The sequence below is a fragment of the Orbicella franksi genome, chromosome 5 (assembly GCF_964199315.1).
Source record: "Orbicella franksi chromosome 5, jaOrbFran1.1, whole genome shotgun sequence".
NCBI lineage: Eukaryota > Metazoa > Cnidaria > Anthozoa > Scleractinia > Merulinidae > Orbicella > Orbicella franksi.
Window position 1 is genome coordinate 24,449,645 of NC_138149.1, and position 140,256 is coordinate 24,589,900.

General features: G+C 41.1%; 13 protein-coding genes, 1 long non-coding RNA gene and 3 pseudogenes across 17 annotated transcripts in view; 6 read left to right on the forward strand and 11 right to left on the reverse strand.

The window, feature by feature from the left end:
- Positions 1 to 3,672, reverse strand: part of LOC145487887 (uncharacterized) — a 5,140-nt gene extending 1,468 nt beyond the window's left edge. The window contains exons 1-2 of the mRNA XM_081466665.1: positions 1,831 to 3,672; positions 372 to 1,744 (exon numbers count right to left, since the gene is read on the reverse strand). Coding sequence (XP_081322791.1) covers positions 372 to 1,744; positions 1,831 to 3,400 — 2,943 coding nt within the window. The 5' untranslated portion in view covers positions 3,401 to 3,672. The remainder of the gene's footprint in view (positions 1 to 371; positions 1,745 to 1,830) is intronic.
- A 4,106-nt stretch (positions 3,673 to 7,778) lies between these two features.
- On the forward strand, positions 7,779 to 9,106 carry LOC145488396 (QRFP-like peptide receptor). The gene has a single exon (XM_081467248.1). It carries the CDS (start codon positions 7,782 to 7,784, stop codon positions 8,889 to 8,891), a length of 1,110 nt encoding a protein of 369 aa, XP_081323374.1. The 5' UTR covers positions 7,779 to 7,781; the 3' UTR covers positions 8,892 to 9,106.
- A 5,176-nt stretch (positions 9,107 to 14,282) lies between these two features.
- Positions 14,283 to 15,455, forward strand: LOC145488692 (QRFP-like peptide receptor; annotated as a pseudogene).
- A 5,022-nt stretch (positions 15,456 to 20,477) lies between these two features.
- Positions 20,478 to 22,102, forward strand: LOC145487143 (QRFP-like peptide receptor). Its single transcript, XM_081465866.1, has one exon. It carries the CDS (start codon positions 20,993 to 20,995, stop codon positions 22,100 to 22,102), a length of 1,110 nt encoding a protein of 369 aa, XP_081321992.1. The 5' UTR covers positions 20,478 to 20,992.
- A 5,969-nt stretch (positions 22,103 to 28,071) lies between these two features.
- LOC145488547 (QRFP-like peptide receptor) lies at positions 28,072 to 29,252 on the forward strand (annotated as a pseudogene).
- A 2,426-nt stretch (positions 29,253 to 31,678) lies between these two features.
- On the reverse strand, positions 31,679 to 36,416 carry LOC145487888 (uncharacterized). Its single transcript, XM_081466666.1, has 3 exons — positions 36,311 to 36,416; positions 35,220 to 35,363; positions 31,679 to 34,911 (listed from the first exon to the last, which is right to left on the reverse strand). Exons 1-3 carry the CDS (start codon positions 36,414 to 36,416, stop codon positions 31,679 to 31,681), a joined length of 3,483 nt encoding a protein of 1,160 aa, XP_081322792.1.
- A 2,184-nt stretch (positions 36,417 to 38,600) lies between these two features.
- LOC145487418 (uncharacterized) lies at positions 38,601 to 41,137 on the reverse strand. The gene is made up of 2 exons (XM_081466193.1): positions 40,472 to 41,137; positions 38,601 to 39,403 (listed from the first exon to the last, which is right to left on the reverse strand). Exons 1-2 carry the CDS (start codon positions 40,986 to 40,988, stop codon positions 38,940 to 38,942), a joined length of 981 nt encoding a protein of 326 aa, XP_081322319.1. The 5' UTR covers positions 40,989 to 41,137; the 3' UTR covers positions 38,601 to 38,939.
- A 1,750-nt stretch (positions 41,138 to 42,887) lies between these two features.
- LOC145487403 (uncharacterized) lies at positions 42,888 to 45,652 on the reverse strand. The gene has a single exon (XM_081466170.1). The coding sequence runs from the start codon at positions 45,647 to 45,649 to the stop codon at positions 42,938 to 42,940; it is 2,712 nt and encodes a 903-aa protein (XP_081322296.1). The 5' UTR covers positions 45,650 to 45,652; the 3' UTR covers positions 42,888 to 42,937.
- Positions 45,653 to 49,203: 3,551 nt separating this feature from the next.
- LOC145487168 (uncharacterized) lies at positions 49,204 to 56,026 on the reverse strand. 2 transcript variants are annotated; one of them, XM_081465893.1, is made up of 3 exons: positions 55,635 to 56,026; positions 53,407 to 53,639; positions 49,204 to 52,779 (listed from the first exon to the last, which is right to left on the reverse strand). In XM_081465893.1, the coding sequence occupies exons 2-3, from the start codon at positions 53,516 to 53,518 to the stop codon at positions 50,057 to 50,059; spliced, it is 2,835 nt and encodes a 944-aa protein (XP_081322019.1). In that variant the 5' UTR covers positions 53,519 to 53,639; positions 55,635 to 56,026; the 3' UTR covers positions 49,204 to 50,056. The 2 variants fall into 2 exon arrangements, with proteins under 2 accessions (XP_081322019.1, XP_081322020.1); XM_081465894.1 differs by lacking the exon at positions 55,635 to 56,026 and having other exon boundaries at positions 53,407 to 54,037.
- Positions 56,027 to 57,928: 1,902 nt separating this feature from the next.
- LOC145487167 (receptor-type tyrosine-protein phosphatase S-like) lies at positions 57,929 to 110,718 on the forward strand. 2 transcript variants are annotated; one of them, XM_081465890.1, is made up of 39 exons: positions 57,929 to 58,339; positions 61,240 to 61,767; positions 62,678 to 62,857; positions 63,611 to 63,922; positions 64,491 to 65,000; positions 65,857 to 65,963; positions 68,189 to 68,366; positions 68,872 to 69,162; positions 70,173 to 70,466; positions 71,037 to 71,327; positions 86,152 to 86,445; positions 87,124 to 87,414; positions 87,976 to 88,269; positions 88,922 to 89,110; positions 89,661 to 89,753; positions 89,968 to 90,074; positions 91,294 to 91,471; positions 92,128 to 92,427; positions 93,294 to 93,584; positions 94,579 to 94,684; positions 95,535 to 95,874; positions 96,232 to 96,274; positions 96,909 to 97,026; positions 98,010 to 98,182; positions 100,289 to 100,377; positions 100,869 to 100,956; positions 101,074 to 101,150; positions 101,389 to 101,425; positions 101,683 to 101,780; positions 103,813 to 103,938; positions 104,577 to 104,728; positions 105,324 to 105,459; positions 105,951 to 106,194; positions 106,767 to 106,843; positions 106,971 to 107,105; positions 107,817 to 107,942; positions 108,318 to 108,469; positions 108,583 to 108,718; positions 109,464 to 110,718. In XM_081465890.1, the coding sequence occupies exons 1-39, from the start codon at positions 58,288 to 58,290 to the stop codon at positions 109,536 to 109,538; spliced, it is 7,308 nt and encodes a 2,435-aa protein (XP_081322016.1). In that variant the 5' UTR covers positions 57,929 to 58,287; the 3' UTR covers positions 109,539 to 110,718. The 2 variants fall into 2 exon arrangements, with proteins under 2 accessions (XP_081322016.1, XP_081322017.1); XM_081465891.1 differs by lacking the exons at positions 71,037 to 71,327; positions 86,152 to 86,445 and having other exon boundaries at positions 57,930 to 58,339.
- A 100-nt stretch (positions 110,719 to 110,818) lies between these two features.
- LOC145487169 (melanopsin-B-like) lies at positions 110,819 to 115,204 on the forward strand. Its single transcript, XM_081465895.1, has 2 exons — positions 110,819 to 112,794; positions 114,153 to 115,204. Exons 1-2 carry the CDS (start codon positions 112,087 to 112,089, stop codon positions 114,417 to 114,419), a joined length of 975 nt encoding a protein of 324 aa, XP_081322021.1. The 5' UTR covers positions 110,819 to 112,086; the 3' UTR covers positions 114,420 to 115,204.
- Positions 114,307 to 119,632, reverse strand: LOC145487171 (uncharacterized). 2 transcript variants are annotated; one of them, XR_014049368.1, is made up of 5 exons: positions 119,308 to 119,632; positions 117,162 to 117,299; positions 116,409 to 116,471; positions 115,201 to 115,268; positions 114,307 to 114,395 (listed from the first exon to the last, which is right to left on the reverse strand). It is a non-coding gene; the product is annotated as an uncharacterized LOC145487171 (long non-coding RNA). The 2 variants fall into 2 exon arrangements; XR_014049367.1 differs by lacking the exon at positions 119,308 to 119,632 and having other exon boundaries at positions 117,162 to 118,466.
- Positions 119,633 to 119,820: 188 nt separating this feature from the next.
- Positions 119,821 to 120,774, reverse strand: LOC145487889 (tachykinin-like peptides receptor 86C). Its single transcript, XM_081466667.1, has 2 exons — positions 120,212 to 120,774; positions 119,821 to 119,890 (listed from the first exon to the last, which is right to left on the reverse strand). The coding sequence occupies exons 1-2, from the start codon at positions 120,772 to 120,774 to the stop codon at positions 119,821 to 119,823; spliced, it is 633 nt and encodes a 210-aa protein (XP_081322793.1).
- Positions 120,775 to 124,503: 3,729 nt separating this feature from the next.
- On the reverse strand, positions 124,504 to 131,502 carry LOC145487140 (methyltransferase-like protein 27). The gene is made up of 4 exons (XM_081465863.1): positions 131,244 to 131,502; positions 126,938 to 127,067; positions 125,767 to 126,142; positions 124,504 to 125,441 (listed from the first exon to the last, which is right to left on the reverse strand). The coding sequence occupies exons 2-4, from the start codon at positions 127,064 to 127,066 to the stop codon at positions 125,263 to 125,265; spliced, it is 684 nt and encodes a 227-aa protein (XP_081321989.1). The 5' UTR covers position 127,067; positions 131,244 to 131,502; the 3' UTR covers positions 124,504 to 125,262.
- Positions 131,503 to 132,840: 1,338 nt separating this feature from the next.
- Positions 132,841 to 134,747, reverse strand: LOC145486715 (methyltransferase-like protein 27; annotated as a pseudogene).
- Positions 134,748 to 135,389: 642 nt separating this feature from the next.
- LOC145486714 (octopamine receptor beta-2R-like) lies at positions 135,390 to 136,630 on the reverse strand. The gene has a single exon (XM_081465421.1). The coding sequence runs from the start codon at positions 136,264 to 136,266 to the stop codon at positions 135,391 to 135,393; it is 876 nt and encodes a 291-aa protein (XP_081321547.1). The 5' UTR covers positions 136,267 to 136,630; the 3' UTR covers position 135,390.
- Positions 136,631 to 137,768: 1,138 nt separating this feature from the next.
- On the reverse strand, positions 137,769 to 138,967 carry LOC145486716 (methyltransferase-like protein 27). Its single transcript, XM_081465423.1, has 2 exons — positions 138,483 to 138,967; positions 137,769 to 137,982 (listed from the first exon to the last, which is right to left on the reverse strand). Exons 1-2 carry the CDS (start codon positions 138,724 to 138,726, stop codon positions 137,804 to 137,806), a joined length of 423 nt encoding a protein of 140 aa, XP_081321549.1. The 5' UTR covers positions 138,727 to 138,967; the 3' UTR covers positions 137,769 to 137,803.
- Positions 138,968 to 140,256: the final 1,289 nt, after the last annotated feature.

Sequence of the window (140,256 nt, forward strand, 5' to 3'; positions counted from 1 at the left end):
ACATATCAAAAACTGCTTGTCTCATCCCGGGCCAGAATAGTACTTCTCGTGCCATGCGTACATTTGACTCAGGACCAAAGTGGTTTGCATGGATTTTCAGCAGCATTTCAGCTTGCATGGACTGCGGTATCATAACTTGTGCGCCTTTGTAGATGAGGCCATTGTCAGTGGTTAGCTCGTCTCTGTAGGTCCAGTATGCTCGTAGTGGTTGTGGTAGCTGCTTTCTGTCATCTGGCCAGCCTTGGGCGATTGTGGCCAATAACTTGGAGAGGTGTTCATCCTTTTTGGTCTCGTCGCGTAGGCGAGATTCGGTGGTTTCTGTGAGGCGAGGGTTGCGGGTATCGGATTCCTCTGTGAGCGGTCCTGAATACTTCAAAGTCTGTGACCCTGGCATGTACTGGGGTAGGCAGTGCTGCTCTTGAAAGAGTGTCTGCCAGGTAGAGCGAGGTTCCTTTCTTGTATTTGATGGTGAAGCGGTATCTCTGCAGTCTCATTAGCATTTTCTGTAGCCGTGCTGGGGTTTTATGGAGAGACTTTTTGCAGATGGTCTCAAGTGGCTGGTGGTCGGTGTGAACTTCTATGTCAGATTTGCCATAGAGCCAGTGGTCGAATTTTCCAAATGCGTTACAAATGGCCAGGCACTCTTTTTCGATTTGGGAGTATCGTTGCTCTGTTGCGTTGAGGCTGTTTGATGTGTATGCTACAGGTTGGAGGCGTCCTTCACTATTGGGCTGAAGAAGAGCACCGCCCAGGCCTTCTTCACTTGCATCGACTTGAAGTGTGACCGGTTTACTGAGGTCATAGTATTGGAGCACTGGTGCAGTGGAAATGAGGTGTTTGGCTTTGCTAAATGCGTCATCTTGTGCTTGTGCCCACATAAAGGGGGTATCTGACTTGGTGAGTTGGGTGAGTGGTCGGATAATGGTGCTGAGGTTCGGACAATAGGGTGAGAGATAGTTGGCCATTCCTACGAATCGCTGAACACCTGCTTTGTTTCGGGGTGGGGCCATTGCTGAGATTGCTGCTATCTTGTCTGGGTCTGCTTGCATTCCTCGATCAGTTATGACATTGCCCATGAATTTGACTTGTTTTAGTTTGAACTGCAGTTTGCTCTGGTTTAGTTTTATGTTCTTTTTTGAGCAGCGCTCCACAAGCGCGACAAGACGGCGGTCATGATCTTTCCCAGCTTCTTGGTAGGTTGTTCCGTCTCCAAAGACAAGTATATCGTCTGCGATGCATAATACTCCATCAAGGCCCTCTAGAGCTGACATGAGGCGCTTTTGGAATTCCTCGGGGGCGCTTGATATGCCAAATGGGAGGCGGAGCCATCGGTATCTCCCATAGGACGTGTGCATTGTCGTCATCAGTGACGATTCTTCATCAAGGGGTACGTGTAGAAAACCTTCTCTGACATCAACTAGTGAGAAACATTTGGCATGGCAGAGTTTATGGAGTTGTTCGGACAGTGTTGGCATTTGATACACTGGTCTGAGAATACCTTTATTGACTGTTTGACTGGGGTCAATGCAGATTCTTGTCTTCTTTGGTGTCTCTTTAATGACTTCATTGGAGCACCACGAGGTGGGTTCCTCTACTTTCTTTATGATACCAGCTGCAGCGTATCTGTCAAGGGCTTCCTTTTCTTTGATGCGTTTCGCCACAGGGATTCGATGTATTGGCATTTGTACTGGTGACACGTCAGCTTTTATTTCGAAATGAACTGGGGGTCCCAGGCAGCCAAGGCCTTCGAAGTTTTCAGGATACTGTTTGAGTATGTCTTCCTTTGTGAGTTTCCCGGGTGGGGCCAGGCGTCTTTTGGAAGGGATCATTATAGGTTTAGAAGGTGAGGGCGTTGCTGGGTCACCGTATGGGCTGGCAGGCCTTTTACTCCATTGAGTGTACTGTTGGTTTGGGCTGTTGGGATGCCTGGGTCTGGATTGGTTTGTGATGAGCTGGCTGGGTAGGCAGGGGCTCTCTTGCCTGACGAGTCTTTTACTGCTGATGTGAGTGAAAATATTTCGTGCGCCCTGATGGTGATGAGCCCCAGTGCCTCGCAGTCGGAGCCAGAGAGAAGGGCTGGTTTGTTCATCATGACATCTCGAGGAAGTATCTGGAATGTAAGCGATTCGTATCTTTTGTTTCTTTCGCACAGAAGGTCAATCTGCCCAAGTGGTTTCAGCGGCTGGGAGTCGCCATAGGGGTGTAGTAGGTAGGGTGACTTTCTAAGCTTCATGTTTGGCGTGAGCCTGAGAAGAATATCTTCAGACAAGGTATTGCAGGTGGCGGCGGTGTCTATCTGGAATGTCACCGGGGTGAATTTGTTCCCAGTTGCAGACATGGGCAGTGTAACAAAGTACTTTTTCTTTGCGTGGTTTGTGTGGATGCTGTGTATTTGCCGTGTTTCCAGAGAGTAGCACTGTTCTTCGTAGTCATCAGTGTAGTATTCCACAGGGTGGTGATCATTTGCCGTCTGCAGCAGATGTAGGTTTTGTTCACGAGGGGGTTTTGGTTGGGACCGGCCGCGAGGTGCTCTGTGGCCTCGACCCCTGCCCTGAGCTTGCCATTGGGTAGTTCTCCGTGGTTGTTCTTGTTGAGGGGGACCTGTCTCGAGACAGACTCTGGAGAAGTGGTCGTTAATTCCACACTTAGTGCAGGTTTTACCATTTGCAGGGCATGTTTTCCAAGGGTGGGGTCCACGTCGGTCTCCGCACCAAAAGCAGGTTCCAGGCTCCCGCTTTAGTTTCATTTGTTTGTGGCTTATCCAATTTACTTGTTCCTCAATTCCTTTTGTGGCGTCTGTAATGAGTTTGTTGGCTTTTTGGGCTGACTCGAGGGCCTTGGCTTCGGCGACGACGTCTTGCATGTTCTTAGGCATTCCATCCGACTTTAAGTGCGTTTTTAGTAGCTCAGCTCTCATTGTGCCATCGTGCAAGCCAAAAACGAATTTGTCGCGGCACATTTCGTCTGTCAGTGTATTGTACGAGCACAGGCTGCCCGCCTGTCTGACCTTAACTTCCCATTCTTGAACAGATTCGTGTGGGCTTTGTTGAGTGTTCCAGAATTTAAATCTGTCTGCCAGTAGGGAGCTTCCGATAGATCCAGTGTAATGAAGTCGTAATTTGTCCATCCAGATCCATGGTTTTTTCTGATCATCAGCTGTTATCTGGGGTTCGATTGTGTAACGGATCACCTGCAAAGCTTCGTCCGGCATTGACGATCGTAGCGCTGATATTTCCAGTAACGGTTTCTTGTAGTAATCTGCTCTCTCTGTCTCGGGATTTTTCGCCAAGTTTCTGTAGTCGGCTTGGATACAGTAGTCGTGGAATCTGAGTTCGAAGTTCTTGAAATTTTCTGACATATTCCCCCCGAGTTTCAATTCGGGTCGCTTGAGGTTCGCCATCGCTGTTTGGCGAGTCGGCTGTGGTCGTTAAATTCGCTAAATGTACGTTTACTCTCCGTGAATGCTTCTCTTGTCGGTTTATCGGATCGATCCCACTTCTGACACCATGTCGGGCGGTACAGACGACTCAAACAATATCGAGAGCTCAATGAACACAGTCTTTATTCCTGAGCTTGATCACGAGGACTTCGTGTTACAACAACAACATGATCTGGGGAACCCGGATGTAGTTTCCCTCAGGGAGGGCCTAGGTACAAGTGACAGGCCAACACTTTCTTTAATCAACTTGGAATAACAATTTCGATTTTGTTGATCGAATTATAAAAACTCCTTGTCCTATTTTCATTTTCGCAGTGCAAAATTTCACTATGCTTATGTTGAAGAAACACACATGATGTTAGTAGCCTTTTTTGCATTCGTGAAATTTGTTGCAGCATCTCAGCACAAAAGATAACGAAAGAAATCTTTGTCAAGATTTGTTGACAATTGAAAACACCGACTCGGACTTGAAAGTGCACGAGCTGCACTATGCAAATGAGCGAATTGTACGCGTCAGACTTTCCTTTCCAAAACCTTTGCAAACTCACCAAACAAGCAGAGACAATAAGAAACCATCAAAACAGGTTTTGGTTATGATTAAACATTGTCTGAGAAACTCACAAATTAACTCGATACCAGAGTAGAGAGCTTTCGTGCTATATTCTTAAGCACACGCGTGAGCTTACAACTAGCGTGAGCAGATCTTATTATTCATTTCCAGCGCGAGATTGAAGTCTTGTTTTCGACCCTGAAAAACCCACCTTTTCCGTTAGTTCAGAGCATTAAACTACATATAAGCGCCCTGGCTCGTATTCCCTGCCTTATTCACTGCCATCACTGTGAAAAATACGCAAGAGAATCTCTAACTCTCACTATTTGATCACGCAACGTGACAACATCCACGCGAGAGCCCCTGACATGTCCGTAAATACAAGCGGATATATGACGTCAGGATGGCGCAATTTGTTCTAAAAATAGAAAATTTGTCCCATATCATAGCTGCGCGCGAATCCCGAGACTTCCAGTCTCCGTCCCCCATTATGGCTCCTGATAAAACACTATAGTGTCTGAGAATTGCTTATTTCGAAATATTATTTCTCCGAGAGCGATTTTTGTACGATCACTTCACATTTTTTTTAATCCTATTTCGAAAATGCTCTGTAACTTTTTACAGCAATTGAATATGGCAAATCGCAGACAAGGCTTTTTAGCGCTTTTGGTCCTGAAACCGACAAAACAAACAAATTGGCGAAAAGCAAAATTCCCTTTGACTTGTAGCTTTCAAAAGGTGATTAGGACGCTCGCATTTAGCGGTCGTGAAAAATTCGGCAATTTATTTTATTTCAAAATTCTTGGTATAGTTTGATAGCCAGCTCTATAAGCTTTAGTTTGATAAAGGAGTTTAAGGATTGACAGTTTAAACCGGACGCGCTACATCGCTTGGATGCGAGACATCCCTGAAGATATACGGTAACCTTATGTTTGTTTTTCTCATACGAGGTTATATTTTCCTAAGTTGATGGGACTAGCTAGGACCTGGTGCCACCCAATAATTCTGTCACGTTTCCAGGTCAAATTATAACCTGCGATCATACCCTCTCTCCCTTTCCAAAAAAAAAAAAAAAAACGCCTGATCGCAGGTTAGTCAGTTGAAGACATGATTGGCGGATCAGGCTAATTAATCCCGCTTTCATCTCAATGTAAATAAAACAGTATCAGTATCAACGGATAACAAACAGATAAAAAGTGCCATGCAGACCTATAATTTAGTAAGAAAGTGAAGTATAGAATGTCAGCAAACTCGATCACAACGATGAATGGAACATAGTCACCAAGCTACTTCAGTGATCCTGCAGCAGAAAAAAATTCCATGTCTTCTTTTCCGATGTCTCCACGACTGTGTCTGTTCAGAGCCTGGTATTGATAGGATCGATGGATCGATTTGGAGCTGTGGTATTTACCCTTCGTTCTCCGATCATCAGTCCTAAACTGTGCCCCTTCTCCATCCTTACCCAAGCGATTTTTCCCCTCTTTCTTTACAAATAAACAATCATTGTGTGAGGGAGTGCTTTATATGAACACTGCTTCTTTAGCAGCCGTGTTATACCAACATTTTCTTTCAAATTGACGGGCAAAGAAAAGGTGAACCACTGATGAATCTTCCATTAAATATGTCAGTACTGGGGCTTACAGGACAGGCTATATAACAAACGTTAGAAATTTTACTTGGTACCAAAGTCGCCCTTTTCACAAACACCTTTCTTCTCACTCGTAGGTAAACAGGAAGAATTGCGAGCAATAGCTCAACTCGCCCACAAACTATTTATACGAACAATACTCTGTACGTTGTCCCTAACAAAAGGAAACTTGAGGCAAAACTTGCAATCATCTTTGCAAGACCATAAATTCTGATTGGTTGTCAGTTAAGGCCCAAACTGAGCAACCGAATGCAACAGCTAAGGCGGCATTCCTACCGTGATCATAAGCCGTTTTACCGCATTGCAATTGCAATAGAAATAAAAATAAAAATGTTTTATTTTTTGTCAATGGCCCCCTATCTCGTGAAAAGCAGTCGGTAGGTCGGTTAGAAATATATAAGAAAAGACAACAGAAACATTTTCAAGTTGTGAAATAAATCATTCAAAGCGAGGCCTAATAACTTGATCTTCCCCGTGGCTGCCATTTTCCATCGGAGCTACTGTCACTCCACAGGGTGTTCAAAGAGGCGTCGTTATGGAGGGTCTGGAAGAGTACAGTGTATTTTCGGGACCCGGGATTTGACCAAAATATGGTGCGGGAATCAGGAAAACGATAAATATCTTGACGGGACCAGGGATTTGACCGCTCCCCAGGAAGCGGGACTCACCAAAATTTGGCCACGGGATGCGGGATTTTTTCGCTTGTCTGTCGGGAATTCGGGAAATTTGTCACGACTCAAAGAAACGTTCTAGAGGCCAAAGCAAATCAACCAGGCGAGCGCTAAGTGGTGTCTTCTTTCAAACCTAACTATTGAGTGTACCTGGTTAATAGTTGTCTAATTGAAACTGTTAGAGAGTATTTTGTGTCAACCAGATGCCAGCAAAGTCCACGTGGTATAATAGCATATCAGTTATTTACTCGATGCTCAATTGACTCAGTTGCTCAAGCTCTTTAATCTCTTTACAGGTTCACATTTATTGTAATCTTGAGGGTATTTTTTCAACAGCTTTACCACTAGATGGCCCTAGATGTGGCAAATAGTGATGCCAGCTCTGCTACAGTAAGAGTTGTGGTCTCGTTTTATCTTGCTGCCAATGGCGATACTTAATTCTGGTTCTAGCGCCAGAACCTTCAATGTTGCGACGAACACAAAGACCTCTTAAATTTCGTGAGGCACTTAAAAACCTTCACTGCCGAGTTAGCAGAAATCGCTAAGAGTAAATGCCTCGGAGTAAACCCCGAGGTCACGATTGCCATAAGGTACAAAGAGCTATTTAAAAACACGCGTAAATTCAAAATATCAATCGACAGGGCCAATCTACATCTTTCATTTATTAGCTTTTGCAGAAATTAGACTTTTTAATGTATTTTTCTGGAAAAGAGAAACGGGATTCGGGATAGGGATGAAAAAAGTGCGGGATCCGGGATTCTCGTGAAAAAGGAGCGGAAATGCGGGGTCAGGACCCCTTCCACAATCTCGTTATGGAGGCTCATTTAGATGTCAGAGTCACCTGAAGATGTCTATGTAATGTGTTAAGCTAGAAAACAAGGAAATGGGTACAAGCAATGAGTTAAAACCACTTTTCTTTACACTTTAAAACTTGAACTGGGCCTCGGTCGGGTGAAAGGGGATTAAAACATCATATGGGCATGGCCGGTGACATTTATATTTCAATGGACTCCATTTCTCATCTTAAAAGCAACTCAACTGTTTTTATCTGAAACGACTTTGAACAGTACTTTGAACTCTGGCACAGTACAGATAAATTGCTAACATGAGTTGCTGTCTCTCAGTTCTGTCTGTAATCGTACTCGCAGTTGACAGATCATTCTGTCGGTCCGGTTTGTAATGTTAATAACCTTGACTAACCTAAAGCTGAAACCAGGATTTTCCGCCAAAACAATCACCATAAAAATCAAAAACGGTTACTATTTAAAATTTAAGGTAACAACCTATAGCCAGTCGGAGAGCTTTCCCAGGTAATTAAGATTTTTATTACCTAAAACCTGGTCAAACGTCATGCTAAAATGTCATATCTCTAAGCCACAGATGACACTTGACATATTGAATAAAGAATTATGAAATAAATTTCTCGTTTTTTTTTTTTTTTTTTTTCTGACACAGAGATGAGTTAATTAATGTATGTTAGACGTATCAGTAACACCTGTCTTCATCACAATACAAACAGAGCAGTGTTTTACAACCAACAAACTAGTGAACTTTACGATGCCGGAAGAATCGAACTCAGCAATGAACGGGACTCACCCAACGAGCTGCTTCAGTAATCCTGCAGCAGTGAAAATTGGAAGAACCTTCGCTTACTGTATGATCTTCATTGTTTCTTTGGCTGGGAATACTTTAATCGGAATAATCGTCTACAAGACAAAAGCAATGAGAACAAGCACCAACTTTCTGTTAGTAAACATGGCCATGTCCGATCTGCTGTTACCGATTTTCTTGTTCCCGCCAATTATCACTGGGTTGCATGTCGACTCCTGGCTGGTAGGCGGTCCTCTTGGCCAGGCCCTGTGTAAACTGCATGTGTTCTTTTCCAATGTTTCCACAAATGTATCTATTCAGAGCCTGGTACTCATAACATTAGATCGATTTGGAGCTGTGGTATTTCCCCTCCGTTCTCCGCTCATCAGTCCTAAACTTTGCCTCTTCTTCATTGCCGCCACTTGGATCATCGCGATGGCTATCCAGTCCCCATATCTCTTCGCCGTCAGACTGATTGAATATTCTGGAACGTTGATCTGCGCGCGGAGGTGGAATGAAGCCTTCGGAGATTCCTCATCCTTTGTAAATTACGGTTCAGCAATGTTTGTTATATTCTTTTGTATGCCTTTGGTTTTAATGGCTGTACTTTACTTTATCATCGTTTTAAAGGTTAAGTCGCAGACGCCCCCAGTCGAGCAGTCGGTCAGCGCTGCGCAGCAACGCCGAGAGAAAAGAGAACGAAATGTGTTAAAACTGGCGATCGCTATTGTCCTAAGTTTTACAGTATGTTGGATGCCGTTCACTATTCTTACCTTGCTAGGGAAAGTGCCTTGTGGCACCATACATTATTTTGTTATTGCTCGGATCCTAGCTAGTGCAAATTGTGCCATTAACCCTTGCATTTATTTAATTCTTAGTGGAAGTTACCGCCGGGGTCTTAAGAGCCTCCTAAACTGTTGCGTTTCACTGCAAGCAAGCAACCAAGTAGCACCGATTGGTTCGCAAAGCCATCCATCAATATATAGTGAATGATGAATTCTTAGAAATTGTTTCAAGGGGGCGTGTGGCCATGGTCCACACACTATTTGGGAACTATAAACACATAACCTAAGTATCCACGCAGTTAGCTTAAGGTGATTAATTATGTAAAGACTTTCTGAAAGCCTGCAGATCATATGTATCTATTTGTCTCCGATTCTTTTGCATGTTATGGTGCTATATTGTTTTATCTACCAGATGGTAATAAAGAAAACGATGCTATGTTCTTTTACATAATTTGACAACGAAAAAAAAGGTTTAGATTTGTCATTTTATACAGACTTTCACTCACAGTTGAATGATTATTAATTCAAATTCGCTCTCCCTTATGTGTGCGAACCACCTGAAGTTGGGTATACATAGAAAAAAAGAAATACATATATCACCAAAAAAAAAAAATAGTAAGCTACCAGTACTTGAACGAACAAAAAACAAACAAAAACAAAAAGAAAACAAAACAAAAACAAAAAAGAAAAAAAAATGATTAAAAAGAAAAAAAAATGTGGCGATTATAGTCAAAAACAAATTTACATTAAAAGCAGGTGGGAGAGATAAGTAAAAGTTAAATCGATTAGATAAAAGAAAATCGGTAAAAGAAAATCGGGTAAAATTAGGTAAAAGAAAATCGGTTAGATATATATATATATATATCATAATTGTACCAGTATTGCCATTATCTTTCGATTCTGCAGCCATTCCTTAACGTTGCCCATTTTAGTGTCACTTTTACACATGTAAAAGGCTTTGAAGAAGCAGAACCGAAAACAACTTAAATCAAATAAACATGGTTTTTGAAGCCTATGCGACTCTTATCTTTTCCCCAATTTTGGTACAGCTCTTACTAATCTCTATAATGTGGTGCGGGTAACCCGGTGATGGACTAGTTTCCCACACAGGGGGAGTAGAAAATCGATCGAGGCCAGTGTTTTGGAGGTCAAAGCTCTAAGCAGTAAGTTTACAGTTGTCGAACATGCTCGATCGAAGTTTATTTCGGATTCTTCCGAATCGAACCTTAACTCTGGCTCCAGTGACGAAAAAGAAATGATTCTGAAACAAAACTTGGCCGTTTTAGTCCCAAAATATACTGGAACGATTAGTTTTGTTTTCCATTTTCTGGAGCAAATACAGACAGCTGATCATGACTCAGGCGCCACTGTGTTTGGTTCCTGGGTAGACGTCATCAGCAACCACCGCCCCAGACTCCCTAAAACGCGGTCGTGCAACACTTCAAGCGCGACTTTGAAAGGGCATAAACAATCGAGGATTCAACCAAATTCAAAATTTTTTTCTCTCAAATGCTTCGAATAACAAGTGGATTCGCTTTAGCGAAAAATTTTTTTTTAGGGTTAGGTGCATTTTAACGCCAGTCGTGTTTTACCAATCAATCCCGCCTTCATCACGAACATAGTTTTTAGAGGGAAATGGTTATGAAGCCCGGCAAACATCAAAGGAGCAAATAAACAAGCTAAGATTGATTGAAGGCGTTTGTGGTCGGAGTTTGTTTGCGAAGCAAGAGATTTTTCTAAGGGCTGTTTTCTCGACTTAATTTTTCGCGTGAAGCAGACACTTTAAAGAGTTACAACTCAAAGGGAATTTCTTGGATTGCCCTCAAATTCGAACAGCAGCTAGATTAACATATAAAACATAATAGTGTCTGGGAATTGCTTATTTCGAAATATTATTTCTCCTAGAGCGATTTTTGTACGATCACTTCACATTTTTTTAATCCTATTTCGAAAATGCTCTGTAACTTTTTACTGCAATTGAATATGGCAAATCGCAGACAAAGCCTTTTAGCGCTTTTGGTCCTGAAACCGACAAATCAAATAAATTGGCGAAAAGCAAAATTTCCTTTGACTTGTAGCTTTCAAAAGGTGATTAGGACGCTCGCATTTAGCGGTCGTGAAAAATTCGGCAATTTATTTTATTTCAAAATTCTTGGTATAGTTTGATAGCCAGCTCTATAAGCTTTAGTTTGATAAAGGAGTTTAAGGATCGACAGTTTAAACCGGACGCGCTACATCGCTTGGATGCGAGACATCCCTGAAGGTATACGGTAACTTTATGGTTTTTTTTCTCATACGAGGTTATATTTTCCTAAGTTGATGGGACTAGCTAGGACCTGGTGCCACCCAATAATTCTGTCACGTTTTCAGGTCAAATTATAACCTACGATCATAGCCTCCCTCCCTTTCCAAAAACAAAAAAAAAAAAAAAGCCTGATCGCAGGTTAGTCAGTTTAATACATGATTGGCGGATCAGGCTAATTAATCCCGCCTTCATGCATCTCAATGTAAATAAAACAGTATCAGTATCAACGGATAACAAAACAGATAAAAAGTGCCATGCAGACCTATAATTTAGTAAGAAAATGAACTATAGGATGTCAGCAAACTCGATCACGACGATGAATGGAACATAGTCACCAAGCTGCTTCAGTAATCCTACAGCAGAAAAAAACTTGCATGTCTTGTTTTCCGATGTCTCCACGATTGTGTCCACTCAGAGCCTGGTACTGATAGGATCGATGGATCGATTTGGAGCTGTGGTATTTCCCCTCCGTTCTCCGATCATCAGCCCTAAACTTTGCCTCTTCTCCATCCTCACCCGAGCGATTTTTCCCCTCTTCACAAATGAACACTCACTGTGTGAGATAGTGCTTTATATGAACACTGCCTCTTCAGCAGCCGTGTTATACCAACATTTTTTTTCAAATTTACGGGCAAAGAAAAGGTGAACCACTGATGAATCTTCCATTAAATATGTCAGTACTGGGGCTTACATGACAGGCTATATAACAAACGTTAGAAATTTTACCTTTCTTCTCACTCGTAGGTAAACAGGAAGAATTGCGAGCAATAGCTCAACTCGCCCACAAACTATTTATACGAACAATACTCTGTACGTTGTCCCTAACAAAAGGAAACTTGCGGCAGAAGTTGCAATCATCTTTGCAAGACCATAAGTTCTGATTGGATGTCAGTTAAGGCCCAAACGGAGCAACCGAATGCAAAAGCTAAGGCGGCATTCCTACCGTGATCATAAGCCGTTTTACCGCGCTGCAATTGCAATAGAAATAAAAATAAAAATGTTTTATTTTTTGTCAATCACCCCCTATCTCGTGAAAAGGAGTCGGTTGGTCGGTTAGAAATATATAAGAGAAGACAACAGAAACATTTTCAAGTTGTGAAATAAATAATTCAAAGCGAGGCCTAATATCTTGATCTTCCCCGTGGCTGCCATTTTCCATCGGAGCTACTGTCACTCCACAGGGTGTTCAAAGACGTCGTTATGGAGGGTCTGGAAGAGTACAGTGTATTTTCGGAACCCGGGATTTTGACCAAAATACGGTGCAGCAATCGGGAAAACGCTAAATATCTTGACGGGACCAGGGATTTGACCGCTTCCCGGGAAGCGGGACTCGCCAAAATTTGGCCACGGGATGCGGGATTTTTTCGCTTGTCTGTCGGGAATTCGGGAAATCGTCACGACAGAGGCCAAAGCAAATCAACCAGGCGAGCGTTAAGTGGTGTCTTCTTTCAAACCTAACTATTGAGTGTGCCTGGTTAACAGTTGTCTAATTGAAACTGTCAGAGAGTATTTTGTGTCAACCAGATGCCAGCAAAGTCCACGTGGCGTAATAGCATATCAGTTATTTACTCGATGCTCAATTGACTCAGTTGCTCAAGCTCTTTAATCTCTTTACAGGTTCACATTTATTGTAATCTTGAGGGTATTTTTTCAACAGCTTTACCACTAGATGGCCCTAGATGTGGCAAAAAGTGATGCCAGCTCTGCTACAGTAAGAGCTTTGGTCTCGTTTTATCTTGCTGCCAATGGCGATACTTAATTCTGGTTCTAGCGCCAGAACCTCAGCGATTCACAAAGAGAAATTCAATGTTCCGCTAAGCGGCGACGAACACAAAGATCTCTTAAATTTCGTGAGGCACTTAAAAATCTTCACTGCCGCGTTAGCAGAAATCGCTAAGAGTAAATGCCTCGGAGTAAACCCCGAGGTCACGATTGCCATGAGGTACAAAAAGCTATTTAAAGACACGCGTAAATTAAAAATATCACTCGAAAGGGCCAATCTACATCTTTCATTTATTAGCTTTTGTAGAAATTAGACTTTTTAATGTATTTTTCTGGGAAAGAGAAACGGGATTCGAGATAGGGATGAAAAAAGTGCGGGATGCGGAATTCTCGTGAAAAAGGAGCGGAAATGCGGGGTCAGGACCCCTTCCACAATCTCGTTATGGAGGCTCATTTAGATATCAGAGTCACCTGAAGATGTCTATGTAATGTGTTAAGCTAGAAAACAAGAAAATGGGTACAAGCAATGAGTTAAAAGCACTTTTCTTTACACTTTAAAACTTGAACTGGGCCTCGGTCGGGTGGAAGGGGATTAAAACATCATATGGGCATGGCCGGTGACATTTGTATTTCAATGGACTCCATTTCTCATCTTAAAAACAACTCAACTGTTTTATTTATCTGAAACGACTTTGAACAGTACTTTGAACACAGTACAGATAAAATGCTAACATGAGTTGCTGTCTCTTAGTTCTGTCTGTAATCGTACTCGCAATTGACAGATCATTCTGTCGGTCCGGTTTGTAATGTTAATAAGCTTGACTAACCTAAAGCTGACACCAGGATTTTCCGCCAAAACAATCACCAACAGAAGTACTAAATATGAAAAGCAAAAGAGGTTACTATTTAAAATTAAGGTAACATGGGGTTCAACCTATCGCCAGACGAAGAGGATTCCCAGATACTTAAGATTTTTAATTACTTAAAACCTGCTCAAACGTCATGCTAAAATGTCAGATCTCTAAGCCAGATCTCTAAGCCATATGGGCACGGTCGGTGAATTTGCATTTCAATGGGCTCCATTTCTCATAATGCATCTTAAAAGCAACTCAACTCTTCTTTTATCTAAAACGACTTTGAACAGTACTTTGAACTCTGAAACAGTACAGATAAATTGCCAACATGAGTTGCTGTCTCTCAGTTCTGTCTGTAATCGTACTCGCAATTGACAGATCATTCTGTCAGTCCGGTTTGTAATGTTAATTAGCTTGACTAGCCTAAAGCTGAAACCAGGATTTTCCGCCAAAACAATCACCAACAGAAGTACTAAATATAAAAGGCAAAAAAAGGTTACTATTTAAAATTTAAGGTAACAGCCTATAGCCAGACGAAGAGCTTTCCCAGATAATTAAGATTTTTATTACCTAAAACCTGGTCAAACGTCATGCTAAAATGTCATATCTCTAAGCCACAGATGACACTTGACATATTGAATAAAGAATTATGTAATAAATTTCTCGTTTTTGTTTTGTTTTGTTTTTTTTACTGACACAGAGATGAGTTAATTAATGTATGTTAGACGTATCAGTAACACCTGTCTTCATCACGATACAAACAGAGCAGTGTTTTACAACCAACAAACTAGTGAACTTTACGATGCCGGAAGACTCAAACTCAGCAATGAACGGGACTCACCCAACGAGCTGCTTCAGTAATCCTGCAGCAGTGAAAATTGGAAGAACCTTCACTTACTATCTGATCTTCATTGTTTCTTTGGCTGGGAATACTTTAATCGGAATAATCGTCTACAAGACAAAAGCAATGAGAACAAGCACCAACTTTCTGTTAGTAAACATGGCCATGTCCGATCTACTGTTACCGATTTTCTTGTTCCCGCCAATTATCACTGGGTTGCATGTCGACTCCTGGCTGGTAGGCGGTCCTCTTGGCCAGGCCCTGTGTAAACTGCATGTGTTCTTTTCCAATGTTTCCACAAATGTATCTATTCAGAGCCTGGTACTCATAACATTAGATCGATTTGGAGCTGTGGTATTTCCCCTCCGTTCTCCGCTCATCCAGTCCTAAACTTTGCCTCTTCTTCATTGCCGCCACTTGGATCATCGCGGTGGCTATCCAGTCCCCATATCTCTTCGCCGTCAGACTAGTTGAAGATTCTGGAACGTTGATCTGCGCGCGGAGGTGGAATGAAGCCTTCGGAGATTCCTCATCCTTTGTAAATTACGGTTCAGCAATGTTTGTTATATTCTTTTGTATGCCTTTGGTTTTAATGGCTGTACTTTATTTTATCATCGTTTTAAAGGTTAAGTCGCAGACGCCCCCAGGCGAGCAGTCGGTCAGCGCTGCGCAGCAACGCCGAGAGAAAAGAGAACGAAATGTGTTAAAACTGACGATCGCTATTGTCCTAAGTTTTACAGTATGTTGGATGCCGTTCACTATTCTTACCTTGCTAGGGAAAGTGCCTTGTGGCACCATACATTATTTTGTTATTGCTCGGATCCTAGCTAGTGCAAATTGTGCCATTAACCCTTGCATTTATTTAATTCTTTATAGAAATTACCGCCGGGGTCTTAAGAGCCTCCTGAACTGTTGCGTTTCACTGCAAGCAAGCAACCAAGTAGCACCGATTGGTTCGCAAAGCCATCCATCAATATATAGTGAATGATGAATTCTTAGAAATTGTTTCAAGGGGGCGTGTGGCCATGGTCCACACACTATTTGGGAACTATAAACACATAACCTAAGTATCCACGCAGTTAGCTTAAGGTGATTAATTGTCTAAAGACTTTCTAAAAGCCTGCAGATCATATGTATCTATTTGTCTCCGATTCTTTTGCATGTTATGGTGCTATATTGTTTTATCTACCACATGGTAAAAAAGAAAACGTTGCCATGTTCTTTTATATAATTTGACAACGAAAAAAAAAGGTTTAGATTTGTCATTTTATACAGACTTTCACTCACAGTTGAATGATTATTAATTCAAATTCGCTCTCCCTTATGTGTGCGAACCACCTGAAGTTGGGTATACATAGAAAAAAAGAAATACATGTATCACCAAAAAAAAAAAAAGTAAAATACTAGTACTTGAGACAAAAAAAACAAACAAAAACAAAAACAAAGAAAAAGAGAAAAAATGATTAAAAAGAAAAAAATGTGGCGATTATAGTCAAAAACAAATTTACATTAAAAGCAGGTGGGAGAGATAAGTAAAAGTTATATATATATATATAATTTATGAAAACCGTGTTAAAGCCTTTTAGATTTTAGTTTCTAGGTTATATTTTATGGCAGGTCCACACCAGCCCTCTGGGTTGCCAGACTCAGACCTGCCTCATCAAAAATATATGTATGTATGTATGTATGTATGTAAAGACTTTGGACCAAAATAGATAGATAGATAGATAGATAGATAGATAGATAGATAGATAGATAGCTAGCTAGATAGCTAGCTAGCTAGCTAGATAGATAGATAGATAGATAGATAGATAGATAGATAGATAGATATCATAATTGTACTAGTATTGCCATTATCTTTCGATTCTGCAGCCATTCCTTTACGTTGCCCATTTTAGTGTCACTTTTACACATGTAAAAGGCTTTGAAGAAGCAGAACCGAAAACAACTTAAATCAAATAAACATGGTTTTTGAAGCCTATGCGACTCTTATCTTTTCCCCAATTTTGGTACTGCTCTTACTAATCTCTATAATGTGCTGCGGGTAACCCACTGATGGACTAGTTTCCCACACAGGGGGAGTAGAAAATCGATCGAAGCCAGTGTTCTGGAGTTCAAAGCTTTAAGCAGTAAGTTCACAGTTGTCGAACATGCTCGATCGAAGTTTACTTCGGATTCTTCCGAATCGAAACTTAACTCTGGCTCCAGTGACGAAAAAGAAATGATTCTGAAACAAAACTTGGCCGTTTTAGTCCCAAAATATACTGGAACGATTAGTTTTGTTTTCCATTTTCTGGAGCAAATACAGACAGCTGATTATGACTGAGGCGCCACTGTGTTTGGTTCCTGGGTAGACGTCATCAGCAACCGCCGCCCCAGACTCCCTAAAACGCGGTCGTGCAACACTTCAAGCGCGACTTTGAAAGGGCATAGAAAATCGAGGATTCAACCAAATTCAAATTTTTTTCCTCCCAAATGCTTCGAATAACAAGTGGATTCGCTTTAGCGAAAAAAATTTTTTAGGGTTAGGTGCACTTTAACGCCAGTCGTGTTTTACCAATCAATCCCGCCTTCATCGCGAACATAGTTTTTAGAGGGAAATGGTTATGAAGCCCGGCAAACATCAAAGGAGCAAATAAACAAGCTAAGATTGATTGAAGGCGTTTGTGCTCGGAGTTTGTTTGCGAAGCAAGAGATTTTTCTAAGGGCTGTGTTCTCGAGGAAATTTTTTCGCGTGAAGCAGACACTTTAAAGAGTTACAACTCAAAGGGAATTTCTTGGATTGCCCTCAAATTCGAACAGCAGCTAGATTAACATATAAAACACAATAGTGTCTGGGAATTGCTTATTTCGAAATACTATTTCTCCGAGAGCGATTTTTGTACGATCACTTCACATTTTTTTAATCCTATTTCGAAAATGCTCTGTAACTTTTTACTGCAATTGAATATGGCAAATCGCAGACAAGGCTTTTTAGCGCTTTTGGTCCTGAAACCGACAAATCAAATAAATTGGCGAAAAGCAAAATTCCCTTTGACTTGTAGCTTTCAAAAGGTGATTAGGACGCTCGCATTTAGCGGTCGTGAAAAATTCGGCAATTTATTTTATTTCAAAATTCTTGGTATAGTTTGATAGCCAGCTCTATAAGCTTTAGTTTGATAAAGGAGTTTAAGGATCGACAGTTTAAACCGGACGCGCTACATCGCTTGGATGCGAGACATCCCTGAAGGTATACGGTAACTTTATGGTTTTTTTTCTCATACGAGGTTATATTTTCCTAAGTTGATGGGACTAGCTAGGACCTGGTGCCACCCAATAATTCTGTCACGTTTTCAGGTCAAATTATAACCTACGATCATAGCCTCCCTCCCTTTCCAAAAACAAAAACAAAAAAAAAGCCTGATCGCAGGTTAGTCAGTTTAATACATGATTGGCGGATCAGGCTAATTAATCCCGCCTTCATGCATCTCAATGTAAATAAAACAGTATCAGTATCAACGGATAACAAAACAGATAAAAAGTGCCATGCAGACCTATAATTTAGTAAGAAAGTGAACTATAGGATGTCAGCAAACTCGATCACAACGATGAATGGAACATAGTCACAAAGCTACTTCAGTAATCCTGCAGCAGAAAAAAACTTGCATGTCTTGTTTTCCGATGTCTCCACGACTGTGTCCGTTCAGAGCCTGGTACCGATAGGATCGATGGATCGATTTGGAGCTGTGGTATTTACCCTTCGTTTTCCGATCATCAGCCCTAAACTGTGCCCCTTCTCCATCCTCACCCGAGCGATTTTTCCCCTCTTTCTTTACAAATGAACAATCATTGTGTGAGGGAGTGCTTTATATAAACACTGCCTCTTCAGCAGCCGTGTTATACCAACATTTTTTTTCAAATTGACGGGCAAAGAAAAGGTGAACCACTGATGAATCTTCCATTAAATATGTCAGTACTGGGGTTTACAGGACAGGCTATATAACAAACGTTAGAAATTTTACCTTTCTTCTCACTCGTAGGTAAACAGGAAGAATTGCGAGCAATAGCTCAACTCGCCCACAAACTATTTATACGAACAATACTCTGTACGTAGTCCCTAACAAAAGGAAACTTGCGGCAGAAGTTGCAATCATCTTTGCAAGACCATAAATTCTGATTGGATGTCAGTTAAGGCCCAAACTGAGCAACCGAATGCAACAGCTAAGGCGGCATTCCTACTGTGATCATAAGCCGTTTTACCGCGTTGCAATTGCAATAGAAATAAAAATTAAAATGTTTTATTTTTTGTCAATCGCCCCCTATCTCGTGAAAAGCAGTCGGTAGGTCGGTTAGAAATATATAAGAGAAGACAACAGAAACATTTTCAAGTTGTGAAATAAATAATTCAAAGCGAGGCCTAATAACTTGATCTTCCCCGTGGCTGCCATTTTCCATCGGAGCTACTGTCACTCCACAGGGTGTTCAAAGACGTCGTTATGGAGGGTCTGGAAGAGTACAGTGTATTTTCGGGACCCGGGATTTGACCAAAATACGGTGCGGGAATCGGGAAAACGATAAATATCTTGACGGGACCAGGGATTTGACCGCTCCCCGGGAAGCGGGACTCACCAAAATTTGGCCACGGGATGCGGGATTTTTTCGCTTGTCTGTCGGGAATTCGGGAAATCGTCACGACTCAAACAAACGTTCTAGAGGCCAAAGCAAATCAACCAGGCGAGCGCTAAATGGTGTCTTCTTTCAAACCTAACTATTGAGTGTGCCTGGTTAATAATTGTCTAATTGAAACTGTCAGAGAGTATTTTGTGTCAACCAGATGCCAGCAAAGTCCACGTGGTGTAATAGCATATCAGTTATTTACTCGATGCTCAATTGACTCAGTTGCTCAAGCTCTTTAATCTCTGCGCAGGTTCACATTTATTGTAATGTTGAGGGTATTTTTTCAACAGCTTTACCACTAGATGGCCCTAGATCTGGCAAATAGTGATGCCAGCTCTGCTACAGTAAGAGTTTTGGTCTCGTTTTATCTTGCTGCCAATGGCGATACTTAATTCTGGTTCTAGCGCCAGAACCTCAGCGATTCACAAAGAGAAATTCAATGTTCCGCTAAGCGGCGACGAACACAAAGATCTCTTAAATTTCGTGAGGCACTTAAAAACCTTCACTGCCGGGTTAGCAGAAATCGCTAAGAGTAAATGCCTCGGAGTAAAGCCCGAGGTCACGATTGCCATAAGGTACAAAAAGCTATTTAAAAACACGCGTAAATTCAAAATATCAATCGACAGGGCCAATCTACATCTTTCATTTGTTAGCTTTTGTAGAAATTAGACTTTTTAATGTATTTTTCTGGGAAAGAGAAACGGGATTCGGGATAGGGATGAAAAAAGCGCGGGATGCGGGATTCTCGTGAAAAAGGAGCGGAAATGCGGGGTCAGGACCCCTTCCACAATCTCGTTATGGAGGCTCATTTAGATGTCAGAGTCACCTGAAGATGTCTATGTAATGTGTTAAGCTAGAAAACAAGAAAATGGGTACAAGCAATGAGTTAAAAGCACTTTTCTTTACACTTTAAAACTTGAACTAGGCCTCGGTCGGGTGGAAGGGGATTAAAACATCATATGGGCATGGCCGGTGACATTTGTATTTCAATGGACTCCATTTCTCATCTTAAAAGCAACTCAACTGTTTTTATCTGAAACGACTTTGAACAGTACCCTGAACTCTGGCACAGTACAGACAAAATGCTAACATGAGTTGCTGTCTCTTAGTTCTGTCTGTAATCGTACTCGCAATTGACAGATCATTCTGTCGGTCCGGTTTGTAATGTTAATAAGCTTGACTAGCCTAAAGCTGAAACCAGGATTTTCCGCCAAAACAATCACCAACAGAAGTACTAAATTTAAAAAGCAAAAGTAGTCACTATTTAAAATTTAAGGTAACATGGGGTCCAACCTATCGCCAGACGAAGAGGATTCCCAGATAATTAAGATTTTTATTGCCTAAAACCTGATCAAACGTCATACTAAAATGTCAGATCTCTAAGCCAGATCTCTAAGCCATATGGGCACGGCCGGTGACAATTGCACTTCAATGGGCTCCATTTCTCATAATGCATCTTAAAAACCACTCAACTGTTTTTATCTAAAACGACTTTGAACAGTACTTTGAACTCTGGCACAGTACAGATAAATTGCTAACATGAGTTGCTGTCTCTCAGTTCTGTTTGTAATCGTACTCGCAATTGACAGATCATTCTGTCGTTCCGGTTTGTAATGTTAATTAGCTTGACTAGCCTAAAGCTGAAACCAGGATTTTCCGCCAAAACAATCACCAACAGAAGTACTAAATATAAAAAGCAAAAAAAGGTTACTATTTAAAATTTAAGGTAACAACCTATAGCCAGACAAAGAGCTGTCCCAGATAATTAAGATTTTTATTACCTAAAACCTGGTCAAACGTCATGCTAAAATGTCAGATCTCTAAGCCACAGATGACAGTTGACATATTGAATAAAGAATTATGAAATAAATTTCTCGGTTTTTTTTTTTTTTTTTTTTTTTTTACTGACACAGAGATGAGTTAATTAATGTATGTTGGACGTATTAGTAACACCTGTCTTCATCACGATACAAACAGAGCAGTGTTTTACAACCAACAAACTAGTGAACTTTACGATGCCGGAAGAATCGAACTCAGCAATGAACGGGACTCACCCAACGAGCTGCTTCAGTAATCCTGCAGCAGTGAAAATTGGAAGAACCTTCGCTTACTGTCTGATCTTCATTGTTTCTTTGGCTGGGAATACTTTAATCGGAATAATCGTCTACAAGACAAAAGCAATGAGAACAAGCACCAACTTTCTGTTAGTAAACATGGCCATGTCCGATCTGCTGTTACCGATTTTCTTGTTCCCGCCAATTATCACTGGGTTGCATGTCGACTCCTGGCTGGTAGGCGGTCCTCTTGGCCAGGCCCTGTGTAAACTGCATGTGTTCTTTTCCAATGTTTCCACAAATGTATCTATTCAGAGCCTGGTACTCATAACATTAGATCGATTTGGAGCTGTGGTATTTCCCCTCCGTTTTCCGCTCATCAGTCCTAAACTTTGCCTCTTCTTCATTGCCGCCACTTGGATCATCGCGATGGCTATCCAGTCCCCATATCTCTTCGCCGTCAGACTAGTTGAAGATTCTGGAACGTTGATCTGCGCGCGGAGGTGGAATGAAGCCTTCGGAGATTCCTCATCCTTTGTAAATTACGGTTCAGCAATGTTTGTTATATTCTTTTGTATGCCTTTGGTTTTAATGGCTGTACTTTATTTTATCATCGTTTTAAAGGTTAAGTCGCAGACGCCCCCAGGCGAGCAGTCGGTCAGCGCTGCGCAGCAACGCCGAGAGAAAAGAGAACGAAATGTGTTAAAACTGGCGATCGCTATTGTCCTAAGTTTTACAGTATGTTGGATGCCGTTCACTATTCTTACCTTGCTAGGGAAAGTGCCTTGTGGCATCATACATTATTTTGTTATTGCTCGGATCCTAGCTAGTGCAAATTGTGCCATTAACCCGTGCATTTGTTTAATTCTTAGTAGAAATTACCGCCGGGGTCTTAAGAGCCCCCTAAAGTGTTGCGTTTCACTGCAAGCAAGCAACCAAGTAGCACCGATTGGTTCGCAAAGCCATCCATCAATATATAGTGAATGATGAATTCTTAGAAATTGTTTCAAGGGGGCGTGTGGCCATGGTCCACACAGTATTTGGGAACTATAAAAACATAACCTAAGTATCCACGCAGTTAGCTTAAGGTGATTAATTATGTAAAGACTTTCTAAAAGCCTACAGATCATATGTATCTATTTGTCTCCGATTCTTTTGCATGTTATGGTGCTATATTGTTTTATCTACCAGATTGTAAAAAGGAAAACGATGCTATGTTCTTTTACATAATTTGACAGCGAAAAAGGTTTAGATTTTTGAGGCTTTCACTCACAATTGAATGATTATTAATTCAAATTCGCTCTCCCTTATGTCTGCGAACCACCACAAGTTGGGTATACATAGAAAAAAAGAAATATATATATCACCAAAAAAAAAAAAAAATAGTAAAATACTAGTACTTGAAACAAAAAGAAAACAAAAACAAGAAACAAAAACAAAAGCAAAACAAAACAAAAAAAGTGATTAAAAAAAATGTGGCGATTATAGTCAAAAACAAATTTACATTAAAAACAGGTGGGAGAGATACTTATAATTATCTCTCGCCAAACCAACGGATAACCATATTTACTTGCTACGGAATAGCGTACACCCTGCCCATGTTACCAGAGCCATTCCCTATGGACTAGCTACCAGGATCCAAAGTAATTGTTCTACTGATGAGGCATTTAGTAAACGCTCTTCTGAGTATAAGGGTTATCTATATAACCGGGGTTATAACCCGAATTTGGTTTCACAACAGTTTGAGAAAGCCCAGTCTATTCCTAGACAAACATTGCTTCAACCCCAGCCTAAGGAGTCCAAACAAATTTTTCCACTTGTGCTTGATTTCAACTCTCGCTTACCCAGCATTGGTAAAATTATTAGGAAATACAAGCACCTTATTTATGATTGACCATCTCTTGGAAAAATTTTTCCGCTAGGGTCCATCATTCCTGCTTTTCGTAGAACTAAAAACATCAAAGAAATCTTGAGCAGTAAGCCTCGTGAGCAACTTCGCACGCCCGATAATCAGCGGGGTTGCTTTAAATGCACAGCCAAATGTGATCTATGTCGCAATTATTTAAAGGAATCTAATTGCTTTACTAGCACTAGTACTAGCAGGACGTATCCTATAACGCAGATTCTAAATTGTAAATCTAGAAATGTCATCTACTTGGTTACGTGCAAGAAATGCAATGTGCAATATGTTGGTTCCACAAGTAACGAATTTAAAATTCGTTTCCGCAACCACAAGTCTTCTATGATAACCAAAAAACGCACTTGTGAAGTTGCTATTCATTTTAACAAAGAGCCTCATGCTCTGGCAGATTTTGAATTTTGAATTATTGAACAGTTGTGTAATCTTAATGTCAATAATAATAGTCTTGATGACCGTTTGCTCACTAAGAGGCCTTTTGGTGTGCTCAATTATGCACCCTCACACCTCATGGGCTCAACAAAAGGTGAGAGTTTAATTCCAGGAATAGGATTCGTTACAATTAACACCATCTTGTTGATGTATTTTATTTGATTTTATTTGCTTTTTAGCGAGCGTTTTGCTATTTTTATTATTACGTAATTCTTATGTAATCTTATGTGAAAATTTTTTATTTCTTTGTATTGATATTCTTAGTGTTGAAGAAGCCCGAATGGGCGAAACGTCCACTTGAATTAAAGACCTCCTACGAGAAAAGTTCGCACCTTCTTCTGTTTATTCAACCTATATATATCATAACTGTACTAGTATTGCCATTATCTTTCGATTCTGCAGCCATTCCTTTACGTTGCCCATTTTAGTGTCACTTTTACACATGTAAAAGGCTTCGAAGAAGCAGAACCGAAAACAATTTAAATCAAATAAACATGCTTTTTGAACCTTATGCGACTCTTATCTTTCCCCCAATTTTGGTACTGCTCTTACTAATCTCTATAATGTGCTGGGGGTAACCCGGTGATGGACTAGTTTCCCACACAGGGGGAGTATAAATGCTCCTAGTCGTTTCATGCTACAGAAACCAGCACAAGCTCCTGCCCGATGGGCCATTTGGCACGATGCAGTCTTGACCGTTTTTTCCCTTACCTTCTTACTAATCGCTAGCAGGACTGTTCTCTCCTTAACCGGATCGATTGACCCAATTTGCCTCAGCTGCGTCCGTAGATTTTATACAGTAATATACATATATTTTATAGATTTTTTTTAGGTTTAGATAAGCATGATTATAACATGGGCTAAAATTTTCTACCCCAAGATAACCAAAAGAAGTACTAAATAGTAAAAAAAAAACCATCTATACATCACTAATTGCATCAATATCATTTTGGCACAATGCAAATTAGGCAGTTTGTTATAAAAAACGACTTCCCGTAAAGTTTTTAAGCTTACTAAAGTGCACCTAGCCCCCATTTTTTTTTTTTTCGCTAAAACGAATTTACTTGCTATTTGAAATACTTCTGCGAAAAAATTTTTGGATTCGGTTAAATCCTCGATTTTCTGTGCCCCGACGAAATCACGAAAATAGCTCTAAAACACCGCCATTTTGTTTCGCGACAGTGACGTCTACCCAGGAAGGTTGAATATCTCGCGTCCTCTCATTTCCTTCAGGATGGTGCAGTACACATTCGAAAAGTGCTCAGAAACGCCTTCCAGAAGTCCTATCGGCTGTTGCAGCAATATCTCAGATATAAAGAAAGATATACTGTACAATTTACTGGCGATGATCGGTCAATGCTACTATAAAGACGTAAACGGTGGTTGATTTTGTCGAACCGAAACAAGCGAACTGAGTCCGTGAGAACAATTGAAGAACTCTCACTGGAATTTTTTCCGCAGACTTTCAAGCGCAATTTTCAAAATTGTCTGCTAAAAGCCAACCAGCAATTTGTAGAGGTACTACCAACAACCTATATCTTCCAGTCCCGCAGTATTTATAACATAGCCGGCAAAGTTGTGTGATCAATCAAGAAGCGTTACGACCGATGTACTGATATGTAAGTGTAGGTCGCAACTGTACGCCGCCAACTAACACTTATTTCTCTTTCGATTTAGATAAAAGTCGAAGATTAAATCCTTAAGAATTACATGATAACAAAACTGTTAGACGCAGAGTGTTTCGAAGGTTTGGAAATCAGCAGTGCGACAAACATTCTGTGCAATAATTCGTATTCGTATTCTGTGCAATAGTGTCGAAAATATGACCGCGTAACATTATCTGCGGACCGCTCAGGGAACACATCCTTTTCGCTTATCCGACGAATTTCACTGCAAAATTTGAGAAAAATTTACATTGCTTATTTAGAGTTACGACTAAAAACGTGTGACAATGTGTAATTGTATGAAATGTTTCCTTCCGCCTTTGCTTCCCGCAGCCTCAAAAATACAGGCCCAAACAATTCTACCATTTTCAATCGAACGAAGCCAGTGTTCGAGTCTCGAAAAATGCAACGCTTACGTCGCTCTTATAAACATGAAGCATTCCAGAAAGTAAAACACAAACTTGATTTAATAGAACAACCATACCTTGACAAAATACATTCTCGCTAAGGACAAATGTAAACGGGCTATAAACAAGCGTGGGAATCTTGTGTTTAGGTGACGAAATATTACCATCCAAAGCAGTCCTTGAGTTTTCTTTACTGCTTTTCGTTTGCCTGTTCTTCCACTTCGTATCTAGCTTTCCATTTCTAATATACAAGCAGCTCGTCCGCAAAGAAGTCTTCCCCGTCGTCGCTTGAAATATTGCAAATTGCTCTCAAAGCTCTAAGCAGTAAGTTCACAGTTGTCGAACGTGCTCGATCGAAGTTTATTTCGGATTCTTCCGAATCGAAACTTAACTCTGGCTCCAGTGACGAAAAAGAAATGATTCTGAAACAAAACTTGACTTTCTCGAGCAAATACTGACAGCTGACTGAGGCGCCATTGTGTTTGGTTCCTGGGTAGACGTCATCAACAACCACCACCCAAGACTCCCTAAAACGCGGTCGTGCAACACTTCAAGCGCGACTTTCAAAGGGCATAGAAAATCGAGGATTCAACCAAATTCAATTTTTTTTTCTCCCAAATGCTTCGAATAACAAGTGGATTCGTTTTAGCGAAAAAAAATTTTAGGGTTAGGAGCACTTTAACGCCAGTCGTGTTTTACCAATCAATCCCGCCTTCATCACGAACATAGTTTTTAGAGGGAAATGTTTATGAAGCCCTGCAAACATCAAAGGAGCAAATAAACAAGCTAAGATTCATGTTGGAAGGTCCACGACCGTGCACGTACAATCTTCTGTATGGCGCTCATACATTATGCATGATTACGTAACCAAAACGTGTATGTTGGTTAGTTCCTCAGTGCGGAGTACACAGCTATTGTGTTTTGTGCACGGTCAAGGCCAAAAATACTCCTAGCCACTTTATGCTACAGAAACCGGGATAAGCTCCGGCTGATGAGCCACTTGGGTTTCCTCTCGACATGGCAACACTACACAAGAACTAGAGAACTCAGAACACAAGCGAGACCATGATATTTAACAGTTTATTGTATAAACACCATTGAAATACCAGGATTTTTCCTTTTACTAAAAAATCATATCTTTTTCGCGCGCAGTGAAGATACTATTTTTATCTTTCACACCGTGAAGATATCATTCCTTTTTGATAACATTTTTCTTGTCCCTTTGACTACACTTAAATTTGTTGAGGTATGATCGAAACAACTTCGGATCTTCTTCGGTCGTCTTCGGCAACCTTAGGCAATCTTCGGTAAACTTCGAAAATGTTCGGAAAATGTTCGGAAGCGTTCGTCTGGCCTTCAGAACAATTTGGACAATCTTCGGAAATCTTCGGAAAATGGTCGGAAATCTTCGGAACATCGTCAAAAACGTCGTCATTAGTATGTTAACATAATAAACAGAATATTACATGCCCGCTTGTGGATACGAATTTTATCTTCTGGAGTTCAACTCGATATCTCACTCGTTCGCAACGCTCACTCGTGAAATATCGAGTTAAACACTCGAAGATAAAAGTCGTATCCACCCGCGGGCTTGTAATATCCTCTATTTACACTTCCATTGGCTGACATAGTTTCAATAACACGAAAGTCTTTTACATTCAACATTTTACATGGAATTTGCAAGGAAAAACAGGACCAGAAAGTGATCTTTTTTTCCGTGCCAAAAAATTTTATGCAGATTTTATTCAAATACCCTATAACTTAGAAGGAAATTAAATTTCAGGCGCTTTCAATGCTTGCCATTGTCTGTAGAGGACTCAGCGAATGTTCTGACTACAACTGGGCTAACGATCAACTTTGTACTTAAAAAAAAATTCAGTAAAAAGATTTCTGTAGAGCTAAAATTAAGCTTATAAGTTTTAAGTTTAATCAAATACGGCATAAAACGATACAAATGAATCTGGTTTTCATCAGCTTTCAGTCAATAGTTTTCAATTGACAAAATAGAGAGAAAGGCGGACTTCATAACCTTCAACAATAAGTAAATTCAGAGTAAATTTTAGAAGCAAAGTTTCTGAAAATAACCTTTATTCTCAATTACGCAAAACTCTTCGTTTAAGTTATCATTAAATCATTTTGCCCAAACTTTCCGTTCAGTGATGAGTGATTTTGTGACGAATTCCGGCACTTCCCCGTCAAAGCGTTTTTCAATTATTAAATGCACTTTCTGCCTTTAACCAATGACCTTTTCCTCCTTTTCTTAAAACTCTTTTAGAGCTAATAAAATTTCGTTCGCAGATGCAGATTTTGTGTGCGGCACTGAGCTTGTGCTTTCCTTCTTTTAGCCTCTGTGATTGGTTTGTCGCGTCATCTCATTAATTTGTTGAGAATATGCAACTTCATCAGGAAAGTACAATAAATGTTCCTTTCCTTAACAAACGTTTACCACAGTTCTTTCGTAAAAGCAGTAAACCGCTCATTCTATGGATTTAAAGGGGTAATAGCCCACGCGGGATGTTGGGGGAACACGAGAAAAGCTCGTAAATCACTGGCGCCTAACGGCTCATGATTTACAAATTTTTCGAGTGTTCTCCCAACATCCCGCGCAGGTTTATTACGTCGGTAAACCCATAGAAAGAGCGGTCCATTTGTCAACTAAATAGAGTAGTGCGCGCATGTCTCACTCTGTTAACAAACCAGCTGGAAAATTGTATCTGAGACTCAGAAAGCGAATTTTGAAGATGTCCGCGAGCTCTAACACAACGATGAATGAAACACAGCGAACAAGCAGCTTCGATAATCCTGCAGCAGAGAAAATTGGAAAAACCTTTGCTTACTGCCTGATCTTCATTGTTTCGTTGACTGGGAATACGCTAATTGGAATTATCGTCTACAAGACAAAATCCATCAGGAAAACTACCGACTTTTTGATAGTAAACATAGCCATGTCCGATCTCCTGCTACCGATTTTCTTGTTCCCGCAGGTTGTAAGAGAGTTGTATGTCGACTCCTGGCTGGTAGGCGGTCCTCTTGGTTAGGCCTTGCGTAAGCTGCATATCTTCCTTTCTGATGTCTCCACAATGGTTTCTACACGAGCCTAATGCTGATAGCAGTGGATCGATTTGGAGCTGTGTTATTTCAGCACCGTTCTCCACTCATGAGCCCTAAACTGTGCCTCTTCTTCATTCCCGCCACTTGGATCATCGCGATGGCTGTTCAGTCCCCACATCTCTTCGTCTTGAGACTCGTTGAACATTCAGGGAAGTTGGTTTGCACTCGGGAATGGAAGGAAGTCTTTGGAGAGTTCTCGTTCTATGCAAATTACGTTTTAGTAATATTTATAATTTTCCTTTTACACTCCTTCGTTTTTCATGAGTGTCCTTTACTCTATCATTATTTTAAAGCTCAAGTCACAACCGGTGCCAGGCGAGAATTCGGTCAAGGCCGCACAACAGGGCGTGAAGAGGGAACGAAATGGGTTGAAGATGGCCATTGCTATTGTGCTGGGCTTTGCAGTATGCTGGGTGCCATACAGTCTTGCTGCTCGGGGGAACCTCAAGGATAAACATTATTACTCAGTTTATAGCTCGCGCAAATTGTGCTATCAATCCTTGCATTTGTTTTAATTTTAGTCGAAATTATCGGGAAAGTCTTAAGAAAGTCCTTCACTTTTGAGAAGAAAGTACTGACATGGTCACGTCGCATCGATTGGTTTGTAAAGCAATGTACTAAAAGAGGTTGTAAAACCTAGTCTATGATCAAGTAACATAATAAAGCTGGTAGGTCAACGAGAATTATAAGAGTTCGCCACAAGAAGCTTTTGATCCATGCATTTTTAAAGCAATAGCAACGGTTAATATAGTTACCCATTTCACGCAGAATGAAGAATGATGGCGGCATCTTAGATAAAAGGGCGGCGACGACAACTTTTTCTCACTATAATTCTCAAATTTCTCGCATGCTCATTGGCTAATTTTACGGTCAATAAAAATACAGATACATGAGACGCCATCACGCTTGGTCCTTGAAAAGTTTGCCAAATTTCTTACAGCTTGTTAAGTGCTACTAGACCTTTTTTAAGGTTTCTGACGCCATCTTCCATGGGGGGCAAACACACGACAAAAATAACACTAAATGTATGGCAAAGGAGGCAAATCTAATATCTAACAACTCAAGTTAAATTTGAACTCTGAAATATTTATGACTTAAAAACGAAAGATAACAGGCAAAATAATTTGCTGATCAGATACGAGTTTTTGTTGCAAAAATTATATTTACTGATGCAACTTTATTCTATAGCTGTTGTTAACCGTCTTTAGAACTCTCGATTTGCAATCATAATCTATTTTGCCGTTTTCTGTTGTAATTTGGTAGCAATAAAATTCACCCAAAAAAGTCAGTCTATTCATAGCCTTTCTTTTTAGCTTCCGCGTTTTAACTTTATACACCATCCATGTCACGGATGAACAACGCTTGATGATGAAGTACAAAGCTTGACAGGAAGTTTCTGTCAATCACAAAGTAATGCACGATTTAATCACGTGCAGTTTCCAGATGTTCTGCACGCATGCGCGCAGACACGGTGTACTTTCCGTTCAACTAACGATTCATCTCCGGAAATTTCCAGTGGCGAATGCAACATCATTACTCCCATAAATTAATGAAAAGAGGACAACCTCGCGAGCTCTGGTCCATTTGATTCTCCCCCCGGAATTTCCGGAATTTGCGCCGAAGGTTCAGAAGAAGTGTGCTTTGCTGAAGACTATTTTGACTATTTTAAATGCCAGAAAGCAACGGCAGCTGATGCAGAAGGCTATGAATTCAATTCAGCACAGCAAGAGCACGCCGTTTGAAACCAAGTTGCGCTACTGCCGTGCGGTACGGCAAAGTTTGCCGTGCTAAATAGTCGTGCCAAACTTAATTCAGCTGTCGAGCTGAATGGTTTCAAACGTCGTGCTACTACCGCGCTTAAGTCGAATTCAATTCTTGCATCTTGCTAGGCACGGCAGTGGCACGACGTCTGGTATAGGCCTTAGTCGTGTTTTAATAAGAAGTTATTATCTATATAGTTAGGGGCACCATGTTGCTCTGCATTTTAAATATTCCCTTCACAACCCCATACTACACTTTTCCATCTCGTTATTATCCCCACTGGAACCTTATTTTTCATGGGGTTAGTTGCATTGGGAAACAAGCCGCCTTGTTTAAAATTGATGTTGAAACTTTATCAAGCTTCCACCTACCTAGCTTTAAACGCTAATACTTTCTTTTTCGAGCACATTGAACGAATCGTGGTGGAAAAATTGTCACGCCGTGTAAAGCACTGCACGAACTTTCGTAAAAATTATTCTGACATTGCTATCATGAATACAGGCAAGCTAACCGTGTGAGAAGCAAATACATATACGAAAGACCCAACCAGGAGTCCATAGGCTATGGTCACCGGCTGAGTGCCAGAGCACGGTGCTCAGAATTCCGCCGAGCACAGTATCAGTGCCCGCAGGTCCTGACGTTGTACTCGAGCACTAAATGGTACTTGGATACTTGGGGTCCCCAGTGTCTGAACGCAACACTGTTTTGTGTCGGTGCCTAGGCAACAGTGTCCAAACACCAAGTGGGAACACAGCCATAGATCAGTGTGCTGATAAAGAAAACGGGTCCAAGCTTCTGCATGTAGCTCACCAGTGAGAAACATGGACATTACAAAATACTGAATCTTGAGAGGGTCTAAGAAAAGAAGTCATACAGACTTTACTTGCTTAATTCAACTTTTTATTACAATAAGACGTAGAAATCGCGTCAGTTCGTTCTGATCTGAACAGAATAAAGTTCTTAAAGGAAGCACCAAAGTAAATAAGGGCATATAGGTACACAAAAAAATAACTGAGTAATCTTGTGAATGTAAAATGGAGTGTTTCTCAATTGAGTGTTGAAAGGACACAGATAATCCAGTGAACAAATAGAGACGAAGCAAACATGATTAATTAAGTCACCGACAAGAAGGGCAAGAAAATGTGTGCAAACTAGTGAAGATTGGTTTTACTTGGTCTTACCTCTGATTGGATGATAAACTGTCGCGCGCGTTTTTCTAAGCCAATCGCTTGGCATACTTATGCGAACGCTTTCACCACTCAATACCAAATTATTGATTCAAATATTTCACCAAATGTTTGACTTTCAGTCTTAATTTATGGCTAAATTTTTCAAAGCGTTTGATTACTAAAAGGAAATGGATCGTTCTTTGTGGCACATTAATTGAAAAGGGAATTTTACGCGAGACAAAATACTTTTTCGCGTTGAAGTTCGGGACCAAAATGGTAACGCTATACGTTCTGTCGTCGCAAGTATTGGAAATTTCAAAACTAGTACTTCTTCTGCCGTGGTTCCTGTACATTAAAATTAAGCAGCCACTGTGGATGTCTTTTACCCTAGTTGGTGATCCAAAGCTGTTAGATCGAGATATAATTTCAAGAATATCCTCCCTGCTTTTTATTTTGATCCACTTGCGCTGTTTTCGCTTCGTAAGTTGCTTTTGAAGTTTCTTGTGGTCGCAAACACACAACCCCAAACTTACCGTATCGTCAGCACATTTTCTAAAATGTCTATAGATTGTTATACGCTCGTGTACGGTTAATTTAAGGAAATAATTTTGTTTCTTAAGACTCTGTGGGTATTTGATTTGAACCTCAAAAATCTCGTTTCCAGGTGACACCGCGATATCCATGGTTGTGATAAAATTCCCTCCTTCAGAGCGGCGTCGAATCTTTGTAAAGCTGCTCCCAACAAGGCGCTGGCAATTCCCATAGCCTTTAACTTGCTTTGTATTTCCTAAAAATTGGAGTTGAATTTTGTTGTTTATATTTCCAAGAGCAAACTCCGCAAGCCATGTAAATCGCTTGTCGTTGTCCGGAAATATCGCTTCCCATTTCTCGCACTTGCACACTGCCAGTGGTTTCATGGATATGTCCGCGCATGTCCGATTAGCGGAAATCAGTCCAAAGATACCGCTATCTCCTGCAGTAGTGTGAGTCAGTCCTGTTGCCCCTAACGACATGAAGCCATTGTGAAGGTCCAACGTGCTTATAAGACGATTTTGATTCTGAACCAAAGCTCGATATTTTCCAAACCCTAATACGTGTGCAACTTTTTCCGGAACAATAATAAAAAGAAATGGGTCGTATTTTTCAGCTCTTCCCTCCATGGTGTTAAATGAGTATTTCGTTGTCTTAGGACCATGGTCTGAAAGGACGACAGTCAATGTATCTTCGATTCTAGCCATGTTTTCAACGTATTCCGAAAGCCGTTCATCGATTTGTCTTATACGAGTTCCGGTCACTTCATGTCCTGTGTTCAAATGGGTGTATGTCAGTAATCTTGTTTTCTTTCCCACCGTCTTGCGATTGTTGTAAATGTTTTGAACATAATCGAGGAAATATTCCGCGAAGGGCTTTCCCTCGAAGCACACTTTCCTCGGGTGGTTGAATTGATTTGTCATTTTATAGCGTTTGAAAATTTCGCAAGAAGCATGCGATAAACCGAAATCGTCAATGTGATAATTTTTTACTTTATCTTGAAACTTCTTCCAACGATTGGCGAACTCGTATTTGTCTCGCGGAATATTGCCTTGGTACGCATTGTCTGTAAATATCGATCCCCACGAATCATACCAGCAGCTGTCTTCTTGCAACAACGTATAATAACCAAGCTGCTTAAATTTACCAAAAAGTACATCAATACCATAAGTCTCATTTTCATGTCCCCCAGAATAACGAAAGTCCATTTTACCAGACATCAAGGCCCGTATGTTGTGGAACGTATACGCTGCAGAGCTTTGCAACAGCTCAAAATCAAGAACAGTAGCGTTGTACGACGAAAATTCCACGATGTCCCGCAAGCTTTTTACTGTTTCAGGAAGCGAGCGATAGAAGTGTGGACGGGAAATAGAATCAAGAACTAAAATGTTCAAGTTGATGGAGTTGATCTCCTCATTTAACGACTCATCGAACGATTTGTGTACAAAAGGAAACGTCATTAACTGCTCAATGAAGCTCGTTCTTTCTTTTCTGACGCAAAGAAGAAGGCAAAAATTGAAACCAGGAGATGAAGTCTCGTTTGTGTATCTTTTGAGGTAGTTTTCAAGTCCACGGGACGTAAAGAACCGTTTCCAGAGTGGACCCTCCTCGAGAATCCCGAAAATAGGACTGAACTCGAGAACGTATACGGGATTTGTCCCGCAAGGTGATGAATTGCACGTAACAGCTTGTTTACCTTGGTTTGCTGACAGACTATTTGCTCTAAATGAACACAGTTGTTCCCCAAATTCCCCATCTGTACACCTTAAAGGTTTGGTGTCTAGTTCGTACTCCTTAGAAGCTCTAATACAACTATTTAGAGAAAGTTCGCGATTGCGTAGAATGCAGCTAACATTTGCAGATGGTTTTCTTGATTGCCGTATTCTCAAGACGGGACACACTGATGCATCACTGAAGTGTTTCAATGAATCCAATGTGTCGTTAAATACTCCAGAAAGCAACCTCGTTTTGGAAACGAGGGGTCTGGATGAGATTCTCACTGGGGGCGGAATTGGTTTCACATGAGGAAACCGTGACCGTGTTAGACTTCCATGTTTCTTCAATGCTTGATGTACGGACTTACCAACTCGAGACCATGTGATAGTATTCGAGTCAGTGAGATTCAATATTCTTTCTGAGCTTTGGAAAGATCTGTTTCCTTGATTTTGTTGTGTGTTTACTTTTTCTACCATTAAATTCGGTGGATTTTCTTCTAATCTGATTTCAGACTCTGTTTTTGATAAGTTACTAAGAAGAGCTACGGGCAATTTTACTTCTTTTCTCTTCGTTTGGAGTGGTTTAAGCCTCTTTTGCATGATTGGCGCGGTTTGGGTAAGGTTGTTTCCGTCAGTTGTTTCTTTTTGTAATAATGGGAACGACCGTGTTCGGTGGTCTGCGATAGTCGATTGACCTTCATCGTCTCTTTCCTTGTCCTTGTCATTTTCCTCATCGCCATCATCATCATGGCGATGGTTAGGATCTATGATTCTAAATTTATTCTTTTCTAAGTCATCATCATCATCATCATCGTCGAAGTCGTCGTCTTCGTCCTTCTCATCTTCATCATCATCGTCATCATCACCACTTTCATCGTCGTCATCACTAATTGACGGCTGTATAATCCTGTTTGAACTCTTGTGAAACCTAAGACGCTCGGCTGCGTTCTGCAGTAGTTCCTCAGTAGTATCGTTACCTGGTACATCAAATAACTCAGCTACTGAAGTGTCTCTGGTTGCAAAATCTCCAAAGTAAGGTGCGTCTTCTTTTTTATGTTTTATCTTGGGACTCAGTAAGTCATTCTCTGCTTAAAACAAAAACATATTTAAAAAATAAAGCAACTGAGATAGGCAAATCAAGGTAAGGACAAAAAGCTTTCACCGAGCTTTTTTTTTTTTTTTTTTTAGCTACGGTTGCACTGATGATATTTCCCGCTGCCGTAATTTCCCGTTGGATTGAGGCATTGTGAAATTAAGTCAAAATTCCTTGCCTAGAACTTAAGACTTGTGATTCCATCTGGGGCTCTGAGACAATCTGTAGCGTGCATACCTCTCAGATAATTTACTCAGGTAACAATTCTTTGCCTTTCCCACCTTCTAAATTATTCCAACCTACCTTGCACCGAAATGTCTCCTTTTGGAGTTAATGTGGCATATTGCGATAAGCTGAAGAAATCTCTTGCAGTTCCAAGGTAGATCACAGTTGCAACAGCGATCACAATCAAGACAAATATCTGCAACAACAACGTTAACAAAAATACTGTTATACCGCGACCAACTTAAGGGAGCTGTGTTACAGTAATTTGAGTTATTTTGGCCTCGTGCGAAATTACCTTAAATTTGAAGGAAACCTGAAAATAGTAGTTTACTAAGATAGAAAATCACCCAAGAGATAACAATGACCCATAAAGGAACAAGGATGGAGTCGATTAACACGGTTTACAAACGCTGACAAACTTGAAAAATCTAAGCTTTACTTTTAGAGATACACAAACCGTGACGTATCTCCTTTGTCTGCATACGAGCCGAGTGGCTCATGAGGCCGGAGCTTATCCCGGTTTCAGTAGCATGAAGCGACTAGGAGTATTTCTACTCCTCCCTGGATGAGATGCTAGTCCATCGCAGGGTTACCCCCAGCATTAAATTCGCCGATACTCATTTGTACACCTGGCGGGAGAGAAGTACTGTGAGAGTTAAGTGTCTTGCCTAAGAACACAACACAATATCCCCGGCCAGGATACGAACTCGGAACGCTCAATCCGAAGTCGAGCGCACTGACCATGAGGCCACCGCGCCTCCCACAAGCACGTTCAAAATAACTTTAAGCACTTTCAAAATTAAAACAGCCTGACGCTAAGGAAGAAGATTTTCTCCTGACTCAGTAACATTTTTAAAGGAGTAAATGTCTCACAGGCTGAGTTTTCATGCGTCCCAATGGCTGAACCGGCGTGTAGACGTCGACTATTGTTTCCTCTCTTTTCTCCTTGAACCCTGAGGAAACAGCAGACGACTGGAATCAAGCTATTCCGTTTCCCACGCTAGAATCTTTCAACTCACAATACGTCACAGAGTTTCGCCACGGAGAACAGACTGATCTCGTAGTAAGATCAGCGAAGTGTCTCTTATTGGTTGATTCTCAGTTTTTGAATCCTTGCAAGTACACAGCTAATCAGAAGCACTAGCTGCAGAACAGAACCAAGTCATTACCATGCATCAATTTTTCGGGTGGAACCTCAGCCGGCGTCCTTGAGCAGGTAAAGACCCGGAGTGCGCCAGGCGGATACTTTTGTAATGAGTTAATACGCTTTGCCATAGATAGAAAAATATTCCATTAGGTATGATGGAATGTCGTGACTTGGTCTCAGGAAGGTTCGTAAACGTGTGAGAATTAGGTTTGCATTTTTTTTTCATCACAAAACGAAGTTTAATGCTTTTAGGTTAGATCAAAAAGAAAAGTAAAGAGTCAAACTAAAAAGAAACGAAGAAGGAGGAAAGAGAAAATATATAAGTTCGGAGAACGTCAATATGGACAAAAGGGCAAAATGAATGCGTAGTATATGAGAAATCTCTCGAATCTAAAAACAATGACCGTGACATGGTTCCTTAAAGCAACGACCGTGAAATATTTGTATCACCTAGTAATATATAAAAGTTAAAAACCGAAGCTAAGAAAAATTAACCCCAGCTAAAACACTGAATTACAATGTGTATACATGTTCGTCAATGCAATACACCCTTTTAATCTACTGTTGTTGATGAATAAGGGCCTGTTATCACCCCTGGGGTGCGTAAACACTCTTTAACGTCAGAAATTAACATATTTACTCTCTTCGGGGTATTCCTCCTCAAAGGGCGTGAAATTGTTCATTTATTAACTTGTTTGTTCAGTCAGGGAATCCTTTGTTCTCTATCTAACCCGAACGTATCATTTCAGACAATGTCAGTGCATCCCCATTTCTTGATTCCCTAATGTTAATTCTTATAATTTTTATAATGATGGTTCGTTTTTACTTGCTGTGAAATGAATGTTTTCCTTTCCGTTTCAAAGATAAACACAACAGAATAATTGTTGGAGCGTTTTAAAAATTCATCGCAGCAAGCTCTAGCGAACCGCTTTGTGATATAATTAACATCAAACACTTTTGTTTGATCGAATGTTAGTCAGCTAGGCACCGTTGTTAGCGATGAAGGCGACTTTGTAAAATTCTTTTCCAAGCCGTGATCGTCATAAACGGAATCGAAATCAGATGCAAATCCGTATGACATTTTTAAACCTATATATTGAAAACAATAACATGTTCTGACAACCGGAAAAACGACTTGATTCATTTCTGAAGTTGTTGGCAAGGTATTTTGCTTGATTTCTTGATATTTAACTCCTCCTACAGGTTTTACCGGAGTTTAAGTCATAAGACAACAGCGAGCGATACATACCTTTCGGCTGCGTAAAACAAACAAGCCTGAAACTGTGGAAATCCTCATTTATGGATCCGTTCATTCACTGAAGTTCTCCTGCATACGACAAGCCAAAGAGACGCCGTTTACATTTCAACCCATGTCAATTAGGTCTTCAGTTGCGATGATCATTTCATTTCGCGAAAACACCGCGCTTCTAGCTAACCCAAATTCGCGACTCCAGGTCAACGCTAATGATTCCAAAACGCCAGTTAGATCTGATCGCTAATTTGATCAGGAACTATAGATGTGGGGGTGATTGGTAACAAGAGCAGGTAGTACCTGCAGGGTCACGTGTCAGTATTGTCTTTTGTGCAAACTCGTGGAGATGGAAAACAAAACCAGGCAAGAAACCTGTTATTTAGGAAGAACAGCTTATTGTATGAAAGATGATAACACTCATTTGTTCAATGACGCAGCCTCGTAAAATAACAGGGAACTACTGAAGTATTCCTTCATAACGGTTGCTTCTGATCGAGACCATCCATTACCACTTTCGCTTTGCTTTCGCTTTGGAAATCAGTCAACGTCGCGAAACCATTCTTCCTAATATACTTCGTTCTCTACTCAGGGTTTGGACTGAGAGCTCGAGCGACCCGGGTTAATCAATCGAACCAAACCGAACGAAAAAATCAATCGAAATCAATCAGACCAATCTTTCGATTATTTTGCAATTGGTTCGGCAATCGAGCACAATCGCACTCGAAGCTTACGGCGAGTTCCGTTACCGAAAGCAATTGAAATAATCGTACTCAGTCGCTTTGATCCTCTTACGAAAAGGGATTACAAAAATTGATAGGTTCTGTGGCAGTTTCAATATATCACGTAGATGTTGGAAAGAAAAACTTAAGCTAACGTTGATGAGATGTAGAAGATAATACGAACTTTTTTGGGTGTGAGTAAAACGTGGACTCGAGGTCGGGACTGGGGTCTCTTCTTTTTCTCTCTCTCTCTCTCTCTCTCTCTCTCTCTCTCTCTCTCTCTCTCTCTCTCTCTCTCTCTCTCTCTCTCTTTCCTTTTCCTTTTCCTTTTTTTTTTTTGTTTTCTTTTATTTTAAACCAAACGCTGATTTCTCGCGATTTGTATTAGCAGTGCATCATTAATTTCTCTTCTCATATGATGGAAATGAAATGCAGTGGAGCTCATTTGCCAGGTACAAAACCGCAAACAATCCGCGACCCATCTTAACATATGATAGCCATGAAAACAAGGAAAACAAGATCCTTGCCCAAAGATGTGTCATACCAAATTGTCTCCAGATAAATTTAGGAATGATTTTCCAAACTTTGGTGTTCATTGTTATAACGCCTTTAAGGGGTCCAAGACTTGAAAGTTGGCGAGGGCCTCTTACCTCCTCCCCCCAATCTCACTCTGAATAGGGTTAAGACGTTGTTGATATGAAAGTATTCTTAAGCGCTCTTCTCAAGGTAGCGTTTCTTTCAATTTGAATAACAGGAATGATGGAAGAAACGAGCATCGTGGACGTAGCTGCCCAAGGATACAGTAGACTGCCAGTAACGACATTATTTTTAAAATTCAGAAGTACCACAAGAGGAACCATTGAGAGTAGCGTGACTACGGTGTAGAAAGCCATGTCTCTCGCAGCCTTCTTCTCTCTTTTGAAGAGGGTCACATGTTGCAGATTGTGAGTGACGCACGAGATCTTTCTGCCATTGGTGCGAATTGCAAAGAAGGTCAGAACGTGGCCTCCAACTGGGATGACAATCAGCGAGGATATAGTAACATTTTCCATTGGTTCATAAATCGTCTTTGGGACCACAGTCTCCAGAAGGCAAATGTAGATGAACCAGAGGACCCAAGCACTAACCGCTATCTTCACCATACCTAATGACACAGAATCAATACGGCACTTACTTAGTCAATAAAAGGTAGGCAAACGTTAAGTCTGCACATGAGCCAAGTAGTCCACGGTTTCTGCAGCATGAAGCGACTAGGAGTATTTCTACTCCTCCCTGGATGGAATACTAGTCCATCGCAGGGTTACCCCCAGCATTAAGTTCGCCCATACTCATTTCTACACCCAGGTAGAGAGAAGGATTATGAGGGTAAAGTGTCTTGCCTAAGAACACAACACAATGCCCCCGGCCAGGGCTCGACCCGGACCGCTTGATCCGGAGTCGAGCCTCCCTAAGTCAATAACCAAGGTTACACTAAAGTAGTAGGAGACCATGATCTTGATTAAGGGTAATCGGTTATTATTCGTAGCTCATTATATTCATGCCTTTGTTGACGGGCTACAGAAGTATTGCAGTTCTCCGATTATGATAGTTCATAAGGCAGGTTACCTATATCGTGACTCCGTCTCAGAATTTCTTTTTACAGGCCATTATGCTCGAATTAAGTCCCAAAGTTTTCTCTTTTTTCCCGCTAAACAGGCGAAAAACGAGAAATGAGAGATCACTTGGGGAAGACAGGTACTGTGAGGGTAAACCAAAAACACAGCACATTCGCACTGGTAAAGCTGAAAGCGAGATGGAAGTCGGGGGGTCCGCTGGGTACGGGGGTTATATAGAGGGATAGGTGGCTAGGTTTCACTAACAACGCAACCCCACAACCAAAAGAAACAGGAGTCTGGGGCCAAAAAGGCTCAATCAACACTACGACGTTACGTCATAATCTGCTGGTGAAACTAGGGTCAAGGCACCACGATATTACTGACCTTAAAATAGCCCAGTTTCCTGCCTTGTAACTTTGCCGTTTCTGGCCCGGGGTATACGTAAATGCTAGATTGTACTTGTATTTGGTTGCTAGCACGATTATCGTATATAAATACCAGTAAGCCACTATTTGCCCAGCGAAGAAGTTGCACTTCAAACCCAGCATCGATCCGGAATTCAACTAGCTAACTATTAATGATACAAACCACTTTGAAACGATGTAATGCGTACGTACCTTGAAATGTGACCGTTGTTCTGTACACGAGGGGTTTAGAAACGGCGTAAAATCTATCAACGCTTGTTAATGCCAAGTTCAAGAACGTACAACCGACAAGCAAAAACGGAAGTGACTTGCTGGCCCGATACAGATGAACCAAGCTGCAGAGGTCTTCCAGGTGATGCAGTAAAAAGCGCCAGGACACGTACAAAGGCTGCACAACCAGGCCTGTTAGACAGTTAGTGGTGGCCAGGCCACACAGCAACACGTTGACCGGGACATGAAGTGAGGGAGTGCGGATGATGGTTACCATGATAGCCAGGTTAGACAGGAATGCAAAAATGGCGAACGGAATATGGACAACCATTAGGGCAATGTCACTAACGTACACTGACTTGACGCCGGTGGCATCGAGAATCCATGAAGGTAGGCAGTCTGAAGACTGTTCGCAGTTAAAAGTTGTGCCGTTTGTTAACGAGCTGTTTAAACCTTCAGTGGTCGTAATAGGAAATGTTTCATTGATAAGCCCGTTCATGTCCAGGTAGCTAGTTCCTGGAAATAAAAACAAAGCGTAATTACTAAGAAATTCCACCGAATGAAAGGGTCTGTATTTCCGTATGACTGAAATTCATTCAAGTTTTGTATCGCACCAATTATCATATATATTTGTTACATACATTTGGGTACGGTGTTCTTTCCTCGCGGTCACAGCGATGAGCGGCTGTCCATTACATGTATCGTGAATCACTGCATAGACTTCTTAAAACTGACGTGTTTTTTTTTTTTTTGTCTTAACACTGTGCGTTTGTTTTTAAACGATAGAACAGTTTAATTCGCGAAGGACACTTTTCTGAAAGATTGATTAATAAAATTGTGAGATATTGGTTTCTGAGGTACAGTGAGTTTCTGAATTACGTATTTGGTTTCAATTGCAGACTTTGTCGGACTCTTGCCTAAACACCAATAACAACAAAAAGAACAGCAACTAATGAAATACATCTTACTACCATTACGTCGCACGCAAGTTAAATGTTGCCGCTTATTACTGATAGAACAAGCTTCACCAAACTCCTACGGTCTTCTTCGATGTTAAAAAAAAAAATAATAAAAAAAATAAAAACTTCATAAGTTAACTTATTTGAGTTCCCGAACTGGACCAATCTAGTGACTTAATTATCAGAAGCAATTTTCTCGTCGATGAGAACATATATATATATGAACATTAGTAAATTTTGTTATATAAGCCCGAGCTTCCTCTATATGCCAAACGTTCATTAGTTCAACGGGCAAAGCTGTCGGGCACAATCCAATTTTTGTCAGAACTAATTATTGGAATAATTTGCACAAACATTAGTTTTGTTAAGGAAAACTTACCCTGAGTTTCAGCTTATATAAAAAACCACAAGTTCGTTCACCGAGATCAACGGTTGGTGATTGAGAATGGCAACCTTAAATTTAATTCTGAGTGCTTGTCGACGACACCGTCTAATCTTTCCTTGATATATTTTTGCTAGGTATTTGCATGACAGAGTTAAAATCTTCAGCGTCAGTATATAAAAAATGAAATACTAATGATTCATCAAAAGGCATTTATTTAGTGGGATCGCGGTTTTCCTTTAGCTCTTAATGGACTTAGAGTTATTACAGGTCAATTTAAAACAGGTATTATCTACCTTTAAAATGCAGTAAACGAGTGAAAAGAAAAAAAGGAAAATCACTTACCTTGGAAATATCCCTTTGAACTCTCGAGGAAAGTTAAAAAACAAGCTAGCATGATCTAAAAGAACAGTTAGCCGGAGTTAATGTAGTCCAAGACTTGATGAAAAACGGCAGATGTTTTTGTGAACTGGTAAAAACTGATCGACGGAGGAAACTGGGAGCATCCATGATAATATATATGAAGATTAGTTTTTATAAACTCCTTGTAGAGCGCTTTCTGGACTGTAAGCCGGCTTTTGCGGTAAAATCGTGCTTTATCGCTCCATGCAATCTTAATGTCTTTCTACTCTTAAACATAGTCAGTCGGCTTGTTTTAGCTTTTGGCCGACCAATTACAATCGGATTACTTTTAATTTACCTTTCCAATATCTTTCCGAGATGAACTAAATGCTAACTGTTCATCTCTACCGCTTATGCGCGCTGATTATTTTAGACTTTCATGACATGACTTGACATTTACACTTACGCTCTTTACACTTACATGTCTGTCATGGGAGTAAAAATAAATATAAATATTTCCTTCAGTGGCTAATTCGTGAAAGACGTTTCGAAAGTCCACTGAAAGATACTGGCGTAAAGTCTATATCAAATTGAAGAACACTTCGCACTTTTTGTTATGAAAACATGGTTTACTAGCCAGTTTACTTAAAGCCACACTTGTCATGGCAAAAGAGAGAATGAAAGAAAGAAACAACAAATAAGTTCTGTATTTTTTTTCGTTTTATTAAGTCAAAAGTATGCAGATCTTTGCTAGATAAGCTACTATTATACATTGTAACCCACAAACGAAGTCTTTAAGTAGAAACCAAAGGGTTTTTGTACGTAATGAACGCTCATCACAAAATGAACGGTCTTCGGTTCTAAAATCATGGAAAGAGGAAGTTTTCTTGTAACGATGGCTGTTCCTTTACCCTTTCCTGTAATTCTCACTTTGTATTTTCGCTTGGCGCAGGCGTTGGCTATTTCAAACGTGACGCCTAGATTTTCGCGCTTTCTCGTGACTAACAACAAACACGATTCGTTCAAGTCTTTAACTTCGGAATTTGTACCAAAACTGTTGGCTCTAAACACGGTTTCTAACACGTCTGACCCGGTTTGTATCTCAAACCATCTCCAAGAATTTGTGTTGCTAATATTTGTCCCATGATTCTTTGAGTCACAAACGCACGATTCTACTTTGACACGTTTGTCTACGCATTTCTCGTACCTGCGATAAATACTAACCCTTCGGATACCCGTTATCCTTGGGAAGTTATTCCGCCCGTTAGCTGAAGTTCCCACCGGGTAACTCACTTGAACTTCAAATATCTCTTTTCCTGGTTCAACGACTAAGTCCATCGTTAGCAAATAGTTTTCTCCAACTTCCCTCCTGCGAATTTTTTCAAAACTGTGTCCAACTAACCTTTGGCACTTTCCAAACCCGCCTGTTATATTAGGAGTTGTAACGAAATTCATTTGAATATTGTTATTAAGATTCCCTAAAGCAAATTCAGCAAGAAAAATGAACTGTGGGTCATTATCCTTAAACATTTGTTCCCAGCCCTCGCACTTGCAAACGGCCGCAGCTTTGATTGATAAATCTGCGCATGTCCGATTAGGAGGTATCTCTGAGAATATTCCGTCGTCGAGATATGAGCCAGAAGCGGATCTTTCTGAATCTCCAATTGACATTATTGCATTATGAAGATCTAAAGTAGTTAGAAGGCGTCTTTGGTTTGTTACCATGGCGCCCATGCGTCTCACTCCAAGAATATTAGCGACTTTCTCTGGAACGATGGCAAAGAGAAGCGAATCATAAACTTCCCCTCGCCCTTCCATAGTCTTGAAAGAGTATGACGTCGTCTTGGGGCCGTGATCGGAAAATAAAATAGTTAACGTGTCTTCTTCGTGGGCAATGGAGTATAAGTACCCCGAGAGGGCGGCGTCAATTTGTTGTATTCGTGTGCCTGTCACCTCGTGTCCAGGGCTGAGATGAGTATAAGCGAAAACTGGCTGTCTTCGCCCAGAATCAATATAGCCTTGAAAAATACTCAACGAGTAGTCTAAGAAATGCTCGGAATAAACTTTCCCTCCATAGCAAATTCTCCGCGGTCGATTAAACTGATTGGTGACGTTGTACTGTTTGAATACCTCGCATGAGGAATGCGACAAGCCGAAGTCGTCGACGTTATAGTCATTGATAGTGTCCTGAAATCGTCCCCATCGCAATTCAAATTCCTCAAAGCTACGCGGCGTTTTATTTTGGAACACGTTGTTCGTGAATAAGGAACCCCATTCATCAAACCAACAACTGTCCTCTTGTAGGAGGGTGTAGTAACCTTGATTTTTCAACTTTTTGTACAAAACTTCTATCTCGTAAGTTCCATTTGAATGCTCGACATAATTAAAATCGCTTTTGCCAGACATAAATGCTCGGATATTGTGGAACGTGAACGGCGCTGAACTTTGCAATAACTCAAAGTCTAATGCAGTCGCTTTGATAGATTCGTTGTAAACTATGTTTCTAAGAGTGCTGACCGTTTTAGGGAGCGAGCGATAAAAATGCGCGCGCGAAACGGAATCCAAAACCACAATGTTAAGATTAATAAGAATCTCCTCTTTCTTGTTTGGTAGAAACTCTGAGTTTTCTATCTCTAGCAACGGAGGGAAAGTCAGAATCTGTGAAACGTACTTTTTACGCCCAGTTTTGCAGTTAAGAAAGCAAAAGCTGAACCTTCGTAGCGTGTTGACGATTATAAAGTGAGCGAGGAACCTTTCAAGCGCTTTGGAGTTGTTGAAGTTATATTCCTCTTTAGCTTTGTCCACTATGCCCTCCATTGGGTGAATTCCCGTAACGCTTACGGGATGTCCCTTGCAGGGTGATAAATCACAGTGAATCGTCAGTTCACTCTCGGGACTCGTCCTCCACGTTTCTTCTATGGTGCAAATTTCTCGGTTTTGTCCTTGGACACACTCTATAGTTTTCTTGTGAATTTCGTATTCCTTTGCAGCCTGTTTACAATCTTTTTCCGTTGGTTTGTGCAAAATGCAGGATACTCTCTTCTCCTCTTTCTGCTCTGCGCTCTGTGTAGAGTTCTTAAGTTTCCTTAGGCCCATATAAGGACAATCGGATCCTGTAGGGAACTCTCCTAAGCCATCCTGGTCTTCTTCGAACAACAATTTAAACACACTACGCTGATTCTTGAGGCTTTTACTCTCCATTAACTGAGGATAGTTCGAATCATGATAGAGATCGCTGTTATTCCCTAGGTTAGAAAGTGGAGTGATTTCGTCGTTGAAGATTTTAATCGAAGGGCTTAAAATCTCTTTGACACCTGTTTCACTATAATCTTCTTTCGTTGAGGGATCACTCAGACCCTCATTAGTTCTTGTTTCATTCTCTGTCTTACGTGAAGTATTGCCAAATGTTGCATGCGCAAAGTCTCCACGTTTCTTTTTACTTGTTGTTTCTTCACCCTTTCCCCGATGATTTGACATGCTTACAATTAAGTTTTCAACATTGTCATCGTCAACAGGGCCAAGTTCCTCTTCAGAAGGAAATACAATCTCTTCCGCGGGGTCTAATTCTATTGAAGAAACAAAAATTAAGAAGCGTTGGTTTTCTATTTATCATGGTTTCGTGAAAGAGCTTTCGTTCTTTATTTTTCATCTTTTGACGGTAGGCGTCAGTGTTAATTAAAGTAATTCTTACAAACTGCACCTGTAAATTTATCAGTAATCTCTTCTTTACCTGCAGTTTGTTGTGTTGTGAAGACGTTTCTGTGAGTTTTCACTTCCTAGACTACAGTATAAAGCTAACTGCAAAATTGCGACCCGTTGAAGCTATGAATAAAGAAACAATTGTGCTCCTCAAAGTCGTGCAGTCTTTTCTGGTGTTAGCTGACCTGGCCATTGTCCTTGTCCACTAACCTTGCAAATGATGCCTTGAGCGATTTCGCGGGACAATTTTTGTAAAGTTGCCAGAAAACAAATTTCGAACACTCGAGAGATATATAAAAACGAAAAGGTGCAGTTTTTTCTGTGCTAAATAAAACGTTGAGCCAGCAAACAACAACTTTTCGTTATTTAGTCGCGACGAACGTTACACAGAGTAGTAAAGTCAATTACTAAGCTTTTTGGTGCACACTGATTGGTGAACTAAATTGGCGTAACCCGCGCCGGATGTGAATGCTGTAACAAGGAGTGCACATCAGCGATTTAAATCCATCACTAGCACCAATTGCAAGAAAGGATATCTTAGTGATACATTCCAGCCAACTAATTTCCCATGTTCTTTGTATAAAAGCAGAGAAAAAAGTCCTTGGAAATGAAAAACTCTCATTGCTGGTAACAAAACCACTCAAACAATTTTGCGAGAAAATCGTTCTGTCAACAATGCACCATTTCATGAAATATATGGTGCCGTGACTGATGCTTTGCATATCATCAGCTTGACTTCACTGATAATTTAAGAATAATAATATCTTATAACAATAGTCGTTTTTTTAATTACCTGTCATTGTGGCTCGCTCTAAGTCTGCTGCGAGCAAAGTGAAATCTTTCACGTGAATTCTCGTAGTCCAAACATAAATTCCAACTGCCGCGAGACTTACAAGGAGAATGAAAACCTGCCAGAAGATAAAGACAATATCATTAAGAGAAAAAAAAAAAACTAATGATTATCAAAAGGTGAACGCGAAAAAGACCGTCTACTCAGCTAACTTACTTTTGAGACAGTCAAGGTGGGTTGGTCTTTTGCATGGTCTGTCTGTCTGTCTGTCTGTCTGTCTGTCGTCCGTCTATCTGTCAGTTAGTCAGTCAGTCAGGCAATAAACCAATCAGTCAGCCTCGGCAGTCATTCTGTCTCAGTACGTAAGTCATTCGAGCAGTCAGGAAGCCAAGAAAGGTTGCAGGCAATTAAAATAATTTTCGGTTTCCAAAACAACAAAATTTTGAAATAGATCTCAATAACCAGATGTTTGAAACCGGTTTCCATATACTCGGCATTAGTTTCTCGATTTTCATTTATATATTTTATGTACCGAACTTTCGCAGCAACAAAAAACAAGGCAATGTTAAAAAAACAACACCGCACCGCAAAACATATTTCGGATGTGTCTCTATCCACCGTGGGTTGCTTTGTATAAGTTAACTTTGAATATGGTACTTATGAGCTAACAAAGTGCGATGGAAAGAAGCAGCAATTAATGTGGTAGCTAAACAGTACATAAAGAGTAAAGGAATGCAAATATAAATGGAAATAAATATTCCCGTGGATATGCGCACGCTATTATGGTAGGGATAAATTAAGATGTTTTTGTTATATATTTAAGGAAGGCTGTTCCCAAAGGATGCCGCATGGCTCCCTTGCTATTGATCTTTAACTAGAAGTGTGTGGAGGCCGAGTCAATGATCTTAAAACACTCATCCGAGGAAAGAATATTACAGTTTTCGGAAGGCGGCCAAAGGTATATATAAATATGTGATATTTTGTCCTGGGAAAGAAATTCTCTAAGCCGTGTCTCAAGTGTCTGTTGGTCTCAATAACAAAGCAAGCACGGGAAAATGTGTTAACTACACATGGACGGAGTCCTCTAGGGATGGTATCGTTGACTCAAAAAAAAACAAAAAAACAAACGTCCTATTTATAGGTGGGGTAAAAACTAGCTTAATTTCTTAGTCGATACAAATTCTTTGGTTTAGCCGGATTCAACTTGTTTTGAGCCGTGGTAGAGGAAGTACCAACACACGATATTTGAAAATATGGACGATAATCATCAGTACGATTTGAGAGAAAGTAGCAGTTGATTGTTAAGATGTCTTTCTTAACATCATTTTCTACCACGACATATTCCTACCCAGTGTGATGGTGAGTATGCTAATGGCCTTGTGAAATCTCGCCCAAATTGTCGAGAACTTTGTGATTTTAAGCTTCAAGACCGTACTTGGCTGTTGATCCATAAAGTCGCTGTGTTTCTTATGGACCAAGATTAACAGACAGACGGGCGGCTTCTGTAGCGGCAGGCAAACTTACAAAATACTAACTTTTCAATTATATCATGTTACTTTGGATTAATTGCACTTATTTTAAACTCGTGAATTCATTGACCGACGCACAGTGAAATTATATTCTCATTATAATCATTGCAGTGATTTACCCGCGCATTCTCAGCTCCGGCATTCACCCGCTTGTTCGCTGTGCGTTCAATTATTGGGCTTAATTCCAACAGATGTTAACGTCATTTCAGTTTTGTATGTCACAAGGCTCTGAAATGGGGCAACAAACACGCCAAGCCAAACAGATTCATTGCCCAAAACTAATTACAAATTGAAAACATCTCACAAAGACGCACCTACCTTTTTGCTCCGTAAAATAAGTACAGACATCTCGAGCGTAAGTTGGACCCACCGACAATACGTTCTTCTCTCCGAATTAAATTGCTAACTACATTTTGCCTTCGTTATTTTGACACAGTCTACAGAACTTCAGGAGAAAGTTTGAACCAAACAAACAAGGCTTTGCCAGGATCTTTTCAAAACTCTGAAATGGATGTTGTTATGATTTGATTAATTTTACACCTGTAACACCCGACTGTAGGATTCGCTAGTTTCTCATTGTAAAAGACGGGTTTGTAGCGGGTACCATCAGGAGAGTCAGTTCTTGCCCCATCAGTTAAATGGAACTGTTGATCATTCCTCGTAATTAATAATTTATAAATGCACGTGGTTTGCTTTATGTGAATTGGCCATTTCCGAATTCGCCTTTAGCCTCTGTCTCAAAGCGAGTCTTGGTGCCCATCTTTCCATATGAGATTTAATTCACATGCAAATTAAACTCATTTTCATTTGAATGGTTGTGCACCAGACTTCGCTTTGATAGAGATGCTTAGGGCAACTCGGAAATGGACTATTCATTGTGGCCGTGAGTCGACCATCACGTTCGTTATGTTTTCGGTGACATTTAGTAGGATCTCTGCCTTCTTCATGTTACTCAACGTCAAGATTCCTTAAGATCAAGACGAGCCAAGAGAGATTGAGGGGCCACAGGGAGCGGATGAGTCTTACGTGATTATATAACCAGCTAAATTTACTGTTTAATAAGCTAAATTTTCCGTGTACAGTGCAAAATCGTTCTTGTTGATGCAAATCATTGTACGTGACAAACACCTTGTTTCGTTACGAAACTGTTGAAATTTATCCACAGAACCAACCGAATGAAAGTCATCGCCTTTCGGACCAGGGAAGTGAAGCAAATTGAACGAAGCACCGATTGCCGAGGGTGCTGTTTTTAAGTTACCAATAGTTGTACTAGTGAAATTATATCGTTTTCGGCGATGATATCTCTTAGCTCGCCCTAACTCTTGTCTATTTTAAGATGCCATTTCTATAATTGACCGTCGTAAAACCAAAACCAAAGTTATCACTCTGACCGAAAAAAAAAAAAAAGAAAAAAGAAAGAAAAAAGGACATACAATAAAAAAAAAGGACATACAATACATCTAACTGGCCCAAAGCGCGGGAAAACGTGTGCAAACGAGTCACTATTGGTTTTGGTTTTACTTCTGATTGGATGAGATAGTGGTGCCCGCGAGTTTTGTAAGGAAATCCGGTCAAGCTTAGCAGTGTGAAACCTAGCTAAGCTAATACGGATTACCTTCAACATTCAAGTGAAGACCGCTCAGTATATTGTTAAGGCTACTTTGTTTAATTTGTTAAAAATTGAGAACAACTTATCATTAAGTGAGAGAGCGAGCCAAACAGAATTATCGATCGTTCCAATCGCGAACGTCGTTAGGAAAATGCCCTGTTGGAATGCAAATCAACCCAATCCGATTGGGATTCAAATGACGTGGGAACTTCCACTGAAACCTGACCACCAACAAAATTGTCAAAGAGTTAACTTGATCAAGTCTTGACCATTTTGAACGCTATTTTTGGTTTCCAGTTTATAACACCGCGTGGCTGATACGCGCTTAGTAAGAACCGGTACGTTCCTGGTGCAAGATGAACAATCATGGGAAGGCGTACTGTTATGAAAGCGAGTTCCTCGCCGCGTTTGATCATGTCCACTTTCATTACGAAGGTCTTGTCTATACAAATGTTTGAAGCTTCAAAGGCTAAGGTTTGATTGGAATGCATCCTTGTTATTAGCAGTAGGCATTTGTCACGCCTGTCAAGAACTTGAATTATTGGTCGAGAACCAAACTGCTTGGAGTGGTGTGCCATTTTTAAAATGTTTTCGTTGTATTTCCCATCTGCAGCTAGAAAATCCCTTGTCTTTCGTGTATTATTCTGTAATTCGTGAACGTCGCTCAAGCATTCAAAAAGGACACTGCTCTCTGTAAGGGTAATAAAGCCTTGAGAGTGGTCGGCTCTTCGAAAGCGAATTGTCTTTATCGAATCCTCCTTGGCTTGAGACGTAGAAAGTGTTTCACGAGCCTCTGACAGAAAATGCTTGGGAAGTTGAACGTGAGTTTCAAACACTTGTCTTCCCGGATGCACAATTAAGTCCAGGGAAAGAACAAATGGAGCAGATTTCTTGCTGTGATAAATCTTTTCAAAAGCGTAGCCTACGAGCCTTTGGCATCTATCATTTCTTTTATTCGATGATCTCAACGTTTTCGTAGAATCTTGAAGTTTGTTGTTAAGTTCCCCCAATGCAAACTCAGCGACCCAATCGAATCTTGGGTCATTATCGGGAAACCATGTTTCCCATCCGCGGCACTTACAAAGGGCACCAACGTCGACACCAATGTCTGTGCATGTTCGATTTTCAGGTATTTCTGCTAACAAACCTCGATCGGCTTGGCTCGCCAAATGCCTTTGCTCCAGATTTGCCATCGAAACAAGAGTATTGTGAAGATCATTTGGAGATATAAGTCGATGCTGGTTTTTCACCAAAGCTTCCATCTGAAGTTTTCCCAATTTTAGGGCTACGCCTTTAGGAATAATCATAAAGAGAACTGGGTCGTAAATTTCGTATCTTCCTTCAACAGAATCCAGAGAAAACTTTGTTGTGGTTGGACCATGGTCTGACGTTACAATAGTCACTGAGTTTTCTTCGTGTGCCATGTTGATTAAAAATGTCGATAGCTGTTTGTCGATCTGTTTAATTCCAGCTCCTAACTTGTCTCTGGACAATGTAAGATAAGTGTAGAAGAAATACGGTGTCTTAGCCTTGGAAAATCGTTTGGCTTGCCGAGTTTTTTCAAGCTGATCGAATATAAAATTGAAAAAATAACGGCCATTGAAACAAGAAGCTTTCGAACGATTGCCATCCAGTTGGTTAGGAACACTGTACTTTGTTTTCGCTTCGCAGGCCAAGTATGTCATGCCAGTGTCACCAATATGTTTCATTGTCATATTTTGAACATACTTCCATTGTTTTCTAAATTTTTCTCTCGCTCCTTCTGTTTTCATCTTTGATTGGAGTTCAGTAGTAATTGCGTCCTTATCGTACCAGCATTGATCCGTTTGAAGAATATTATGGTATCCCAGCTTTTTTAATTCGGCAAACAAAGTTGAAATCCCTGAATTTTGGATTCGTAGATCTAGCGCCATCGCCGGCCCGAAACTCTGGAGAAATTCAAAATCTAAGGCAGATGCCTTAATTGAATTGTCGTAAACAACGTTTCGAATGGTGGCAACAGTCTCAGGCAGTGAACGATAAAAATGAGCACGAGAAACGGAGTTCAGAACCACAACATTTATGTCTACGTTTACTGGCTTTGGACCATGAGAATTGGTAACTCCAAGAACTGGGGGGAAACTTAACACAGTTCTGATAAGCTGAGAGGTATTATTCCGGACACACTGGACAAGACAGAAATTGAACCCGTTTTGAGAATTCCGAATGATTACTGAAGGAAGTTTGCCTTCGATTTCTGTTTTGGAAGTAAATTTTTGCCACTCCCCTTGCTCTTCAAGTTGTCCAGTTTCGGGGTCTAAATTTACCACATAAACGGGATTTCCACATCTACCAATGTCACAGCGAACCTTTACTTGGGCATTTATATTTGAGCGGTATTTGTCAGTTATTGTACACAGATCTTTTTCCGTTGGCTCCTCACATCTCAAAGCTGGACTTTCCACCTCATAATCTCTCGTCGCTTTTTGACATTCTTCCACAGAGGGCTGGCGACGATCGCAGTATTTGTTTTTTGGAAGGCTGTTTTTAAGTCTAATGTAAGGCGCTTTTCTTAATCCTGAATAAGGACAAATTCTATCTACTGGAAAATACTCATCGTTGCTTGTATTGTCAACCAATTTTTCTACTTCTTTCAAGTTGTACCGTATAATACGTGCTGGTTTGATGGCCTCTAAAATCGTTTTGGTGCCCAGCTCAGTGCTAACATCGCTCGCCCCTGATTTTCTCACTACGGCTTCGAGCATACTTTTCTTGTTATGAACTTGTTGAGGTGGAACACCTCCGTCGAGCATACCACGATGACGTGATATCATTTTAGCGACTGTATCGTGGTCTTTTTCTTTTGCAATCAGTCCTCTTACGCCTTCCATATCTGCAGCAAATGCGATACCAGCCCTCTTGTGCTGGCCATCTTCCAATGTTGACGCTTGTACAGAAGTAAGAAAAATCTGTTTCACTCTGCCTTCGTACCGTGCCATCTCTGAAAATAAACGAGAACATTGCTGTGCTTCAGAAATATACAAAATAAATCATGCAATGCAATTCATTTTACATGAGCACGCAACTTTATATAAAATTAATCTTTTTTTATTCAACATGATAGTCGTATCTCCAGTCTTCGATCAACATTCAACAGTGCTAATTTGATAATTTTACACACAGGTATTGTTATTGTTAAGATGATTGATATCAAGTGTTTTCTTTAGGATTTCCTATAAACTTAGTACAATAGCAGGACGCTTACTTCTTTTATTGGTCATAAATTTGAATGACATTCCAATGTGATACACTATAGGGGTTCTTATATAGGCATACCTTGAGCTACTCTCTTGTAAGCTCCAAGTCAACGCCGACACGAACGCCTGTCTTATCAGTCTTGTCTATACCATCAGTCAATGTTTTGTTGGAATCATTGTATGTCCTCGCAATGGTTTAAGAGGGGGGTCTTTTTGGAACGCTCTTTAAAGAGACCATATGTACCCAATGGGGAGCTCTTATTGAAAGGAGGTGGCTTAATCGAATCATTAAGGCAAATGTTTTCTTCAGCTCTCACACCCGAGCGGAAAGCAAGACAGATAGAAAGAAAAAAATAGGAAATAAAGAATACCTTCGGAGTCCTCGATGAGACTGAGGTAGAAGAATGTTCCCACGTAAACGCACGAGCCAAAGAGAGTCAGCATTACAAAGACCATTCCCCTCTTCATTTTGAAAAGCCCCATTCCTCTTGTTGTTTTGAGTTGTGAGAGTTGATATTGCCAGCAACGGTATCTTCAAGCCAACTACAATCATATCACCTACTCTCACGGTTTGAAAACTGCATACTGCCTAACGTGAAAAGATCTGTGAAAAAAATAATAACAAATAAGATAGTAATAACAACAATAATAAAGTTGGTCATGTGCGCATGTAATCATCTGGGTGAGGGTGCGATAAGTTCTGAAAAGGATTTCATTTCTTATTTAGAAGAGAAGCATACTGGCTTAACTTGTGAGACTGTTCACTGAAGTTCACGATGAAGAGTTTTTCAAATAACTTGTTTAACTCTTTCCCTAGACGTACATGTAGTTCTAGGGGGTAAGCCTCGCCGTAAGTCTAGTAATATTGTAATTGCTGTCCAGCTTAATAATCCATTTCAGTTAGGTTGCTGCGGAAAGCGCTCGGATGATGAACCATTGACTTTACTCAGACGTTTTCCGTCTATATTGCTTGTCATCTCTAAGTTTTGATTGTGACTCAACAACACTTTGATTGAACGTTTCGTTCTGGAATTGCCTTGATCTATCGGCTTCGGCGAGTGTTGCACCTCTAAAAGCTAACTTAGAAATTCGGCATCAAACCGACACAAATATATGATTTTTTTAGCGCTTGGAAACTTTGTATTACCCATCGTCACTAATTAGGTATATTTTAATTTGCAGCTTTCTATGTGTGCTGTTGTTCAGGTAACAAGACAAACTGACCAAAATCTAAAAAACGGAAGAATATAGAAAAAAAACAAACAAATAGTTTGAGGCTATGTGAACTTCAAAGCATCGAAAAGCAATTGAGCTCAGTAGATCCATCTCCGACGTCACAGACGTCGTAAGACAGACAAACTAGTGACCATTAGTAACAATCTGAGTGACACCGGGTTCGAAAATGTTTACATTTTACTTTGAAAACGTCAAGTTCAAACTTCAGTACATACAGAACTGAAAGTCTTTTAAGGGTCATCAAAATGTAAATCAAAGCGAACAAAAAGCTAAATGATATTTGCATTTAAAGAATTTTAATTCAAGATATTTAAATGTCATGAAGTTATAGACATCCCTTTTAATCAACAGGAGCATAGTCTAATAGTTAAAAAAAGACCTTGCAATCATTGAAAAGTGCTCTGATCAACTTTCAATACGCTGTACAGCTCTTAGAATGACGTGGACTGGAAGCAATTAAAATCGGTTCATATACGAAAAGCGTTGTCCAATAAAACTTAGTTTCATTAACGATGTAGTTTCGAGTTATGATAAAAGTTCTGAGGCAGGAAATTCAATACGATCTTCTTGTTCAAGTTCTGAATAATGCTTCGACGTTTGATTTAATTTTCCTGTTCAACGACTTTTTCACGCAATACATTCGGAACACAAATTGATACATGTTTTTTTAATATTTGTTTTTTGCCACTTGCTTCATCACGAATCTCGAGTGGTTATTTATCGATGGGCTAAATTGAAAATAAAAAATTAAAAAAAAAAAAAAAGGAAAACGCAAGTATCTTCAAATAAAGGATTTGGAGGAGCTTTCGTTGCTTGCCAAATTTATCAAGATAGTCAAATTGAAGGAGCTTGAAGGGTGATCGTAAAACAGGGTTCTATTGAAGCTACCAATAATCTTATAACTGTAATTTCGTCAATCAGAGGGAGGTTCGAAGTCCATTCTTCGATTATGCAATGATTCAGGCTAATGTTTGACATATTTTGTTTCCATGTTCCATATTAATTTTCTCAGTAGCATTATGTAATGCCGAGACGGTAGTGGGGTGCCGGAACTATTCCAAGGCAGAATCTAGAGAACGTTTTAGAGATTAATGATGAGCTACAGTTAGCGACTAATCCTGGGAAGACATTCGCGACTCCCTTTACCAGAGCTGACTTTCCACGGTCTACAGCAAAATCGAGTCACTATCCTTTGCATAGTCGGTCGGACAATAAGCTCAGTGTATAGGCTATGGAAAATCGGTAAAAAAGACTAAACATTTGTTTGGTACTATACCAGTCGACAATTGAATGTTTAAAACCAACTAACTTTCAAGGCTATCACTCTTATTTAATGAATGGACATCGAGCAGAACTCACTTACCTTTCAATTCAATTCAAACAACTTGTTGCTGTCACTTGTTTTTTAAACTGACTCAGTGTTCCGTTGTTGCGCCCGAACTATTTTGTGGCCTTGAAGAAGCTAAGCTTTAATAGACGAAGAATGCAGTCAAAAACCTCGGTGTCACTATTGACTGGTTATTCAGATTTGTTGTTACAATATGCTAGTAGCAACGTAGGCTCGAATCAATTATCAGTAAGTCCCTGATTTCAAAAATAAATACTCTATTGATCAAATAGTGTGCTTTGATGCCCGAACTGCTGATTTGCATATTGTAATGAAACAGGCGCGCATAATAAAAGTCCCATGTCTAAACAAACATAAACCGTGGCTGCCACGGAAAATAGCGCTGGAATTTAAGTTTAATAAATAGAAAGTAGGGTGCCTGAGTGTTTGTGTGATTAAGCGATCTTGAGTTATTTTAAAGTGGGTAGCATGATCGAGAGCCTTTTAAAATTTTTTTCAGGTTCTCTTTTGTGTTTGTCTGAGATGTCACTGAACATCAGACATTTGGCACTGAGAGTTGTTTGCTCATGCCTAACAGTGAAACCGCGTCATAACCTTTTTGTGACGCTTTTTGTCAGGCCATATTTACCTGCACTTGCGAAATATGCGCCTTGTCAGTACTCGCGTACGATCGCATTTTGCGCGCATTTTAAGAATACCACTAGGTTGCTTAGCAGTTCTTAAACAAAATGTAATAAATGTTGACATCAGGCAAGACTGCGCGGCTTCACATTATTGACGGGGTGTATGAAGTACCGACAAAAGCCGATCAAAGGATCATGAAATGATGATCAACATGCCGGATCTTCGTGCTGTTCACGTGTCTGGCTGGTCTTGAACCCATGACTCTGCAGTTCGCCATTAAAAAAAAAAGAAAAGAAAAAAAAAAAAAAAAAAAAAAAAAGCACCAGAGCACGCACACGCGACTGCTTATGACCTCTACAGGAATTGAATGAAAATACGGAGTGTGAAGAGAAAAAGTAGCTAAAAGTCGTCCTCCAATTTGTAATTGCAAATTAATTACATACTTATGTTTATCAAAGAGAACAGCGTTGATTTAGGGAATGTCTGATGACTATCTCGGCCACTGGTCCACTGGTTGACGAACTAGCAAACAACATCCAGGCAAAATTAAACAACCAGGCCGATCTTTTCCAACGCCACCGCCTTGGTCCTAAACTAGTAACCTGGTCGTTTCTGATTGTCAGGTTGCTCTTAAAAGTGGGTTTATATGACGCCGTTTTTCTCTAGAGCCCAGATGTTCACGATTCCTAGGGGAGGGGGTACTTTGCACAGTTCTATGCGGGAAGCCTCCTCCCTCCTCCGAGGTCCAACCCCTTACCCTTTTGTATACCATTTTGACAGAAAAGGTATCTCTTTCGTATACCTTTAATTGAAAAGAAAAGGCATCCCTTTCGCATACTTTCACAACTGGCCCATATGATGGAAAATCGCCGAAAAAGGATGTCTTCTTGTCATTTTCATGTAGTGCCTAGTTAATGAAATGATACAGCCCTTTAAAGTAACTGAATGGCAGATTTCCCTACCCTTTCACATACCTCAACGTACAAAATCCCCACTCTTTTAAATACATGTACCTTAACCTGAAAAAGGTACTCATTTCGACTGCAGCCTCCCCATATAGGCTATTATATGGAGTACCCCCACCCCCCCGGGCTCTGGCCACTCTGAGGCTTGCTCATCAAATGCCCTAGCTCCTACTTATTACCAAAGATATTTTGCTGGAGGCAGCCGGCTCACATATGTGGTTGAAATGTGAATAGCAGCAATCTTTACAGATCATTTACATTAAACGATAATCGACCATGTTTCATTTTCTTTACAAAAGGAATCCAACAAAAATATATAATACCTCATAATTAGCCTCCCTGATTTATAAAAACGACTACAGAACCACTCAGTTGCACAATCATGGAAACTCCGGGTAAAACTGTAACAGATTAAGCTCTAAAGCTGCGCCCGGTATTAAAATTACAGGAACGACAAATGGAGCAGTGATACTTCCCTTGTCACTGAATGATAATGAAAACGTGCCTTTTTTTTTTTTTTTTTTAAGAAATCCGTTTCTTTCTTTCTTGGAAAGACGCTTATTGGTCTTTGGACCTTGTTAGCAACAGGCGGAATAACAAAATCGAATTTCCTTTGGTGCTGAGGCTTCTAACATTAGATCTAACTGTACTGTATGTGCGCGCCTTGAATCGCAAAAAAACTAAGTACGGTTATGAGCGGTGTCCTTTTTAAAGCTCTTATCTTCCTTGTGGCTTGAACGTGGTGTCAACGTTAAAAAAGAAAGTAAAGAAATGTTTAAATAAACCAGCAAAAATAATTATTAAGAAATCTCTATTCACCGGAAGTACGGTTGACGGGCAATCTACCGAGGGGGAATGGTACCGACTTCCTGAAAGGTGAGCAAATCTCAGTCAGTCGCCGTTCCGCGATGATGCCGAAACTGTCTGCCATGGAAGGCGGTGAAAACCTTCAGGATCTGTAGAAATGGATGGAATCGACACCGGCTAACAGGACATATAGTGATATCTTACTTTCCCTTTGGTTCTTTTGGTTGTAAGCTCGTTCAAAGAAATACATTGGGAAGGCAACAAGTTCCATCATGGAATGCGTCGTGGTTGTCTTGTACGCTCTCTTGAAAATGTCAAGTTTAGGTAAGCTTTAGTATATTTTTGTTTCGGTATGGTTAACTCCTCTCGATTTTAGGCCTTCTTTTGTTGAAAGGTCTCTGTTTCTACCAAGGAAGGTCCTGGAGGCTCTTTGTGTACCAGTGAACTTTGCAAGAGCGGTTCATTCGCCCAGAGTGTCATGTTGTCGATATTATTCGACCTTCGGTTGCAAAAGCACTTGAGCTGTCGACGAGTGATCAGAAAGAAGGGCGATTGCTTTTATATCTTAAGAAATAACACCAGATTTCACAGATGAGCGAAGATTATCTGTTTGGCTTTAAAAACAGAGGGTAAATAATTTTGATCTTAGTTAAGTTCGATCGGTCGCACTCACTTGTGAAATGTTTGCACGGCGCGTTGTTGGTGATACAGCTGTAATTATAAACCAGGGTAAATATAATTTGAAGCAATTCTGAAAGCCAATTTTCCCTCTTTTGAATTATATCCCTGTAGACGTTGTGTGGATTTCTGTTTTATAAAGATCGCATGACACATCTGGAAAAAAATCCGTTTTTCTACCTTACAATTAAGTCTTTTTATCATTTTACACCACTTCAGCCTGATTAATTCAATTCATCGTTATGATAAAATACTTAGTCGTGTTTGTTGATGAACAAGTGAAAGAATTCTCATTTTTGTACCAAAATTTGGGCAACAATAACTAATTCTGTACATAGTCCATCAATAATTTTACGAACACTCTATGTTTTATAAGTTAAGCAATGTAATAGCATTAGGAATCTAGAAGATTATTTACACATGAATGTGTTTGCATTCAGAATAATTTAAAAACGCGATTTTCAGCGGAAAAAAAAGAGATAAAAAAATCAATAAAAAGAAAAATAAATAGAGGACATTACATGCCCGCGCGTGGATACAAAATAAATTTAATGTTATCTTCGAGTGTTCAACTCGATATCTCGAGAGTGAGTGCAGCGAACAAGTGGGATGTTGAGTTGAACATGAGAAGATAAAATTCGTATCCACAAGCAGGCATGTAATATTCTGTTTATTTTATAAACATACTAATGGCGACGTTTTTGACGATTTTCTGAAGACTTCCGACCACTTTCCGAAGATTTCCGAAGATTTTCCAAAATTGTTCTGAAGGTCAGACAAACACTTCTGCCCATTTTCCAAACATTTCCAAACATTTTCCAAAGGTTACTGAAGATTGCCGATGATTGCCGAAGACGACCGAAGAAGATCTAAAGATGTTTCGATCATAGATCAACAAGTTTAAGTGTAGTTAAAGGGTCAAAAGGAAATGTTATCAAAAAGGAATGATATCTTCACAGTGTGAACGATAAAAATAGTATCTTCACTGCGTGTGATGAAGATGTGATTTTTTAGTAAAAGGAAAAATCCTAGTATTTCACTGGTGTTTATATAATAAACACAGATTAGGATAGTTATGGAGGGTGCATACTGGTAAAAATAAAAATAGTTGGAATGGCCTTTGAATGAAGATAAGGGTTTTTCCAAAATTTGCGAACCAACCAAACTTGTGAGACGGCGAGTACCTAACATTTACGACTTGATTTCTCGTTAAAGATTACTACTTCTGGTGGTAGTCTACATGTACAATTTTCAAACAGATTTTTTAGACAATTATCATTCGATTTGATGTTGAACCAAAATTTCCAAATATTTTGCAACCCTAATTTCAGGTATTGTGGTTATATATTGCATATGTCGGGAATGATTTAAGTTATAGTACAAGCAAAGTGATTGTCTACCATAGTTTTCCTCAACGCATGTCCAACTTGGCTCATGTAATGCGATCTCAGATTGGGTGATAGTCTGTGTACAGGCCTTCTAAATTGTCTTGAGTTCATTGAGAATTCGCAAGCAAAATATTAACCATGGGGGGAATATGAATGAGCCAAGACACACGTGATTTCTTTTTCAATCCATTCTCACTCGTGCAAGTGAGAGAGTCCCTCCTCCCCCAGCTCAATATTCTGATATAGGTTCCTTGAACAAGGGACAAGAAGCACAGAAGTGTACCCTGTTCAAAGGACTGCATTCGATAGACAGTATACATCCACAAGTACATTTGCCAGAACATTGGTTGAAGTATTATCTGTACATTGTAGCACTCTCCATAATTTACTTGATTTCCACAGACTTATCTTTCTACAGGTACCTGTAATAGGCGTTCTTGTACATACAGTATGTAAACTAATAGGCTATCTTGTAGTATGTACCTAGGTATAACAGAAAAAAAAGAGTGACCCATTTTGGTCTTTAAATAGGCCATTTCTGAGTTCCACCTACATGTCCATGTTCATTTTCATGCAAATTAAACTTATTTTCATAAGAAAGGTTTTGCACAAAGACTCGTTGTGAAACAGAGGCACAAAGTAACTCAGAAATTACCTATAGTGTATTTGTTACAAGTATACATATGCTAGATTTACATGTATCATTGACCACATTTGATATATCAATATTCTAACATGGTTCTGAGGCTTTTGGGTCAAAATGGTAAATAATTTTTTAAGTTTCCTTTGTCTCTCAATTTACAAAAGAGACTTGGATACAAAGAAGGATTATAGAAGTTTATCCTGAAAGCCTCCGAGCCATGTTAGAATATTGATATATCGAACGTGGCCTATTCAGAATGGACAGGCTAAGAATGACTAGATTTGCAAGTGTACTGCAGACCAATTTTTTTTCATCAGTGTCTTTCTGACATACAGCGTCTTTCAGCACTTAAATCACTTGTTGTGTTATAAATCGTTCCTTGTCACGTATATCTCCTTAAAAGTAGTTACAAAGTTAACTAGGGCTGGGGCTTAATTACATTTGTACATGTAACTGAATTTTATGGTATGCCATTTTTATAGCTAATTGCAATGCATAATTTCTTCCATTTTTAGCCTATGCCAACCAAGAAGAACCTGGTCTTAATGAACACACCCTAGATGAAAGACCTGTTCCTTCAAGCTCCTTGTCATTACCAGTGTCGTCAAATCTACCCAGATTGATCAACAGTACAACTAAAAGGCCTATAAAACCAAATTTCAATACAGTGCAGGCTTCAAGTGGTTCCATCAGTATAATAGAGACAACCAAAATGGGCCAGTCACGAGCTTCAACAAAGATCCTTGCACACACAAGCATTTCATTAGGAAATGTGTTGACAAGCTCGTCACAAACTAGCACTGTTGATATGAATCAGAGTCGTAACACTCCACATGTGCAGGCATCAAGTGAAGCTCAGTCTTCTCCTCAATCAACTTTGAGAACTATACCTAGTCAAAAGGAAGATGTTTTGTCTACCTTACATCTCTCTTCCAAGACTACTAATTCCCTATCACCATCCCGCAATCTTGTCAAACCACTGCTGTCTACAACCAGCATTTTGGCTCACACTTCAATTATTGGATCAGGTATAAGTCCATCAGGTTAGTGTAAATCAGGGAGAAAAGAGAAAGGAGGGATGGGGAAGGTGCTTAGAGCTGGGTTCCTGCCACCTTGGGAAACCTTCTTTTCCCCTGCCACTGTTGGACTCCCAGCTTGCTTTGCTATTTAACGTGACGTGTATGTTGTTTCCCCTCCTACTGTAATGTTATAGTCAGATTTTTTGCCCCATTATCGACATCATCTGTGCCTACGTTGTACTCTTAACTATGCCTACAGTGTATATATCTCTCCATGCAATAAGGCACACAAGGCTTTGACATTCTCTTTCCACCCACTTTGATTTGCTGCTAAGAGCCCTGACAGTTGCCTATGACTGCCACCTAACTGCACGCCTTTCTTCTTCAGTCATCCTCCTCTGTGTTGTTTTGGGTTTTAAGTTTTGGATCCAAGATCGAAGCTGTTGACCTTTAAGTTTCCTTTCGGGTTTGACCCAATTTTTTGGTTTTGAAATGCGTCATCCTGCTACTATGGGCCCTCATTGCTTTGCAAATGTCGATAGAGATTTGAATGGCTTCTGTTTCTGTAATAATCTTGATTTCATGGGAGTGGGTTATCATCCTTCAGCCCTACACAACCTAGAGGACCAGGGGGTTCCATTTCATCTGGTCTCCACCCTACAACCCACTTGGTATGGGTGACCCTACCAAGATTACAGGACTCCAGCCGACAGCTCTAGGGGTCATTGAGACAAGCAACCATCCCACAAGGATGAGGTGGTGACCCGTTAGGGGTGGGTACTCTAACCCTACATGTAAGTACCCTTAAGAAACAACGCTAAACTACTTACGCCAATTTTCCATGGTTAAATGCATCATATGTAATATTATCAATCATGGTCAGTTACATTCATGTGAATTGGCAAAATCATTAACTTTGTGTTTTCTATTGAAGAATTGCCTGGTCATAGTTCTTCTAGTATGATGACCAGATCCACTGTGGTACCTACAGTTCGTGTTTCTAGGACTCAAAGCATGGTTAGTCCAACCACTGTATATTCCACATCTGCTGAGACATCATTGTACCTAAGTTCAAGTGTTTTGCCATTACGTCCAACTACTTCACCTTCACCAGGTAATTACATTTAGCTTTAAGTGACATGTAACTCTGTGAACTGTCCAGTGCATTTTACATACAAATGTATGTGTATTTCAAATTATTCTCGCAATTTTTGAATGGTCAATTTCTTACTTATGTACAGTGTATGATCCATTAGTTTCTTTATAATGAAATGTATAAAGCAAATTCTATGTTGGAATTTTTTTTGTTAATATAACTACACTAGTCTAGAGATACAGTCATGTATATACACATGTACTGTGTGTATGTAAGCTCATACATATACAGGTCCTGGAAAGAGGGTGATCAATGACTTCATTATTGAGGTATACAACTTGAGCAGCAAGCTGTTTTAAAGCTGTATTGTGATGAATCTTTCAACAGTCCAAAAGGCCAAGTCTGCATACGAACCAAGAGGTTCATTAGGCTAGAGCTTATCTCGGTTTCAGTAGCATGAAGTGACTAGGAGTATTTCTAATTCTCCCTGGATGGGATGCTAGTCCATCGCAGGGTTCCCCGGCGGCACTGAATTCGCTGTTACCCATTTTTTACACCTGGATGGAGAGATTGCACTGTGAGAGTACCCAACAATTCTACATGTACCTCATTCAAGAGTTACATGTACATGTATTTAACTGCTCTGGTTTGTCGTGTGACCTTATTGTCAGATTATTTTGTTGGTGGATGAAAAAATCCAGCTGTGGGCTGGGCTCTGCCTGTTATGCATACAACATGCTGACTTTCATGACATTGCGATTGCATTATCAGGTGCTCCAGACCCACCAGTCATTCGGGAAACCAATGTGTTATCAGCTCACAATGTGCTTATCAACTGGAATACAACAACAGGCCAGATTGTTTCCAACTTTTCAGTGGAGCTGAGTTTGGATTTTGTCACTTGGAAAAAGGCCGTGTGCAATGGTTCTGTGCTGCCAGGGGATTGTGTTGTAACACAGAAGGAAGCTGTGATTATACAGTTGAAGCCTTATACAAACTACACATTTAGAGTCATGGCAAGAGGCCTTTTTGAAACAAGCAATTATAGTACAGAGAGTAAAATGGTTCTGACTAATCAAGCAGGTGTGTATAACACAGGTTCTTCATAGGCATGCAATGTGTGCAGAAAAGGACATGGCACAATGCATGTAGAGAGCGATATAACTGTTGCCTTTGCATCGATCTTGTCACTAGGATACTAAGCCCCACAAGCAAAGGGCATTCTGCTTTCTAAAGACATTGTGTCACTCTGGTGATGCTATGGCATAGAACGCTTGCTGAAGGCAATGGCACATTGCATTGTATATTGTGAGCTTTGTAACTACATTGTACATAGCTATTAGTCCTTTGCTTGCATTGCAGACCTATGATAGCAAGCAATAGGTTAATTATTGGACAATGTGGGTCATGTTACATGTACGTGTATTAACCATTGTTAGCTAGTACACTTTCTGAAGAATGTGAATTATCCAGAATTGCAAACTTTTTGATATTCCCCTTTACATGTAACTTACATTCATGTGGTTAAAGTGACCATATTCATCACAACTACAGAATAATTAATACATGTAGAAATGCTGCCCACATAGTTTTTGTCAAATGACTTTTATAAAGAATTTATTATTTATAATTCATTTCTGTTTGGTGTCAGCTCCATCTGGTGCTCCCCTAAGAACAGCAGCACATGCCATTAGCTCACAAGAAATTTTGGTTGCCTGGCAACCACCACCTCCAGAAACCCTAAATGGCAAGTTACAAAAATATGAGATCCATGTTACAAAGACAACTTCTTTACAGCCGACTACTTTGCCGTCAAGCAAAGTTGTTGCAACAACATACACACTTCGTGGTGCTGGCTCATCTGTTATCATGCCAAGTGGCGGATCATTGTTGTCATCATTTACGTCTGTATCCTCAACCCCCAAACCCACCACGCCTGGTGGTGCTTTACCTGTGACTGAACCACTCAAACCAACTCAAGAACCAGAGGAGCCGAGAACAGATCAGGTTGGGTCCCTCAGTGTGATAGATGCTGGACTAGTCCTTAATTACACGGTAGGGAATCTGGACAAGTGGACAATTTATGAAGTTAAAGTGCGTGCTGTTACGGTTGCCCCAGGACCATTTAGTGACAAGGTTATTGTACGCACCAGTGAAGATGGTAAGTTTTGTTCACTCACATAATTATATTTTTCATTAAAGAATACCGTGGTATGATAACCCTAAATGTTATCAGTATCCCTTGCCAGTGGTACACTTAGAGAACTATTAATAACACATAAAGTTACGATAAGTCAGGGTGAGGTTGAGGGGTGGCAAACAAAAATGACTGACTTGGACCAATGGTATGAGAGTTGGGTGGGGGGAAGAGCACAGAGTTGGGGGTGGGGGGATAGGGTGGGGTGATTAAGGGCTAGCCAGGGAGCAGCCCTACACATTTACACTGCGCATCTTGATTCATAACATTTTTAAAAAGATCAAGGTGTTCTCCCATGTCTGTCCTAGTCAGTAGTCAGTTGCAATTTGTCACTGTACAGGCTAATTTCAAAAAGTAAATTGATCATTCTTGATTAATCATGACAATCAATTTTAATTGATTGAATTAAATTGATTTATTGATTGATTAATTGATTAGTTAATAATCATGTAAGTTACATGTAGGCAATTAATAAAAAGTGATACAAAATACAAACAGAACAAACAAACAAACAAACAAACAAAACAACGACAACAACAACAAAGAAACATTTAGAGAGTCTTTGAGTATGTATACTATCAAAGTCAACTTTAAAGTTTCCCTGATAGTCAAACTTAGCGATCACATTCATTTGCTGCTCATGTAACTAAATCCCTATCGACATGCAGCTTAGTGCATTACAGTCTACAGTTATGTAGTGTAGAACTTTATACAAATTTTGCAAGTCTACATGACTTGTATGGTCAGAGTTCAGTTGATGCCCCTTGAGAAGTATTTAGCATTTTCAAAAGTTCCTTACGCATTGTATGTCATTTTTCAGTTCCTAGTCAGCCACGCCAAGTGTTTGCAAAGGCTGTAAATTCCACTGCAATTTTTGTGAATTGGACTGAGCCAACAGAGATAAATGGTCACCTTGTTCAGTATCAGGTACGTGTAGAAATACCTCCATTCACTTTTATCCTGTTGTTGCCAAGAGTGCCAAAGATGATCAGCATTGACTTTCTCTATACATTACATGTATCATTACTAATGGGTAAGCAGACAGGTGTTGAGAATTAGGAGATTCATAATGTAGGGACTTTGCATGTAGTGTATGTTGCTGTTCCTAATACTCTGAAGGACTAAACTCGAGTAAAATGTGAGGTACATGTACATATGTAATTAGAGCAGGATGAATCCCATTCTTCGATACAATTTTAGCAATCTATGAGAATTGACGATATAACTGTAATTTATTATTTAAAGTTCTTATACTTTGAAGTCACCTAGTACATGTAGGTGAAATTAATTGTTGAATCTTAAGAGTGGTACGTACTTTTGTTAGTGCGCACACATTCTGCGCATCACGCAAGGCATGGTCTAAGTGCTATACGTGTGCTGGGGTTGACGTTGACACAATCAATTAGGTTACCAAGTACACGACTAAAATGAAAGCAAAATGTTCCAACTGTGACCAAATCAAGTTTAATGAACCTGTACTTAAACCATGAATACCAGAATAGCAGAATATTGCTAACAACTAATTGTTGACATCTTCCAGCTAGTGCTGAAAAACTAGCTGTTATCTGTTGAAAATTATACCGAAATCCAACTGTTAACATGTACCTGCCGATGGCGTAGCGTGTGCACAAAACAAGTGGGAGAAACGCAAATGTTTCACTTACTGGGGAGGTGACAGGAAAAAATGTAACAGGCACGGTAAAAGTTTTCAAAAAAGATCAACAACTTTAAAAAACACGTGGTTACCCCTACATTTTATGTTGTCAAACGGAAGTGGCAAGCCTATTCAACATGTTATTAGTTTCTGGTTGTGAGCAAAAGATATTTAGGCTGTATTTTAGCTTCACCACAGGAAGGCTGTCAGGGACGCTGAAAGTGCTGTTGCAACGATTTTGTTACTAAAAAAGCGAGGTCATATCAAAAATGGTTTTTATGTTTACCATTTACCATGCAGTTTTAAGATATTTTATATGTGTTTGCTTTTCTGTATGTAAAGGCAAATTCTAAGGAAATCTGTGAAGAAATATCCTTTCATTCTTTTTTCAGAAAAAAGCTGATGTCAGCATTTTTGTTGACATTCAAGGCTAATTATCTCGAAAAAATGCGTGACTACCCAGTTTTTCTTTGTGGATTCCAATAGCCCTTGCAAAGATCTACTTTTTCCATGAAGTCCTGACCTGGTGCAAAAACCTTTGTATTTAGTAGGCACCGTCCTTCAATTACTAGTTGCAAGAAGCACTGCTAGACGTATGAACTTAGTAAAATCACCTGTGTACATTTCTAAGTTAATTTATTACAGGAACACATTTTATCCAAAACCAGGAACTACGTTGCTTGGCCTTTTGCGTGAATTGCCTGCCTCTAATACTTCATAATTACATAATTATCTACAGTATATTCCATGTAATATACTGTCATGTAGGTGCATATATCATAGGTGCATAATGTATGCAAAGGCCGTCATGGGTGTGTTTAACTGTGGCCCCATATATGCAATGTTTAGTTCTGTGTGCATGCACAACAAATAGTAGACCAATTTCAATATATTATAATTCAGCCTAAAGCAATAGGCCTCAGCATGAGCCTCTGGAGAATAAACCCCATAAACTCTGTAGTTATTCCCCAGAGCCTGAGTACTGAGGTCTATTGTTTTAGGCTGAATTTTAATATATCGAAATTGGTCTGTTCTAGAGGTGTTTTTTTAGGCGTTGTATACCTACAGTGTATGATGCTACATTTTAAATGACCTCATAAGTTGTAAATAGTATTTACATAATCGTAATAAATTTTACATATTAAATAGTAAATTTATTGTTTTGTTTCAGAAAAAAATTATCCATACCCACTCTCCCATCCCTTGAAATATTATTCATGAATGTATATAGCAGCTTATTTCATGCTTCCCTTAAGGTTTTGGCTTTTTGAACTCCCCACTCCCTTGGAATTTCTAATGATCTTCCATGGAGTGGGTATGGATATTTTCTGGAACTAACAAATTCAATATTTAAATACATTTTGCAGTAATGTTGAATGCATTGTGTAAGATTGATAATTTCTGCACAGCAGTTTTTCATTATAATCTTAAATGACAGTGATGGGATTAAATTAATCTGCTGCCTTTTATTAATTTTAACATATTTTATTTAATCAAGGTTAAATATTCTGCAAAATTTTCCTCGGAATCAGTAATTACCAAAGATGTTGGTCTAAACAGTAGTGCAGTCCTGGCATCGCTAAATCCTTTCACCCTTTATGCGATCAACGTCAGTGCATTCACAAGGAAAGGGGAAGGAAGTCATGCGAGTGTTGAGCTACTAACAGATGAAGCACGTGAGCATACTCCTGTATTTATACATAATTATTTAGATTTAAGCATGATTGTAGGCAATCTATAAAAGCTCTTGTTGGATTGCATTGCAGAGCCTAGAGCTGGTTGCGCATCATACTCGCCACTTCTCATTAATTTGATAAACCTAACCATTTTCCTGACAGCTCTCCCAAAGAAGATCATTGGCCTCAGAATAATGAACTTTCCATTTCATTTGGTCAATTACTCGCATGGATTTGAAAAACAACAACAAAACAAACAAAAAACGAAACAAAAATAGAATAGTTACTATTTTTTTTATTATTATTAGAGGCTTAGATTGATGTGTGCAAACTCAAAGTGACGTACTCCAGCAAATCTGAGAACGTACAATGTGTCCCCAATACTACTCAGGTCCTAAAATATATGTATTTCTCGCCTACAAATTAGGTGTAGTTTGCAGCCTAATTCATCGACTTTATAGGCAGAGATAAATTACACTATTTTACTGAATTTGCATTTTTTCAGGGCCATCGACACCTCAGAATCTCTCCGCCCAGAGTGTAAGCTCGACAGAAATCCTAGTTTCTTGGAAAACACCAGCAAACACTAATGGCAAAATAAAATACAGATTGTCGTTTTACAAGACATCAGAACTGAGTGCAGTGACTAAGCTGGTGTATGATGGGAACGCAACTCAACACTCGGTATCTCACCTGAGGCCTTACACTCGGTACACCTTCGAAGTTGTGGCTTACAATGTGAAATACAATCTGTCAAGTTCTTCAATTGATACCTCGGAGAAAACAGACCAAGATTGTAAGTTATTGTTTCGAGTTCTTGTACGGTGGAACTCCGTTAATCCGGTCACCAAAGGGCCACACAAATCTGTCCGTGTAAATTGGGTGGCCGTAAGGCGAGGTTCCACTGTACAAGTACACTGAAGGGGTCATGCCTTGGGTACATGTGCTTCTAAATTGAATCGTAGCTTCAGTAAAAAGATGCTTTCTCCTCATACCCAGTTCCTCTAGTAGCTGAAAGATACGTGGGATTCAAAAGAAACAAAAAAACAAAAAAAAATCTACGTTTTCATGACGTAGATCTGTGTCCAGTATAGGTATCCTTCAAGTAGAAGACGAGTGAGGGCGCACAACAAGATATCATGGTGTTATGAAAGATTGTACACAGAGATTTACGAAGTCGTCAACGAATTAAGCCTGCCTAGACCAGACTTTTTGGGAAATTTCACCAACAGATCATTTGTTGTTGACAAAACTAGGAGGCCTGTATGGTGCAAGTCAAAGATCAAATTTTGGATGATAATAAAATTGGGCCAAAGAAGCCAAGAAAGGATACTGTTTCACACTGTGTCACAAGTCTGGAAACCATGTGACGGTATTCGGAACTGCGATTTTAGTTCGCCCTGTTCTCTGCAGTTGAGTTTCAATCGAGAATACATCAAGCAATCTAGATAGTATTTTGCTATATTTCTAGACACCTTGAAGTTGGTTAAAAATACTCCACTGCTCGTGGAATTTAACAGTCAAACCTCTCCACAACGGCCACCTTCGGGTAGAGAAAAGTGGTCGTTAAGGGAGGGGGGGGGGTAGGGGTGTAATATGGCACCTGTTTTTTTTTCGTGGTACGACATTTTTGTATTTAAAATAATGCTTATTGTAGCATAGAAATACCTAACAGTCAAAATATTGTAGAGAGGTGTCCGTTATAGGGAGGTGGCCGTTAGTGGAGGTTCGACTGTATTTGGAAATGACGAGGCACCATCTTTCATGTTTGATATCGTACTAAAAAATGTCTTCCTTTTTCTCCAGACCCTTCAGGTCCTCCACAGAGTGTGCATGCCATAACCAATTCATCTTCATCCATCATTCTCAACTGGCTGCCTCCAAGAGTAGATCAACAGAATGGAGAAATAAGAAGTTACAAAATTAAAATGCGCGGCGGCGATCCTTTGTACACGACGATAAACACGAAGAATAATTCAACAACATTACCAATTACTGGTCTACAGGCGTACACTAATTACAGCTTCGAGTTGCAGGCAGTTAATGACGAAGGGGTGGGCCCCTACAGTAGTCCTGTTATAAGCAGAACTTTTGAAGCAGGTATAAGAGACGTTATTTACTACATCTGTCATGTTTTTGGTCGCATTAAACTGCAAATTGGGCGCGGGATTTCTGAAGAGGTGTATAACTAAAATCGGCAAACTTTAAATATATAGTATAAATGTTAGGGCCTGTTAGTGGCGACCGACTTTTCGCTGTAATTTTGGGAAGTAACTTTTGTTTTTCTTTTGTTCGTCTAGATTTAATCAGGAAATGAATTTTGCATTGTTAAACTATACACTATACGTTGGAGATGGTCAAAACTGCCAGATTACCATTCCCTAGTGTTTTTAGGCTAATGTTTAGTCAGCTTAGTGTTTATTACATGTACCTTCTCTAAAGGGCTTAGATTTGATATCATCTGCATATCAAACGAGTGGAAATTATCCTTGCCTGAAAATATAATGTGAAAAGATGAGGTGGCTCAAATTCGGCAGTTGTGCGTTGTAGCCTGAAAATTTTCAGTTAAATGAGAAGAGCCTATTCCTGGCAAATTACTCTAGTTACCCTGACTGCAGATTGGTCTCGGTGTTTTCTTGTTGTGTAATTTACTTTTAATATAACTTTCAGAACCGTCATCTCCACGAAACGTCACAGCTGTGGCTGTGAACTCGACGGCAATAAAAGTTTCCTGGATCAAAGCGTTGCATCCAAATGGTATTATTCTTTACTGGCTTTATATGCGTCTGAGTCAAGAGGATGAGCAAAAAGATCAAGTGGTGCATCGAGGAATGGACACTTCTTATGTTGCAGCTGATTTACAAGAGTATGTCATGTATACATTCACTGTCGTGTCTGTTAACATCAGGCACAGCTGGAAAAGCAAGCCAGTGGTTGTCATGGAAACTACTCATCCTGCAGGTCTATAAATGTTATGTTTTAAGATTGATTGAAGTTTTCATGTTTACAGTCAGTCAATCAGTCAGTCCGTTAGTCCTGCAGTCCTGCAGTCCGTCCGTCAGTCTGTCTGTCTGTCTGTTTGTCTGTCTGTCCGTCCATCTTTCAGTCGGTCTATCAGTCAGTCAGTCAATCAGTCAGAGTAGTATAGTGGGAGGTAAACAAATACCATTTTCAATGAGGGGGCTTTATTTTACCTTATCACAGCCCCCACATTCAAGTCCGGCCCTCACAGGCTCGGGCCGGATGAATGTGGGGGCTGTGAAACGGTTAAATGCAACCCCCTCATTGAAAATAGTATTTGTTTACCTCCCACTGTACTACTAACAACAGAGGAACCCCCACGCAGCGCAAAGCCACGCAAGGCGGCCGCGGCTACTGGAAAGAACTGGTTTTGACGGGTTTCAACCGCCCCTCGCGGGGGAGTGCGGAATGTTAGAAAGGGGCGAGCCGGGTGTAATATGGCTGGAGCGGGGAAGGCACGAGCGCCAAACAAGTGCGGGTGGCTGAAGCGGGGCCGGAAAGAAAGCTGTGGAAAGCGCTGTTACGGGGCGTACTGCGGCCAGCACAACTACCAGCTGAAAAAAGGAATGAAAGAGCCAGAGCCATGCAGAGGCTGCGGGATCGGTCTTCTGTGCGACTACCGACTGTGCTGCCAGTGCGGCAGGGGCGCGCTAGCCTGTTTTTATTCGCCGGTGCGCTGTAAAACCATCCAAGCTTGAACGTTTTGCTAAATCCTTTGTCTTTGTATTCACTGTAACGCGCAAACCCTTCGTCCAGGCTTCTGACAAAATACTCTGCAAAAGGGAGCAGGTTTTCTTCTTGCTTGAGTTCGTCGCGAAGCTGTTCGTAAGACTCAAGACTTGGATGCCACCTGTGGCGTTTATTTACCATGCCTTTCACACCTTTTAAAAGAAACCCGTTCAAGAATTTCGGGTATTCAGGGTCGTCTTCTCTTTCAATCCCTTCGAACGCGTCTTGAATGTCGTCTTTGATTTTTCTTGCAACCCGTTCCCAGTTTGTGGTTTCTTTCATTGCCTCTCAGCTGGCGCCACTTGTTGAGTTCTGCTCTGTCTTCTTCGTCGTTTTCACAAAGAGCCCCGATTTCTTCTCTCATTACGTCTGCGAAGAAACATCATTTTTCTGATCTTTTTTATCTCATCACCGTCGGTTTGCGGGTTGTTTCTCCTTTCAACCTGCAACTTGTAGAACTCTTGAAATGATGACGGAACTTGCTTGTAACTCTCCATGAGTTGACTTAAACCCCCCTCTATTCAAATGCCTCGACCCACCAGTTAGAGAAATGTAACCGGGGTTATATCGCAAGGAGCCATGTCTTACTGCGGGCTTTCCGAGGCCATTCAAAACCTCCCTCCAGAGCTTCGTGAGATGATTCTCAAGGAGTACATAGCGATAAAAATAAAGGAAAAAAAGGAAATGGGCTGGGACGAGGTACATGATGAGATTGAAGAGTCACCCATCTGCGAAAAACAATCAAGAATTGTAAAGGTCATGTTTTGCCGTAAATGCAACACTTGCGGCCTTGACGGACAGTGTTACGAGTGTTATAAAAACGGAGAAAAACATTATCTTGGCTACCCCATGTACGACGAGAACGACTACACCGAAATCTTTCAGAAATTTTACTGAGCTGCGACGCCATTACAACCGGTCGAATTAAATTTAAAAACCAACGGCTTCATTTGCATACCATAAAAACATGCTTGTCAGTGTTCACTTGATTGCGTTTCTCGTGAATGAATATTTCACGCCTGAGTGGCAGAGACAAGTGCGTGATATTACACGCGAAGTTGTTGAATGCTTTCATGACGCGGTTCCGGTTGAGGCGACACAGCTTCCCGTTGCGAATTCCTGAAGGCTTCAGTTTAAGCTCGTTGCATTCCTCTTGGCTTCAGTTGAAGCGATCAGGAATTTTCAAAGCCACCAGGAATGTTCAAGTCAAAAGGAATTTTACAGGCAGATTTCTATTTTTTGTCCACAGTTTGTTAGAATAGGGTATTTCTTCTCGGCCTGGCCAATAAAAATGGCACTTTTCACCTTTTTTCGAGGAAAAATTGGGTACGAAACGTGGTAGAACAAAGAGACTTCACTAGAGCGATAAAAAGAAACAGCTGATCGGGGGGTTTTCCCTATTTCGCGCATGACTGCGTCAGTGAGTAACCTTCTCGAAAGAACAAGGCTATGTGGCATGCCAAATACTGCAATCACCTGTTTTTGACAAGACAAAGAGAGAGTTTTGTGTTTTTTCGCTCGAAATTTAGTTCGAAGCGGGAGGTTTTGTGATTTTTTTTATCATTTCCCCTTCAAGTCTGCCACGGATGTCTTTCTCAAGTTTTTGGACATCAACATCAGGAAGCTTTCTTGTTGATGGTTGGCGAAGCATCCTTGCTCGGACCTGATCTTTCAGAAAGTTGTATTGCTGAAACTCCGAAAGGATAGTGTTGAACTCGTGGGAAGACACCGCGTTGTAGTTCAAAGCATTCGAGAGAAGTCTGTTGACGGTGCCGTGCTTGGCAACGGCGAGCGTGGTGATCCCTTGATGCTTCTTGAGATTCGAGTCGAGCTTTTTGCCGGCGAAAATCATCGCAGACGAAACGAGAGCGAAGCACCCACCAGCGCCGCCAAGAGGAAGGGCAGTCGGCAAGCCAACAACAGACAGAGCGGAGCCTAAACTCGTGCTGGAAAATGCTGCTGAGAGAACGCTGGAGCCGGCGGCGCCCCAATTAACGAACTTTCTCGCGCGTTTGTATTTTTTTGCGACGAGGTGATAGTGGTGGACCTCGCCAGCCAATGTATTGGAAATCTCGTTGACCTTCTGCAAGCAGAAATTTTGAGAAGGCTCTGCCGCCACCACCGGATATAGTGGCTCGGCAGGCGGCGCGCTTCGTGGCAACAGATTTGCCGAAGACATTGCGTATATAAAGAAATTTAATTTAACTCTAATTCAAAAAGAAGCGGCAGGCCTTTGAAATCAAAGAGTTCGCCATTTTCATCCTTCACTTTTAAGGTGATGCTGTTTATGAACTTGTCTGTAGAAGCGTCACGGAAAACGTTTTGCGATGAGTCGATGTTGTAGCTGACTTTTTCATAAGGCTTTCCTCTGAGGTCAACCTTGGCAAGAAGGTCTGACTTCATTCCATTTAAAAAGTTTTTTGTCGAGTCGATGCGATCGCAGTGGATAAAGTAGCAACTCGGGCTGTTAAGCTTTTTGATATATTCTTCTTTCCTCATATTTCTCCCGATTCCAAGAAAATTGGCCAAACTAATCAATGGAAACTTCTTTCGCTTGATTAGTGTTGAGTGCATTACCGGCGACGGTTGTAATTTTAAGAACAGAATTGGGGTTATTCGTTTCTAAGACCAATTTCCCCTTTTTCCTGTAATTTTCGAAACTGGATTGCAGTTCTTTTACGAGGCTCTCGACATTGTAATGCCCTTGAGGCAATGATGCAACCACATCGTCGGTTCCTTTGAAAAACATTCTGCCAGCACGACTCAGATTATGCCACGAGTTGAAAAAAGAACAACTCAAAAGTCTGGCATAGCTTGCTCCTGGGAGCGGTTCTTCAAAATAGACGGTCTCGCCGTTCTGTTGCGCGACAAGAGTGAGAACAACCATTTTTATATTCAATAAATAAAATTATGTTCAAAATACATGGCGAATGTGTGGAAAGATCCAAACCTTTTGATAAAAGACTCAATTGCCAAGGCAAATGCATGGAGAGAATTTGTGGGACATTTCCCCAAGGCCGATAGATCCCGTTTCATTGCTCAGGGGAGTACAGACGGGAAAAACGTAATGGAACAAATCTTTTTCAAAGAGGGCCTAGGCTCGCTTCAAAGCGTCTTCGGCTCAGACAAAAAATATTGGAGCGAGGAAATGAAAAAGGCGCTCGGGAGCCGTTGGAGGTTTTCCTGGCGCCGCTTGGTTCAAAAGTTTCCTTGCCCATCCCTACCGTACCTTTCGACGGGAAAGCGCAAAGTTTGAAAAAAATATTCGACGCCCCAATCCAAATATATGTCACGTCTGACCAACATTTCACAACGAAATTACGAGAAATATTTCAAAACACCAAACTCAGGCACATGTCGGCAGTCGAATCAAAACGCTGGCTGGGAGGGCCAGACATGAAATATTGGCCGCAGCAGCTCAACTTCGCCGCTTTGTGCGCGACACAGGGGTGCGGAGTTTCTCGCGAAATCTTTGACAGCGGGATGGATCTCCCCCCGCAGATAAGAGCTTTCTACAAATTCTACGTGTACTTCACGGTCAGGCGGATTTTGTACCAGTTTGGAGGAATTCAGAGCATGAGCGCTTTGCCCGGAGACCCGCCGTTCAACCAATACAACAATCATTACGACGTCGCTTCGCACAAAAGGATATGCGGCGAGTTCGGCATTGCCCCCTCAAGCGATTTCCGCTTCACGCACGGGGAAAACCACGGTCTGGGAAGCGTTTACGTGTACGCGTCAGGCACGGGCCCGTCGAAAACCGACTATAAATACGCGGGATGGAACAAATTCAGCGACGAAGGCGGCAAAGCAATAAATGGGGACTTGATCGATTACATCAAGCCGGAGGCCGCTTCTGATGCCCAAGCAGACTGGTTCGCGCCCAACACTGTGAACAGTTTGACGCAGGCGGGCTTGTCGAGAATCAACCAGTCAATCGAGGCTTTCGTTTACTGCGTCCTGGGCGCGCAAGTCAACGTCTGCAGCAGCATTCTCGGTCATGGCGGTCGGGCGAGAGAAGCCCAGAGCGAGTTCCTGGTGCTGATGGAAGATGCGATCAGACAGGCCGACTTGGCCGCTAGCGTGCAAAGGTACCAGCTCGCGGTGGACCAAGCGAAGGTCAGGCTCAATCTTGCTGTTGCCCCTATGGCGTGGCTCATGCCCGCGCAGATGATAATCAACACCGCAAGCACGATCGGTTACAACAACAAGCTGAAACAGGCGGTCTCCGGAATGAAACTTGGGGTGAACAACAAGGTAAACCCGGAGACAAAAAAAGCTGGGCTCAAACACATGGGAGGCGGCCCGACAAAAATTAACCCGCCCAATAGCCACCCGTCCAACCCGATTCACAAAGCCGCAACAGCCGAATCGGGGCGTGTGGTTCCACCCCACAGGAAACCAGCTTCATGCGAAACTCAACAAGCACAGCCACCGGTGCAAAAAATTGAGCCCGAGGCTGCAGACAAAACGCCACAACACGAAATTAACAAAACGGCGGTAATTGTCAGAGTTGTTGGATTTTCGGCTTTGCTGTTCGCGGCTTGTCGCTAAGCTCACGCTGCTTCTTAAAATATTTTTCGAACAAAAAGGCCACCGTGGCAAGAATGAGCAGCCAGGTGTGCTCGGCCAGAAACCCGACGACTTGGCCGGCGGCTTTTAACAGGAAGCTCACAATCGAGCCAATCAGCCTGGGCAGCAGAGAGCCGAGTTTCGCGGCAATATCTTTGAGGCTGTTCCCTAAACCTTTGCCGGTGGCTTTGAAACCTCTGGTGAGGACCCCGATGACAGTGCCAAGTGTGGTCCCGGCGGCGAGAAGAATGGCGGTCAACGTCACGCCATATTTTTTGAAGATCTCCTTGACCCTTTCCAAGAGAGGCTGCCCCCTTTCCCTTTCCGCGATCTGAGTTTGCAAACGGGCGATCTCCTCGTTTCTTTCTGCAACTCTGCCTTCTGCGGCTTCTTTTTCAGAGGGCGAGGCATTCTCATCTTGGATGATCACCTGGTCTTCCTCGTTTTGGTGCTGCAGCTCGCTTTCCTGCTCTTTCAGGGCGTCCAATGGTTTTGTTTGGTTGAGCCTTTCTTCCATGGTGTTTGTTTCACTTTCTTTTGCTGCGATCTTGGCCCTGAGACTGTCGACCTTTTCTTGTTCTTTTTCCACGTTTCTTGCTTTTTTTGTGAGCGAGTCTAAAGCTTTTTTCTTGTTTTCAAGATCTTTTTGGTAGTTCTTTTTCAGTTCTTTGAGCCTATGCAGCTCTGCTTCACTTTCAAGATTCGAACCATGTTCATCCTGAATGGCATCAATCTTACGTCGATTTGCTTGATTTTGCGTCTCAGAACTTTCAATTCTTCATTTTCTTGTTCTCTTTGCGAAGCAAGTTTTTGCGCCTGTTGTAGTTGTTTCTCTGCCTGTTTTTGTCTTTGTTTCATTTCTCTGACGGTGTCCCGATCTTCCGCAATGACATCTGCAGCTCTCGGCCCAATTTTGTCCGCAAACTTGTCCAAAAAACTTTGCGTGAAGTTTATCCCGTCTTCTTTCATAATCTTGTACTCGCCTCCACCCATACCTACTGCAACAATTTTACCCTTGGTTTTCCCTCTGGTGCCTTTCATAATTGCAAAAATACTCTCTTTAAAGTTGGGAAACACTCTTTTAACCGGTCTATGACAAATTCCCGTTCCAAATCAGGTTTAAGCAAAGGGATGTCTTCTCCCCAAAAGGATGTCTCGGCATAAGAAGTGTCAGGCAGTCCGGACTTCTCGTGCTGCATAGAAGATATTTCCGTTTGTTCGCTCCTGTGGTAGGGGTCGCCAGGTTGGTAGGGAGTGGACGCTGAGGCTGGATGAAAAGGACGGGTCGTGTCACCCTCTTGTTTTCCATCACCATCATCGTCGTGGTCAATTCGGTTGTCAAGGCCCTTGTCTTCGTAACCCAATTCGCCACCGCCTTCCGCCATAGTGATATATTTCAAGCGAGTTATTTTTCAAATTAGAAATAATCGGCCGCGTTTTATACACAATGGCAGAGGTGCCGGAGAACCTTTGCCCAACGCACAGAGAAAAGGCCATGCACGCCATGAAGGCTGAGCGTGCGGTCAAGCAGATCACTTTTAACCCCTCTGAAGCGAGCCCCGGCAATACACTGTACGTTTACGTGCCCAAGCTAAACGAGAACGAGGTTCTGGTACCGGGCTCGCCAGCGCTTGTCTTTGACATAGACCTTGCTGGGGGGCACCCAAACAACTTCCTCGTCCAGAACGTCACGCGGGCGCTAGTTGACAGGCTGCTCGTGTCGTTTGCGGGAAGAACACTGCAAGACACGGTTGGGTACGACATCTACAAAACTTTCGAAGACCTTTTCATTTCACAGGAAGAGCGCGACAACAGGATTCTTGAAGAGATTCAGAGCGAAGATCTGTGCAAGATCCGCTCAGAAGTGGCAGACATGAAAACCTCGGGTGTTGACGCCGAAGAAAAGGTGACCGAGGTATATGGAAAAAAGTACCGGATCAGGCTTGACCATCAGATCTTAACCGACGATGGCGTTTTCTACCCCCAGGCCCTTTACAACGACTTCAAGTTCGACGTAAAACTCGCCCAAGCTATACATGTGGTCAAAGGCTCCGACACAACCAAGCTCAAATACAAGCTGAAAAACATCCAGCTCGAGTACAAAATGATCTGCAGAAAGACTCTGGCAGATGAGGCGCAGAGCGTTTACACCAGTGGCAAAGAGTTGCTTTACGACCAGGTGATGCATGACAAAGAGGTAGCCTTCAAAAAAGACGTTGACTCGAGGCTCACCATCAAAGTCAACGCCCAAAGAAGGTCAGAAAGATTCAGAAAAATTCATCTTCCCCGATCTGACGAAAGTCAACGTCACGGTCAACGGCTCGCCCATCATGCTTTACAACAACGCCATCGAAGGCAACGACATGTGGGAAGAGGCCCGCAACCTGTTTGTGAAAGAAAAAAATAAAACAGAGCACGTGGATGTGACAAAGTTTTACACCGGTGACAGGTTCGGGCTTGTGATTGATATGCGCGCGATGGCGGATCAGTCGATGAACGGCAGCGGCACCCACATTGTGAACAGTACAGACGGTGTCCAGCTGGAAATTGAGCGGAAAACCGAAGGCTCAGGCGACGTGAAATGCCATGTATTCGTCATCGCTGACTCGCAGCTCAACCTTATGGGAAGTCAGCTTGAAGATGTGCAGTATTGAATAGAACAGCGCTCGTGTGGCAAAAACTTTCTCCAGTCGTAAGACATGGACCCGAGCAAGATACCCTTCAACGCTCTCATCATGGGGCCGACCAACTCAGGCAAATCAAGGTTCGTGGTGGACCAGCTCTACGGCCCTTCCCGCGGAAAGTTCAACTACATCGTTCTCATCTGCCCGACGTTCACGCACAACAGGACCTACCACAGGCTTGGCAAAAATGATCCGAGAATGGATGTGATAGTCTGCGAGCAGCACGACGTGGAAAGGTGGTTGAAGCTCGTGAGATGGCTTTCCGAGGGCACCAACACACTCATAATCCTCGACGACTGCGCGGCCTCCAAAGATGTGAAAGGGCGCACAGGCGAGCTGGTGAATCTCGCCTTTTCCGTGCGGCATATGGGCATCAGCGTGTGGGCGCTGACACAGAAGTTGACCGGAATAACGTCTTCCTTCCAGGAGAATGTGACGGCGATCGTCCTATTTTACACCCACTCGGCCAGGACAACGAAAGCCATCTTCGACGATTACGCCGGCGAGCTCTCCCCGGATGAGTACAGAGGATTGGTTTCAAAGCTGAAAGAGCGAAAGTTCTCTTATCTTATATTCGCACTTCGCCACCCCTACGGGGTAAAGCTATTTGAATAAAAAAATGCGAGCTGTATATAGCCTTGCACAATGTCTGCAGAAAACGCGTTAGCGGATGTTATGAACCTTATGGAAACGGAGCCCGCGCCGTTGAGTGGTCTCGCAGGCGGCCTTGTTCCAACCGCCCCCGACATTCCCGCTCTTCGCGAGCAGCTGGCTGTGCTCGTGTCCACAGGCAAAGCCAAAGAGGCTATCGGAGTGCAGCTGACCCATGAGCAGGTGAAGCGCCTGAACGACACAGAGGTCGAGAAATTCGCCAAACGCTACGAGATGTACGTGGGCTCGAAGACGACGGAAAGCCTGATCGACAGCTTCATTTTTCTTGCAACCAAAGCGGTCAGAATGGCCGTCAAAATCAAAGACATCGGGGCTTACCAAGAAGAGCTCGGAAACGACTACATCTTGAACAAAGAGCTCTCCAATCTGGCTGGCAACCTTTCTTTGAAGTGCGGCCGGTTTCTTGCCGCGGCCAACGCGGCGCTGATCACCACAAAACATTGATTTTAGTCCACAGTTGAGGGAGCCGAGGCACACTTCTCGCGATGAACAAGGCAATCCGCTTGAGGGCGTTGATGAAGTACTTGGCTCAGCAACTGCAGAATAAATGGTCACCATTCATCAACAAATGCGGAGGTCTTGCTGACAATTGTTAACAATTGAACTTTTTCATTTGCTTATAATACGGTTCGCTTCAATGTCAACCGAACAATCCGAGAGCGCAACTGCCGCCATCAATGAGACCAAGGCAGCGCCTTCCGCCGTCACTGAGACCAAGGCAGCGCCTGCCGCCGATACCACACGGCAAGCGACGACTCAGGCTGCAACAACGCAGTGCGTAAAAAACCACAAGCGTGTGGCCGCCAGAAAAATGGTTGCCGAAAGAACTCGTCTGGCCCGAGAAGAACAGAAGAAAGCGGCGGAGGCTTATTACACAGAAAAGCAAACGAAAGCCACTACAGCGGCCCCTAAGCCAGCCACGTCTACAGAAGGTGAAAGCCCAAAGGGAGGCGGCCTTTTTGGCCTGAGCACCAACCAATGGATTGGTATTGGCGTCATAGGTGTTTCCCTGGCCGGGCTCTATTACAAGCGTGAAGAGATCATGGCTATGGCCAACGCCGCATTAGACAAAATTAGAATGCCGAAGCCCGCGCTTGAGCCTGCTCCTGAGCCCGCGCTTGAGCCTGCTCCTGAGCCCGCGAGTGTCGAGCCAAAACCTCCTCGCGATACACAGCCAAGAGGATTAAAAAAAATGAGTTAAAGTTTTGCGCGTGATTCATATCTCACGATGACGATCCCAAGCATTGCGCAGGTTCTCATCTATACAGCAGCAATCAGAGGGTCACTCTCACTGAGAATGTTTACGGAGCGGTGTCAATGCTTGCCAACGAAATGTTTGCCGATAAGGTCTCTCAAGACAGAGAAAGACGGAGAAAAATAAAACAAGAGGTGTGAGAAGAGATCGAAATAGAACAAGTCTTGGAGTCAGGTGCTCCGCGCGGTGAAAATTTTCTTCTGGGGGGAGGAAAGACAGATTAAGTTTGTTTTAAACTTTCGCTCTTCCCTTATATCAAGCGCGCCATGTCCGACAACAAGCTTGTCAAGATCGTCATTGACGCCGCAACTCTCACGGGATTAGCCGTGGGCATCGGCTGGGCCGCAAAAAAGGTTGTGAAAGAGAATTTCACCTCTGATCCCAGCAGCAGCTTTATGAATTACATGAAATTTACTGTCCTCGTGGCGGGCAGCATTGCGCTAAAAGGGTACCTTGAGGACTAGAAAATCCTCCCCGCCAGCGTTTGAAAAAACCCTTATAATGCCGCAATGGAGTGTTCTTGTTTCACCATCAAATCCCTCACAACGGTTGCGCTGTTATTTTTCGCATACAATGTAACCAGTCATACCGCTAATGCCATAAATTGGGTTTGGTCAGTTGAGTGCACCGATGAAGACTCCGATCTTGATACTGAACAATTCCCATTACCGGAGAAATGCCCTACACCTCCTCCATTCGAACCACAGCCGCCACCATATGAGAAGAATTAAAAATAGATTTACAACATATACCATGGCGAGCATCGCTATCATGATTGGCAGGGCTGTGTTGAACGCCATGGCTTTTATCGGCGGCAATTATCTGGTGAGGGCACTCGGCGGGGGCGGCAAAGCCGCGCTTGAAGAAAAAAAGTGCCACGACAAGGCTCTCGAAGATTATCAAGTCGCTTACGCCAAATACACGCACGACCGAACACAGCTTCTCGACTGGATCGTGACCAACGCGCAAACAACGGAGCAGGCCAAGCAGAACATGACCAAAACGGACTACGCCTTCAAACTCTACAGCCAGGCGCATCCTGACGAACAGATGGTGCCCCCCAAGGAGCCGAAGTTCTCAGATTTCTATCAGCCGAGCAAGCAGCAGAAAAACGGCGAACTCGCGTTCGTGGGCGCCGGGGCGCTCGCTCTGGGCTACGCGGCCTTCCGGTTCCTTTAAACTTTTTTACGCCTTACTTATATGGACGTGAAACTCCCAAAGATTTACTACAGCCCCGGGGGCTACTGGAAAGGCATTGCCACGATCAAAAAATTGGCCGAGGCCGCCAAGGTACCTGAAGAAGCCGCAAAAAAGTGGCTGATCAGGCAAGCGCTCTGGCAGATATACCTCCCCGCGCCGAAGCGGATTCCTCGGCCGAAATTCAACGTTCCCACGCCCAACAGGGTCCATCAGGCTGACCTTCTTTTTCTGCCGCACGACAAGCTCCCTCGCGGCCGCAAAGTTTTCAAATACGCGCTGACCGTTGACGACGTTTCCAGCCGCTTCAAAGAGGCCGAACCCCTGACTTCGAAAAATTCTGATGAGGTCGCCCTGGCCTTTCAGAAGATTTACAAGCGCTCGCCTCTCGAATGGCCCGAAATGCTGCAGGTTGACCCGGGGCGCGAATTCATGGGCGCCGTCACCAAAGAGATGGACCAGCACCAAACCTTTATCCGGCGCGGGCGCGTTAACATTCACCGCGACCAGGCCATTGTCGAACATTTCAACCGCACTCTGGCTGAGCGATTGTTCGGGCACCAGTACGCTGAAGAGATGCTTCTCCCTGAGGGCAAGCGGTCCACTGCCTGGGTGAAAAGACTTCCTGAAGTTGTTTCGGCTCTGAACAATGAGGTCACAAGCCTTATCGGCAAGAAACCCACCGTCACCATCAAAGAAAAAGCTGTTTACACCAGGCCGTCGACACCTTACACGAGGCCTGTTGGAAAAAGCGAAAAAATCCTCCCCTCTCTTGTCCAAGTTCGTTATCTCTACCAGTCGTACACGCCTGAGTTGAAGCCCACCACAGGGACCTCGTTGCACCATTCGCACATTTTTTTCTGCTGGTCTTTCGGCAGTAGATTCAGGTCTTTTGGCAAAAACTCCTCTCCCACCCTCTCCCCGATGTTTTTCTCGCGGCGCTGCAGCTCTTTCATGAACTTGCTTATCAGCTCCGCCAGGTTTTTTTCGCATATGTGCGTCGGCTCTCAGTCCAACGTGTCGCCTATGCTCACTGAGATCGGCACATGCGCGCTTTCTATCGTCAACGCGCCTGTCGGCTCTTTCCACTGATTCGTGTCTCCGTACGCCTCGAAATTGTAAAAGATTGCGTGCGGGTATGTTTGCGTTTGCTTCCTCGGCAGTTCTCCTTTGAGAAACCCGACTTCGCAACTCCAGGCCTCGATTACTCTGTAGCCTCTGTTGCGCAGTGAGGCCGTTTGTTTCACCGTGTCTTCGTACAGCTGTTTTGCCGTTTTTCCGCTTGCCAGGACCTCCTGTCGGTTTGGATAACATTTGGGGCATCCGTGGTAGGGGCATCCGTGGTACTGGAACACCGTCTTTGTTTCGAGATTGTAGCCGTCAACAGGCAAGGCTTTCATTTTCCCGCTTACGTTGTCCCTCTCCAGCTATCTCCCTCCCCCGTGCCCGCACATTGCGTGGTGGATGTGGCTTCCCCTCCGCTTCGCTTCTCGCTCCAGTCACAGGATCGCTTGTTTTGATGCTGAGCCCTTCGGGGGGTACATCACTTTCTTGAAGGTTGTCAGGGGCGCTTCCACTTTTGTCCCTGGGCACCAGATCACCGTTTCTCCCGTGCTGCAGGTTTCGTGGTGACGTTGCAGATTCCATGAATTTGTGAACCTCTGCCCGCAATGGGTGCATGCATAAGTTTTTGCTAGCTTCGCGATGTCTTTGATCAAGAAAGCGTGCTCTTCATACACATATCGTCAAAAGGTTTTTTAGTTTGGGGTTCGGGTTTTTTCTGAGATGCCATACCACTTTGCCGTCTTCCAAACGCTCAGGCTTGTAGACCCGAATTCCCAACCAAGATGCGACAGGCGAGCCCTCATTCAGATGAATTTCCACCTTGTCGAGCTCGTCCAGAGATGTTTTTCTGAAGTTCGGTGGAATGACTTTGAGTTTGTAAAAACTCTGGGCCAGGCTTCGAGCTTCTTTTGTGCAACGGTCCGTGCGCGCCCCTCGGTGCACAGCCAGACACTGCCAAAGACACAGGTTGTCTCTGTACGTGTCCAACGCCATCATTGCCCGGCTATGGGCAAGGTTGCGCAGCCAGTCAGGCAATGGCCCTGTTCCCACCAACGGCTGCCTGTCGAGCACAACTGTCACATCAACGTTGAAAAAGCCTTGGAAAGCCCACTTCGTGTTGTGCCTTTCAACTCTTTCGTTGTCGAGACGTTCTTCTTCCCGGGTGTTGAGCCATTTTTCCGCGTCTTCTAGTTTGTTATACCACTGTGAGCCCTTGGGGTTCGAATAGTACACGATTACCGTTCCGGCCTCAATGTTCTGCAACTGGTACCCGAAAACGTGCCGAAGATAGAATGACGTGCTTACTCTTTCGCGTATCTTCACCATGAACTCTGGCGTGAGGTTTCTCGCCAGACGTCTGATGAAGTGCCATCTTATGAAACGCCGGCCTGTTGTCTCTTCTTCCCCCTCTTTCTCTTTATCGTCGTACAGATCCAGAATCTCTCTCTGGTAATCTCTCGCTGTTCGAATTCTCCGCGCAGGAAAGGGGTCGTACTCCCTCAGAAGCGCTTGCACTCCTCTTTGCCTTCTTTGGCGTGGAGGGGCTCTTGGCTCGTAAGGTTTCAGAACAAGCGGCTTTTGCAGACGCGCCTGCGTTTCTTGAGAAATCGGTTCATCCAGCACGTTCTCGACAACCTTTCTTACCGCTGGCAGGCTTTCTGCAAGAAGCTCATCGAAATAACGCAATACCGCCGGGTCAATTTTTGCGAGTTCTTCTTCCAGTCTTTCTTGAATGCTGGGAGACATGTGCCTTGCGTTGTAACCTTAGGTTACATTTCTCTAACTGGTGTGTTTCTTTCTTGCAGCTCAAGCAAAACACGCTGAAAAACTTTTTTCGCTTGTTCTTTTTTGCGGTAAAGCCTCGTTTTTAGCGCGCCCCCGCCACACTGGCGGCACAGTCGGTAGTGGCATAGAAGACCGATCCCGCAGCCTCTGCATGGCTCCGGCTCTTTCATTCCTTTTTTCAGCTGGTAGTTGTTCTGGCCGCAGTACGCCCCGTAACAGCGCTTTCCGCAGCTTTCTTTCCGGCCCCGCTTCAGCCACCCGCACTTGTTTGGCGCTCGTGCCTTCCCTGCTCCAGCCATATTACACCCGGCTCGCCCCTTTCTAACATTCCGCACTCCCCCGCGAGGGGCAGTTGAAACCCGTCAAAACCGGTTCTTTCCGTTCTTTCCAGTAGCCGCGGCCGCCTCGCGTGGCTTTTCGCTGCGCGGGGGTTCCTCTGTTGTTAGTAGTATAGTGGGAGGTAAACAAATACTATTTTCAATGAGGGGGCTGCATTTAACCGTTTCACAGCCCCCACATTCATCCGGCCCGAGCCTGTGAGGGCCGGACTTGAATGTGGGGGCTGTGATAAGGTAAAATAAAGCCCCCTCATTGAAAATGGTATTTGTTTACCTCCCACTATACTACTGTCAGTCAGTGAGTCAGTCAGTCAATCAGACAGTCAGACAGTCAGACAAAGGGAGAGATAGATAGGCAGTCAGTCTGTTAGTTATTTAGTTTAATTAATTGTCACTCTTACACTGTACATAGTTTCATTAATTATTGCTCAGCGCTTTCCCTCACCTCCTTTTTTTTCTACCCACAGAGCCTACAGGTCCTCCAAAAGACATCCTTGCCTGGACTCTTTCTTCAATGTCGATACTAGTTAAATGGAGTCCTCCTCTGCCTTCGGAGCAGAATGGCGTCATCTTGCGATATACTGTACGTTACAGATCACAATCCAGCCAGTTAAAAAGCCTGGATACAGCTGACAATAGCACCAGCATCGAAGTGAAAAACCTTACCATCTTCACCAAGTACTGGTTTACAGTAAAAGCTTGGAATGTGGTAGGAGCTGGTCCAGAAAGTGAACCAGTCCATAACACAACTTCTGAAGACAGTAAGTGATTTTGAAAGTTAAAGAAAAATCCTTGGAGCTAATCTCACTTTTTTTCTGATGTACAGAATAAATTTGAAATTACAAATCAAACATCGGGTCAATACATGTACTTTTCTAACATAATCCCGAAGTAGCAACAGTTCAGACCGAAGACAACTAAGGATGCTATATAGTGAATGCGGTTAAAAAGAATGTGATCAGAATGTAACCAGAGAGAAGTGCGGAATAAAAGTACTTCAAGCCATAACTGGTTTTGTATTTGGTCCCAGAGTGCAAAGAAAATCAATTTCCAAACTTGTCCTTCGGGCAAGTGGTAACTTCTAACCTATACTGATTACATGTGTGCCCAAGAGTTGTTCTTTGTAGCCTCCCAAATATTTTTTTACTTACATGATTTACAGTTTAAAGTGAAATAAATACTAGCAATAAGTTTTGTTTTTGTTGTTGTTTCGAGGTGTTATTCTTATCATGGAATTCTTCTTTCTGCCTTTCCACGTGGACGATTAAAAATAATGGCTGCGAAGGAGACAAAAGTTTAGAATGCTCAATTTCATAAAGAGTTCGGAGTAAATTTAAAAGTCAAACACGATTTAACGTTTGAAAGTCAAGTAAAATTCCGAGACGTGTACAGAGCATAGCAAAAATTTATTGCTTAACCATCTTTTCATGTTGTTCTAGCGCCTTCACCTCCTGTAAATATTGTCGCCAAGACAATCAACTCCACAGCCATCAAAGTGACATGGCAAACGCCGCTTTACCCAAATGGCGAGATCAATTACAGGTTGTACTACTGGCTGAGCAGCGAGGGAGTTGGTTCCAAACGTTTGGCATACGACGGTCCTTCATTGGAGCATACTGTGGCAGGGCTCCACGAATTTGTCACTTACACCTTCATGTTACAGGCATACAATGTCAAGCATTTATGGATTAGTACAGCAATCAATGCTACTGAAACTACACACCCAGCAGGTGAAACTTTCATTGTTTACAGTACTCGCTTCTTCCCTGGCCGGCAATATGGGCAATCGCCTTTTTTCTTACTGAAACTGATATTTAAACTGCTTTACCTCATTCAAAACCCATGTTCAGTTTTAGCGAGGCCTTTTCCCTCGGAAAACATTACGAACAATGCTGTCAGTTTGCATCGATTAAATTCATTCCACATAAAAGACTAAGTATTTGTATATGTTGAGTGACTTTTTTCCCTACTGGAAAGGGTCATTCTTACACAGGCAGTGGCAATTTTTTTCGCCCTTAAACTAAACGATAATGCACCTGTAAGATAGACCGTTGGATTTCACTACAGCGGCATGGCAGTTCAAGCTTTACTTAGCCGGAAAGAATATTCAGTGCCTAACCAGGCAACACCTAGAGTCTATTCTGACACCTCGCTCGTGGGGCAAGATCTTGAAAACGCTGCACGTAATTAGCATCAAGGCAACTTGAGATAAAGATGTCACAAAAACTGTCTGTTGTTCACATAAAAGAAGAGATTTACTTAAATAATTGTTTTATTCGTCTTGTCTTTAGAGCCCTCTGGTCCTCCTCTGAATGTTAAAGCACTTACAATGTCATCGACCTCAATTCTCGTTGGATGGAGCCCTCCTAGTGAACTGGACAGGAATGGAATCATCACTCATTATATCGTGAAATACAGCTCCCTTGACAGCGAATCGTCCATCAACACCACTGACAATGCCACGCAGATCCTTGTGAGAAATCTAAGAAAATACACCAATTATTCCTTCACTGTTCGGGCGGTTAATAAGATTGGTGTCGGCCCGCCTAGTGTAGATAATGTAAGAAATACCACTTCTGAAGACGGTAAGTGTGTGGCAACCTTCACAGTGGTAATGGTTGAGTTGAATCTAAACGTACGTCACAAGCTCTCTGTATAAGCTTTGATCTTTTGAACTTACATGTAAAATCATCGAGGCCGTAAATGAGAGGATAGGTTATGAACAATATAGAGAGGGTCAGCAATGTCTCCAAAACCAAGCCAAACCTCGATGTAAAAAACGGGTTTTAGACCGATGTTAGCCCAACTTTTGTACTAAACCCTTGATCAATTTAATTAGTATATACCAAAACAGTGGATAGTGTTTTTCTACGCTTTCTGATTGGCTACTCGAATTCGGGATAGTGTCTGCCATTTGCCTCCCAACTCGCGATTTCACGAAATTTAAGCAATGAAATTTATGAATGTCGTTTAGCGTAGGTTATTGCTGTTAAATGTCGGCATTTTGCTCGGCACTTTGCGTTCTAAGGGACGAGTATATACCTTGGCAAGTTCTTTCTTCACCCAGGTATATATCGTGTATTGGTACCAGCAGATTGTCACGCATGACAAACTAGTGCTTCTAGTCCCTTTAGGCTACAACGCAAACCGGAGTTACATGTCTGAGCACCTTGGATTGTAAGGGTCTCTATCTGAAACTTCTGTTTATTTGCTAAGATAGCTTTCTTATTTTTTTAGTGCCTGGTGAACCAGTCGTCGTAAATGTCAGCTCAAAGACCAATTCCTTAGAAGTGACCTGGGAGCCGCCCACGGAGCCGAATGGTATTATCACAACGTTTCGACTATGCTGGATTCTTTCTGCGGAGTACAATAAAACTTGTGTTTCCTTGAATGGTGGTGCGAGCCGGTATGAGATTCGTAATCTGAGTAAGTGGCAATGAGTTTTAATGTAACTTTGTAACGAGTCTTAAGGATTGCATTTTGATTGCATTTGTCACAGTTTAACAGGTGAGATATACTAGTACATTGTACTAAATAAATTTAACAGATACATGTAACTTTGAACTTGTATGTACATTTACAGTATTTCTTATCATAATTAATTCCGTCGATCAACCCCTCCAATAAAATCCTCTATGAAACTTAAGCGTAAGACTTCGCGTAAAGCATACCGGAGTTAGGAGAGGGTTTTTTCCACATCATTAGTATTATTATTTTTGTTTTCGATGACCATTGAAACATTGCGTTTCGCTTCTAAAGCTAGCCCCCTTTTCTAACCAAAATACACCACCACCAACAACAACAACAGGAAATACACAACAACAACAACAACAACGACAACAGCAACAACAACGACAACAAAAACATCAACATCAACATCTACAACAGCAAAAGTAAGGTCCCGAACAAATGCCGGAACAAATTGCTAATTATTGTGTCAGCTTGATGATATTTTTTTACCCATTTACTCCTACAGCTGCATTTTCTGAATATGCTGTTTCCCTCGCTGCCGGTACCTCAATAGGCCTGGGGCCGTTTTTCACCAGAGTCGACAAAACAGCTGAAGGAGGTATGTACTTGTTTGTGAACGTTTAGCACGCGTAACTGAGTCATCATCTTTGGATAAGAATACTGTAAAGTGCCTGTCGAACAATATATTTCCACAATAAACTCCTTCTGAAGTTGTATAAGTCCAGGGCTTGCAACCGGAATTTTTTCGTTGGTTAGGCAGCTCCGAAACTGTTGAAGTTGGATTTTAATTTCGCTCATTATTTTGTTACCAGTTCCTTCGAAACCGCAAGATTTAAGAGCTTGGAATACCAGCGCAACGTCCATTTTTGTCACGTGGAAGAAACCAGCGAGCATTAATGGCATTCTGAAAGGATACCAGGTAACCTATTAAGGCTCCAAGAAAGACAAACTTTGAAGCTAAATGCCTTATTGGCATGTAGGTTGGGTTCCCAGTTGGAGGCACTGAGAGGAGGTCTTGAACAAGACACTCGAGTCTCGTGGTACCTCTTTCTACTCAATTGTAAAATTGTATCTGAGTGTATAATAATGCGAATCTGCAATCTGATTTGCTGAGCTATCATACTCTATCAGCCATGTGTACGCAATGACTGGATGTCGCCCACGTAACTGCGACGTTTTCTCGTTTCTTCCATGTTTGGGAGGAAGATTTGGCAACATTACTGGACAATTCAATTTCCAAGAGGACTGAAGAAAGGAAATTGGCCGTTATGCGACATTAAAACCTAAAAAAAATGTTCAATAATCTGATTAGCGCGTTTAAACAGATGGAAGTTTCAAAGGACAATTCAATCCACGCGTTAAGTTATAATACTCAAGATTTAAGGAAATGTTTGGAAATCCTTTTTTGAATGAAATTCAGTCAGAATTCATGAAACGAATAGATTGTTCACTCTTGATTTCTATGAGGTGATGATTGATTCGGCCCTCAGCGTTGATACCTATCACGTGACAGCTAGAAATCTAGAGCGAATAGTGTAATTGTTAATTAGTAAAAATGTCTATTGGCCAGCTGAATTGGTCGAAGTATTCCACTCAAGAGAGAAGCCTTAGTTGTTGTCTGTTCGTATCGGAAAAAGTAGAGTTGAGTACCATTACCAAAGGGCCATTTGTCTCCTCTGATCTTCAACATGAGAAGGACAATTCTCACGGTTATGAAGCAGGTAATTGATAGTTTCCACTTGCAACGGAAGTAGGCAACGATGCAGCGGACAACTGATACTTTTGCATTGGTTCATTAAAACTACATCCGTAGTGCATGTTAATGTAGATAATTTGCCACTAGTCTGTCAATAAATAGGATATTGTATAGATGGAATATGTTGATATTGCACGGCTATGAACTGTTTTTGCACTTGCGACCAAAAGTATTGATATAAAATCTTGTTCAGGTTGTTGTTCAATGGTTTTCCCTGTTCAATTGTTCAGCTTGTTGTTCACTGGTTTTCCCTGTTCAATTGCTCAGCTTGTTGTTCACCGGTTTTCCCCGTTCAATTGTTCAGCTTGTTGTTCACCGGTTTTCCCTGTTCAATTGTTCAGCTTGTTGTTCACTGGTTTTCCCTGTTCAATTTTTTTTTTAGGTGTTTAGCCGTCCGACAGAAGACACGGGCGAGCCTTCACCAAAGGATGCCGGTCTCCGCACAAACTTTACACTGTCAGGATTGGAGCCGTACAATCACTATAACGTTGCTGTCCAGGCCCTCACGAGCGCTGGCGGAGGAGAGATGAGTAGGGTAATGGTCATGACTGACGAGACAGGTGAGCCACATGGAAGGGGTGATTTCCTTTCATTCTTCCTGGGACTGGGTGGGATTATTGTGCGAGTGTGTTTGAAACAGTTTTCAGTAACCACTAACTAGGCGCTAAGGGTTTAAATTGCGTGTTTCTTGGTAATGGTTGCGGGGGTGGGGGAGAGGGGAAACGACGTGAAGGGTGAAGCGTTACGCTTGAAGCGTGGAGCGTGAAGAGAGGAGCGTAAAGCGTGAAGAGTGTAGCGTGAAGTGTGAGGCGTAAAGTGTGAAGCGTGAAGAGTGAAGCGTGAAATGCGTACAGCTTAACGCAGTGGGACGAGGCCATTTTACAGTTGTGTGCTTAGTTACCTGGCCTATAAATACAAGCGAGGCTGGAGGTGACCTTTCTTTGATACAGACCTCTCCACTTTTCTCATTTAAATGCACAGTTAATAGTTAGCATAAGAATAACTTGGTTTACACAACAAAAGCAGTGAGCTCTATCAAAAACAAGGTCACCTGCAGCCTCGCTGCCATTCAAAGGCCAGGACACTGAGCAGACAACTGTAAAATGATCTATTGCCGTTTTCGACTGGTTCTCAGTCTTCATATACGATAATTTCCTGATTTTCATTGTCCAGTGAATTTGAATTCGTGTTTTCCCTCTTTTACCTCTTAATTTAGCACCATCTCCAGTTAGGGAGGTATCAATTCCACCAGAGAAGATAACAAGCTATTCCATTGAAGTGAGATGGCTTCCACCTGAAAAAAGAAATGGCGAGATCGGTTATTATTTCTTTTACTGGGAATCATCCGCTGGTTCGACGACCGCTGAAAGCTTCGTAATACCAGGAAGTGTGCATTATAAACTTGTCAGCGGTTTAAAGCCATTTACGAATTACACGTTTTCGGTGGTGCCATACAACTTGAGAAAGAATCTCAGCGGGCACCCTTTTGATCGAGAAGGGCAAACCAGTGCTACATGTATGTACTTCACTGCTTTCACACGTAAATTTACCAATGGTGCATGAAAAAATCATAGTCCTTCATGAAAATCAAAAAGTAGGCATTCAGTGTTGCGAGCGTCAACGCTGTTTAGACGAATCTGTTTACGTGCAATTTAGAGCACATTTTGAATGGTCCATTTCCGAGCTGCCTGTTGCTTCTCCCTGTTGCCTAAGAAAGAGTCTTCGCTCGAAATCATTCGCCTAAAAATGTGTTCCCCCTACAGGTTCATTTTCATGCAGAACAATTTCATTTTCATATGAAAGGTTTTGCGCGAAGACTCGTTTTGAAACCGAGGCACGAGGTACAATGTAACTCGAACATGGCGTACTGATTGCACTGTATCAAAGCCGAACCAACTGTAATAGAATGGCCAGTCACAACAAACGTAAGTGAACACAATGCATTAACGCGCACTCGGAGTAGAGACACGTGAAGAGCACTTAGCGAGCGCCAGGTGACCGTTAATTTAGATTTTACGTCTCATTGATTGAGTAGGTGGAGGGAAATGTTTATGCTGAACCACGACAAGATTCAAACGGGTCAAATTGATTAATTTAATTTAATTTTTTTTTTTTTTTGATGGGGAGGGGGCGGGGAGCGGTGTTGACAGAAATAAAGTTTATTTCCAGTCATGTGATAATTTTTTTTTTTTTCTTTTCTTTTTTTTTTTTTTTTTGCCAACCCAATTTACGTCGCTTGTAATTTCCTACGTCACTTGCAACCTTCTTCCCCATTCTCTGGCCCGTTTACATTTAGACAAGTTTTGGAATCTGAATTGTAGCCAATTATATATTATGGAATTCATCTAACCTGATGCTTCTTGGTGATTCTGTTGTTTCCAGTCCCTAGTGGACCACCACGGAATGTGAAAACCGACAGCGCGACTTCTACGTCATTCACGTTAACCTGGGACCCGCCTCTAGAGCCAAACGGTATCATCCTGGGATATCTCGTCATGTACTACGAATGCGACGAACCGGATAAAAAGAATATCCATGACAACATCAATGAACGCAAGCAAACCATCAAAGACTTGCACCCTTATCGATGCTATCGGATGCTCGTGGCCTGTAAATCAAGCGGAGGTTTGGGGGCGTATTCTAACTGGGTTGAGGGTTGGACCAAGCCTGGAGGTGAGCGCGGCGTCAAAGTTTTGTCTTCTTTGTGTGCCTTGAGAAAACATACGTTCCGAACTAGTTCCAAGGGTCTGTCAGTGAGAACCCGGTATTTAGGTCGCAGACGTTTTTTTTTTTTTCTTTTCTCGCGCGTAAGATGACGCAGCTCCGCAAAAATCTTTGTTCTGATTGGTGTACTCCTTGTTTCAATTTTCGCTCGAAAGTAGCAACCAATAAGCTATTTCTTTAGGATGAAATCGGATTGAATCTCGCACACCTGAAACGCTTTTACTAATGCCGCAACTAAGTCATTGCATTTATGCAGCGATATCGCTGGGAAGTTCTAGAATTCAATATTAATACCATTGAAAAGTCTCTTAATTTGCGTGCACGTGTACGTGGTTATTTCTTTGGAAAGTACTCAGGGTGTAAGTGTTCTTTACCCAAATTCGCAATTAGCCATGGACCAGAAGCCCCTTCCGTGCTGATTTCTTGCGTTGTCATGTTACTGATCTGATATCGTCAGATCTTTTGCCAAATTTGGGTGGAGAAGATACGTGGCTTCACCTTTTTGATACGCTACGGTGGCATACCGGGCTCCTTTGGTCTGTCCATGGGTAATTTGGTTCGACTACTTCTCCCCAAACACAAGCCATGACTCGACCAAACTCGCCTAATATGATATGCCGCCGAAGCGTACACAAAAGGTACAATTAGCTATAAATGTCGTTGTTAAGTCCTAGAATTGACCGTGGAGTCTTCCAAAAAATGTTGCTGAATTGTTTAATCTTCGAAAAAGTGTTGTCTTTGCGTATGCTGTTGAAACCTCCATTGAAAGCTCATTGAATTTTGTTAATTCTCCACTGGAAAATCAGTCTTTCTTATAAAGATTGGAAACTAAATCTTCTTATATTAGGCAGCTGTGTTATGTTCGCAGTAGCTTGCAGTGGTTAAATGACTGAATGAAATTACTTAAGGCAGAAGTAGAAATGAAATTTTTTTTTCTTTTCAGTTCCTCCTCCCCTTGGCACATTAGCACCGCCTGATAAAGAGACTATTGAAAGTTTCTCTTTCAGAGTGGACTTGACGGAAGCGTCAAATGAAAAGGGTGTTGTACGGTAAGAATACTCGATATGATTAAAATGATCATGAGCTAGGCTGCATTACTAACTGACTGACAGACTGTCTGTCTGAGTGACCGACTGACCGACCGACTGACTGACTGACTGATTGACTGTGTGACTTACTCTATGATTGACTGCATGGCTGACTATTGATTGACTGTGTCTAACGACTGACTGTGTCTGTCTGGCTGACGGACAGACGGATGGACGGACGGACAATGGACTTAATGACTAACTACTGATTGACTGACTGAATGACTGACTGAATGACTGACTGAATGACTGACTAAATTTCTGATCGACTGACTGACTGACTGACTGACTGACTGATTGACTATTTGACTGACTGATTGACTGGCTGACTGACTGACCGACTTACTGACTGGCTACTGATTGAATGACTGACTGGCTACTGATTGAATAACTGAGTGACCACCGATTGAATGGCTGAATGACTGACAGAGTGACTGACAGAGTGACTGAAAAGACAAAACCATGCTTATTTGTTAAATATAACATTTATTCGCCTGTAGTAGCATTTGTTCTCATGACAACCAGAGGTTTACTTTTCCAGCTGTATGTGATGTTAAAAGACACGACAGTGAATTTATACATGACCTACTCTTGTAAACAACAGAAGTTATGTCCATTCCTTCATACAAGAGTTGGTCTGTTTGTTTATCCTCGTTACTCAGACTCATGTAAAGCTTGTAATGTATCATGCCATTTGGATCAAGGGCTTTGACCCATTGCTATCGAGTTCACACTGACGGACGCTGCTGACAGACATTTCACTATACTTAGCCGAAAACATCTCCTCGATTTTATCCTACTTATGTTTTAGCTACTACCAAGTGATAGTGCGAGAACTCGCAACAGACAACAGAGACGAACCGGTGCGCGCCCAAGACCCTGAACTTTACAAAGTGGAAGACCTGTACACGTACGAAGAGGCCCGAAAGATGAAACCACAGTTGGTGCCTTACATAGCAGCTGAATTTCACGCGAGTGACTTCGATCGTTACCAGAGCTTTGTTGTGGGCGACGGTTCACGTAGCAGTAAGGTCTCCGAAGATGTATTGAGTCGACGGAGAAAGCGAGAGGAAAATACCATTGAATACTATAACGGTCCCCTCGAGGAAAATACTTTCTATGCCGTGTTTCAGCGAGCCTATGTTAACAAGGTTAGTATCAAGGACACTCAAAAGGTTTAGCTGCCTACATGTAAATAAACAGACGCGTTCCTTGGCGCGTTCAAATTTACTCCTGCGAGATAAAGGCTAAAATTTAACTCTAGCCTGTATCCATTACTTTATGGTGTTGTAGCTTGTCGCAGGCCCGTTTTAGCTCCGATTTGGTTGTTCTTTGCGCGTGAATGTTACCCATAATTTACCCGAAACCTTACCCGTCTCGGTGTATATCTGTATCGTGAGCGTGATTGGAGCTTTCCAGTACCGGGAAAGGTTTAAAGGTGCGAAGACAAAAGATACGATACGGGTTTGAGGAGTTTTAACCCGCTTGGTTACTTCTTCTGTTTGTAGGATGTTTACACCTCAAGTTCTTGGATTGAACCGGTAGAAACAGGTATCGTATGCTGCTTAGAATGTAGCTTTTGATATACGTTGAATGCGATAAGGAAACTGGGTGCTATTTCACAATTTGCCCCTGTTTTAGAATATTATCTCCTGGAATTAATGCAACTACGTAACAAAATGATAGCGTTTTATAGTCCAAATATACCACAGGCTTTCACCAACACGCGGGAAATATATTTTTGAAAAGTGTGGCCATGAGAGAGCCACAATGACCGGCTAAGTTGGGTATTGCAGGAAGACCGTGTATAACCTGGACTAGGTAAAGACTCGACTTAACTAAACAACTATTCGTGGACAGCGCTTAAAGGTGTGATTCAGTGAGTGTAGAAATTGGCTTAAACCATGGTACTCTTGGTGTGATGGACTAGCATCCAGGCTTTCCATTCATGGCTTGTAAAACTTTTCGTTGCAAGATGCGTTTTGCTAAACGAAATAGCGAATGAAATTTAGCAAACCTTGTTGAATCACTATTCTGGAAACATAGTTCGTTTTTCCCTCTGTGTTTGATGTAGTTCTTCATTTTTTTTTTCCTTGTTGTTCTTTGTTTGTTTGTTGTTGTTGTTCTTTCTTTTTATTTCATTTGTTTTGTTGTTTTATTGATATATTTTTCCTCATTTTTTTAGCGGCCGCTGTCGGTCCCACAGAACCACCTGGATCTTCCACAAACATTGGTCTCGTTGTGGGAATTGTTCTAGTTCTCCTCATTGTTCTAATTGTATTAGCAGCTGTATACTTTATCAGGTAGGTCATTAACAATATTTAATTTTCCTTACCTAGTCTAAACCCTAAGGCAAACAATACTCCGCGAGAACTGAATCACTCGGAAGTTTAACTCTCTTTAACTTTCTTTAACTTTCTATAACTTTCTTTAACTATCTTCAACTATCTATATCTTGACTGTCTTCAATCCGGACCAAACGAAAAAAGCGTTGCTTCTCACAGTGCCTGTCTCCACCCAGGTGTATAAATGATTACCGGCAAATAACCCTGCGATGGACTAGCATCCCATCCAGGGGCGAGTACAGAAACCGAAGCTCGTATGCAGACTTTACCCTTTATAATTACCTACTTGACAAATTTCGGAAATACGTCATTACGAATTGAAAATAACTTGGAATGGGAGTAAAATTTTCGTTAACGAAAAAAAAAAAAAAAAGAATGGATTGAAGCATTTTCAAGTTTGCCAAAGGTGTTTTTATAGTTTTAGAGATCTCGCTTGAATATGAGATTTCTTTAACATGGTTTAATTGCTCTCTATCGTTAACTTGTGGCTCAGAATATTTTGTTCCGTAAATGAAGCGAATGCTCCTTATTGTAATGAAAATAGCCTTGGAGATAGATCTAACAATTGTCTCTTTTGTTTGCTTAAAATTTTAATTGGTAACATGCTCGATTGTTGCTGAAATTTTTATTCACAGCAGCAAATAAGCGGGCTCAACATTCAGTTTAGAAGAAGGTTGCAGATATACTTTGCTGCTTATTTGTATTCACAAAGCCATGGAAGGGCTCTTTTTGTCTCTAACATTTTTATCGTGTCAGTGTTTTCATTGTTTGGTGGCACACACGTGGCCACATGCATGGCAGAGAGCACGTGCTCTTTGTCCTTTTGGCTGAGAAACCTAGAAAACCAACAAAAAGTTGTCAAAGGCGCTTTTAAAGGAGGTTTTAGGCGAGCAGCTTCTCACGGCAAAATGTATTGAATGTGAATGTGTGGTTTTTCGCAGGATAAAACGTCAAAATTCGGACACCGTGTTGGATGACAGGGATGAATTCTCGAACGGTCAACCCGTGAGAATGAAAAAGATGAGTCGCAAGCGACGCTCTCTTCAGAAGAAGCGTTTAATGGGAAGTACAGAGTCATTGGGTGGTCTGGAAGAGTTGGCCGCCAGCAGAGCAAGTAAGAATAACAATTTCACGTTGTGACGTTTGTGATTGTTGAACTGTCTGTTTCGGGCTTTAATTTACGAGAATTGACTTGAATTGCGCGAATCGCACAATGTTGCTAAAGTGGTGTTTTTATTGATAATAATTATTGCAATTTGACGTTTGGTTCACATTTGTATTTCACTTGACCAGAGAAAAGCCGGTTGAGGGTGAGTTGAGAAAACAACTCGGCTGAACCACGTGGGCCATCCAGCGCACAAAAGCGCTAATAGCTCCATTTCTACCAGCGACGAATCATCTGTTCAGACGGAGCACTCGTTGAAATGGATTATCTGATTAGCATAAATGCGGGACGACCTATTATCCGTGTGTCTGATAATTTCCCTTTGTTTAAGGACACGTCCACACTACACTGGAGGAATTTGAAAACGCAACAATCACCGGTCAATTTTGATTTGTGTCAGAGGAAAACTCGGGCAGGCCTAGGAGAATATCATAATTATCGAAACGTCGTCGTTTACGAAAAGCTTCGTTTTCAAAATATTTTTCGTCCTCGCTAAAAAGCAGAGTCGGCGTTTTCAATCCCGCCGGTTTGAGGAACATTTTCGATAAGCTCCGTTTTCTTGACGGATAATTGTGGACGGAAGGCCTAACCGGAGAAATAGGACTCCGGCGTTTTCAAATTCTTTCGGTATAATGTGGACGGGCCCTAAATATGGACAAACAGACAGATTAGACGTCGAGACGAATTTTCCAGTTTGGTTTGTTTAGCAATATGAACTAAGCAGATAGTCTCTATTGGCGGATAATCCTTCTGTTTACCGGTATTTATGCATCGACTAATTATCAGACGTGTTAGAGAACTATTTTTCCTGGGTTCCCGCATGCTGTGCCCCCTTCATTCTTCAATTTAACCATTCGGCGTGTAGTATCCCATCTACGGGGACTTATTACGTAACCCAACACCTCGTGTTCAGCATAAAAGTCCTCATCACACGCCACTCCTCGCTCAGTCTTGTCAAAAGGCGACAACCGTCGTGTTGCTCCGCCCCACCCTCCTGCCGACTGCGATGAAGCAATCTTCTTCCCTGGAGCTGTCCGCTCCAAGTCGCCTCAGGCTGATTCTCCAATATCTTATCATAGTAAGGGCATTGTTTGTCGGAGTGAAAATCCTAGTGAAAATATATTACTGTTCTTTCTCTAAGCCTCAGACGGATTCTCTCTCTCCATTATGAATTCGATGTTTGTTACCTTTTTAGCACCTTGAAATTCGCCTGGCACATTGGCCGATGTTATAAATTGCGAGCGGCAAATTTGGATAAAAATACATGTACGTTACAAGACGGTAGCTTCATATCTACGACAGGAGTCCTTTGCACCAGACCAAGGCTCACTAACGTATTGTATTATTCCAATTCTTTGTTAGTCGGTCTAATTATTCCCAGATCTGAATATCTGCCCTACTACGGGTCACTATTCTGTATCTTACCGTACCCAACTTCGCAATTAGCAATCAGAAGCCGTGTCTTCTGTCCTGATATCCTGCAATATCAAGTCACTGACCTGATATGGGCACGACATTATGGTCACTTGGCCGACTTAGGTACGGTAAAATATCCGTTTGGTCTCGCCATGGGTAAATGGCCGGACCAAACTCGCTCGATATGCCGCCAAAGGGTAGCAAATAGATATGATTAAGGATAAATATTAATCATTCGAAGACCAAACACATCAGAAGCGTCGTATTTTAAAAATCTCTGAAGGAAAGCAACTGAAAACACGGACATTTGCACGTACCCACAGTTACCGTAATTTTTACTTAGTTTAGGTCTTTGATACGGGAATCTCCAGCGTTGCTGATTTTTTTGTTTTAGTTTTTGTTTTTGTTTTTTTTGTGATTGTTGTTGTTGTTGTTGTTGTTTGTTTGTGTTTGTGTTGTTCTTTTTTGTGTTGTTGTTTCTGTTGCTGTTGTTGTTGCTGGGTGTTTTAATCCCCTTCCCGGCATATTTGTTGACTTCTATGTCTACGATTACTGCTGACTGACATGGAAATGACAAAGCTCAAAGCTTGAGACTTATATTTGGTTTTCTCTGAACTCCTATCAATTTTGATTTTTTAGGGCGTCACCCCGTTCCAATTGATGACTTCGAAAGACACGTGGATCGAATGCATATGGACGGTGATCATGGCTTCTCCGAGGAGTATCTGGTACGATTCACTTGCTTAATTCTCACTCACTGCTGAATAAACGTCATCTTCCGTCGCCTGGTGAAGGCGCGGTGGCCTCATGGTTAGTGCGCTCGCCTCTGGATCGAGCGGTCCGAGTCCGAGCCCTGGCCGGGGTCATTGTGTTGTGTTCTTGGGCAAGACACATTACTCTCACAGTGCCTCTCTCCACCCAGTACAAGCATAACTGGTTACCGGCGAATTTACTGTTGTGGATAACCCTGCCATGGACTAGCATCCCATCCAGGGGGGAGTAGAAATACTCCTAGTCGCTTCATGCAACAGAAACCGGAGATAAGCGTCGGCCCGATGGGCCACTTAGCTCGTAAAAAGACTTAGCTTTAGCTACTTTACCGGACTGTTTAGTGTATAGGACTCGTTGTCTGTACCAAATTCCCACCAATGAGGTTGGGCTGCCTGTGATGTGCCTGCATGGCTCTACTCACTTGTTTATACTTTCTCTTCTTTTGTAGCTTGTCCAACCCGATGAAGAATTCTCATTCCAGCAATTCTTGAATCCTGCCAACAAATACAAGAACAGATACGCCAACATTGTTGCATGTAGGTTGTTTTTTACACATTTTCTTCACGACTTTGAGTTGTGGTTGTTGTTGTTGTTGTTGTTGTTGTTGTTATCGGTTGGCAATAGGAACGTAAAATTGTACCCTTCGTTTGTAGATGACCACACCAGAGTGCTCCTGAACCCGATTGACGGCGTACCTGGATCTGACTACATCAATGCTAATTTTCTCGATGTGAGTTTTGCAGATTTAAATTAAAAACGCAACCAAGTATTTGTTGCAGCAAATGTGTGGTTTCAGTTGATTTTTATTTTAACTGTACGTGGATTGTGTTTTCTTTCTTTTCTCTATATTTTCATGTGTTCTGCATAAACACACTGCCATATACATTTTTGAACACGCAGGAACATGAAATTGCCACTCCTCGGCGAAGCTCTTTGACGTTTTTTTGATCTTTGTCTTTCATGTTTAGGGTTACAACAGGCAGCGCGCCTATATAGCGGCACAAGGTAAGAGAAGTTTTGAATTTGAATATTCTACGTTGGTCGTCTTTTCTGGCCTAATGAGTATGTTAAGCATGCGGTTGTCTAAAACATCCCTTGTTCTAGAGTCGCTTTGATAAAAAAAGGCAAACCAAAAATGAATGAACAGAGCGAAAAACAAAATAGCAACGAACCGGACCCTTGCGATCGTTTCTTTAGAACTTGTTCTTGAGTCTAAAGGTGAGTTTTGGAGATGTTTCTCATTCACCGTTGTTCTGCAATAGGACCGCTGATGGAAACGTTTGATGACTTCTGGCGCATGATCTGGGAACAGATGTCGTCCATTATCGTGATGCTGACAAAATTAGAAGAGAGGGGGAGGGTAAGTATTTTTAGTGCAGAGTGCACTATTGGGATGGTTATGGGGGTTGCCTGCCGCTAAGGAACTAAGGCGCTATGGCGCTATGGCGCTATGGCGCTATGGCGCTATGGCCCTATGGCGCTAAGGTGTAAACTTTAATGTTTGTTTAATTAATTAATTTCAATTAATTAATTAGTCTAGAGGCAAGGAAGTAGTGGGAGTAGGGTGGGAAAGGTACATGTGTACTCTACGTAAAACACATTCCATCGCCGTCGCTTAACTTTGAACATCGCAAAGCTATATATTTGTTTCAGGTAACCCCTTGCTCTCCTTGTGGTACCATTCTCCTTAGAACAAAACTAATTTGCCCTAAACGCATGCGTAGATTAGTTAGGGTTCGTGGCTTCTATATTAGGTGAAGGATACATTGCATACGGAATCACGCACAACTGTTGAGTGGTTTTCCTTATGGTAGAGCTCAACATGTAAGACGCATGCGTTCTAGCATTGTTAGTGTTATACACTATCTTTACGCGCAGTATTTTATATATCGTGTCATGCGACCAAGGACGGCAGTTATTTTTCAGGTAGCGCCAATTGTCCCTTTTTATTGCAAAAGTGAAACGTTACTGTGGCTGCGTAGCTTTTAGAATTACACACAGGTCGGTTCAACAAATATCATCTGCTGTTTTCAATCTACAATAGTGTGCTTGTCAGAGTTCAAATATATTGCTTCTCCTCAGCGACTTGTTTATTTCTTGCCTTAATTGTGTCTGTAAGAGAGACCAAAAAGTTCTCAAGTTAGTGGCGTTAATACTCCGCAAATTGTGAATTTGTAACAAAAGAAACGAGGAAAATGCTCAAATATTGCTGCAGACGCCGTGGCACCTAATGAAAGCGCAAATTAATTTAATCAGTCTTTGAGGAGACTCATTCATATCGGCCAAGTAGCGCTGTTTATCTTCAATACTTTTCGTTGAAAAGCTTCTCAGCCATCAATATCGTTGTGTGTTAATTTTGAATTGTTTTATTGTTAACAACAAAGGTGGCAACAGAAAAAGAAAGTGGTATTTCGTGACTATCTGATAATTAAATTAGTTCTTGTTCATCGGTAAAAATTTGCATTTTTAGTAAAACATCGTCTCTGTTCCGTTTCTTCATCACGACATCAGATATTTAACTTTCTTTCATTTATCTCCAAAAAACAAGGACATCTTCCGTATGTTTTGGAGAAAACAAGGGTTTCATATTACATGGCTTTGCGAGGAAAACAAAAGTATCAAGTTACAAAGTTGGCGTGAAGAGCTAAATTGTCACGTTTGCTGCTTCAGCGTATTGTTGAATTTAAAATGAACGAAAATCAACTTAAAGCACCAGTAGTAATTAATTTGTGCGTAATGTTTGGACCTTGAATGAAAATACAACCTTGAAACATACACACTGCAAAGGGGAAAAGCCGTAGCAGACTACCAAGGTAGACACAAACCGGAAGTGAACCGAGCAGGGGTGAGTACTTATGGGACTACTGTACCAGAGCTATCAATTGCGCTCTGCACTATCTGAGATTGTCTCACTAGTTTTCCTCTTCTCCAGCTTAAGAAAATTGTGTCTCCTTCGTAGCTCTCATTTGGGTTCTCACGCAATGCCTTTAGGGAGACGCGCTATGTGACCTACTGGGAGAAATACTAGCGAGCACTACGCCTGTGGCGTTACGCTTTGTTTGTCGCGAAATTTCCAACAAGGATGTAGTACTCAACTTTGCGTTACTCGGCGTTAGGGTTAAGAACAGGGAAGTAAAGGATTAACTGTCAAGTAATGTAAAGCGCTTGGAAATAACCTATATACTTGGGGCTTCCGCCTGATCGTTTGCCCAATAAAGAGAATGGTGATCACATGAAGCCTTTTGAACTCGGCAGGATTCTATGATGGTCCAGGTTGTGAGTTTTTAGATGTAGTCATGAATGTTTGTGGTCCAAAAGAAGAACGAAAGAGTGCGTGACTAATAACTCGTCGAATCACGCAATCGTCGTCCTCTTTTTTTTTTTTTTTTCAGCGCAAGTGTGACCAGTACTGGCCTGAACGTGGTACAAGGAATTACGGTCAGGTTCAAGTGACCTTGAAAGAAACTCTCAACATGTCTCACTACACCGTGAGAAAGTTGGTGATGACTCACAAAATGGTAAGCTATCGTGTTTTGACAATTCTTCAAAGTCGTAATGACCCTAACCTTCTAGATTGCCGGCAGCAGGTCTTTTCTCTTAGGGTCCGACGAGTGTTTATCGACGATGGCCGCGAACGCAAAAGGGTAGTATGGGAGAACTGAGAAAGAACTGAGGCGTGCCCTTCCCATACCTCGCCCCATTCCCTTTTGGTCTAAAGCGTCTTTGCCTCATAATTGCCGCCGAATTTCGAGAAAAACACCATAGTTTATGAAGGGCATGGTTATGAAACCTGGCAAAGTTGTTTGTTGTATGCTTTTGTTGGCTATTTTGGGGGTTGACCCCGCACAAAGCCTGGTAAAATACGAAAGGTGGGTTATGTGTGCCCAAACAACTAACCAATAGAACTATTGCGATTATGTAATTCATGCATAGTCTATTAGCATAAAACAAAAGATGTGCAGGGTCAAGGACGTTCCAACATAAATCTTATCCTGTTTGTAACTTGCATTTTTGTTGTTTACCGAGCATCTTAACCATTTCCTCTATTAACTATGGAAAAACAGATTGCCAACAGTCCACAAGTTCTCCAATCAAGTGATGGCTCGAGTACACTTTTATACTACACACTAACACTGTTTTCTTGTCCTCTTGTCAGTACCCTGACGATGAACGTGTCGTTAAGCAGTTCCATTTTACGGCGTGGCCAGATCACGGGGTACCGTCCCACTCCACCCCCCTGCTATCGCTGGTGCGTCACACGTTCTCTTCCAATCGAGAATCGATCGGTCCAATGGTGGTACATTGCAGGTATGGTGGATTTTTATTGTCGTAGTGTGGGTGTTAACTAGAGAAACCAGACATGTCTGAGCAGGCAAGGGTAAACATTAACTTTCCCCCTCCGGGAAGGGGTGCCGGAATCATCGTAAGCTGAGCGATCGGAAACATTAGCTACTGGCAGTTTATACACTTCATGTACATGTATTACACCATATGAGGTTTGAAAGCTGTTTATGGTCGATACTAGCCTCGTTTTTCAGTTGGCGGTGTTTAACCTAAATCAGTTTACTAAGTTTACTCATTTGTTGTTGCTGTTCTTGTTGCTACTGCTGCCTTCTCTCGGACGGTCGGAGAGGGCTCAATTTTACAGCCGTTTCTTGCTCACCTCGGAAACATATTTGACATCTGTTGTATCGAAGTCTTCATCACCAAAGCATTAGCTACTAGCGTATGTTTCGCAAGCTACGCATGTGAACCGGTGATTTAACGATGGCGGTATTTTCAAAACAATCATCTAGTGAATCTTGTCCTAAATTTTCGCTGATTCATATGAAGATAAATCCATAAATAACTCGGTAATAAGAGAATTCTGTATCCTTAAACCACCGTTTTCCTTTTTTCACAGTGCGGGTGTTGGTCGCACGGGGACTTTTATTACCCTGGATGTTATGCTACAGAGGATAAGCCAGGAAGACAGTATTGATGTGTTTGGTTTTGTGCGTCAAATGAGATATCAGCGAAACTTCATGGTGCAAACTGAGGTACGTTAGATTAAACGGCTAACTTCTTCTTTCAGTGTTTATACTTGATCAAACAACAGTGACAAAAGAAAATAAAAACATCCAGTTGGGGAGATGGTCTTCGTATACTAGCAAATTGTTACACCAGTCATAAACGGGGCATTACAGGTTAATGTGATGTTCTCAATTTTTTTCCAAACGTTAGAAGACTTTCAAAAGGGACTTCGAAAGTATTACTGAAATTTAAATCAATAAAGCAATAACTGAATGAAAGTAAAATTTTGTCAATCAAACAGGACAATTTCAGATGTTAAAAAAATTCGTCTGTCAAAATTCGATTCCCTTGGAAACGTCAAGGTTGCCAAAGCCGGGTGAAGTGAGCGCGGGCACCTGCCCCCCTCCCCCCTCCCCCCTCCACCCCTCCCCGCTCCCCGCGCTTAACAGATCTGGCCGACAGTCAGTTTGGAATAACTAGTATTTTAAACTAAGACTTGCTTCTACTTTCATTTTAGGCCCAGTACGTGTTCATTCACGATGCCTTGCTTGAAGCCATCACCTGCGGAGTTACTGAGGTCGAGGCCAAAGATCTAGGCGCCCGCATACGGGAACTTCGTCAAGTCGACTCGGAAACCGGTTATACGTATTTGGAAAACGAGTTTTGCCGGTTGGCCAAAGAAGAGAATCATCCTATCGCTTTCAAGAGCGCCAGCCTTAACTGCAACACTTCAAAGAATCGATATGCAAATATTCTGCCATGTAAGTGTCTGACTTTTTGAATCTCTTTACCAAATGTGTTGGCTCGTTGTATTTTGTCAGCAAGTGCCGTATTTCCTGTCTGATAACTTCTCCCATCTGGTGTTCAGAGTTCACACAGTCATGGAAAAATCTTTTCATTTCAAAATTGCTTTCTTTCCCGTCATCATATGGGCGTTGGCTTCATGGTTAGTGGAGTGGAGTTCGGATTGAGCGGTCTGGGTTCGAGCCCTGGCTTGGGTTGTTGTGTTGAGAACTTGGGTAAAGCACTTATCTCACGGTGCCGAGAGCTTTGAGCCAGTGATGACTGGGAAATAGGAAGCTTGGTCATTAATTTTAAAAAAGTTAAATCGTCCATCGACCACAAGAGCCATTTATTGTTTTGTTTTCCCATATTTTTGGTAGGTTCATAGAACTTTATTGTAGCCATTCAATTGTGGTGAAAATATCCTAGAAGTGTGGCCCAAAATTTGCGTGTACAATGTTGTGTATTTGAAACTGACGAGATAATAACCTCGCATAGCATCGCACATGATTAATTTATTAAAACTAATTTCGCGTTCTTTTCTTTCAAGTTGAGAGTACTAGAGTACATTTGAAGATGAGGCCTGGGGAAATGGGATCTGATTACATCAATGCTAACTTCATCGATGTGAGTAAGCTTGAAGGCTACTAAAGGCTACTAGAATAAAGTTTCGTCTATTTTCTGTCGTTAGAAAAAAAAGTAGGAACCCGTTTCCGCAGTTCCTGACAGCTTGTTGTGATTGGTTCATTTATAGGGTTACTGCCAGCCAAGAGCCTACATAGCAACCCAAGCCCCAGTCCCCGACACGTTTGAAGATTTTTGGCGGATGGTGTGGGAACAAGAGTCTGCTGCTGTGGTGATGCTGACGAGAGAGGAGGAGGCCGGGAAGGTAAGAAAAGAGCGGACCTGGGACTAGTTACTTCAGTCACTGAGTGTCCACGCGAACAATGATTTTTTTTTTTTTTTGAATTGGTTGTTGGGCAGTCGTTATTCAAGAGTCGAACTTCATGTAAGTGACTTCGACACGACTATAGCGCGACGATGCAGTTGTCCGTTTCGTAAACGGTCATTGCCATTTTCGCGACATTTAGAAATTTTTTTGACTATCAACGAATTCTTCTCTTCCAAACTGACGTCTTTTCATACAATCTCTTGCGATTGATAACTGTCACACGACGGAATCAAGTTTTAAAATCAAGCTGCGATTGAATATTTGTTTGGATGAATAGTGTGCTTGCGTTTTCTTTCAAGAGAATTGTAAATTGCTCTGAAAGAAGCTTGGGGAGCAGTCGAAAGATTTCGAGACAAAATCAGCTTACCCCGAGGATTCCAAAAATCGCGCAGAAAGAAGCTCTAGGCAGCAATCAATTCAGAGTAAAATGTGTTCATCTCTTAAGTTTGTTGTCAGCTACCGAAGACGTTTGGAAAGCGGGTAAAAAAATTGTCCAAAGTACTTGTAAACCGCAAAGAGTGGGATCTACATAGTAAATATCACCGTTAGAAACTTTCAGTTTAGCGCCTTTACGGGTTTTTTGAGAGAGCTTTTTACAATGAGATTTATGTGAACTGTGTGACGCGTGGACTCCTTGTTTGTTTTCAGGTGAAGTGCCATCGTTACTGGCCTTCCGAGGGATCTCGCTTGTATGGTGTCATTCTTGTTGAACTAGTAGAGGAAGCGTCGTTTGGCGATTACATTTCCAGGAAATTTAAGCTCACACACACCGAGGTATGCCATATTTGCTGCCGATTTGCTTCATTTCAGTTGCATTTGTTCAACGTGCAAATCCTTGTCAATTCTTTGTTTCTTACAAACGGTTATGTCTGTCTGTCTGTCTGTCTGTTTGTTTGCTTGTTTATGTTCTTGCTTGCTTTTGTTTTCCCCTGTTTTGCACGTTCGTTCTGATATTTTAGGGCGCGATCTACTTCCTTTTGAGCTAGTGAGAAATCTCAACCAACGCAAACTTCTGAACAAAACCACCATTCTGTTGCAAGATCAAACCAATTTTATTTCATACTCCAGCTCTTGCAATTTTACAATTTCTTAACAGTATGTCTCATTCCGATTCTATTATGCATAATCTTTACAATCGTTGCATTGCAGGAGAAAGACTCTCGCACCGTATGTCAATTTCAGTACACGGATTGGCCAGATACTGGACTGCCGGACTCTGGAGTGGGGATTGTGGACCTCATTGGTCAAGTACAGAAATGGCAGCAACAGAGCGGTAATACAGCTATTGTCCTACACTGCAGGTGAGCAGTGCCGTCAAATTCTATGATTATAAAATTCCGGATCCAATTAACTAAACTCGATTCCATTAATTTAACTCCTTCAATTAATTAGTTCATTAATTATGTCTTGGCAGTGGTGGTGTCGGTCGTACAGGAGTGTTCTGTGGAATCAGTATGATGATCGAGCGTCTGAAGGCCGAGGGAGTGATTGACGTTTTCCAGACAGTTCAGGCCATGAGACTTCAGAGGCCCGCAATGGTGCAAACCGCGGTAAGTAAAGAGAATATTAAGTCATTGAAATTGCAGGAAAAATCGTGAAATATTCTCACTGATCGGGATTCGTGTAAAAAGAAGGAAGGAAAGAGGGAACGAACGAACGAACGAACGAACGAACGAACGAACGAACGAACGAACGAACGAACGAACGAACGAACGAACGAACGAACGAATGAATGAATGAACAAACGAATGAATGAATAAAGAAAAGAACGAACGACCGAACGAACGAACGAACGAACGAACGAACGAACGAACGAACGAACGAACGAACGAATGAAGAAAGGAACGAATGAACAAAGAAAAGAACGAACGAACGAACGAATGAACAAACGAACGAATGAATAAAGAAAAGAACGAACGACCGACCGAACGAACGAACGACCGAACGAATGAATGAAGAAAGGAACGAATGAACAAAGAAAAGAACGAACGAACGAACGAACAAACGAACGAACGAACGAACGAATGAACAAACGAACGAATGAATAAAGAAAAGAACGAACGACCGAACGAACGAACGAACGAACGAACGAACGAATGAAGAAAGGAACGAATGAACAAAGAAAAACGAACGAACGAACGAACGAACGAACGAACGAACAAACAAAAAAGACGAAGACAAAAGAACGGAAGAACGAACAAAAGAATGAAAGGAGGAACGAGCGAACGAACGAACGAAGGCACGTACGACAGAAATATTTCCTCCTGCTCACTTCCTCTTTCTGTTCCTTTTTAGGAGCAATACGAATTCTGCTACACGACGCTGCAAGAGTACTTGGATTCGTTTGATTTATATGCAAACTTCCAGTAAGGGGCTCCCAATGGGTTAATCCAATCAGTGATGGATTGTTAAATTCTCTTAAACTATTTTAAATAACCGCGAGAGTAATGGATCTGAGTAATGGACCCCTGGAAAGACTTTCTGACCGGAAAATAGATTCTCTCGGGGAGAAATAACCAAAATGTGTGGGAAACAGAAATATTAATTATCGAACTCGAAGAAATAAAATCAAGTTCGTATATCAATTATATTTTGACAAGAAAACGATTTTTGAAGGGAGAAAAAATGCGTTAATAAGACAAACATTATAGCAATGCGAACAGAATTGAAATTATCTATTTTTATACGAAGTTTAGAATAAGTCTATTTTTCCAATGTTACTGGTGCGATAGCTTTGCGATATCCAGAAAGAACGAACGTTTTGTATAATTGAAGCTGATTTTATATAAGTTAAAATGAAAATCTGCCGGTAATGAAGGATTTAGCTTTGTGAATCAGTTGGACTGTACAACAGTCGGTTGACGAGCGCTCCTTACGAAAAAGGACGTGTAAAAGTTATGAATGAGGCAGGAACGCGAGATCCACTCGTGAGACTCGCGCGGCAAACGCGAGGTGTGCGCATGGCCAGCAGGAGGTCGGCGCATGGCAAGCGTGAGGTACGTGCGTTGTAAGCCCAAGACTGACTTACTGCAGTTGTTTTTTCTAAAAGGAGAAAAGAAAGACTCTTGCAGTCAGCAAAGCGGCAGTGATTTGGTTTTTAGTGAAATTGTAAGCGATTGTTCAACTCCCAGTCGAAGAATTGAAGACTTCGTTTTATAAGGCATTACGATTAAAATTTAATTATTTAGCTTTTCTAGTACTGAATTTAGTCATTAAAAGAGAACTGATAGTGATATTTTTGAACGCTGTTCTGTCAGCCTGTCACGAACCGTTGCGTGACTCGCCGGAGGCTAATCGGAGCTGTGGCTTCGACAGTCCAGGATCAATAGTGTTATGTGGGGTGAATTAAATATACCATCCACAAGTAAATCCAGCACCCAAAATATGTTCCTTTTTTTCATATTTGGTGCTGATTAATTGAAAGAAACCCATGTTCAGGTCTTTTTTAGATAATCTGAACTTTTCTATTTTTATGATATTGATAGCATATTTTTTGAAGAAGAGCTCTTGTTATATAATTAAAACAAAATTGTAGAAAATGTTGGACTTGTGGGCTTTTTATTTTGTTGTTGTTTCTTGAGGTTTTCAGTTCATTTTTGGAGGTACAAGTTAGACGTAAATTGCTGGTCTATCACTAGGGCTAATAGATAAAGTACTATAATTTTTTTCTTTTTCCTGTTATATTCCCAGCTATTCGTGCTGCTGTTGCATGTTGTTGTTGTTCTTTACTCTGGTCGGTTTTTGCCGTAAACAATGTTGCTATTGTTGTTCCTCTTGTAGTTTCTGTCGCTGTTGGTTGTTATTTTCCCTGCTCTACATGTTGTTGTTGCATGTAGTTTGTTTCCCTTGTTGATCTTAGTATTCGTCAAGGCACGACAGTACATGCAGGTGCTAGACAAGAAGTCTTTGACATAGTGTTGTGTCACATAACAAATCAACTGATTGGTCTTACAGTCTATTTTCACGTTTTTTAGTGACGCTCCCAATTTCAAAAGAAATATGTTCGAGCTATATATATTGTTACACTTTACGATATATTACGCTGTGTGCACGTAAGATCTTGTAACATCTGTAAGTTTTGGTGCACGGAACCTCCTTTGAACGGAAACATCTTTGCCAAAAGATATTTCGTAACAAACATTCGACAGATCCTTTTGTTTTACTAAGCTTTTAAAAACTCGTAAGAGGCCTATTCAGGGCGCTTAAGATGTGACAGAAATTAAATTTGCTGACTTGGGTGCCGATTAATGGTCTTGGTAAAACTTCATACAATTTAGGCTTTTCGTAATTCTTTCATATTAACCGGATTCTTCCCCCTGTGCCGTGGATTTTGATTTGCATTTGAAATTACCAAATGTCTAAAGATATAGACGGATATATATTCACGGTATTGACTATGCGTCTACGTAAATCTTTGATCCAAATTGACAGTTTTCTGCCTTAAGTAAATGGAGGCATCGGCCAGCTCTTAAGTCATTGCTCCTTTGTGTCAATATGGTTTACTTTAAGAAGAGAGAAATTAAGAAAAATAATCAGAATAGTTACTGCCCGCCGGCAGGTGACAATTATTACATATTGTTCGCTCTCAGAGACGCCAAGACCGGTGAAATATAAAATTTATGGCACGGCATTTACGTATTATATTCATCAACGTGTTGTATACAACCGGCATCTCGAAAAAAACCGTTAACGGAAAGGCACTTGAACTGCTTTGGGATATTTCATTTCTCGCTTTTTAATTACCGTCGTCACGCATTTATCGAAATCGGTCAAGTGGGCAAGATCTTTGGCAAGAGCAAATCTTCATATTCCACCTCGTGTTTACAGAGGAAAACCTTTGCGGTCAAAGAGGATATAAATTTCAAGACCCAATTCATCTACAAAAAAATCGGCACCGTCAAATACCGCTCCATCAACGATGGAAGATCCGTCGCTTTTCCCTCCTTTGAATGACGAATCGACATTGCTGGCAATCCTAGAAGTCATCTTCGTCTTTCTGCTGATTATCTTTGGACTCATCGGTAACTTTGGCGTGTGCGCCATGGTGTATACGCATCGCCATCTTCAAACAATCCCCAACTACCTGATTGTGAATCTCAGTATCTCGGATCTGCTTCGGATCTTCTTCACCCTGTCTGTCTCCACAGGCGTCCTGATAGAACGACGCTGGATTTCTGGTGAAACGTTTTGTCGTGTAAACGGTTGCTACACGCTGATTTTTCTGGTGGCGTCGCTCATGTCGGTGACAACTATCAGCGTAAACAGGTATTTTTTAATCGTGCGACCAAACGAAAGTGCGACATTTTTCAGCCAGCGGCGGACAAGAGTTATGCTTTTCACCCTGTGGTTCTTGGCTGTTTCCATCGCTATTCCACCAAATTTAGGGTGGGGTCATTATGGGTTTTTCGTCTCGCGCGCGACTTGTTTCATAGCCGTGGGAAGCAGTTATTCCTACACGAGTTTTCTCGTGATAGCCTTTATTGCAGCCCCGTTTTCCGTCCTAATCTGGTGCTACATGAAGATTTACCTGGCTATGAAGAAAAGCAAGCAGCGAGTGGTCCAGATAAGCGTTCGAAGTCTGCCGGTATCAATGAGTGCAGAGAATAACGAGAGATTAAAGAAAGAGGTGAGGTGATTTAATTTGCTTTTTAGTTTCGCCCCTGATGGAGGATTGAAAGTAATTGCACTCCTGAAAGCTCTCGATTTAAGTAAGATCGCTATTGCCGCCATAATAGCCAAGTCAAAAATGTATTTTGATTAATGTTTATTGCTTTTAAGAAAATTACTTTAGATGTTTGAAACTTGTAGAGTTATTTCGTTTAAGATCATATCTGCAACCCAAAATTCGCACACTTTTCATTTTTAAGGAAATCAGCTTTCATTATATACTAACATGATTATTAGCTCAAGGCAAACATTGTATATACGTGTAATATTTTGTAAGAAATTACTTTCGACACTAAACATCATTTCCAGTATCGCATTTTTGTTTTGGTTTGTTTTGTTTTGTTTGCCTAAATTTTGGCACAAATGATAGGATTTTAGGATTTAATAAACTTTTTATTTAAAGAGGCTTTTAGAAACCTTTTCAAGGGAATGAGGTCAGTGGGAAATAATCGTTGTTGACTTGCCGGTTGATAAAAGATACGCTTTTATCCGCCGAAATAGACTTTCGAATGCTCTCTTAATGGGGAATTTTTTTTTATTCTTGAGCTAATTGTCGGAAATATGAAATCAACAGAGGGACCGGTCATTCCATAAATAAGGAACATTGCCCAACTACGATAGAACTAGTTCCGTGTTATCTAATCTCTTATGTACGTATCGGAATATCTACTGACTTGTTCGTGTAATGTAGGTACATTCAGCAAAGCGATATCCCTTCACCAGTTACTTACTTAATTAATAATCTCCTTGCCAGTCTTAAGAAAATTGTTCAAGTGTGCCTGAAAAGTAGGGACAACCAATGACGGCTTTCTCTCAAATGCTTTTTAAAACGCTTTGAAAGTTCCGTAGAGAAATGTTACTTTTGTGAGAAATGCAAAAAAAAAAAAAAAAATTGGGGGTCACCGACTTCGTTTCAGAGATAAAGCGTGTGGAAAACTATCCTGATTTTGAAAAATTGGCGCACGTAATTCAGCATGGTCTACAGGGGTTTATAGTTAAAAATATCGAAGGTGAGAGAACGGAAGTAAACTATCTTAGTCATAATTTGCAGAAGTGGGTCTGTTGCATAAATAATTCCAATTGACTCCCGAATCAATGACGAGCTGGCGCTAAACCCGAAACGCGCCATTTTTCCATCAATGAAATGGCAGACAGGTGGGCTTAATTTTTCACTTTAATTGTCAAAGAGTGTAGTTAAGTGAAAGCTGTTGTTTTTTATACGGTTGACCAACAAATATGACACACAATGGAAAGATAAACAGAAAAATTTATTGAAAACCGTTTTCACACCTTTCTTTTCATTTCCTTACAATCCAGGTTAAACTGGCCAAGACTGTTCTCTTACTCATCGGGGTGTACATTATCACGTGGATTCCAATCTGCGTGATTCATTTCTTACGCGTGGCCCGGATTGGAGACATTCCTGATTCAGTTGACCTGGCAGCAGCCTTTCTCATGAGCATCAGTTGCGTGACAAACCCTTGGATCTATGGCTTCAGGCACAGTCAGTTTCGTGACCAAGTCAGACGGATGTTGTGCATGAAACGTCGCGTGACAGACCTTGAGAGACAAGCAAGTAATTGATAATGAATTAACGTTCATATTTTGTTCTTCGCAGCGCTAGCGGTATATGTTAAGCGATATTGTTTACACATATAACTTCTTTACCAATACATGCCCGTTGTTACGAGCTACAAGACCCATCCTTGGAAACGTAGACTTGTCTTCTATATGAGACCAAGTCATTTATTTGAAACACTGATCGATCTGTTATAATGTTATCCCGTTTACACAATTGCACCAGCTGTTTCTCAAATCAAGTCAGCGAGTACCTCTGGGTCGGGTTGTTCGAAAGCCGGTTAACGCTAGCCGCGGGATTAAAAGTTGATCAACGTATTAATTTTTCTTCTTTAAAAATGTTTTTCATCGCTTATGTTTTGTGTAGTTTGAGATTATTGAAACTCAAAACTAAAAAAAAAAAGTATAAACAGAAAACCTCACCAAAAAGTTACATAACTGATATCGAAATTCTTTGAGTCAGCTTCATCGAGTTTTGAACAACTCAGCCCTGATGACCAAGTCATTATCTATGCGAACAGAAATCTCAGGGAGGTGAAGAGGAAGCTGTTTAAATACTTCATGTGTAGAACGTAAAAGGAATTTAAAAGGTTAAGGACTGTTCCAGGTGTAATTCTCGATACAGAAACTTTAGATCCTGTGTCGACTCAGAAGACTGGACTCTACTGTAGCACAACGGGAGATGGGATGAGCGGACTGGGGACCGCCTCCCGGCGATTGCCGTGCACGTGACATGAATAACGTAAAACGCCTTAACAAACTGGCAAAACGACGCATAAAATCTTACCAAAGACTAAACGCGGTCCGTTTTTCCTCTTTCTCTCACAGGATACCTAATTTCATGTCTATGGCAAACTGTAACGATAGAGTAAAGTTACAAAAATAGGAAAATTAAGACAACTATTATTAAAAAAACAAAACTGATATATTACATGCACTAAAGCCATAATGTTAATTTGGCACCGAGGTAGAGACAAAAGATAGTATTAATTCATTTCAAGGCTCAGTGATTTGATTTATTACATGTATATTTTATAAAACTCTCTGAGCGAAGTTAGGATACCGATATGGAATCTTTAGAAAAGTAACATGAGCAATATTGCAGAGCAAACAGCAAACGGCAGATTGCTGTTGCCTCTTTTTGATGCTTTTTACTTTTCATCGAATTGTGTAGTTCCAGAAAATATCCATACTTCCTCCACGGAAGGAATTTTTTTCCAAGATCCCCCACCCCTCTGGAAATTCCAGTTAAACTTGTTACATTTCTTTAATTTTTTTGGTCTTAGAGAACCCGCACTCCCTAGGAAATTCCAATCCCTTCTTTCGGAGGAGTATGGATATTTTCTGGTACTGTACATTGCACTAATTAAAAATTTACCACCAAAAAATAGAAAAATCAAAATGAATAGAAAATGCCAGCAAAACTGCGATATCATGGGCGTAAAAGCACGTTTCTTCATTATTGACAGAATCTTTTTTCAAAATTATTTAACACTAAAAAAACTGAATCGTAAATACATTGTGATTCTTTCGATATCCCAGGTTACGTCACAAATTTTAAGAAATTAATTTCAAGGCAAGTTGTAGATATCAGTTCAGTAGCAATCGCTGAGGAATATAGTCCTGTCAGTATATATCCAAGCTTATGGCAGAGCTATTTATTAACACTAAAAGAGGAAAATAAATGTTATAGGTCAGTCCTACACAAATATTGTTGTCTTGTGATTTCTGCTGAAGATTACGTTCGGTGCGCCATGTAAGATGTACTATAAATATTAAACTGGTTTAAAATATGTTCCAGGTGTAATTCTCGGCAGAGGAACCGTGATTCCTGTGTCGACTCAGAAGACTGGGTTCTACTGTAACACAGCGGGAGATGGGATGAGCGGACTGGGACCGCCTCCCGGCGATTGCCGTGCACGTCATTTCTTGTTACAAAACAAAAACAAAAACAACAAAAACAAACAAACGAAAACAAAAAGAATTCGAATTTACCGGGGGATGGGCTTTGTCTAGCTCTCCTCTTCTCCTCACAAAGGACCAAATCTCACAAGGGAACTGCAATAAGATTAAAGGAGGGCAGAAAAAGTTAACTTAATTCAAGCTTTGTTTTGAAGCCTCCGAACACTATAGATAATAACATAAAAGAGATGAATAAATAAAATTTTTAAATCAGTTGATCAAATAAACTCCTTTAATGATATCAACTACAGTGGAAATTTGGCAAACAAGGACTACGTCAGAGTATTTAAAGCTATATGTACCAGGACGGTCGAGGCCCTGGACTGAACGTTGACTAAATTATTAATTATCAGCTGAGAAATGGCGAGTGTTTCAACTGATAGTTTAGATCCGAGATATGCAAAATTTACTAATATCTGAAAAATGGGCTGCAATTTTAATAGATGACTGAGAAATCGCAGAAGATTTTACTAATAACTGAGATCCATGCGACCCCATCCAGCCCCTATTGGTACCACTGACGACAAATAAATAAGATAGATCACAAACTTGAAAAATGCGACACCTGTGAAGTTTGCAGCTGAAATGTTCCAGGTGTAATTCTCGACAGAGGAACTGTGGCTCCTGAGTCGACTCAGAAGACTGGGCACTACTGTAGCACAGCGGGAGATGGGATGAGCGGACAGGGGACCGCCTCCCGGCGATTGCCGTGCATGTAGAACACAAGACAGGTACATACATCGGTAAACAAATAAAATTAAAGAATTTCAGTAGCGTCTACCTTACTTTTGACAGAATGTATTCCATGTTGGAGAGAATTTCTTTATGACACCCTTGGCTGTAATCTTCTAAATACACAGTAGACATCCGATAGTCTTGTTACAAGCAGCTCGTCCATGTTCGTAAGGGATCAGCTGTTGACTGCTACAAAAAGGAAATAGGCAATAAATACAGGTAATAAATTAAGATCATCAACGACACGCAATCTCTGTGCCACTGAAATACTACTGAAGGCGAGTTACTATTTAAGCAACAAACAAGACATTGAAATATGCAATAATCCCACATACATTCCAAGTCAACATTACTGGACCTTTAACCTGATGCTTTCGCCACTAAAAAAAAAAGAAAAAAATCATTTCCGAGTAGCCTTTTGCCTCTGTGTCAAAACGAGTCTTAAAGCAAAACCATTGCTATGAAAATGCATTTGTTCTGAAAGTTCATTTTCATGCAAATCAAATTCATTTTCATAAGAAACGTTTTGCATGAGGACTCGTTTTGAAACAGAGGCAAAAGTCAACTCGGAAATGGCCTGGTGCAGAACTGCGCCTTACTGCCACGATCACTCTAAAGACACTACAGATAAAACTTTGATTACGGGCAGGGGGTTATGAATGCGCAGTACCAACGCTAGTCGAAGTGAATGGTATACAGCTCACTAAAATATGTTCCAGGTGTAATTCTCCACAAAGGAACAATTGATCCTGAGTCGACTCAGAAGACTGGGTTCTACTTTAGCGCAGCGGGAGATGGGATGAGCGGACTGGGGACCGCCTCCCGGCGATTGCCGTGCATGTAAAAAAACAAGACAGGTACATACATGAGAACAAATAAATTTAAAGCAATTTCAGTAGCGTCTGCCTAAACTAACACTAACCAATGATGAAATCTGCTCTTGACCCTGAAGAATATTAATTCTATAATATATTTTCAGTACAACAAAACAGCTGGGAGTACCAGTTTATTTTGTGATGATTTTGGTAGTTCTATATTCTGCAAATTGTAAAAGCTGAAACATTGGCTCCCTCTCTACGTGACCTGTCTTGTGTGTTCGATTTAGGCTTCGTCCACACCACGCCGGAAAAATTTGAAAACGCAACTGACAATCGCCGGTCTTTTTCGGATTTGTGTTTGAAGAAAACTCCGTGAGGGAAATATCACAATTCTCGTAACCTCGTCGTTTTTGAAAAGCTTCGTTTTCAAAATGGTTCCTATCCACACTAAAATGCAAAGCCGGCGTTTTCAAATACCTCTGGTTCGAAAAGTTTTTCGAAAAGCTCCGTTTTCGTGACGGATCAAGGTGGACGGAAGGCTTAACCTGAGAAATAAAGTTTTGTTTTCAAATTCCTCCGGCGTAGTGTGGATGGGGTTTGATTACCTTACGTTCGATTGTGCTCCATTGCCTAGATGTTTTGGTGAGTTCGATTGCGTTCGATTTCGGGACCGCCTATAAAAATCTATCGAACGCAAAATTGTTTTAGTTTTAATTTATTATTTTCTCGATGACCACTGCATAAGAGTATAAACAGGACTTGTGGCATCGATCGTAGATTGAACCAATTTGTGGGTCATTTGTAAACTTCGCTATTTTTGAACGTGTGGACACGTGAAAGAGCGTGAAATGGTCGCACATTTCACACAGTTCGCGCGCGATTCTCGCAAATTGACGTCAAATCCACGTAAAAGAGCTATAAAAGCTTGCGCCTGTAAAGTTCTAGGCGAGACGTAGAAATTGATTTAACCGTAAACAGTATTTCTCAACATGTATAATCGTAACAAATCTGTGAGGTAAATCATTACAAATAAAACGGGGTCAACATGCCATTTAAATTTTAAGCGTCTGCTTCATGAAGCATAAATTACCATATTATGTATGCGGCGTGATGTTTCGGCCAAATTGCGCTTCATACGTCCATCACTAAAGATATTTTGAGGCTGACTACGTTCTACGAAGCAGTTGCTACTTTCCTATGGCCTGGTGGAGAGATAACGAAAGAAGAAATCGTAGAATTGAGAACAAAAGCAAATCTATTTCAACACGTGGTTCCAGTCGGAGTCGATTCGATATTTTTACAGTCGGGAATGCAAACCGTTTGCATGCTGTTCGTTCAAAGAAGATAATAAAGCGATAGCGGTAACACGTAAAACTTACCTTTAAGCCAGGGTAGGTTTTGTGATAAGTCTCCCTGTAATAAAAGGCAAGCAATCGCCGCAAACTCTCTAGGCGCTGAGTTCGCCGTGAAACGCCACTGTTGTGTGACCGGGTAATGAATAATTCTTTCATTTATAGGATGGTGTTGACAGATTATGTAAATGTTTTACCTAAATTGCATAACAATTTGGCAAATTTAGGAACATTGGACTGACAAGTTTCGGGAGGACGGAACAAAAAAGGATCTGCCGGAAAGCGTCCTCAAAATACAGTTTCTTCCTGAAGTAAGCTTGTTTGTGATGTACCGAACCAAAAAAAAAGAAAAGAAAAGAAAAGAAAAGAAAAAATATATATTAAGAGCACCATAATAATACTGTTTCCTTCACTTTGTTACCGTCTGCCGGGTTATGGCGTTAATTTTAGATCAACTTAATTCGCCACTCTTTTACAACGAAGCAAATTTCTAATGACAGTTTGACACTAAGGAACCTTACTAGATCGAACGCAGAATAGCTAACAATAACAATCACATCTTAGAATTCGACGAAACAGTTTCTTGGTATATTCACGAAGTTCTTGACATCTAAAAAAGTAAACAAATGGACTTATACTGCAATATAGTCCGAAAAACAACGTGCTCCAAGGTCTTATAAATGAAACCTTGATCCTCATGCTATCTGAAGAAGCTTTTACAAGTCTTGCTATTAAAGCTGGGACGAAACAAATTACAAGAGTCATGAAAATAAAAAGCATTGTTTTTGAACCTCTAAATCGATGTCGCTGTTGATTTGCGACAGCAAATTGCAGCATCGCTTGCTGTTGTAAGTGAAGTTGTTGGCGTTGTCTTCTGGAAAGGCGATGAATTCTAAAATTGAAATAAAATATTGCAGCAAGCGCCACAAACAAGGTCGCTGACAAGACATTTTGACATCGGTCGTTAACGACGGAATCGTCAATCAGAAATGGAACACTGACGAGCAGGCTGGTCGACCAGACGGCAACGATGAGTTTAAGGATGCGTTGCTGAGGCAGAATCATTTGGTAGCGAAGAGAATGGATCACAGCGATGTAACGATCAAACGTCGCGAGGGTGAGGTTAAGAACGGAACTGTACACGAAGGCGCTGGTTAAGAAGAGGACGATACGGTAGCTTAGCCTTGAGAAAGGGCAGTCTTCTTGGATAACACTGACAACTCCAAAGGCGCAAAAGCAATGTATGATCAAACCCTCGAAAAAGTTCGCCGCGGCCAAACTGGCTAAGGCAATATTAGAAGAGATGTGAAGCTCGGTGAAGCTCCAAACAGTTATAAGCACCAATGCATTTCCAGAGCTCGAACAGATGGCCGACACGATGTTGGCGGCGCAGAAAATGACCAAAAGGGCTGGGCTGTACGTTTTCACGACAACAAGATCTTGAAGAAGGAAGGCATTGTATGATACGTTACCACATCCAACAGTGAAATTCATGGAGATGGGATCAGCTTAGCTGAAGAGAAGATTTTCCAGAAAAGCTTTTTTTGTTTCAGTTATTGAGTCGAGGAAAATCAAAGAGTGGGAAGTCCGACCGTCTGCATATGTCTGCTAGTGATTACTTCTTTTTTTTCTTTTAAAGCTGTCAGCTTGTGCATGGCGTCATTGCGGGGTTTGGAAAGTAAAAAGACAAGATATGCTATAGAAATAGAAGTAGAAGTAGGGCTATTGTTAACTGAAATTTACGGCAGGAAATTGACCGACACTTTTGTTGTTATAAGACCTTCAAAGATCGTAATGTTTTTCATCAATACATCCGTGAGAGTGAACAGCTAGACAGCCGCTTAGCTTATAACACGGGCCGTCAAATACCTGTTTGGTGCCGAAAACACCAGTTTCACGACCTCTTCGCTCACCCACCCACCCATACCCCTCTTTCTTCTATCCACCACAAAAAAAAAAAAAAAAAAAAAAAAAAAGTAAGGCCGGGAAAAAGAAAATAAATGCCATATTGGGTTGCCTTGTGTTGTGTATTTCAGGTAGTAAAATAGCAAGGAATCGGGCATAAGCTATATTTAAATAGTTCAGAGTGGTTTTTAGTATGAAAAATGTAGATCACAAAGTAGCGTTTTAGTTCAATTCCATGTACCTTTTTTTTTTACACGCATAGACTGGCCATATACAAACCAAGAGCGAGAGCATAGCTGACAGGAAATCAGAGAAGTCCACTAGGTTTTGTGTTGATGAGCGTTTTTCCATGATAATGGCATAGTCATATGTGCTTTTTGTTTGAAATAATAATTGCAGCTAAACTGAATCATTTCAAAAACAATCTCAAGAGATCGGTGACACAATTAAAAAAGAAATAAACTGATTAAAAAATATTAAAGCGCAGAGTATATTGTCGTTCGTGTCACAATGTACAGGTATTCACTTTGAAGTTTGCATCAAAGAGACTACTCGTTAGATTAGTCTCTTTCATTGAGGATAATCGGACTGAGAAGTTTTGGGACCATGGAATGAATCTGATCTGCTAGAAAGTGTCCTGAAATAAAGTTTGCTCGCAAGGCTTGATTGTGATGAAAAAATAAAAAACAAAAAACAAAACAAAAAACAAGAAACAAATCAAAAACAAAAAAACAAAAAACCATTAAGAACACCATAACAATACGCTTTCCTTCACTTTAATTACCATCCGCTGGGTTATGGAGTTTAAATCCGATGACCATTTTTTCAATTTTGCAACTCTTTTACAGCGAAACAAATTTCTACTGACTATTTGTAACAAATTAAAGAACCTCACTAGATGGAACTCAGGATAATTTAAAATTATTCACCGACACTGATCGAGGTGAATAATTGTTTTAGTCTATACCACACAAGCTGAATAATTAGCGGACCAAAACGTTATTTTATGTGTGACAAGCGGTCGGAAATTTTAAAATCTCTCGCGCCGGCTGCTCGGCGGTGAATAGTACTTAATTGCTAATCACATCCGAGTTAACCAATCGGCGAAACAGTTTCTTGGTATATTTACGAAGTTCTTGACATCTAAAAAAGTAAACAAATGGACTTATACTGCAATATAGTCCGAAAAACAACGTGCTCCAAGGTCTTATAAATGAAACCTTGATCCTCATGCAATCTGAAGAAGCTTTTACAAGTCTTGCTATTAAAGCTGGGACGAAACAAGTAAGAAGAGTCATCAAAATAAAAAGCATTGTTTTTGCGCCTCTAAATCGATGTCGCTGTTGATTTGCTACAGCAAATTGCAGCATCGCTTGCTGTTGTAAGTGAAGTTGTTGGCGTTGTCTTCTGGAAAGGCGATGAATTCTAAAATTGAAATAAAATATTGCAGCAAGCGCCACAAACAAGATCGTTGACAAGGCTTTTTGAGATCGTTCATTGACGACGGAATCGTCAATCAGAAATGGAACACTGACGAGCAGGCTGGTCGACCAGACGGCAACGATGAGTTTAATGATGCGTTGCTGAGGCAAAATCATTTGGTAGCGAAGAGAATGGATCACAGCGATGTAACGATCAAACGTCGCGAGGGTGAGGTTAAGAACGGAACTGTACACGAAGGCGCTGGTCAAGAAGAGGAGAATACGTCGCTTAGCCTTGAGAAAGGGCAGTCTTCTTGGATAACACTGACAACTCCAAAGGCGCAAAAGCAATGTATGATCAAACCCTCGAAAAAGTTCGCCGCGGCCAAACTGGCTAGGGCAATATTAGAAGAGATGTGAAGCTCGGTGAAGCTCCAAACAGTTATCAGCACTAGTGCGTTTCCAGAGCTCGAACAGATGGCCGACACGATGTTGGCGGCGCAAAAAATGACCAAAAGGGCTGGGCTGTACGTTTTCACGACAACAAGGTCTTGAAGAAGGAAGGCATTGTATGATACGTTACCGCATCCGTCGGTGAAATTCATGGCGATGGAGTCAGCCTAGCTCAAAAGAAGATTTTACAGAAGTCCTTTTGTTGCAGTTATTTGAGTCTTAGAAACGCAGATTTTCAATCAAGGAGTGGTAGGTCCGACCTTCTGCATATGTCCTCTGCAGATTACTTCGTTCTTTCGTTCAAAGCTGTGAGCTTGTGCATGGCGTCATTGAGGGGTTTGGGAGGTGAAAAAATAACATATGCTATAAAAATAGAAGTCCCAGGACTATTGTTAGCTGAAATTTACAGCAGGAAATTGACCTCCACTTTTGTTGTTATTAGACCTTCAAAGATCTTGTGAATGTCATTGCGGGGCTTTGGAAGGTGAAGAGACAAGCTATGCCATAGGAATAGAAGTCTCAAGCCTATTGTTGGCTTCATTTTACAACAGGTTTCGTGGAAATACATCTGCATAAAACGCAATGCTTTTGATCAGTAAATCCGTGTGGATGCACGACTCAACAACTTAAATAACGGCCAGTTAAACTCCCGCCCAACATATCAAGCTCAAATAAAAATCTAAGACCTGTTTAGTGCCCAAAAACACCAGTTTCACGATCTCTTCGCTCACCCACCCATCCCTCCATCCCTTCCCATCACCGCAACAGAAAATGAAGAAAAAGAAAATAAGTGAGTGCCATCTCGGGTTGGCTTGTACTCTGTACACGAACATACATTTTAGTTAAAACGGGTTAAAGCAGCAATGAGTCGAGGATACGCTAAATTGAAGGGTTCAGAGTGGTTTTCAGTACGCAGCAATGTAGATCTCAGAGTAGCGTTTTAGTTTAATTCTAAACTTATTTAAAATCATATACTTGCCTTATAAAAACCAAGAGCGAAAGCATAGCTGACAGGAAATTAGAGAAGTCCACTAGTTTTTGTGTTGATGAGCGCCGGTTTTTCCATGAAAATGGTCATATGTGTTCTTTGCTTCAAACAAAAAAAATGGGTGTTAGACTAAATCATTTCAAAAACAATGTCAAGAAATCGATGACGCAGTCAAAAAAAGAAAATAACTAAACTAAGGTAATTGAAAGCGCAGAGTACAAAGGTATTACAGCGCAGAGTATATCGTAGTTTGTCTCAATATGTACTGCCGGTAGTCACTTTAAAATTCACGTTGTTAGCAAACGATTGTACACTTTATTGCAAGTTATGTCACTGAACCAAAATTAAAAATATTGCAACATGATTTGAGGCATTTTAAAAACAAACAAAGACAAGAAGGTCATTATCATACTACCACATTGTAATTCAAGGAGAAATACATTTTGATTAGGACGTCTGGAAATTCGGCATGGGTAAAACGCTTTCCAAGAACGTCCTCTCAGGCTAAGAAAACCGGTTTCTAAGGACTATAATGAGCCAGTCGCTTTAGCTACGGTAAATAAGTGAAAGTTTTAACAGTAGTGAGGTTTGCAAAGCACACGAAAGGAAGTCAGTTTCTATTGAGTTAGGCCAGTAATTTTCGCTCATATTCACAGCGTGCATGTGAGATTCAAGTTAAGTTTCAAAACAAATAAAAACAATCACGCATCACTCTTTGAGTTTCTTTTAAAATAAAGAATCCGCCATAGGATGATAAGCACGCTCGGAAATTACTAGCAACAACACCTTTGAGTCGGCTGATGATGTCAACAATTTCCGTCGTTTTTTGAGATCTTGGCAATCGCTAATTCTGGAAAGATTGTCTTATGCTCGTGATAAGATGAAATGCCATCTAAATGGAGACAATTCGTAGTCGGTTTAAATTCCTCAAACTGACAATTTCGTCTCTGTTAGAATAATAGTGTTATGATTGAAGTGAGACTCTTAATACAGAAAAAAAGTCTGATGTAAGAAACGCCCAGGTCTTTATACTAACGATGTTCGAAATCATTTCATGGCTTATAAATTGCAGACGGAGGAAAAGTGTTCGTTATTTCTTAATTACACAGAGCATGAATGAAAAGTTAGTTTTTACGTTTATGAAAAAAAAAAAAAGGCTAAAACCTACTTACGAGCTACAAACCAGACATATTGTCATGCCTTTCTAAACTATTTTTAATGTTTGAGAACTTTGTACACGAACGCCAAGGTTTCCTTTGGCATATCGTCGGCTGTGTAAAAAGGCAATCTCTTTTTGGAGAATGAGCTCCATCTGTCCGCTTTCTCAAGTTCCAACATCATTTCCTGGTAGTCATAGAGTTCAGTGACTCGTATGTTAAAACAGAGAACACCATCTGCGAAATAAATAACAACAGAATCACTGAGAACTGATTCAAGCTTGATTTCCTCATCCAGTTGACAATAAATGAAAAGAAATGAACCATTTTGTGGATTTTGATAATTTTCCTGTTATACAAGGTAACGTTTTCGGGGGTACACAGTTTCAACATTTACTCTGTTCACACCAAACCTTCTTGAGTCTTTCAACCGGGTTAACAGTGTACGGACCAGGTGGAGGGATGTGAGAGTAGAGGTGATAAAATAGGACTCGATGATAAAGGGTTGGGTTCGTTACGACCTCACTTTGTTTTGCACTTTATCTGAACCAGGAAAACATACCAATTTTGACCATCCTAATCATCTCCGCAAAAGCATTGGAGTGCGCATGCCCCTGCACCAGCGTACCACAGCAAATCAACGCGTCAAACTCTCCTGTTTCAATCTCGGGAATCCGCTGATCGTTTAAAGCGGCGCAGATGACCTTCTTATACACATTTTTCTTCTTTGCTTCATCTAGCATTCCTTGTGAAATATCTAGAGCATGCAGGTTAGTGTAGCCGAGTTTACTAAGTTCGACTCCAACATTTCCTGTTCCTGCTCCAGCATCCATTATTTTGATTTCATCTTTTGGTTTGTCTCTTAGAACCTGTTTGATGGCATTATCCAGATATTCCGCCATTGACTTATGTGAAACACATTGAGCTGCATGGAGACGCTGAAAGAGAAGAAAATCAGTTTTCCGAAGTGTAGCAGCTTGTAACTCTATTTTGCGTTATAGTTTAGGAGCTGTTATAATTCTTTGGTGCTTGGAGCATTGTGTCAAGCAAAAAGCCTCCTGTTACTGCCGCAGAACTGAAGTTGTCTAAACAATTACTGGATGAGGTTTTTGTGATATCCAGAATATTCAAACTCGAGGTAGGAGTTATTAGCCGAAGCCGAAGGCTAAGGCTGATAACCCTTACCAAGACCTTGATTATTCTGCATATCACAAAAACCGAATCTAATAATTGTTTTATTATACATTGAAAGAAAAAAGAAAATGGGAGTCTTGTTTTTGCTTCTTTACTGACGGCAAGCAACACAAAGCGCGCAAACTTAACATGATTACCCTTAGAAATCATGCACTGCGGGCATACATGACATGATTATTGCATAATCTGCAGCTAGATGACGTCACAGGCGCTGTTTTCGAAAATTTACTGAACGCTTTCGGCCAATCAGAAAAGAGATAGTGATTTCAATGTATAACAATATCTTTAGTCGCATTTGACATTATCTGGACTTTATATGAATTATTAGTAAAAAACACTTTTAAATCCGTATGTACGAACATAGTTTCTGGTCATGTAGAATTTTCGCCTTGTAAAACTGGCTGGACTTGTGGAATAACATCATGGTCAAAAAGCTACAAATGTTGTTGAGTTGAAGTATCGGCAACACCCATAATTTATCATGAATGACACATTTGACAGCTGGTTTAGTCCCAGCAAGTTTTATAACTATAGTTTACCTCATCATAGCTGCTCGCAAAGTTGGCATAAACCTCTTTAATTTCTTCTTCTGTTGTTGCTCGCGATACGTTGTCTAGGATATCACCGAAGTACTGTCTATATCCAGCCTCAAAAGATTTATGAGCCATCCTTAAAAGGAAATAAAAGTTATCGGTATCTGTTGCCTGGATTTCAGAAAATACCGTGATAGTCAGTATTTTATTCGGTACAATTTGAAATCGTGAAGTGGAACATCGAGAGCTTGCAAATAAGACGCGCAGCGGAGTACTTTTCACAAATCTTTAAATGTTTGGAAATGTGGTAAAACACTGTTCTCTCATTTGAAATTAATGAGCTTGTGAGCACACACTATCACCTCCGCAATTTCTTTTGTTTTGAGCGGAATGTATTACTAATGACTGAGAGAAATATACCTCCCTCTGTCTACACTTGTTAAAGTACACCGGGTTGGTTAGTAGTTCCAACTCGAAAGACTAACTCGCGCTCACCCACTGTGCTGTATCATTAGAGGTTGTAACAGTCATTATGTTCCTTATTAAATGACTTGCCCCGTGAGCGGGCAAGATGATCCTAACCCTGTGTTGTGCCGGATTGGCTACCCTAGCGGGCAAGATGGGGTTACGTTGCGCGCTCTGTGTCCCGCAAGGGAATGGTGTTTTTGTTTTGTTTTTGTTTTGTTTTGTTTTGTTTTGTTTTGTTTTGTTTTGTCTTGTCTTGTTTTGTTTTGTTTTGTTTGTTTGTTTGTTTTTTGGTATAATAAGTCATTTATTGACCAGGCTTATGGGGTCAAGATGGCTGGATATTTTATATATTTTTATTTTTATTTATTTTTTCGCATTTATTTATTTATTTATTTATTTATTTTGGCGTGTTCATGGACCTGAAGTCCATCTCGTCCATAAAAACGTTTAAAAGAAGTTGGCCAATATCAAGCTATCTTGACCGAACAAGCCTAGTCAATAACCCCTGCATATATATTACGTTTAGACGAGACAGCAGACTTCATGATTTATTCTTTTACTCAGTCTATTCCATGTCTTGAATATGACTTTCGCTATGGGTCGCTCATTAATTAGAATGAGTTGCATAAATGCCGCCGGGAAACCTAAAGAATTCTGGAACGAACTTCGTCCTCTGATGCATTCAAAGAGATGCGCACCAAATAAATATATCACGCTCAAAAAGAACAATAAAATAATTAAAGATCAGAATCAAGTTGTAGAGAGATTCTGAATAGTTATTTTAAAAATGTAACAGAAAGACTGGACATCCAACCGTACACTTCTTTTGAAAATCAACCGCACTTGTCAAATATTCCGAGGAACTGGAATCAAAATGAATAGCTTGAGTTCAATTTATTCAATCATGAGTTGGTCAAGACTGCTATGCAGAGAATGGAAGTAAACAAAGCAACTGGTCATGACCACATACCACCACGTGCACTCAAGGCGTCCATTCCATCAATTACACGACCTCTTTGTCATCTACTATCATTACTTTGAGAGCTGTCCCTGACTCCTTGAAACGAGGAGAGATCGTACCACATCATAAAAAGGAGTCACAATAAGAGAAAGAGAATTTCCGACCAGTCACAGTTTTTCCAGGAATGTCCAAGATCTTTGAACATCTTATTCATCAACAATTGACAGTTCATCTAGAGAAGATTCCTCTTAATTCTATGTTTGGATACAGAAAATATCATGGGTGCCCGACGGCACGCCTTGCACTCACTGAAGAGTGGAAAGAAGATCAGCTAGTCCTTAAATCGGGTAATATTGATATTAGGACCACAGAAAAGACTAACTCCTTGGGGTTTGTACTTGACAGTAAGCTAAAATTTGACGATCATGTATCGAATACTTGCCGCAAAGTGAGTGTTCCAATAAACGCCCTTAATAGACTGAAAAACATTTTACCACTTAAAACCAAGGAATCGTAATGTCGTTCGTTCATACCACCAAATTTTTATTACTGCAACCAAGTTTGGCACCATTGCGGAAAAAGAAACACTACAAAAATCGAAAAAGTCAACGAAAGGACGTTGAGATATGTCTATAATGATAAACATGCATCCTATCAGCATCTCTTGGACAGGATAAGACTACCTTCCATGGAATCTCAAAGAATTCAAGGCATGTTATTGACAATACATAATAGGATATCGAACAAACCACGGGCAATTAGGAATCTTATTAATTCACGCTTATTTAAGTACAATCTCAGGCGCCAACAACATGTTTTATCTTTACCTAAAGTTAACGCTACTAAATATGGACTCAAGTCATGGAGATATTTTGCAGCCAAGAAATGGAATGAGCTATCAAATGACATTAGAATAAAAGTAGGCACCAATGAAATAGTAGACAGAATTAGATCGCTAAATTTCGGGAATTAGTAAATTTGTGACATTAGTTTTAATAGTATTTTGACTGCGGCGGTAATATTGTAATAATAGTTTTGAATAGTTTTAAGCAGTATTTAATTTGTGATTTTTACCTGATGAATTGTGATATTAGCGTTGTTTAGTTGTTAGGTTCTCATTAGTTATTAGGAGGAATACCTGTAAACTAGCTCTCAAGCTAAGCGTATATCCACGTTAAATAAAGCATTCATTCATTCATGACAGATGTAGGTGGTTTAGCCGCTAAGTTGGTTAGCCCCCAACCTATTAGCAACCAACCAGAAGTAGATAAACTCCCTTCTTAAATTCATTTAGCCCTCGCTTAGTCGATTAACCCCCAAATTAGTCAAAGGAAATCAATTGAACTTAATACAAGGAGCTGGCCAATTTTAAACGTACCAAAATATGTATTAAAAATTGTGTACGGTACAAAAATGCTGCAATATATTTGTAAAATATTTATTTGACGCGCGCGCGCTTCAGTGGCGATGGTTTTAATTATTTCATGCATGATTCTGAAACGTATTACATTTTATCATATATTAAAATATATTTATTGCGTCTTATTTCTTTATTATCACTTTTGGGAGCCCATCACGTGATGGGCCCCTATCATTTCTAAATATCGGCGAACAGTTATATAATATTTTTGGGGCATATCTGTCGCTTTAACACGAAGAGGAGCGCAAATTTCGATGAACAATATCCTCGAAGACACATCACAATTTTATTCCATTGACACAATGACGATCGAAATTAAATTCAACAACAGATTTCATAGCAGAAGTCACGCATTCTCTTTAGTCTCTTAAGAACACGGTTGAGATAGTTTAAGGCATTCTTTCTTTTCTTTTCTTATTTTTTATGAATGATTAGCGTAGTACAATACATTTTATATATTTTGATAACTTATGACTTTTTTGTGTGTGTATTATTGCCTTATTGTATTGTGATATCTTTAATGAAAACTCTCATGGCTCGATCCCTGATTAATTCGCTTGGCTGGTCTTGCGACTTCGCTTGGCTGGAGGACTCGCTAGCTTCGGGATATATTGGTAAAACTGTAGCATTTTGTGCTGTGAAGAGCGATTCACCCTTTCCGACTGTGGTCTAGATGGCAAATGGGAATAGCGAGGTCCTTCACCACGGATTTTTTTTTTTTTTTAGCAAAAAAGAAACCGCTCGCAGTCTATTTCTACCCAGTTTTGAAGTTTTCCTTACACTCTCATTCGTATCGCCTGGCTGTCCCTGGCTATGTTCAATTAATTTGACTTGGATTCTTAGCAACTAAATCTCCCTCAGCTACTCTCGAGCTCAGAACAGTTTAACATAGGGACCCAATGGATTGCTGCAGTAAATTATCTGTTCGTATGGCCTTTAGTTTCTAATGTAAATTGTCAGCACGAACTTCGTGAGAAATATAATGCCCGTATGGTATTTTCGGATAAATAAAAATGTCGTTTTTGGGTATCGAAAATTGGCCAAATGTGATTTTCGGAATAGCAACAGTCGCAAGGTTTTTGGAAAATGGACAACAAATCCTTTATGAAAACGAGAACTGGCTGAAGTTCTCCTAGAATGACCGAGGCGATTAACATTTTACACGGCGCAGCCTAAAATTAACCTGCCTTAGCTTAAAACTTGATCAATCGACATAACGCATTTGAGAGAAAATCGTCAGTTGTGCGCTCCAGATCTAATAGGTCCAAATAGCGACAACATGCTCGGTGAAAAAACGGCCATTGAATCAAGTCTGCATTTGTGATCTCGCACTCTCGTTTCAGCCGTTGATGGTCTCGGTCGTTTCGTTTCGGTTGCTTTCGTTGTTAATCATGCCTTAACCTACTGCATGGTCAACCAAACTCAATGCATCGTAGAACTCACCCATAACTTGCGTTACATACCTCAAACGTTTCCAACTTGCAGAGTGTTTTCACAGCGAAAGCCTGATAATCCAGGCTAAGAGGCCAGTCACAGACACTGGAAGCTTCAAGATAGCTGAGCCCGCCCTCTTTTGAGGTATACACAAAGCGGTCAGTTTAAGAGGAAGACTGTGGACTGCGGACTACGGACCGCGGACTGCGGACTGCGGACCGCGGACCGCGGACTGCGGACTGCGGACCGCGGACTGCGGACTGCGGACTGCGGACTGCGGACTGCGGACTGCGGACTGCGGACTGCGGACTGCGGACTGCGGACTGCGGACTGCGGACTGCGGACTGCGGACTGCGGACTGCGGACTGCGGACTGCGGACTGCGGACTGCGGACTGCGGACTGCGGACTGCGGACTGCGGACTGCGGACTGCGGACTGCGGACTGCGGACTGCGGACTGCGGACTGCGGACTGCGGACTGCGGACTGCGGACTGCGGACTGCGGGTAAAATTCAGACTGAGGGTAAAATGCAGATTGCAAACCGGGGGTAAAATGCAGACTGCAGACTTTTCCACTCAATCGTGTCACCATTTCCATCATAGAGAGCTAACCGTAAACTGACCGAAGCATTATCCAGGCTAACCTGGGCGACATCCATGCTAACCGGAGTGCAGACACTTACGTCGATTAGCATGAATAACCCTACAGTCCACAGTCTCTGTCTTACACTAACGGTACGCAAAGCCCCCTTGTCAGTTTGGTAAGCCAGCCATTTTGCTTATAACAAAACAGACGAAGAAGAAGAAGAAGAAGAAGAGGAGGAGGAGGAGGAGGAGGAGGAGGAGGAGGAGGAAGAAGAAGAAGAAACATAATTTGCATAATATACACACACCCCGGCCTGCCGAAGGAAATTGGCACCAAATACTTAATCGATATCAATCTATAGCAATCACTAATGACTATCGATTGTTTTCCACAATCGATACAAACCGATATTCTGCAGGAACTTTTACGTTCTGTTATATAAGTACTTATATTTCGTCAATATAAAATAAAGTGACAGTAGTTTAATGACCGGTGACAATAGTTTAGTACGCGTTACTCCGTATTAGAGTCAAGCAATAGAGCACTTTTTCCGTGTTTACATAGCCTCATCTAAATTCTAAACACGAGGAGGGTTGGGAAATTCGAGACAGTTATGCAAACCCTCGACTACGTCTCGGGTTTGCATAACTTTCGAGAATTCTCCCAACCCTCCGAGTGTTTAGATGAGGCCATGTAAACACGGAAAAAGTGCTCTATTGCTTTTATAAAATAATTCTCAAAAATACGCGCGAACCTAAAACGTCGCAACAGTGTTTACACACTATCATCTAAACACACCTATAGACTAATAAGAGCGCGCTCACTAGCTCAGTTATTTTACAATTCCACACAGAGACATCTTCATGCGCCACTCAACTGAGGTTTGCAGTATACACGAAAGAGAGTCAGTTCCTATCCAGTTAACCCAGTACTTTTCTCTCATATTCACAACGTGCAAGATTCAACGTAAAGCTAGAAACAGATCAAAACAGTCGCGAATCACTCTATGAGTGCGTTTGCAAGGTAAATATATTAGTCATTTGCTAATTACACGGAGCACAAATAAACAGTTTGTTTTTACTATACGTTTATTTCAATTAGAAAAGCTCAAATCTACGGAAGAGCTACAAAAAAGACGTGTTTTCATGTCTCTCTAAACTTATTAACTGATAATGTCTGAAAACTTTGTACACGAACGCTGAAGTTTCCTTAGGCATGTCATCGGCTGTGAAATAAGGCAATCTCGTTTTGGAGAATGAACTCCACCTGCCCGCTTTCTCAAGTTCCAACATCTTCATCCAACATCACATTTTCTGGTATTCATCGAGTTCAGTAAGTGTAAAAAATGTAAATCTTATTTACAGTGGTCATGCATTAAGCTATACAAACACTAAGCTTAGCTAGTTTACAGGCATGCCACTGAAACAAAGGAAACAAATATTTCAAATAAACGTAACACAGTTAAAAATCCCAACTGGCAGGAGGCAGACCAGTTGGCTATTTACAAAGCGTGACCGAGGATTTGAACTCGGGACTACCGAGAAACAAATCCCCCTAGTGGCACTGTGGAGGCCTTGAACCCGGGACCTCCGAATTACAACACCAGCGCCCTTAACACTCGGCCACGCTGCCTCCAGTGATTGGTATGTTAAAACAGAGAACACCATCTGCGGAATATAAAGAAAAAAAATAAAGGAATCACTGAGAATTACAGCTTGATTTTCTGATCCAATTGATTATAAATGGAAAGAGATTAACCATTCCGTCTGCGTTTCCTTTTTTTTTTCCCCTAATTTTCCTGTAATTCAATACTGCTCCTTTCCGAATATGACGAATCCAACAAAGGTATCAACACTTGTACAAGATAACGTTTTTTGGGTTGACAGTTGGAACAATAACACTTTTCACACCAAAACTTGTTCAGTCTTTCAGCAGGGTTAGCTGTGTGTGCAGATCGGGTGGAGGTTGGGTTCCGTTGCGACCTCACTTTGTTTTGCACTTAATTAAAGTGCCATTATGATGATATTCTCGATATCCATTTTTTCACATTTCCGGACACAATCGGTCTTTCCTAGATATCTTGCCAAATTTTAATCTATTACGAGCGTTAGAACTGGCGGTTTTGGACCTTTATTTCCGATGATTTATGGCCGCCATTAATTTTCCTTGTTCCAAGTCTTAGTTGAGAATTTGAGAAAATGATGTCATTTTTCTCAGAAATACCTCTAGGGTTGAAATTATAATAACAATTTATGTGAAAAATTGCACGAATATATAAGCCAAAGTTTTTGTTACTCTTTATGTGAATTGCTGTACTAATTGTTATTATAATTTCAGCCCGTGTGGTATTTTTGAGAAAATGACGTCATTTTCTGCAATTCTCAACCAGGACTATGAACAACAAAAATTGATGGCGACCGTAAATTCTCGGAAATAAAGGTCCAAAAAACACGAGTTCTAATGTTCTTAATGGATTGAAATTTGCCAAGATATCTAGGTAAGACCTATTGTGTACGAAAATGAAAAAAAAAAAAAAAAAAAATGGGTATCGAGAACTTGATCGTAGTGGCACTTAAATCTGAGCCAGGAAAACATATTAATTTTGACCATCTCCACAAAAGCATTGGAGTGCGTATGCCCCTGCACCAGCGTACCACAGCAAATCAACACGTCAGACTCTCCTGTTTCAATCTCGGGAATCCGCTGGTCATTCAAAGCGGCGCAGATGACCTTCTTATACAAATTTTTCTTCTTTGCTTCATCTAACATTTCTTTTGAAATATCTAGAGCATGCAGGTTAGTGTAGCCGAGTTTACTAAGTTCGACTCTAACATTCCCTGTGCCTGCTCCAGCATCTCTTATTTGATTTCATCTTTTGGATTGTCTCTAAGAACCTGTTTGTAATCCAAATATTCCGCCATTTTCTTATCTTCCTAGCTTACAGAAGTCAGATGGTTCCGTTTTCTCCTCTCGTTTGCTTTTTTCCAAGTTAAAATAATTCTTAGAAGACATACTCCAACACACGTGTGACACCGTATACGGTCGTGCAGTTGTTGTCTTGTATTTTGATCCCTTCAGATGTTGCTTGATTTAATTAAGGGAGCGAGGGCGGAGGTGACAATGACAAGGTGATGACATGGGGGAGGAGACTAAAAGCGTTTTTTTTTTTTCAGAGAAGTACACAGACGTTTAAGGTTGTTTAATTTTGTTGCACCCGCTTCGCGGCAACTCTCGCGCTACGCCCTCGCATCGTTTGTGCGCTTAAAGAAATATAACTCGTAACAAGTAAGAAAAGACTGTGAACAGACTCGTGGCTTCATGGTAGATTAAAAACAGTAGTAACACGTGACTTGCAGTCTGCGCCAAAATTCGTACCATGTTCCACAGAAATACAGGTAGAATTTCGTACCACCCCACTTAATTTCACTTTGAGCTGAGATCATAGCAGCTTTCTATTACACCTAGTTCGACACAGTTTTCAATTAGCGTAATCAGTGAAGGCCTGTACTCATGCTGTCACTTTGCTTCTCTTCTACCATGGCTTCTTTGCGTGGGAAAAGGCACTTGCAACACCTACATCGTCTCACATGTTTAAACCGGAGTGACTTTGTTATGTCTTAAAGCTGCGCGTCTAAATGGTCTGCACAAGGTTTTGAGTTCCCTTCGAATGTCTCTTTTGAACAAAGCATAAGCTATCGGGTTGGCGGCCGAATTAACCAGTACCAGCAAAACAATGACGTTAACAACTTCCAGCGCTGGAATCGAGGAGTTGACAAGGAAACGAATAACGCTGTACAGCTCTACACAGTAGCAAGCAAGGAAAACGATCACTACTGTTATGATGACTCTAGCAGATGAAAAATCTCTTGGTTGTCGGTGACTGACTTGATTAAATCGCAGCTGAGCATGGAGACGAGCAGTTTGCCAGCGATGCCTTCTGGCAGTTATGATTATTTGAATCGTAGCTATCAGCAGGAACAAACAAGGAAGGATCTCCAATAAAAACATTTTGCTAAAGATGAGAGTTGTGTTTTGCATTTTGCATTTTCCTAACCTCGCGCATATTGTTGGAATAAAGTCGAGAGCAATGGGAATACTCCAAGATAACGCCATGAGGGAAGCTGCTCGACGCGAAGTCATCCACGTAACATACCTCAGAGGCTTGATAATGGCGATATAGCGATCAACTGTCATAGCACACAAGTTAGTAACAGAAGAGTATATCGCCAGCACGGCTATGTCATAGCCCCAGTTACTTTCGCAAAGGACAAGTTTTCTACAAAGGAAGATTGTCGGAAAACAGGTAACACCGACAGCGAAATCAGCCACTGCGAGCGACAGGACAAACCAGTTTGGCAGGATGTGTAATCGTGTCCTGGATAAGATAACAAGCACGACCATAGTATTTCCAAGGATTGCTAAAACGCTGGGGAACCAGCCAAGGATGTAAAACCATGAAGTCGCCATAAAGAACTTTCTCAGCAATGATGCTTTCAAGAGAGATTATAATTTCCGAGCAGCTCAGCTAATACTCTTCTCTTCCGCTTAATTTCAGGGATCCTTTTCAGACGCAATCGTACTGTAGAGAATGAACTTGTTGACGGCGACTTTGCTCTTAGCTTCAAGGATTGTGAAATTTCAATTACAGCAAGACATCTGCCCTGATTCAACAATGGAGACAGATCTTTAATAACATAGTTTGTATGTCATAAGTGCAATTAGACGTGCCGGTAAAATCTCTTCAATTACAAAACAAAACAAAGCGTTTGACAGTGTACTTTTTGTTTGTACTGCGAAAGAGATCTCTTCCTGCAGCTAAAAAAAAAGATTCAATTCGATTCGATAACATTGATTGTGGTCACGGCTCTAAAGCATGCATGTCAAAAGAGGTTAAGGTTTGCGCTATGACGCTCAAAAAAACAAAAGAAATTATTATTAAAGCATTTCAAATTGTATGTACTTTGCTGAAGTTAATATTCCCCTGTTAAATCAAATTTAATTTTGTGAGGAGTCCAGCAGTAATTTTAAACGTTCAGTTTTAAATTAATCAATTTTCATAAACTCAAAGACGTGCTGAGTGCGCTATGTTGTTGAAGGGAATGACTTTCGAGTTGAATTTATACAAAGTTGGATTCTGTTAAAATTGACAGCTAGTCAGTTACAACAAATATTTGGCTTTTCGGGTGTGTGCGATTGGTAAACGATGTAAGACATGACAGGCTTGATAACAATGATGAAACTGAACCTGGCTAGAGATGTAAGCCTCTGTTTACCGCAGCCTTCGACGTCAGTTTTTGAGAGCTGTATTAGTACTCAAAAGCTGTTGAACCAGCGAAACCAAATATCCAAACGCACCTACGAAATATTTCTAATTGCAAATAAAAAGCTCCAGTATTCCAGTACGTATATTGAAAAAAAAACAAACAAACAAAAAAAGGTAGCTGAGAGTGCAGCACGGGTCAAGTATGATTTTTGGTTTTCTTTTTCCTCTTATCTTCCCTTTGTCTCCTCTCCTTACGTTTTCTTTGCTTTGCCTTGATTTGCAGTCTTTTCTTTTCCATTTTTTCACCTTTCCTAACAAATCTTGTGAGATCATATTAACTGCATGACAGTTTGATGGTAAATTAAACGCCCCCTTTATTATTTACTGACTTGGTACAATATTTTTCCAAAATTGTCCTACTCATATCTCTGGACAGGAGCCCATCACTCTGGAGTGGTGACTTAATTGTCGAGCTTTCCTTGTTATAGGTCGAAGTCTCCACGATGATGCATGACTAAAATTTTAAAATACATATTATTCTCTCACTATGTCTGTTTCACATTTACTTGCATGTGTGTTAAATTATAGTTATTTATTTCAACCTCAATTTCAATGAAACGCTTGATCAACGTTCCAGCTATGCTAGTGTGCTTTTATTTTCGTTAATGTGAATTAATTTCACGGAAACCGATATGGAATCGACGCTTTTGTTTCGTTTATCTACTGTGTGTCCGCCTCTGATTATTTCATCAGAATTTTATAAACAAACGCTGAAGTTTCTCTTGGCAGTTCATCTCTGTCGAAGTAAGGCACCATCTTTTTGCAGACATTTTCCCATATGCCTACATTATCCAATTCTAGAATCTTTCCTTTGAAGTCATCTGCTCTACTGTCGCGAATATTAAAACAAAGTAGACCACCTACAAAAGAAAAAAAAAAAAAAAAGAATTAAATAACGAATATTTTAAATTAATTTATATTTTTCTTTACATTACGTGCTCGAGTCTTTAAACTCTTTACCCTATTCAGATCTGGCTTTTTTTTTTTTAGATCCGCTGGGTTGCCACCGCTCTCGAGCTCTCGCGTGCTGTCAGTCCCGAGGGTGCTCGCGGGCTCCTTTCCCGAACAGAGGTTGGTTGACCAGCGTATGCCATGATTGCGCCAATACGTCGCACCTCACGCTAGTTCAACGACAAATATGTAACCCAAGTTACCCTCTCCCAAGGATATTAGGGTAACGAACAAAAAAAGGTATATTTTATTTTTCGCTATGCTGAATTAAAAAGACATTTTTGGACGCAAGTCACCACTCGGTTTCAATGGATGATTGATTTCCGGCTCATGGTACTAAGGGAGGCTGCATATAGTAAATATAAGTGTCGACTGGAAAACACTCTCATTATGCCGAGAGCAGACTTACATGTTTTAACAATCCTAACCATCTCAATTAACGCAGACGAGTGAATATGTTCCTTGAACATCGCACCACCACAAATCAGAGCATCAAACTCTCCTGTTTGAATCTCGGGAATTTCCTGATCGGTCAGAGCGGCGCAGATGAACTTCTTGTACACGTCTTTCTTTTTGGCTTCATTCAACATTCCGTCTGAGATATCGAGAGCGCACAGGGCGGTGTAGCCGAGTCTTTGAAGCTCGACTGCCATCAACCCCGTTCCGGATGCAACATCAATGATTTTGATTTCATCTTTCGGTTTCTGCGGAAGAACCTGATTGATTGCTTCATTCAGACATTCAGGTAGTGGCTTGTGGTAAACACTGCTAGCGTCCTGAACGACCTCCTAAATAAAATCAGCTCTATCTTACATCCACGAACAATTACAACACTGCAAATGTGCAGTTCGTATGCCAGGTTCATGTATACTAGAATCAAGGTTTTATATTATCTGCTCCAAGAAACGCACAATAATTCGGTAAAGAGCCAGCATCTAGGAATGGGTAATACACATCGTCTGACGAGCAATACATACATGGTGTAGAGGACACGAGCAAAGACAAGTTTTATTTGCAAGCGGTAAACAGTATTTTTAGTAACACTAGAAAATAAAATTCATATCTTCAAGCCACCTCGCAGTTTTCTTTTCTTTTTTTTTTTTATTATATAAAGTGTAGTCTATCGCTTGCCATTTTCTCTGACATTTTGCACAAACAAGCGTGAAAAAATTGGAAATGATGTCATCAATATCTTCGCTAGTCAGGACCTCGGGTCCCAGATGTAGTTTCATTTGAATTTTGCAAATGATGTATTTTCCAGTTAAACAGAGTATCTATATAATAAAGTCACATCTTTAAGTTCAGTTTGATTATTTAACTCTCTTGAATAAAGTCATGCACATAGACAGTGAGATTACAACTATTCTGTTACCTTGTCATACACACTCGTCCAGTTGTCATAAGTATGTTTAATTTGTTCTTTTGTTGTTCCATGCGAAAAGTGAGTTAATCGATCGCCAAAGACCTGAGAAAAGCCTTCTTGGTATGGCATTCTAAAAATAAAAAAGAGAAGCCGAATAACACACTCTTTTTTCAAAAGAATACGTATTTTTCATGCCTGAGTTGGATATTATTTTTTTTGGCTTTAGACGCAACTTTTGGCAAAATTTTATAGATCAAAAATCTGTCCATGAGGTTCAGAGCACTAGCCACATTAAAGTTTTGAAAATCTAAGGTGGCACTGAACCCTATTTACAGATTTCTTATCGTGCTAATCGAAATTAAATGATACATATATAAAAAAAATTCACCGTGTCGTTTTTGAGTTATAAACCCTTAAAGCTATAATAGTGTTTTTAGCAGATCATACTGTTGCTATGGTAACCCATTGTGTCACGAAAATGATAGCAAAATGTTCATCAATGATTGGACAGGATTTTGATAGCATGATCGTAGCATCAATTGATAAAGAGTGGTTGCAATGACCCAACAAAATATGTCTTGAGAAAAGTGCCGACACTGTTTAGAGCCAGCCACCTTAAGAGGGCTTTAAGTTAGTATGTGTATTTTGGGATGTTTAGGTACATGCACTTTTGGTCATTTTATTTTGTTTTGGTTTTAGCTCAAGCTCGTGCTAACTAACGTGATGAATTTGATTGCTTGAAGGTGTTTTTTTTTTTTTTTTTTTTTTTTTTTGGACGGTTTGAAATACAATATTAGTCTGTTGAACCAGGAAGTTCATG

Coding starts and splice junctions, on each gene's coding strand:
- LOC145487167 (XM_081465890.1), top strand. CDS start 58,288: ATGGAATGCGTCGTGGTTGTCTTGTACGCTCTCTTGAAAATGTCAAGT. Junction 89,111..89,660: donor GTATGAGATTCGTAATCTGA/GTAAGTGGCAAT, acceptor TTACTCCTACAG/CTGCATTTTCTGAATATGCT. Junction 106,195..106,766: donor ATATGCAAATATTCTGCCAT/GTAAGTGTCTGA, acceptor TTTTCTTTCAAG/TTGAGAGTACTAGAGTACAT.
- LOC145487168 (XM_081465893.1), bottom strand. CDS start 53,518: ATGGGGCTTTTCAAAATGAAGAGGGGAATGGTCTTTGTAATGCTGACT. Junction 52,780..53,406: donor TCTCATCGAGGACTCCGAAG/GTATTCTTTATT, acceptor GTTTATTTTCAG/AGATGGCACGGTACGAAGGC.
- LOC145486714 (XM_081465421.1), bottom strand. CDS start 136,266: ATGGCGACTTCATGGTTTTACATCCTTGGCTGGTTCCCCAGCGTTTTA.
- LOC145487169 (XM_081465895.1), top strand. CDS start 112,087: ATGGAAGATCCGTCGCTTTTCCCTCCTTTGAATGACGAATCGACATTG. Junction 112,795..114,152: donor ACGAGAGATTAAAGAAAGAG/GTGAGGTGATTT, acceptor CTTACAATCCAG/GTTAAACTGGCCAAGACTGT.
- LOC145487889 (XM_081466667.1), bottom strand. CDS start 120,774: ATGAATTTCACTGTTGGATGTGGTAACGTATCATACAATGCCTTCCTT. Junction 119,891..120,211: donor AATGTCTTGTCAGCGACCTT/GTTTGTGGCGCT, acceptor TTACTTTTTTAG/ATGTCAAGAACTTCGTGAAT.
- LOC145487888 (XM_081466666.1), bottom strand. CDS start 36,416: ATGGCAAAGCGTATTAACTCATTACAAAAGTATCCGCCTGGCGCACTC. Junction 35,364..36,310: donor ACCCGAAAAATTGATGCATG/GTAATGACTTGG, acceptor GCGGTATAACAG/TATTTTTGTTAACGTTGTTG. Junction 34,912..35,219: donor AGGAGACATTTCGGTGCAAG/GTAGGTTGGAAT, acceptor TTTTGTTTTAAG/CAGAGAATGACTTACTGAGT.
- LOC145488396 (XM_081467248.1), top strand. CDS start 7,782: ATGTTAGACGTATCAGTAACACCTGTCTTCATCACAATACAAACAGAG.
- LOC145487418 (XM_081466193.1), bottom strand. CDS start 40,988: ATGAACGGGCTTATCAATGAAACATTTCCTATTACGACCACTGAAGGT. Junction 39,404..40,471: donor AACAACGGTCACATTTCAAG/GTACGTACGCAT, acceptor CTGTGTCATTAG/GTATGGTGAAGATAGCGGTT.
- LOC145486716 (XM_081465423.1), bottom strand. CDS start 138,726: ATGGCAGTCGAGCTTCAAAGACTCGGCTACACCGCCCTGTGCGCTCTC. Junction 137,983..138,482: donor GGTTAGGATTGTTAAAACAT/GTAAGTCTGCTC, acceptor TTTCTTTTGTAG/GTGGTCTACTTTGTTTTAAT.
- LOC145487140 (XM_081465863.1), bottom strand. CDS start 127,066: ATGGCTCATAAATCTTTTGAGGCTGGATATAGACAGTACTTCGGTGAT. Junction 126,143..126,937: donor TTGCGAGCAGCTATGATGAG/GTAAACTATAGT, acceptor CTTCTCTTTCAG/CGTCTCCATGCAGCTCAATG. Junction 125,442..125,766: donor GATTAGGATGGTCAAAATTG/GTATGTTTTCCT, acceptor TTTATTTCGCAG/ATGGTGTTCTCTGTTTTAAC.
- LOC145487143 (XM_081465866.1), top strand. CDS start 20,993: ATGTTGGACGTATTAGTAACACCTGTCTTCATCACGATACAAACAGAG.
- LOC145487403 (XM_081466170.1), bottom strand. CDS start 45,649: ATGTCAAATCATCGGGGAAAGGGTGAAGAAACAACAAGTAAAAAGAAA.